Source organism: Oryzias latipes, chromosome 22 (assembly GCF_002234675.1).
Source record: "Oryzias latipes chromosome 22, ASM223467v1".
Taxonomy (NCBI): domain Eukaryota; kingdom Metazoa; phylum Chordata; class Actinopteri; order Beloniformes; family Adrianichthyidae; genus Oryzias; species Oryzias latipes.
In genome coordinates this window covers 13,572,607-13,709,708 of record NC_019880.2, presented here as the reverse complement: position 1 = coordinate 13,709,708, position 137,102 = coordinate 13,572,607, and the positions used below count along the sequence as shown (strand labels likewise).

General features: G+C 40.3%; 1 protein-coding gene across 3 annotated transcripts; it reads right to left on the bottom strand.

Annotated features, from left to right (window-relative positions):
- Positions 1 to 49,295: 49,295 nt before the first annotated feature.
- On the bottom strand, positions 49,296 to 132,510 carry ltbp2 (latent transforming growth factor beta binding protein 2). Of its 3 annotated transcripts, none has more exons than XM_023951596.1 (38): positions 131,773 to 132,510; positions 127,736 to 127,809; positions 117,086 to 117,356; positions 104,770 to 105,035; positions 103,855 to 104,040; positions 93,504 to 93,710; positions 91,277 to 91,560; positions 90,065 to 90,167; positions 82,096 to 82,170; positions 79,214 to 79,336; positions 78,946 to 79,110; positions 77,623 to 77,940; positions 77,063 to 77,082; positions 76,935 to 76,971; positions 75,666 to 75,791; positions 73,684 to 73,812; positions 73,396 to 73,515; positions 73,060 to 73,179; positions 69,527 to 69,646; positions 69,258 to 69,380; positions 68,981 to 69,106; positions 68,749 to 68,874; positions 68,465 to 68,590; positions 68,171 to 68,296; positions 67,702 to 67,827; positions 66,821 to 66,946; positions 64,399 to 64,521; positions 63,757 to 63,864; positions 59,380 to 59,502; positions 57,628 to 57,762; positions 56,513 to 56,710; positions 56,354 to 56,446; positions 56,056 to 56,184; positions 55,720 to 55,860; positions 55,402 to 55,575; positions 55,031 to 55,279; positions 53,861 to 54,010; positions 49,296 to 51,261 (listed from the first exon to the last, which is right to left on the bottom strand). In XM_023951596.1, the coding sequence occupies exons 1-38, from the start codon at positions 132,141 to 132,143 to the stop codon at positions 51,086 to 51,088; spliced, it is 5,793 nt and encodes a 1,930-aa protein (XP_023807364.1). In that variant the 5' UTR covers positions 132,144 to 132,510; the 3' UTR covers positions 49,296 to 51,085. The 3 variants fall into 3 exon arrangements, with proteins under 3 accessions (XP_023807364.1, XP_023807365.1, XP_023807366.1); XM_023951597.1 differs by having other exon boundaries at positions 77,629 to 77,940; XM_023951598.1 differs by lacking the exon at positions 68,171 to 68,296.
- Between the last annotated feature and the right edge of the window lie 4,592 nt (positions 132,511 to 137,102).

Here is a 137,102-nt window from a genome sequence, read left to right as displayed (position 1 = left end):
AAACACACCTTAACTAAATGTGTCCTGCAACATCTAGAGCAGTGTTTTTCAACCGGTCTGCCGCAACACACTAGTGTGGTGTGAGACATGGTCAGGTGTGCAGTGGGAAATTATCCATTGTCACTGATCACTGAACATTTACCATTGCCAGGAGACCAGGGGCCTCATTTATAAAACTTTGCGTAGGATTTGCGTCAGAAGTGGCGTACGGATGAAACATAGGACGTGCGTACGCACAGAAATATTCGGAGTTATAAAACCGTGCGCACGCACATCCTACGCATCTTTCCCTTAATAAATCACAACCAATTCTAAATGCTGCGCAGCTTTTGCGGCCTCATGACACGCCCATAGTTGCCCATAAATAGTCCTTGAAACGTCCACAAATGAATATTCATTGATTGCGAAACCATGCCAAACACGGAGAGAAAATCCAAAAAACGTAACTTCACTCAATGTGAAGTAGAAGTTATCGTTGGCGAGGTGGAAAAGAGGAGAAAAATGTTGTTTGGAGGTCACAGTGTGGGCTTTACTAATGCCAAAAAGGCACGTGAGTGGCAGACGGGGGCAGACGCCGAAAATGCTGCAGCCTCACAACCTCGGACCGTGGCCGAAATAAAAAAGAAAAGGTCGGACATCAAAGTCAAGGCAAAAAAACGTCTAGCGCTGAACCCCCCACACACACACACCCGTGTCCGCCACGGGTGTGGGGGGGGGACACCGGAGCTGACCCCTCCTGATGAGAGACTGGCGGCTATAATTGGGGAATCCCTTTTAAGTGGAGTGGTGACTGAGGCGCAGGGGGACACCGACGCGCCAGATGCACCGGGTGACACACCCCCAAAATCCTGCAGAGGAAGTCGGAACCGGCTCATAAGCCACTCGTCCTCGTTTGCCAACAAGTCTCCTTGCTGAAGATGCGTTCACTCCGAATTCTTCCATTTGCCACATCTTCTAAGAGCGCAAGATCAGCCATTGTGCGTCATTACGCATTGTGATGGGGCATTTTATTTCCATCTATTTAATTGCATCTGACAAGCTACAGATGTCGGGAATAATCGACGTGGAAATGGGAAATTGTTCAGCGCAAATGTAATTTCTTGTTGCTTTCTGAATGGTTGAGACATACGCCATACATTGTTTTATCAAAAATAAAACAAACTAAAGGCATATGCATGAATGCCATAATTCCGTACCTTATGAAGAAATGTTTTACTATGAAAACAACTTTCCCCAGTGGACAATTAATGCATCTCTCTCTATCTATCCATCTGTCTGTCTGCACCTATATCTGCTCCGCCAGACGGACACATTGACGAGAATATCAGTTGTGTACATTATTTCGTTCTGTTAACTATATTATTTATATTATTTATGAGGATGAATTGCACAACATGCCAATATTGCAGAACATGTTTCACTTTTCTTTTTGCAAATAAGTGTTCATTTGAATTTCTGTTGTAATTTTCGTTTGATTTTTTTTTGTTTGTTTCACTGCTGATCGGTCCAACGGGTGTTCGTGTAGGCTGTTAATTGTACGACTTGCTTTGTGAAGTCTTCATGTTATTTATGAGAGGCAGTATTGTCATTTTCACTTTCACGTGTTTCTTCCATCTGCCGACGGTGTCGCCGTTTCTCATTTCACCTGTTTTTGTGCGTACGCCTGGGTCAGAGCTTGCGTGAAGGACCGCACATTTTCCCGTCAAGTTTGCTTTTTATAAATCTCAACTATTGCGTAGAGAGTAGCGTACGCTTTTGTGCGTACGCAACGTTTATAAATGAGGCCCCAGCTCTTTGTTCATCCAAACAGGCCCTGATAAAACACTGAGTAGTTAGGCATATGAAAGATCATAAAATACTTTTTTCTTTGTTTTTATTTTATTCTATTAAAGACATTTTGATAAGAATTAAAGTACCGCTATTTAGCTATTTGGCTTCAGCTCTGTTTTCGGAAATGTCCTGCCCCTTTAACTGTCTCCATCAATTATTCTTGGACCCCCTATTCATACGTCATCAGTCTGACCAATCAGAAGTGGTTAAATTCCTCATTTCCTTGTTCTGATTCAGCTCATAAAGTCACTTAGTTCCAACAAAAATACCAGCTAAAGCTCGTCTTTAGCGGTGTAGCTTTCCGCAGGATCCGGTATCAGACCGTGGAACAAGTGAACAAAACAATGAAGCTCAGAGACGCTTGTCTGTCTGGCCTCGGCGTCAGTTTTTGCACTACTATTCCAATGGTGCACTGTGTTAAAGTGACAGCGTCTCTGTGCTACAATGTGTCTTCCCTGTTAAACGTCTTGTAACCACAACAAACATATACATTTGAACAGTTTTTAAATCTTCTTAAAGAAAAAAGAGGTGAACAATTTAGTTCTCCTTCAAGGTTTGTGTTTAATAACAGCCAAACATCCCAGAGTTTGGTCCAAGTCATCTTTCCAACTGAAACACTTTTCTAATAAAGTCTGGATTGAAGGATGATTTCGCTTTCAAACTTCAGTCACTTTTGAAAAATGAAAAGATAAGCGTAAATGGAAGTAGTAACAACATTTAAGAAACAGACTTAAAGTAAAGTGGCCAACATTTAACTAAATCGAAACAAATCAATCATCAAAAAAGAAATACCGGTACAACTTTTTTGTTTAATTATTAATGAATTCTCCTCCATATCAGACTACTCAATTAATTGGAATAAATCTGTTTTATTGCCACTGAACAGTAATGCGGAGCAAGTATTATCAATACCAGTTAAATCAGGCAATATCAAATACCTAGGAATTTATTTTCCCCCAAAATTATCAGAACTGGTGCAGCTTCACCACACCCCATTACTGAAAAGCATTCAGCACGATCTAACCCGCTGGGTCAACCTGCCTCTGTCCCTTATGGACAAGGTAGCCACAGTTAAAATGAAAATCTTACCAAAAGTTAATTATCTCTTCTCAATGATTCCCACACAACCAGGGGAGCTGGTTTAGCTCGTGCTGGTTTGCGGCGCCCTCCGTCCGTGAAACCAGGGCTCGACTCCGGGCTGCTCCCTGTTCCCTTCTCTACCTCTGTGCCAGTTCCAAGCCCGGTTTGAGAAGGTTGCATCAGGAAGGGCATCCGGCGTAAAACATTGCCAAATTTACCATGCGACTTGTTCGCTGTGGCGACCCCTGATGGGAGAAGCCGAAAGTGGAAGAATGATTCCCACACAACCACCATTAAAATGGTTCAAAACATTAGACTCATCCATATCAAGCTTTTTATGGAACAATAAACCTGCAAGAATTAATCTAAAAACTTTAAAATCTGCAAAAAGCTGCGGAGTCTTAGAATTACCTAACTTCCACGAGTACTTTCTTGCAAATAGATTACATTACATCATCATCCAGCGCCGCTGGATGATGATGTAATGTAATCTATTCCCATCCAGCGCCGCTGGATGGGCTGGCCATCTGCACCTGGGGCTGTGATCACCCCTTCCAGGGCTCTGGGACAGGGCGTGGCACCCCTTTTGGGGCCCCCGGTCGCTCTGGGTGACATCCGCCGGGGCTACGGGGTCTGGGGTGGGTAGGGGGGGGGGGCTTGTTGGCTCCGCCCTGTGCCCTGTGGCTGCTTGGGGGAGGGTCCACTATTGGTACGGGACCTTGAGATGTGACAGGTCGGGGTCTCCGCTGAGGCAATCAGCAGTCGCTCTGGCTGGTTGGCTCTCTCGATCCCGTCGAGGCCTGACCAGAGCCCTCCCATGGGCGGTGCCTGGGGGCAGGGGCCTGGACTGGCTGTGGGGGGGCGGCACCTTCTGGCTCCTTTCTCTCTGTGTGGGGTGGGTGGTGTGGGGCCTGGGGGGTCTGCGCTTCGGGGGATGGAACCCCTGGGCTGAGGGGATCTGGGCTCTATGCAGACAGTCTACCAGCTGTCCCAGACTTACCGGCTTACGCCCTTCCTCATATAATCTTATATTAGGGTGAGGGGGTGGGGGGGTTTAGCCTGTGATGCACCTTGGGGGGAAGAGCTACTTTGCAGTGGTCCCCCCCCCATGGTTTTATTTGCACCTTAGACATGTAGAGCCCCTTGGTAGGGGGGGTGCTTGGACATCACTGCCAGCAAGCAGCAGATGTCCTTTTAGAACCCTACCCGCCAATTTTAACTGCACCTTAGACATTTAGGGCCCCGTGGTGGGCAGAGTGATGGGACATCACTGTGAGTAATCAGGAGATGTCCCCTCAGTGCCCTACCCACCAATTTTAACTGCACCCCCTTAGTACACACACCCTTTACTCCTCCAAATGTACACTCCAACACACATACATGCACACACACACCCTCACGAACACACACGCATTTCGCAAGGAAGGTGGGACCTTGGACCATCTGTCCCCTACCCCATCCCTGGTAGGGGGTACTGGGCAGTGACGTGCAGTCAGGAGAGGCAGGTGAGGCTGTGCCTCACCTGTCATTATGGGAAGAAAAGAGAAAAAATAAATTCAATTATTATATTTAATCAGTAATTTGTGCTTTGCAGTCATTTTCCATTTAAATGTACCATTTTTGGGTGTTTTTTCTTTTCAAAATCGCTGAATTTCCGCATTTGCCGTTCAGATACTAATAAGTGACGTGCGATGAGGCACCAGCCCGCTGAGGCTCACCTTGGATTGCGCAATACCTATGCAGTCAGACGGTACTGCTGTCTCTCTGTATGTCGGTTCAATCACTTGTACTATATGAGCTGAGTTTACATAATTTAGCAGATGTATATGATGTACAGTGTTTGTTTTTTATAAATAACTGTATGTGAGGGACGTGTTTCTTGTGCTGAGCGCTAAACGCTGGCAAAAAAGCCGCTGGGTGAGGCCAGAAGTTCCCGTGCCTCATGTTAGGGGGCGCCGGTGAGCCCTGAGATTATGACGCTAAAAAATAATAGAAGAAGTGATAGCAAGCAGCAAGTCATTTTCTTCAGAAGGAGCGGCGAATGGACTTTATTTACAAGTAAAGGTAAGACTATAATAATGTTTGTGCTTTTTTCTAAGCTGCAGTTTGTATATGAAAAAAAACATGTCGAAATGATATTTTAAACAAAACACGTTACCTGTTGTCAATTAAATGGTGAATAAGTTACTCAGTATGGTTCATATGTTTGTAAATCTGACTGATGACGTCAGTGCCTCACCAGCCATTAACCTCACCGCACGTCACTGGTACTGGGTCCTTGGCAACGGCGGCCATGTCCCCGGGGTGCTGGTTTCCTGGGCCCGGCAGTGCTCTCTCGACACGGGGAGAGGGATCCCTGAGCTTTCTTGCAAGGCCAGAAGCCGGGGATCACATCACACCTGAGCCGGGGGGTGTCCGTGTCCCTGTGGTGTGGGTTCTGGTCCTGGCCCCTGGGTGCTGGGCCTCGCCAAATTTCCAACTGTGGCTGAGGCTGGTCGGGCCATGTTTACAAAACCTCTTGTGGACCCCCTTTTCTCCTGGGTGCCCTCCTCCTGGGCGGGGGCAGCTGCCCCCTGCCTCACTCCTTCCTGGACCAACCGTGGGCCAGATGGGTGGCTGCCTGGAACGCGGAGCGGGTCTCCCTTGGGGGGTCCTGGCTCGTACCTGGGGTGCCCAGAACTCCTGGGTGGTGATGAGGTGATCGTCTGGGGTTGTGGGCGCTCCTCTCGGGCGGGGCCTTGCGTTGGGCCCTCCCGGCGCGGTGGGGGGGCTGCTCTCCTGGTTGGGCCGGGGTTGCGCTCTCTATCACCCCATGCCTCCCTGCTCTCTGTCTCTGGGGGCCTCATAGCGGTCCGGCTGGGGGCTCTGGCTGCCGCTACCACTGCGGCAGGGGTCTTGGTATGGGGATGGCTGGGCACTCTCCCTCCTTTCTTTCACATTCCATCATCTATTTTAGAAGAACATAAACACTCACTTAAGCACAGGTGTTAGCTCGCCTCTACATAAATATTTTGCGTTTGCGATTGAATGAAATATTTCACACTAGTTGGTTTGAAGTTTGTCAGAAGATTTACAACCCCTGTTGTTAAATTAAAATATGTCCAACACAAGAGGCCTTCAGCTCTCATCTATTTGCCCAGCTGTTGGACAGGACAAGTTAAAAAAAGAAAAAAGGAAAAAAAAAGACTTTAGTCACTTTTGAAAAATGAAAAGTTAAGCGTAAATGGAACTAGTAACAACATTTAAGAAACTGATTTAAGGTAAAGGGCAACAGACATAATCTAACTAAATCAAAGCAAATTAATCGTCAAAAAAGAAATAAAACTTTTTTGTAAAAATTTTCAAAAACTTCATTTTTGATTAAAACAAAAGAAAAACTAAAAAAACTTCAACATGCTCACTTTTTGTGTAGCTACAGAAAACAAATATGATGTTAGTTTTTTCATGTAAATTTATCAAACATATTTTGATCATATTGTTCAAAAATTACAGTTGCCTTTGCACCAACATTTAAAAAGATATTTAAAAATAAATAAATCACTATTTAGAAAGAATATATTTGTTTTATCATGAGGTTGCATAAAATTGCATGTTAATAAACTGGAGGGAAAAAACAACTACCAGAATAAAATTTCAAATAATTTAGTTGAAAATATTAATGAAAACTAACTCAACTTTTATTCCATCTTTTAGAAAAAAACAGCTGCAACTTCCAGCTTTTTGTGCCACAATTATCACAAAAATGCACACGAGATTGCAGAGGGACTGTACACAAATACAGACTAGAGTTTCTCCTTTTTAAATTTTTGGATGCTGGTGTGCTGCAGGATATTTGTCAAGGATAAAGTGTGCCTTGGCTCAAACAGGTTGAAAAACACTGATCTAGAGGAACATCACATAAAAGTAATGTTTTTGCCCACACTTTAACAAAAAACACCAAAGGATTGTCACCATAAAGTATAACAAATGTATTTACAAATGGATAAATAACAAACAACAATTTCTTTGGAACTAGCGTTGCAGTTACATTCAGGTATCTTGGGGAGCAGGAACTGTCTTGACCCATGCCTCATTAAAAATAAAGGTTGTTGTTTTTCCTTTTATGTAATTTATTTTCTTGTACTTTCTTGGAGAGTAAAAAATACGAAGTACAAACCACAAAAATACTTTTTAAGGGCATGAACACGTCCTAACTATGACGATAACTCGACAATAACACTTTCTAAACACAGTCTAAGATTAATCATGTTCTGCCGTGCTTCCCAAGTTCAAAATCCAAGAAAGCAATTAAACGACACGGCAGCTCCCAAAATAAACCTAACCAACAGGAGGCCAGAACAGCTGCATGGCCACGGATGACAGGCACATGCATGCATGAAATCCTGAGACAGCTCCAGCACAATGAGGTAGGCAAAGATAGGAAGGCAGGAGCCCTGTGCAGCACAAACTGTGCAAAAAATAACAAGAAGAAGAAAACATTAAGAAATCCACTTCAATAGATATAACTTTCCAGTTTGGGTTTGGTGCACACAAAAAGCAGCATACTGCACAAATAGTTGTGACACGATTACATCTAGCAGGGAAAAAAACAGTTGTTATAGAAAATTCAATATGTCACTGACTATACGACCCCGCCCTTTGAAGCAAGACGTCATGAGTCTGGCAAGAAAATAAACGCGGTGCTAAGGGACACACTATTTCCCACAATCCCCAGCAAAGTACTCTGGGCTGAACGAAACGTTTTCAAAATGTTAATGGGACTTTACTACGACGGAGTATTAGGGCCACCAAAAAAAAAAAAAAATTATAGCCACCAAAAAAAAAAAAAGTAAAATTACGAGATTTTATCTCGTAAATTTAGGAGATAAAAACTCGTAAATTTACGACTTAAAATCTCATAAATTTACGAGAAAAAAGTCGTAGATTTAAGGAAAACACCGAAGTTGTCCGTTTATCGGAACCTAGCTTGAAGATGAAGTATGTGGAGCCTTTTGTGAAGCTTCATTTCCGGATTATTATAGGTTTAAAACAAAGAGATTCTGAACCTTTTGGCGACTCAAAATCAGATTATTTTCCGTGTAGCAGTCTTTCCTGGGTTCAGTGTCAGTAAAGCGGAGTTTAATATGTAAAATAAGGAGCTCAGAGACACGTTTGGGTGTAGACAAACGCTGCAGCCTTTATTCTCCTTTTCTTTTTTTTTCTTTTTTTTATACACTGTATTTTATCCCACGAAGGGAAATTCTTTCTCCGCATTTGACCCATCCCCTCGGGGAGCGTTATTCTCCTTTTCATTCACATATCCTGAAGTTCATTTGTCTCATTACGTCATGAACCTGTCATCCCAACACCAATGCGGAAGTAAACAGTGTTACATAAGTTCGGTAAAGTTAGAAAGATATTCACAGTGAATATCTTTCTAACTTTACCGAACTTGTTACATATGCCCCCTCCTGCAGATGAAATGGCCCGTTTCAGCATAAAACAATAAAGAGGAATGAAAATAGTGTTTTATATTAGCTTTGGAACGTTGAAAATGCCAAAAAAAGTGCTCCTCCTTTTGTGTGATGGAAGCGTCACACAGACGTAGAGTCTTGTCTTTGGTGGAGGAAGAAAGGTTTCAAGCGAACAGCTGCAGGGACACCGACGACGGCTTCATCGGGCTGCAGAGATCCTGCAAACCAACCATCAAAACTTAAATGAATCGTAAATCAAACAAATGACCTTCCAGACATTTGGAACGTTATCAATAAACATTCAGCTCACCTGTTCAACAAAGTTTAGTCGGTCTTCTCTGCGGCTGCACGGCGTTCACCTGCTGCTCTGCATGCTCACTTCCACTGTAATCTCCTAAAATTACGAGTTTTTTTCTCCTAAATTTACGAGATAAAATCTCCTAAATTTACGAGATAAAATCTCGTAATTTTACTTTTTTTTTTTGGTGGCTCTAATTTTTTTTTGTGGCCCTAATACTCCGTCGTACTACTTTACTGCTCTTGCTTTTGAATTGTTTTTTTTTCTGAGCCCGTTTTGTCAGTCGTACGACGGAGTTTTATATGGCGCTATTTTGACACCATAGTCATAGGGCCACCAAAAAAAAAGTAAAATTACGAGATTTAAAGTTGTAGATTTATGAGAAAAAAACACGTAAATTTACGAGATTAAAGTGCAAGTGAGCATACAGAGCAGCAAGTGAACGCAGCACGAAGCAGAGCAGACCGACTAAATTCAATTGAACATGTGAGCTGACTGTTTATTGATAACGTTCCAAATGTTTGGAAGCTCATTTGTTTGATTTTTGATTTATTAATGTTTCATTTATTGATGGGTGGTTTGCAGGATCTTTGCAGCCGTTGATGAAGACATCGGTGTCCCTGCAGCTCTCCACTTGAATCCTTTCTTCCTCCACCTATGTTTGTGTGATGCTTCCGTCTGAGCAGGAGCACTTTCTGGCATTTTCAACGTTCTAATGCTAATATAACAGACTATTTTCATTCCTCTTTATTGTTTTATGGTGAAACGGGACGTTACATCTGGAGGAGGGGGCGTATGTGACACTACTTCTGCATTGGTGTTTGGATGACAGGTTCATGACGTGAGACAAATGAACTTCAGGGTGTGTGAATGAAAAGGAGAATAAAGGCTGCAGCGATCCTCTACACCCAAACGTGTCTCTGAGCTCCTTATTTTACATAAACTCAGCTTTACTGACCGAACCCCTGTCGTCATTTAATTTTTTTTTTGTAAACTGGCCCTAAAACTCTGTCGTACAATCAAACCCTTCGGCCTCTCGCTAAAATTAGAGATTTTTAGAAACAGATGTGGTTGTTCTTATTAGCTCCCTGCAGTCACTCACACAAGGGAACATTTTGACAGGTTTTTTGATTATTTTTATTTCCATTCATTAAAAAAAATCGGATGTTCCACTCTCCCACTGAGCATGATTTTAGAGTATAGATCTAAAGCAAATCCTAATTTTTCATTTTCGAACGTGGAAAACCAGGACGAAAATTGAAGCCAGCAAAAGAGCTTCATTGCTGTGTAGTTCGCCAATTAGTCCACCAGGGGGCATTGTTGTCCCGAGTTGATTCATTGCAGTTTTATCGTCTCAGAACGTCTTAACGTTTTAACGTCTCAGAACAGTAACGCATTTCACTACTGTATTGTTTTTTAGTCAAGTCCGTTTCAAAAAGCTATTTGTTTACCTAAATGACAATACAGTAATAATAAAATAAAACTGTAAATAAAAACTAAATTAGTGGCCAAAGCTAAAACCTGAGGTTTGTGTGTGTGTGTGTCAGAGTGATGTCATTATGATGAAGAGAAGTGACGTAATTACTGCGAGTGGGTGGGGGCGGGGCTCGTGATATCACAATGTGTTTATGTCATGATGTGTTTATTTGACACTTAATGATGTCATGATTTGTTAATATGACATCTTATAATGTCATTAAGTGTTTTTGAGGGAATCAGATTTATCCTTAAATAGAAATCAAACTGGGTGAAATGTTTGTGGTCGTAGATAGAAAGACATGAGGAAAGAGATGGCCCAGTGCCGTAACAGCGATCTGAGTATGGACATAAAATTGATTTTTCAATTTGACCTGCTCAGATTTTCGAAGTCACAGACATCACAGCTGATCAAAGGACATTCTGATGTCAAATCCAAAGAAATAATAAGAGATTTGATGTCAAGGATCGTAAACCTGATTTCAAAACATTTGGAAAACAGGAATGAAGGTTTGCGAACAAAGGAAGCTGTGATGGACCTTGTCACCAGGACTGTTCCCACAGCATTCATGGAAGTCCTCCACAGCAGCAAAGACCCCACATCATCCCACGCCTGCAACACCTTGATTGTCTTAATAACCGAGGAGGTGTTGAAGCAAAGGGAATCCAACAACGTACAAAGCTGTTCTAAGAACTTGGACTTAATGGTAACAAGCTTCTGTACGTTACTTGGGGATCTTTGCGAAAAAACAAAAAGCAAAGAAGGAACAAAGCAGACAGCTTGCTCCACTGCGGCGGATGGGCTCACAGCCGAAAAAAGTAATGCTGGAACCCAAACATTCCAAAAAAAAGATGATGGTAAAGCCCAGAAGGATCTGCATGCAGCAAAAGAAACTCAAAAGGCCCTTCTTGAAAAACTGGTGGAGGATCTCATAAAACGCACCTTCAAAAAGAGTAAAACCTCATTATGCAATGACAAGTTTGAACTTTACAGGAGGCGCCTCTTTACAAGACTCTGGAAGGAAGCAGAGACCTTGGAATGCTACATAAGTGAGGAAAACTTTCGAGGACTAAGCAAAGTCATTTATAAAAAGGTCACAGAAAGTTTAAAGCTAAATGCCATTCCACTAGTCATGGCTATGGATCTGGAGGATCAAATACATGACAACCTTGTTGCAGCCATCTTTAAACAAAGCCTTCTGACGAAAAAGGTTGTGTGCAGAGATCTCAACAGCTGCCCAAAGATGACTTCTGCTCGGAAAAAGCAAGTTGCTGCAATTCAGTCATGCAACCGCAAGAAAAAGACAAATGAACAGAAGTCAATCTTAAAATCAGGCCCTCCGGAAATGTCCACAAGTCAATCTTGCAAAAGCCAAATGTCTGTGGACATACAGCTCTTGTCACCTGAGGAATTAGAAATTCTTGAGGCCAAGATGGAAAATTGCAACACCTTGTTAAACGAGTACCTCACGGTTGCAATTCCTTACATCTTCAGAAAAGCAGGTTATACATGTTCCAAGGACAACTTTCAACTGCTTTTCAAAAGGCTGTATGATGTCCTGTGGGATATGTGCTTTGCTTATGATTTCAATTTGGAAAATGGCACAATAAAAGGCCTGGAAAAAGTGACGTACATGAATTTGATCAATTTCTGTAAATATCCAGAAAGTGTATCTCTCATGTGCATGAACTTGGACCAGTCAGTTTGTGACTTTGTCGTGGCTAAAACCTTTGAAAAGCACATTCTGAAAAAGAGATCCAAGTTTGCAAGGTTTATCTCAAAAATTGAGATAGGCTTCAATGGTCTCTTTTATTAAGGGAAGTGAGTCCCAAAGTAGGTTAGTTATTATTAAATAGGTCGACATTGTTTTTAGTTTAGTATGTTTAGAAGGTTTTCTCCTAAAAATGGAGGAAACTTTGTGTAGGATCCTGTTCTGTTCTCTGTGCTGTTAAAAGGAAAAAAAAAGGAAAGGAAAAAAAAGTTAGTTACCATGTAGTAGGTCAATATTTTATTTAGTTTAGTATTTTACTTATTTTTTTAGTGAGTAGGTCTCAGTTCAAAGGGTTTCATTCTAAAATATAATTAGGATAATTTTACGTATACAGTCGTCATTTGAATATTATTTATTATTATTATTATTATTTTGACACTTATCAAGTGAGGGACCACTGTATGCAAATTAAAAGAAAAAAGACAATAATGCAACTACAAGAAGCCATAATCTAATGCTTTCATGTGCTGGTTCCAAGTCCAGATAAATGCAGAGGGTTGTCAGGTGAAAAACTTATAAACAATCTGAAATCAACCATGCAAATTACAAACTGAACTTTCAGACTCGATCTATTGGGGCTTTGGTTAACCCTAGAACACTTTCGCTATAAAAAGTACACCGTCACTTTTGCCCGGTGATTTTTACCCCATATAATATACCCAACAAAAGGTACTTGTCATAAAAAATAGATCAAAACATGACAACACAAGATATATTCGTTTTCTTTTATTACACATAGCACAGTTACACAACTGTGCTATGTGTATTAAATTGAAAGAGTTCCTTAAAACATGCTCAAAGATTACTGAAAAATTGGGAATTTGAGAACAAAACATTTCTAAAAGAACAATAAAATAATACTAGAAACTTGGTCTTTGGTCCACCCATTCTTGGGACATGTGAGACTTCCCTGTTAAAGGCACAAACTCTTTCACATGCGACATATTGAAATTGATGTAAATAGTTTTGCTCGGGTGAAAATCACCTGGCGATGGTGATCTAGGCAGTGCTTCTCAATTATTTTTTGCAAGGCCCCCCCTAACCACCCATCCTACCACCCCCACACACTCGCCGCGCTGACAATATATTGGTTTAGTATCTATAAAATTGTGTAAGTATCCTTAAAATTGTATCTTTTAACAATTAAAAAAGCAGTATAAATCCACATTAAACAAATAAGAAATTTATTTAATGAAACAATGAAACCCTGTTATAGTCTTAAACAGAAGAAAAGCTTAAAGTGCCTGAATTAAAAAAATCTGTCCGTCCTTATTTAAACTAGAAACATTTTGACCAGCTGAACCATTTGATGGTGAGAAAAAATAATTCAATCAATAAATAATATTAAATGTAAATTGATCTGAAACATTCACACAGCAGCACCAATAAATTTAACGTTTTTAGTCTGAAGAAATAGGTAAAAACATTGTGCTGATTTTTCCCCTAAATTATGGATTATTTATTTATGATCTCATAAGTGCAGCTGTTTTCCTGCATTACCTGCTGTCTGTATGTCAAATACTGACACCAAGTAAACCACAGGCAGACAAAGAATACATTTATGGACAATAAAGCCCCGTCATTAAAATGTCTGCAATAGTTCATAAAGGATGACATTATTTTCATGAGCTGAGTCATCTAAAGGTACACAATGATCCTGGTGTTGCGCAGTAGGCAGCTCTCCTTGTGCGCGTTCCACCTCTCAGCTTGAGCCCACTACCCCTCCCCTTTCGTTCACACACACGCGAGCTGTGTGTGACAGGAGACAGGATCAGCTGTACGGACAGCAGTTCACAGGTTTCAGGCTGTTATAAACTCTGTGATAGAACAGATAATCGGAAATCAATAGTGGCACAGAAATTTTTCCAAGAACTGAGCCGCTGTTACCGCCACCCACCGTTAAATTTGCACACCTGTGCCTGAAACCGCTACTACTGCGCACCCCTGTGGCAAGGCATTCCTGGTGCTCATGGATTAGGGTGACTAGCTTGGGTGATGGGTGGCTCCACCCCAAAGTCCTCAGCCCCTGCTTTCTCAAGAGGAGGCGTGTCAGCAGGATGGAGGAAATACTGAGATCCAACAATATTCCCAGTCGAAGACAACAACTCCCCCTTCTGTACTGAAAACAGCGCCTGCAGAAAACTACTTTCCCCTTCTGGGGTGCCGGATGGTTTGCCAGAATCTCCTTGAATGGGGACCAATAGTCCTTCTTCATGGCGTCACCAAACTCCAACCACCCAACTTTCTCCTGCTGTTAATTCTAGCAGGACAAAGTTGCCATCTCACTTTCAAAACGACCTGTTAGTGCGTACCTGGATTCCCCCTGCACTTGGTAACCTAAGCTGGAATGTTGTTGAGCAAGTATTTCACAGAAGTTTCGGTGCCAAATCCTTAGTTTAGCTCATGATGGTTCTGCAGGTCATTTAGGTCTTTAAAAAACCCATAAAAAAACCACAAACACACCTTAACTAAATGTGTCCTGCAACATCTAGAGCAGTGTTTTTCAACCGGTCTGCCGCAACACACTAGTGTGGTGTGAGACATGGTCAGGTGTGCAGTGGGAAATTATCCATTGTCACTGATCACTGAACATTTACCATTGCCAGGAGATCAGGGGCCTCATTTATAAAACTTTGCGTAGGATTTGCGTCAGAAGTGGCGTACGGATGAAACATAGGACGTGCGTACGCACAGAAATATTCGGAGTTATAAAACCGTGCGCACGCACATCCTACGCATCTTTCCCTTAATAAATCACAACCAATTCTAATTGCTGCGCAGCTTTTGCGGCCTCATGACACGCCCATAGTTGCCCATAAATAGTCCTTGAAACGTCCACAAATGAATATTCATTGATTGCGAAACCATGCCAAACACGGAGAGAAAATCCAAAAAACGTAACTTCACTCAATGTGAAGTAGAAGTTATCGTTGGCGAGGTGGAAAAGAGGAGAAAAATGTTGTTTGGAGGGCACAGTGTGGGCTTTACTAATGCCAAAAAGGCACCTGAGTGGCAGACGGGGGCAGACGCCGAAAATGCTGCAGCCTCACAACCTCGGACCGTGGCCGAAATAAAAAAGAAAAGGTCGGACATCAAAGTCAAGGCAAAAAAACGTCTAGCGCTGAACCCCCCACACACACACACCCGTGTCCGCCACGGGTGTGGGGGGGGGGACACCGGAGCTGACCCCTCCTGATGAGAGACTGGCGGCTATAATTGGGGAATCCCTTTTAAGTGGAGTGGTGACTGAGGCGCAGGGGGACACCGACGCGCCAGATGCACCGGGTGACACCCCCCCAAAATCCTGCAGAGGAAGTCGGAACCGGCTCATAAGCCACTCGTCCTCGTTTGCCAACAAGTCTCCTTGCTGTCTAAAGATGCGTTCACTCCGAATTCTTCCATTTGCCACATCTTCTAAGAGCGCAAGATCAGCCATTGTGCGTCATTACGCATTGTGATGGGGCATTTTATTTCCATCTATTTAATTGCATCTGACAAGCTACAGATGTCGGGAATAATCGACGTGGAAATGGGAAATTGTTCAGCGCAAATGTAATTTCTTGTTGCTTTCTGAATGGTTGAGACATACGCCATACATTGTTTTATCAAAAATAAAACAAACTAAAGGCATATGCATGAATACCATAATTCCGTACCTTATGAAGAAATGTTTTACTATGAAAACAACTTTCCCCAGTGGACAATTAATGCATCTCTCTCTATCTATCCATCTGTCTGTCTGCACCTATATCTGCTCCGCCAGACGGACACATTGACGAGAATATCAGTTGTGTACATTATTTCGTTCTGTTAACTATATTATTTATATTATTTATGAGGATGAATTGCACAACATGCCAATATTGCAGAACATGTTTCACTTTTCTTTTTGCAAATAAGTGTTCATTTGAATTTCTGTTGTAATTTTCGTTTGATTTTTTTTTTGTTTGTTTCACTGCTGATCGGTCCAACGGGTGTTCGTGTAGGCTGTTAATTGTACGACTTGCTTTGTGAAGTCTTCATGTTATTTATGAGAGGCAGTATTGTCATTTTCACTTTCACGTGTTTCTTCCATCTGCCGACGGTGTCGCCGTTTCTCATTTCACCTGTTTTTGTGCGTACGCCTGGGTCAGAGCTTGCGTGAAGGACCGCACATTTTCCCGTCAAGTTTGCTTTTTATAAATCTCAACTATTGCGTAGAGAGTAGCGTACGCTTTTGTGCGTACGCAACGTTTATAAATGAGGCCCTAGCTCTTTGTTCATCCAAACAGGCCCTGATAAAACACTGAGTAGTTAGGCATATGAAAGATCATAAAATACTTTTTTCTTTGTTTTTATTTTATTCTATTAAAGACATTTTGATAAGAATTAAAGTACCGCTATTTAGCTGTTTGGCTTCAGCTCTGTTTTCGGAAATGTCCTGCCCCTTTAACTGTCTCCATCAATTATTCTTGGACCCCCTATTCATACGTCATCAGTCTGACCAATCAGAAGTGGTTAAAGTCCTCATTTCCTTGTTCTGATTCAGCTCATAAAGTCACTTAGTTCCAACAAAAATACCAGCTAAAGCTCGTCTTTAGCGGTGTAGCTTTCCGCAGGATCCGGTATCAGACCGTGGAACAAGTGAACAAAACAATGAAGCTCAGAGACGATTGTCTGTCTGGCCTCGGCGTCAGTTTTTGCACTACTATTCCAATGGTGCACTGTGTTAAAGTGACAGCGTCTCTGTGCTAAAATGTGTCTTCCCTGTTAAACGTCTTGTAACCACAACGAACATATACATTTAAACAGTTTTTAAATCTTCTTAAAGAAAAAAGAGGTGAACAATTTAGTTCTCCTTCACGGTTTGTGTTTAATGTTTGGTCCAAGTCATCTTTCTAACTGAAACACTTTTCTAATAAAGTCTGGATTGAAGGATGATTTCGCTTTCAAACTTCAGTCACTTTTGAAAAATGAAAAGATAAGCGTAAATGGAAGTAGTAACAACATTTAAGAAACAGACTTAAAGTAAAGTGGCCAACATTTAACTAAATCGAAACAAATCAATCATCAAAAAAGAAATACCGGTACAACTTTTTTGTTTAATTATTAATGAATTCTCCTCCATATCAGACTACTCAATTAATTGGAATAAATCTGTTTTATTGCCACTGAACAGTAATGCGGAGCAAGTATTATCAATACCAGTTAAATCAGGCAATATCAAATACCTAGGAATTTATTTTCCCCCAAAATTATCAGAACTGGTGCAGCTTCACCACACCCCATTACTGAAAAGCATTCAGCACGATCTAACCCGCTGGGTCAACCTGCCTCTGTCCCTTATGGACAAGGTAGCCACAGTTAAAATGAAAATCTTACCAAAAGTTAATTATCTCTTCTCAATGATTCCCACACAACCAGGGGAGCTGGTTTAGCTCGTGCTGGTTTGCGGCGCCCTCCGTCCGTGAAACCAGGGCTCGACTCCGGGCTGCTCCCTGTTCCCTTCTCTACCTCTGTGCCAGTTCCAAGCCCGGTTTGAGAAGGTTGCATCAGGAAGGGCATCCAGCGTAAAACATTGCCAAATTTACCATGCGACTTGTTCGCTGTGGCGACCCCTGATGGGAGAAGCCGAAAGTGGAAGAATGATTCCCACACAACCACCATTAAAATGGTTCAAAACATTAGACTCATCCATATCAAGCTTTTTATGGAACAATAAACCTGCAAGAATTAATCTAAAAACTTTAAAATCTGCAAAAAGCTGCGGAGTCTTAGAATTACCTAACTTCCACAAGTACTTTCTTGCAAATAGATTACATTACATCATCATCCAGCGCCGCTGGATGATGATGTAATGTAATCTATTCCCATCCAGCGCCGCTGGATGGGCTGGCCATCTGCACTTGGGGCTGTGATCACCCCTTCCAGGGCTCTGGGACAGGGCGTGGCACCCCTTTTGGGGCCCCCGGTCGCTCTGGGTGACATCCGCCGGGGCTACGGGGTCTGGGGTGGGTAGGGGGGGGGGGCTTGTTGGCTCTGCCCTGTGCCCTGTGGCTGCTTGGGGGAGGGTCCACTATTGGTACGGGACCTTGAGATGTGACGGGTCGGGGTCTCCGCTGAGGCAATCAGCAGTCGCTCTGGCTGGTTGGCTCTCTCGGTCCCGTCGAGGCCTGACCAGAGCCCTCCCAGGGGCGGTGCCTGGGGGCAGGGGCCTGGACTGGCTGTGGGGGGGCGGCACCTTCTGGCTCCTTTCTCTCTGTGTGGGGTGGGTGGTGTGGGGCCTGGGGGGTCTGCGCTTCGGGGGATGGAACCCCTGGGCTGAGGGGATCTGGGCTCTATGCAGACAGTCTACCAGCTGTCCCAGACTTACCGGCTTACGCCCTTCCTCATATAATCTTATATTAGGGTGAGGGGGTGGGGGGGTTTAGCCTGTGATGCACCTTGGGGGGAAGAGCTACTTTGCAGTGGTCCCCCCCCCCCATGGTTTTATTTGCACCTTAGACATGTAGAGCCCCTTGGTAGGGGGGGTGCTTGGACATCACTGCCAGCAAGCAGCAGATGTCCTTTTAGAACCCTACCCGCCAATTTTAACTGCACCTTAGACATTTAGGGCCCCTTGGTGGGCAGAGTGATGGGACATCACTGTGAGTAATCAGGAGATGTCCCCTCAGTGCCCTACCCACCAATTTTAACTGCACCCCCTTAGTACACACACCCTTTACTCCTCCAAATGTACACTCCAACACACATACATGCACACACACACCCTCACGAACACACACGCATTTCGCAAGGAAGGTGGGACCTTGGACCATCTGTCCCCTACCCCATCCCTGGTAGGGGGTACTGGGTCCTTGGCAACGGCGGCCATGTCCCCGGGGTGCTGGTTTCCTGGGCCCGGCAGTGCTCTCTCGACACGGGGAGAGGGATCCCTGAGCTTTCTTGCAAGGCCAGAAGCCGGGGATCACATCACACCTGAGCCGGGGGGTGTCCGTGTCCCTGTGGTGTGGGTTCTGGTCCTGGCCCCTGGGTGCTGGGCCTCGCCAAATTTCCAACTGTGGCTGAGGCTGGTCGGGCCATGTTTACAACACCTCTTGTGGACCCCCTTTTCTCCTGGGTGCCCTCCTCCTGGGCGGGGGCAGCTGCCCCCTGCCTCACTCCTTCCTGGACCAACTGTGGGCCAGATGGGTGGCTGCCTGGAACGCGGAGCGGGTCTCCCTTGGGGGGTCCTGGCTCGTACCTGGGGTGCCCAGAACTCCTGGGTGGTGATGAGGTGATCGTCTGGGGTTGTGGGCGCTCCTCTCGGGCGGGGCCTTGCGTTGGGCCCTCCCGGCGCGGTGGGGGGGCTGCTCTCCTGGTTGGGCCGGGGTTGCACTCTCTATCACCCCATGCCTCCCTGCTCTCTGTCTCTGGGGGCCTCATAGCGGTCCGGCTGGGGGCTCTGGCTGCCGCTACCACTGCGGCAGGGGTCTTGGTATGGGGATGGCTGGGCACTCTCCCTCCTTTCTTTCACATTCCATCATCTATTTTAGAAGAACATAAACACTCACTTAAGCACAGGTGTTAGCTCGCCTGTACATAAATATTTTGCGTTTGCGATTGAATGAAATATTTCACACTAGTTGGTTTGAAGTTTGTCAGAAGATTTACAACCCCTGTTGTTAAATTAAAATATGTCCAACACAAGAGGCCTTCAGCTCTCATCTATTTGCCCAGCTGTTGGACAGGACAAGTTAAAAAAAGAAAAAAGGAAAAAAAAGGACTTCAGTCACTTTTGAAAAATAAAAAGTTAAGCGTAAATGGAACTAGTAACAACATTTAAGAAACTGATTTAAGGTAAAGGGCAACAGACACAATCTAACTAAATCAAAGCAAATTAATCGTCAAAAAAGAAATAAAACTTTTTTGTTAAAATTTTCAAAAACTTCATTTTTGATTAAAACAAAAGAAAAACTAATAAAAATTCAACATGCTCACTTTTTGTGTAGCTACAGAAAACAAATATGATGTTAGTTTTTTCATGTAAATTTATCAAACATATTTTGATCATATTGTTCAAAAATTACAGTTGCCTTTGCACCAACATTTAAAAAGATATTTAAAAATAAATAAATCACTATTTAGAAAGAATATATTTGTTTTATCATGAGGTTGCATAAAATTGCATGTTAATAAACTGGAGGGAAAAAACAACTACCAGAATAAAATTTCAAATAATTTAGTTGAAAATATTAATGAAAACTAACTCAACTTTTATTCCATCTTTTAGAAAAAAACAGCTGCAACTTCCAGCTTTTTGTGCCACAATTATCACAAAAATGCACATGAGATTGCAGAGGGACTGTACACAAATACAGACTAGAGTTTCTCCTTTTTAAATTTTTGGATGCTGGTGTGCCGCAGGATTTTTGTCAAGGATAAAGTGTGCCTTGGCTCAAACAGGTTGAAAAACACTGATCTAGAGGAACATCACATAAAAGTAATGTTTTTTCCCACACTTTAACAAAAAACACCAAAGGATTGTCACCATAAAGTATAACAAATGTATTTACAAATGGATAAATAACAAACAACAATTGCTTTGGAACTAGCGTTGCAGTTACATTCAGGTATCTTGGGGAGCAGGAACTGTCTTGACCCATGCCTCATTAAAAATAAAGGTTGTTGTTTTTCCTTTTATGTAATTTATTTTCTTGTACTTTCTTGGAGAGTAAAAAATACGAAGTACAAACCACAAAAATACTTTTTAAGGGCATGAACACGTCCTAACTATGACGATAACTCGACAATAACGCTTTCTAAACACAGTCTAAGATTAATCATGTTCTGCCGTGCTTCCCAAGTTCAAAATCCAAGAAAGCAATTAAACGACACGGCAGCTCCCAAAATAAACCTAACCAACAGGAGGCCAGAACAGCTGCATGGCCACGGATGACAGGCACATGCATGCATGAAATCCTGAGACAGCTCCAGCACAATGAGGTAGGCAAAGATAGGAAGGCAGGAGCCCTGTGCAGCACAAACTGTGCAAAAAATAACAAGAAGAAGAAAACATTAAGAAATCCACTTCAATAGATATAACTTTCCAGTTTGGGTTTGGTGCATACAAAAAGCAGCATACTCCTCTCATCCCCAAATAGTTGTGACACGATTACATCTAGCAGGGAAAAAAACAGTTGTTATAGAAAATTCAATATGTCACTGACTATACGACCCCGCCCTTTGAAGCAAGACGTCATGAGTCTGGCAAGAAAATAAACGCGGTGCTAAGGGACACACTATTTCCCACAATCCCCAGCAAAGTACTCTGGGCTGAACGAAACGTTTTCAAAATGTTAATGGGACTTTACTACGACGGAGTATTAGGGCCACCAAAAAAAAAAAAAATTATAGCCACCAAAAAAAAAAAAAGTAAAATTACGAGATTTTATCTCGTAAATTTAGGAGATAAAAACTCGTAAATTTACGACTTAAAATCTCATAAATTTACGAGAAAAAAGTCGTAGATTTAAGGAAAACACCGAAGTTGTCCGTTTATCGGAACCTAGCTTGAAGATGAAGTATGTGGAGCCTTTTGTGAAGCTTCATTTCCGGATTATTATAGGTTTAAAACAAAGAGATTCTGAACCTTTTGGCGACTCAAAATCAGATTATTTTCCGTGTAGCAGTCTTTCCTGGGTTCAGTGTCAGTAAAGCGGAGTTTAATATGTAAAATAAGGAGCTCAGAGACACGTTTGGGTGTAGACAAACGCTGCAGCCTTTATTCTCCTTTTCTTTTTTTTTTCATTTTTTTATACACTGTATTTTATCCCACGAAGGGAAATTCTTTCTCCGCATTTGACCCATCCCCTCGGGGAGCGTTATTCTCCTTTTCATTCACATATCCTGAAGTTCATTTGTCTCATTACGTCATGAACCTGTCATCCCAACACCAATGCGGAAGTAAACAGTGTTACATAAGTTCGGTAAAGTTAGAAAGATATTCACAGTGAATATCTTTCTAACTTTACCGAACTTGTTACATATGCCCCCTCCTGCAGATGAAATGGCCCGTTTCAGCATAAAACAATAAAGAGGAATGAAAATAGTGTTTTATATTAGCTTTGGAACGTTGAAAATGCCAAAAAAAGTGCTCCTCCTTTTGTGTGATGGAAGCGTCACACAGACGTAGAGTCTTGTCTTTGGTGGAGGAAGAAAGGTTTCAAGCGAACAGCTGCAGGGACACCGACGACGGCTTCATCGGGCTGCAGAGATCCTGCAAACCAACCATCAAAACTTAAATGAATCGTAAATCAAACAAATGACCTTCCAGACATTTGGAACGTTATCAATAAACATTCAGCTCACCTGTTCAACAAAGTTTAGTCGGTCTTCTCTGCGGCTGCACGGCGTTCACCTGCTGCTCTGCATGCTCACTTCCACTGTAATCTCCTAAAATTACGAGTTTTTTTCTCCTAAATTTACGAGATAAAATCTCCTAAATTTACGAGATAAAATCTCGTAATTTTACTTTTTTTTTTTGGTGGCTCTAATTTTTTTTTGTGGCCCTAATACTCCGTCGTACTACTTTACTGCTCTTGCTTTTGAATTGTTTTTTTTTCTGAGCCCGTTTTGTCAGTCGTACGACGGAGTTTTATATGGCGCTATTTAGACACCATAGTCATAGGGCCACCAAAAAAAAAGGAAAATTACGAGATTTAAAGTTGTAGATTTATGAGAAAAAAACACGAAGCAGAGCAGACCGACTAAATTCAATTGAACATGTGAGCTGAATGTTTATTGATAACGTTCCAAATGTTTGGAAGCTCATTTGTTTGATTTTTGATTTATTAATGTTTCATTTATTGATGGGTGGTTTGCAGGATCTTTGCAGCCGTTGATGAAGACATCGGTGACCCTGCAGCTCTCCACTTGAATCCTTTCTTCCTCCACCTATGTTTGTGTGATGCTTCCGTCTGAGCAGGAGCACTTTCTGGCATTTTCAACGTTCTAATGCTAATATAACAGACTATTTTCATTCCTCTTTATTGTTTTATGGTGAAACGGGACGTTACATCTGGAGGAGGGGGCGTATGTGACACTACTTCTGCATTGGTGTTTGGATGACAGGTTCATGACGTGAGACAAATGAACTTCAGGGTGTGTGAATGAAAAGGAGAATAAAGGCTGCAGCGATCCTCTACACCCAAATGTGTCTCTGAGCTCCTTATTTTACATAAACTCAGCTTTACTGACCGAACCCCTGTCGTCATTTAATTTTTTTTTTGTAAACTGGCCCTAAAACTCTGTCGTACAATCAAACCCTTTGGCCTCTCGCTAAAATTAGAGATTTTTAGAAACAGATGTGGTTGTTCTTATTAGCTCCCTGCAGTCACTCACACAAGGGAACATTTTGACAGGTTTTTTGATTATTTTTATTTCCATTCATTAAAAAAAATCGGATGTTCCACTCTCCCACTGAGCATGATTTTAGAGTATAGATCTAAAGCAAATCCTAATTTTTCATTTTCGAACGTGGAAAACCAGGACGAAAATTGAAGCCAGCAAAAGAGCTTCATTGCTGTGTAGTTCACCAATTAGTCCACCAGGGGGCATTGTTGTCCCGAGTTGATTCATTGTAGTTTTATCGTCTCAGAACGTCTTAACGTTTTAACGTCTCAGAACAGTAACGCATTTCACTACTGTATTGTTTTTTAGTCAAGTCCGTTTCAAAAAGCTATTTGTTTACCTAAATGACAATACTACGGTGGCCCAGAAGGGTCACAACACAACACATTAACTTTATACACAACACACTAACTTTACACACAACACATTAACTTTACACACAACACACTAACTTTACACACAACACACTAACTTTACACACAACAGATTAACTTTACACACAACACATTAACTTTACACACAACACATTAACTTAACACACAACACATTAACTCACAACACAACACAATAACTCACAACACAACACATTAACTCACAACACAACACAATAACTCACAACACAACACATTAACTCACAACACATTAACTCACAACACAACACATTAACTCATGGCCCAGAAGGGTCACAACACAACACATTAACTTACCTCACAAAACATTAACTCACAACGGAAGTAAAGCAGCATTTGAAGTGCTTTTATTCTGAAATTTCTACTGGGCTGAGCAGCTAACTACCTAACGGAAAGTAATGTCACAGTGAGCTGTGGAGGGAGCTGAAAAAAGGAGAGGAGAGGAGCGCGCGTGAAGCGACAGAGGGGGGTGTCAGAGCGGAGGGAGGAGTGTGTGTTCATATTGTGTGTGTTTAGAGGAAGGAGAACCGTAGTAAAGACAAAGTTTCTGGCAACACTGCTGCTAGCTTCTCTTGTAGCAATAACATGCTCCCACCACAGCTCACTGTGACATTACTTTCTGTTAGGTAGTTAGCTGCTCAGCCCAGTAGAAATTTCAGAATAAAAGCACTTCAATTGCTGCTTTACTTCCGTTGTGAGTTAATGTGTTGTGAGGTAAGTTAATGTGTTGTGTTGTGACCCTTCTGGGCCATGAGTTAATGTGTTGTGTTGTGAGTTAATGTGTTATGTTGTGAGTTATTGTGTTGTGTTGTGAGTTAATGTGTTGCGAGTTATTGTGTTGTGTTGTGAGTTAATGTGTTGTGTTGTGAGTTAATGTGTTGTGTGTTAAGTTAATGTGTTGTGTGTTAAGTTAATGTGTTGTGTGTAAAGTTAGTGTGTTGTGTATAAAGTTAATGTGTTGTGTGTAAAGTTAATGTGTTGTGTGTAAAGTTAATGTGTTGTGTGTAAAGTTAATGTGTTGTGTGTAAAGTTAGTGTGTTGTGTATAAAGTTAATGTGTTGTGTTGTGACCCTTCTGGGCCACCGTACAATACAGTAATAATAAAATAAAACTCGAAATAAAAACTAAATTAGTGGCCAAAGCTAAAACCTGAGGTTTGTGTGTGTGTGTGTCAGAGTGATGTCATTATGATGAAGAGAAGTGACGTAATTACTGCGAGTGGGTGGGGGCGGGGCTCGTGATATCACAATGTGTTTATGTCATGATGTGTTTATTTGACACTTAATGATGTCATGATTTGTTAATATGACATCTTATAATGTCATTAAGTGTTTTTTAGGTAATCAGATTTATCCTTAAATAGAAATCAAACTGGGTGAAATGTTTGTGGTCGTAGATAGAAAGACATGAGGAAAGAGATGGCCCAGTGTTGTAACAGCGATCTGAGTACGGACATAAAATTGATTTTTCAATTTGACCTGCTCAGATTTTCGAAGTCACAGACATCACAGCTGATCAAAGGACATCCTGATGTCAAATCCAAAGAAATAATAAGAGATTTGATGTCAAGGATCGTAAACCTGATTTCAAAACATTTGGAAAACAGGAATGAAGGTTTGCGAACAAAGGAAGCTGTGATGGACCTTGTCACCAGGACTGTTCCCACAGCATTCATGGAAGTCCTCCACAGCAGCAAAGACCCCACATCATCCCACGCCTGCAACACCTTGATTGTCTTAATAACCGAGGAGGTGTTGAAGCAAAGGGAATCCAACAACGTACAAAGCTGTTCTAAGAACTTGGACTTAATGGTAACAAGCTTCTGTACGTTACTTGGGGATCTTTGCGAAAAAACTAAAAGCAAAGAAGGAACAAAGCAGACAGCTTGCTCCACTGCGGCGGATGGGCTCACAGCTGAAAAAAGTTATGCTGGAACCCAAACATTCCAAAAAAAAGATGATGGTAAAGCCCAGAAGGATCTGCATGCAGCAAAAGAAACTCAAAAGGCCCTTCTTGAAAAACTGGTGGAGGATCTCATAAAACGCACCTTCAAAAAGAGTAAAACCTCATTATGCAATGACAAGTTTGAACTTTACAGGAGGCGCCTCTTTACAAGACTCTGGAAGGAAGCAGAGACCTTGGAATGCTACATAAGTGAGGAAAACTTTCGAGGACTAAGCAAAGTCATTTATAAAAAGGTCACAGAAAGTTTAAAGCTAAATGCCATTCCACTAGTCATGGCTATGGATCTGGAGGATCAAATACATGACAACCTTGTTGCAGCCATCTTTAAACAAAGCCTTCTGACGAAAAAGGTTGTGTGCAGAGATCTCAACAGCTGCCCAAAGATGACTTCTGCTCGGAAAAAGCAAGTTGCTGCAATTCAGTCATGCAACCGCAAGAAAAAGACAAATGAACAGAAGTCAATCTTAAAATCAGGCCCTCCGGAAATGTCCACAAGTCAATCTTGCAAAAGCCAAATGTCTGTGGACATACAGCTCCTGTCACCTGAGGAATTAGAAATTCTTGAGGCCAAGATGGAAAATTGCAACACCTTGTTAAACGAGTACCTCACGGTTGCAATTCCTTACATCTTCAGAAAAGCAGGTTATACATGTTCCAAGGACAACTTTCAACTGCTTTTCAAAAGGCTGTATGATGTCCTGTGGGATATGTGCTTTGCTTATGATTTCAATTTGGAAAATGGCACAATAAAAGGCCTGGAAAAAGTGACGTACATGAATTTGATCAATTTCTGTAAATATCCAGAAAGTGTATCTCTCATGTGCATGAACTTGGACCAGTCAGTTTGTGACTTTGTCGTGGCTAAAACCTTTGAAAAGCACATTCTGAAAAAGAGATCCAAGTTTGCAAGGTTTATCTCAAAAATTGAGATAGGCTTCAATGGTCTCTTTTATTAAGGGAAGTGAGTCCCAAAGTAGGTTAGTTATTATTAAATAGGTCAACATTGTATTTAGTTTAGTATGTTCAGAAGGTTTTCTCCTAAAAATGGAGGAAACTTTGTGTAGGATCCTGTTCTGTTCTCTGTGCTGTTAAAAGCAAAAAAAAAGGAAGAAAAAAAAAAGTTAGTTACAATGTAGTAGGTCAATAATTTATTTAGTTTAGTATTTTACTTATTTTTTTAGTGAGTATGTCTCAGTTCAAAGGGTTTCATTCTAAAATATAATTAGGATAATTTTACTTATACAGTCGTCATTTGAATATTATTTATTATTATTATTATTATTATTATTATTATTTTGACACTTATCAAGTGAGGGACCACTGTATGCAAAATTAAAAGAAAAAAGACAATAATGCAACTACAAGAAGCCATAATCTAATGCTTTCATGTGCTGGTTCCAAGTCCAGATAAATGAAGGGGGGTTGTCAGGTGACACGACTTATAAACAATCTGAAATCAACCATGCAAATTACAAACTGAACTTTCAGACTCGATCTATTGGGGCTTTGGTTAACCCTAGAACACTTTCGCTATATAAAGTTACACCGTCACTTTTGCCGGGTGATTTTTACCCCATATAATATACCCAACAAAAGGTACTTGTCATTGAAAATGGATCAAAACATGACATCACAAGATAAATTAGTTTAACATTGTGCTGATTTTTTTCCTAAATGATGGATTATTTATTTATGATCTCATAAGTGCAGCTGTTTTCCTGCATTACCTGCTGTCTGTATGTCAAATACTGACACCAAGTAAACAAAAGGCAGACAAAGAATACATTTATGGACAATAAAGCCCCGTCATTAAAATGTCTGCAATAGTTCTTAAAGGATGACATTATTTTCATGAGCTGAGTCATCTAAAGGCACACAATGATCCTGGTGTTGCGCAGTAGGCAGCTCTCCTTGTGCGCGTTCCACCTCTCAGCTTGAGCCCACTACCCCTCCCCTTTCGTTCACACACACGCGAGCTGTGTGTGACAGGAGACAGGATCAGCTGCACGGACAGCAGTTCACAGGTTTCAGGCTGTTATAAACTCTGTGATAGAACAGATAATAGGAAATCAATAGTGGCACAGAAATTTTTCCAAGCACTGAGCCGCTGTTACCGCCACCCACCGTTAAATTTGCTCACCTGTGCCTGAAACCGCTACTACTGCGCACCCCTGTGGCAAGGCATTCCTGGTGCTCATGGATTAGGGTGACTAGCTTGGGTGATGGGTGGCTCCACCCCAAAGTCCTCAGCCTCTGCTTTCTCAAGAGGAGGCGTGTCAGCAGGATGGAGGAAATACTGAGATCCAACAAAATTCCCAGTCGAAGACGACAACTCCCCCTTCTGCACTGAAAACAGCGCCTGCAGAAAACTGCTTTCCCCTTCTGGGGTGCCGGATGGTTTGCCAGAATCTCCTTGAATGGGGACCAATAGTCCTTCTTCATGGCGTCACCAAACTCCAACCACCCAACTTTCTCCTGCTGTTAATTCTAGCAGGACAAAGTTGCCATCTCACTTTCAAAACGACCTGTTAGTGCGTACCTGGATTCCCCCTGCACTTGGCAACCTAAGCTGGAATGTTGTTGAGCAAGTATTTCACAGAAGTTTCGGTGCCAAATCCTTAGTTTAGTTCATGATGGTTCTTTAGGTCATTTAGGTATTAAAAAAACCCATAAAAAACCCACAAACAAATCTTAACTAAATGTGTCCTGCAACATCTAGAGCAGTGTTTTTCAACCGGTCTGCCGCAACACACTAGTGTGGTGTGAGACATGGTCAGGTGTGCAGTGGGAAATTATCCATTGTCACTGATCACTGAACATTTACCATTGCCAGGAGATCAGCTCTTTGTTCATCCAAACAGGCCCTGATAAAACACTGAGTAGTTAGGCATATGAAAGATCATAAAATACTTTTTTCTTTGTTTTTATTTTATTCTATTAAAGACATTTTTATAAGAATTAAAGTACTGCTATTTAGCCGCGGCTTCAGCTCTGTTTTCGGAAATGTCCTACCCCTTTAACTGACTCCACCAATTATTCTTGGACCCCCTATTCATACGTCATCAGTCTGACCAATCAGAAGTGGTTAAAGTCCTCATTTCCTTGTTCTGATTCTGCTCATAAAGTCACTTAGTTCCAACAAAAATACCAGCTAAAGCTTGTCTTTAGCGGTGTAGCTTTCCGCAGGATCCAGTATCAGACCGTGGAACAAGTGAACAAAACAATGAAGCTCAGAGACGCTTGTCTGTCTGGCCTCGGCGTCAGATTTTGCACTACTATTCCCATGGTGCATTGTGTTAAAGTGACAGCGTCTCTGTGCTAAAATGTGTCTTCCCTGTTAAACGTCTTGTAACCACAACGAACATATACATTTAAACAGTTTTTAAATCTTCTTAAAGAAAAAAGAGGTGAACAATTTAGTTCTCATTCAAGGTTTGTGTTTAATAACAGCCAAACATCCCAGAGTTTGGTCCAAGTCATCTTTCTAACTGAAACACTTTTCTAATAAAGTCTGGATTGAAGGATGAATTCGCTTCCAAACTTCAGTCACTTTTGAAAAATGAAAAGATAAGCGTAAATGGAAGTAGTAACAACATTTAAGAAACAGACTTAAGGTAAAGTGGCCAACAGATACAATTTAACTAAATCGAAACAAATTAATCATCCAAAAAGAAATACCGGTACAACGTTTTTGTTTAATTATTAATGAATTCTCCTCCATATCAGACTACTCAATTAATTGGAATAAATCTGTTTTATTACCACTGAACAGTAATGCGGAGCAAGTATTATCAATACCAGTTAAATCAGGCAATATCAAATACCTAGGAATTTATTTTCCCCCAAAATTATCAGAACTGGTGCAGCTTCACCACACCCCATTACTGAAAAGCAGTCAGGACGATCTAACCCGCTGGGTCAACCTGCCTCTGTCCCTTATGGACAAGGTAGCCACAGTTAAAATGAAAATCTTACCAAAAGTTAATTATCTCTTCTCAATGATTCCCACACAACCGCCGTTAAAATGGTTCAAAACATTAGACTCATCCATATCAAGCTTTTTATGGAACAATAAACCTGCAAGAATTAATCTAAAAACTTTAAAATCTGCAAAAAGCTGCGGAGGCTTAGAATTACCTCACTTCCACAAGTACTTTCTTGCAAATAGATTACATTACATCTTAAAATGATTAAAAAATAATCCACAAACCAACTCATGGTTAGACTAGGAACAGGCGTTATGTGGAAAGATCAACCTGTCAGATCTACCGTTTATTAGGCAAACAGTTAAAAAACAGGAATTTTTCCAAAGTATTAATATAAATGCTACTTTAACAGCCTGGTGGGAATTTTTCAAAATATCAAACTCCTCGATTCAACTTTGCAATCTACCCGACAGTTACACGCATGCACTCTGGCTCTGTGCACCTGTCCAGGCTCTCTGGCAGCAGGTATGTGCCGATCTATCAGTCTGGCTTAAGGTTTCCATCCCAGCTTCACCATCACTTTGTGTGCTTGGTGACATGAGTGCCATCGAAATAGAAGGAGGATTAGTATCTATAATTTTCATAACTCTTTGTATTGCTAAAAAAACAATTTTAATAAATTGGAAAAACAAGGAAAATATTACTGTAAGTCAATACAAAAATCTGCTGTTTGATCATATCAGCTTGGAAAAAATGTCAGCCCAAAGCTCAAGTAACTTTGAAAGAATCCAGTCTCTCTGGTCTCCCATAGTTAACTCCATGACTTAGGGGGTGGGGGGCCTGGTCGTCGCTGCTCCTTGTCTGTCTGCCGTGGTTGGGGGTGGGGGTCGGGGCCTGCCGGTGCCCGGGGGTGGGGTGGGGGGGTGGGGGTGGCGGGGACACCGTTAGTCGGGGGTCTGGTCCAGTGCCTGGGTGGGGCGGGCTGGGGTGCTGCGCGGTCTTCCGGGCTCGGGTGTGGGGGTGTGTGTGTGGTTGGGGGGGTTGAGTGGTGGTCTGGCTTGGCTTGGTGGGTGGTCCCTTTGCCTGTGCTAGGGGGGGGTCCAGCGGCGCTGGATGGGCTGCCCATCTGCACTTGGGGCTGTGATCACCCCTTCCAGGGCTCTGGGACAGGGCGTGGCACCCCTTTTGGGGCCCCCGGTCGCTCTGGGTGACATCCGCCGGGGCTACGGGGTCTGGGGTGGGTAGGGGGGGGGGGCTTGTTGGCTCTGCCCTGTGCCCTGTGGCTGCTTGGGGGAGGGTCCACTATTGGTACGGGACCTTGAGATGTGACGGGTCGGGGCCTCCGCTGAGGCAATCAGCAGTCGCTCTGGCTGGTTGGCTCTCTCGGTCCCGTCGAGGCCTGACCAGAGCCCTCCCAGGGGCGGTGCCTGGACTGGCTGTGGGGGGGCGGCGCTTTCTGGCTCCTTTCTCTCTTTTTGTGGGGTGGGTGGTGTGGGGCCTGGGGGGTCTGCGCTTGGGGGATGGAACCCCTGGGCTGAGGGGATCTGGGCTCTATGCAGGGGGGGGTGGGGGGTGGGGGTGGGGGCTGGGGGACGACTGTTTGATCACCTGGCGACAGTCTACCAGCTGTCCCAGACTTACCGGCTTTCCCCCTTCCTCATATAATCTTATATTAGGGTGAGGGGGTTGGGGGCTTAGCCTGTGTGGCCCTCGGTGGAAGAGCTACTTTGCAGTGCCCCCCCCCCCCCATGGTTTTATTTGCACCTTAGACATGTAGAGCCCCTTGGTAGGGGGGGTGCTTGGACATCACTGCCAGCAAGCAGCAGATGTCCTTTTAGAACCCTACCCGCCAATTTTAACTGCACCTTAGACATTTAGGGCCCCTTGGTGGGCAGGCTGATGGGACATCACTGTGAGTAATCAGGAGATGTCCCCTCAGGCCCTACCCAACAAATTTAACTGCACCCCCTTAGTACACACACCCTTTACTCCTCCAAATGTACACTCCAACCCACATACATGCATACACACACCCTCACGAACACACACGCATTTCGCAAGGAAGGTGGGACCTTGGACCATCTGTCCCCTACCCCATCCCTGGTAGGGGGTACTGGGTCCTTGGCAACGGCGGCCATGTCCCCGGGGTGCTGGTTTCCTGGGCCCGGCAGTGCTCTCTCCACACGGGGAGAGGGATATCTGAGCTTTCTTGCAAGGCCAGAAGCCGGGGATCACATCACACCTGAGCCGGGGGGTGTCCGTGTCCCTGTGGTGTGGGTTCTGGTCCTGGCCCCTGGGTGCCGGGCCTCGCCAAATTTCCAACTGTGGCTGAGGCTGGTCGGGCCATGTTTACAACACCTCTTGTGGACCCCCTTTTCTCCTGGGTGCCCTCCTCCTGGGCGGGGGCAGCTGCCCCCTGCCTCACTCCTTCCTGGACCAAACGTGGGCCGGATGGGTGGCTGCCTGGAACGCGGAGCGGGTCTCCCTTGGGGGGTCCTGGCTCGTACCTGGGGTGCCCAGAACTCCTGGGTGGTGATGAGGTGATCGTCTGGGGTTGTGGGCGCTCCTCTCGGGCGGGGCCTTGCGTTGGGCCCTCCCGGCGCGGTGGGGGGGCTGCTCTCCTGGTTGGGCCGGGGTTGCGCTCTCTATCCCCCCATGCCTCCCTGCTCTCTGGGGGTCTCGTAGCGGTCCGGCTGGGGGTTCTGGCTGCCGCTACCACTGCGGCGGGGGTCTTGGTGTGGGGATGGCTGGGCACTGTCCCTCCTTTCTTTCACATTCCATCATCCATTTTAGAAGAACATAAACACTCACTTAAGCACAGGTGTTAGCTCGCCTGTACATAAATATTTTGCGTTTGCGATTGAATTAAATATTTCACACTAGTTGGTTTGAAGGCATAAGTATGCATGTGTGAACATTACTTGTATTGTGTACATGATGACATGTGAACATTTGAGCCAACAGGTGTGTTTAAAACATTTGAGTGTGTATGTGGACAGGCCCCGCCCTTAAAACTTGTGTTACATCTGAACCTCACCGTAATCAGTATAACCATCCAAAAACTTGCTACTTTACGCTGCTGCATGGTTTTAACCCCCCCCCTCACACACACACACACAATCACCCTCCTATCCCCCACTCTCTATTATACCTCTCTCTTCTTTCCCCCTTTCCTTTTCCGTCCGGTCCAACACAAAAGAGTTTCAAGTATGATTCAAATGAATAAAGTTTGGCCTTGACAAAAGGGGTTTATTCAGACATACCTCTGGTTTGTCAGGAGATTTACAACCCCTGTTGTTAAATTAAAATATGTCCAACACAAGAGGCCTTCAGCTCTCATCTATTTGCCCAGCTGTTGGACAGGACAAGTTAAAAAAAGAAAAAAGGAAAAAAAAAGACTTCAGTCACTTTTGAAATATGAAAAGTTAAGCGTAAATGGAAGTAGTAACAACATTTAAGAAACAGACTTAAGGTAAAGGCCAACAGACACAATCTAACTGAATCGAAACAAATTAATCGTCAAAAAAGAAATAAAACTTTTTTGTTAAAGTTTTCAAAAACTTCATTTTTGATTAAAACAAAAGAAAAACTAATAAAACTTCAACATGCTCACTTTTTGTGTAGCTACAGAAAACATAAATATGATGTTAGTTTTTTCGTGTAAATTTATCAAACATATTTTGATCATATTGTTCAAAAATTACAGTTGCCTTTGCACCAACATTTAAAAAGATATTTAAAAATAAATAAATCACTATTTAGAAAGAATATATTTGTTTTATCATGAGGTTGCATAAAATTGCATGTTAATAAACTGGAGGGAAAAAACAACTACCAGAATATAATTTCAAATAATTTAGTTGAAAATATTAATGAAAACTAACTCAACTTTTATTCCATCTTTTAGAAAAAAAACAGCTGCAACTTCCAGCTTTTTGTGCCACAATTATCACAAAAATGCACACGAGATTGCAGAGGGACTGTACACCAATACAGACTAGAGTTTCTCCTTTTTAAATTTTTGGATGCTGGTGTGCCGCAGGATTTTTGTCAAGGATAAAGTGTGCCTTGGCTCAAACAGGTTGAAAAACACTGATGTAGAGGAACATCACATAAAAGTAATGTTTTGCCCACACTTCAACAAAAAACACCAAAGGATTGTCACCATAAAGTATAACAAATGTATTTACAAATACAATTTCTTTGGAACTAGCGTTGCAGTTACATTCAGGTATCTTGGGGAGCAGGAACTGTCTTGACCCATGCCTCATTAAAAATAAAGGTTGTTGTTTTTCCTTTTCTGTAATTTATTTTCCTATACTTTTTTGGAGAGTAAAAAATACGAAGTACAAACCACAAAAATACTTTTTAAGGGCATGAACACGTCCTAACTATGACGATAACTCGACAATAACACTTTCTAAACACAGTCTAAGATTAATCATGTTCTGCCGTGCTTCCCAAGTTCAAAATCCAAAAAAGCAATTAAACGACACGGCAGCTCCCAAAATAATCCCAACCAACAGGAGGCCAGAACAGCTGCATGGCCAGGGATGACAGGCACATGCATGCATGAAATCCTGAGACAGCTCCAGCACAATGAGGTAGGCAAAGCTAGGAAGGCAGGTGTAACGTATCTTAATTCCTGCTGATAAGGTTTATAAGGGTCATTGATGAGATGAGAGAGTCGTTCAGATGACGTACTTTTAATAGCCCGCTTTGCGACAGTCGTAAATCAGAACTACGGACAGCGGCAGGGACATTACAAAAGCAATAGCTTGATTCACCAAACATTACATCCCCTTTTCTCAGTTATAAAAAAAACATAAATACGATTATCAACAATAACAAACTAAAGGCTGTCCTGGTGCTCTAACATGGAGCTCAAATGTTCTGAAATAACCCAACAAATCATAAATAATAATCATAAACAAGCTTTCCAGCATTTATGAACTAATCTAGGAAGGAGAGGTTACCAGCACTTCACTTCCATCAGACGTCTGCGTCACGTCTGTCCCTGAATACTATCTAGCACTGGATGTAGCCGGATTACAAGTCTAGTCTATCAGGTGGCTTTACAGCTCTGCCACGTCTGGTGCGATATGGTTCGCTCCTTTGGGATGTAGAACACTGGGGAACCACTGAGGTTTGAGATGGTAGCTCTGAGGGTGCCACTGCACACTGCTCCTCCTTAGCTTCTGGCGTCCCTGCAGGTTCACACCAGGGCTCCTCGTTGGGCATGGTATGGCGCGATATATTGGCAGCAGCTGTGCTCGTGCGGAGATGCTGTCTGGTTCGACGGAACAGCAGGCCCTCACTGTCCACAATGTAGGAGCGTGGAGCACTGTGTGGTCGGACGACCACTGCTGGGGACCATTTTTGGTTTCCAGGGTGTGGCGCCATCCTGACCTCATCTCCGGGTTGTAACTCTGGCTTGGTGCTGACTGCTCTTCTGTCGTGGTAATGCTTCTGGATATGTTTTGTCTTGTCTAGTAACCATTTCACTTTATTGGAATCATAGGACGTGGGTTTGAGCAGTGCTCTGGCTGTAGGTAAGTTGTTGCGAGGTCTCCTGCCCATTAGCAGCTGAGCAGGTGACAGTCCTACAGACTCGAGTGGTGTTGTGCGGTAGTCCAATAATGCGAGATATTTGTCTTTTGCTTTGCTCCACAGTCTTTTAACAGTTTGTACTGCCCTTTCCGCCTCACCATTAGAGTGTGGAGTGTGTGGCGACGATGTTTTGTGCTGGATTCCATAGCTTTGGCAAAATTCCTTGAACTCTGCTGATGTATACTGTGGACCATTATCTGTTCTTAGGATGGCAGGGATGCCATGCCTGCTGAACTGAGTTTTTAGTGCCTCAATAGTAGTGCTGCTGCGCTGATATTTCAGCTTGTCTGCTTCAATGAATTTTGAATAATAATCCACGAGTACGATGTAATGCTTATCCTCAAACTCAAACAGATCGGAGCCAACTACTTCAAAAGGAAGTTCCGGTGTTTCTGTTGGCATTAGAGGAAGTTTGGGGAGTCGGTTTTGCACTTCAGCACACTTTGGGCAGCTTCTGATCATGTTTTCAATCTCGGCGCTCATACCTGGCCAGTATAACACTTCGCGTGCACGCTGTTTGCTTTTCACCATTCCCAAGTGGGACTGATGTATGAGGCGAAGCATGTCTGTTTGCATGGTGGGGGGAACAACAATACGCATACCTTTGTAGACAATGCCATCTGTTACCACTAGTTGACTTCTTGAGTCCCAGTATGGCTGCACAGGGGTCGGCACCTCTCTTCTGTGTTCCGGCCAGCCATGCTGAATGACCTGTTGGAGCAGACTCAGTTCGTTGTTAGTTCGTGTCTGCAGCTCAGAGTATTTCTCTTCACTCACAGACAGAAAGTTGATAATGGAGACACACACTAGACCTCCTGCTTCTGGTGTTTTGTCTGACAATTGAGCTCGAGACAGCGTGTCTGGCAGTTCCATATCTTTGCCTCTCCTGTACCTGACTGTGATGTCATACCACTGAAGTCGCAAGCGCATTCTTTGGATACGCAGTGGTGTGGACAGCAGCGGCTTTTTGTAGATGTCCTCGAGTGGCTTGTGGTCGTTGAATACTGACATGTTTTCCAAAAATATAGTGGTGAAACTTGGTGCAGGCATGGACAATGGAGAGCATCTCTCGTCTCTGCATCTGTCATTGACCGTGATGAAAAGGCTACTGGTCGGTCGTCCTGTATCAGCACAGCTCCCAGTCCGGTGCTGCTTGCATCACAGTATATTTCCACAGGTTTTGACACATCGAAGAATTTCAGTACAGGGGGGTTCGTGCAAACATCCTTGAGCTTCTCAAAGGCTTGTTGCTGCGCTGGTTGCCACATGAATTCCACAACTCTTTTTGTAAGTTGCCTTAGTGGTGCGTCGATTTCGCTGAGGTTCGGAATAAATTTTGACAGATATGTCACAAAACCCAGGAACCGTCGGACACCTTCCTTGTCTGTAGGGGGCGGCATACACCTAACAGCTTCAGTTTTCACTGGGTCTGGTTTTAGCCCATCAGCTGTTATTAAGTGTACCACATAAGGCACAGCTGACTGACGAATGTGGCATTTATTGAAGTTTAACCTCAAATTATAAGTCGTGGCTCGCTGCACAACCTGCTTTAGAATTTTGTTGTGTTCTCCAAGGGTTGGCGCTGCTATGAGGATGTCATCCATCACACTTGTGGCTCCACCAATGCCCTCTAGCATTTGATCCATAATGCGCTGGAATATTTGATACCATATTTGTTATCAAATATTTGATAATTATTGATACCAAATGGTAGTCTCAACCATCTGAATCTTCCAATGGGTGTGTTGAAGGTTGTTAGGAACCATTTCATGCAGTTTTTTCACTATCTTAGCTCTGAGTGCAACAGGCTGTCGGCGCACAGGATGTATAACAGGCTTGGCATCTGGATCAATTTTTATTGTGTATTTACCTGGTAGTGTTCCTGTAGTATGAGTCAGTTCTGGGAAGTTCTCAAGCCCGACAGGTGTCTCTGGCGTTGTAGCTTCATTTCCAACTTTGCCTGCTTTGTTTGAAGCAGCATCTTGTAGAGTGTGTAGTCTCATGATAAGGCCCAGTGCCTCTGCTGTTGTGCCGCTCAACACATTTTCTTGTGCAATGTCAACTATTTCAAACTCTGCTTTGGCCTTGTGTGCTTTGTATTTTAGCGGGAGGTCAACTGATGCAATTGGTTTTATTTTGTGGTTGGAGTAGGTTTTGAGCACTCTTTTAGACGTTTTAAGCTCACCTTTGTGGTTTAGGGATTGGTAACAGTTTAGAGTGAGCGTGTTACGTCTTGCACCAGTGTCGATCCTGAACTGCACCTTCTTAGACAGGATGTCAGTGTCTACTAACCACTTATCTTCCACTAATGTTGCTATGGGAACTGCATCTGTAGTGAGGTTGATGTCCAGTATTTCTTCCTCACAATCGTCATTTGTTGACTCCACATTTAAAGCACTCACCATGCGACTGCGGCAAACTGATGCCCAGTGGTTTGGCTTATTACAGCATGAGCAGATTGATCCTTTAGCTGGACATACACCTTTACTCCACTTGTGTTTGGGGTCTTTCCCACATTTGGAACACATTTTTGCTTTACTTTGCACATTTTGCCTTGGTTGTGTGGGTTTTTGCTGCCAATGAGTGTGAGCCTTTTTATTTTGTGCATTAAATCTTGGTTTGCTTGACACTGCTGACACCTGTGTGTCCTCCTCTCTCACAATTCTCATCTGTGTTTGTGACATTTCAAACTGTTGAGGGATTTCTATAGCTTTAGCTAGTGTCAGCTCCTCACCTTTGTCCAAAAGTCTTTCCTGGACACGTTTTTCCCTCACACCAGCAATTATGGCATCCACGAGCATGTCATCTGGGTCACCATACTCACAATCCAGCAATAGAAGTTTCAAGTCTTTCACAAAATGGTCGAATGTCTCCGTTGCTCCTTGTTTCCTCTGCTTGAAGCGATGCCTCGCAATCCTCTTGTTTTTCCGAGGTCTTACGTAGGCTGCAAATTTGTCCAGGACTTTAACTGGATCATCTTTTTCACCGTCAGCCCACTGGAGCGTTTTGTAGATTTCTCTCCCTTGCTCGCCGAGCCACGTTCCAAGGCAGCCCGCCTTCTGTTTGGGCTCTTGCGCGGACAGAGGACCCGCGAACACGAAGCTAACGTGGCTGCTAAACCTTTCAAACTCTTGGAACAAATCCGCCGCTTCCCAGTCGATTTTTGGATGGTCAAACTGCATCGTCATGGCTGCGTAGGTTTCTTACTGTTCTTGACAGCGTTCTGACACCATGTAACGTATCTTAATTCCTGCTAATAAGGTTTATAAGGGTCATTGATGAGACGAGGGAGTCGTTCAGATGACGTACTTTTAATAGCCCGCTTTGCGACAGTCGTAAATCAGAACTACGGACAGCGGCAGGGACATTACAAAAGCAATAGCTTGATTCACCAAACATTACAGCAGGAGCCCTGTGCAGCACAAAACTCTGCAAAAAATAACAATAAGAAGAAAAGATTAAGAAATCCACTTCAATAGATATAACTTTCCAGTTTGGGTTTGGTGCATACAAAAAGCAGCATACTCCTCTCATCCCCAAATAGTTGTGACACGATTGCATCTAGCAGGGAAAAAAACAGTTGTTATAGAAAATTCAATATGTCACTGACTATACGACCCCGCCCTTTGAAGCAAGACGTCATGAGTCTGGGAAGAAAATAAACGCGGTGCTAAGGGACACACAATTTCCCACAATCCCCAGCAAAGTACTCTGGGCTGAACGAAACGTTTTCAAAATGTTAATGGGACTTTACTGCTCTTGCTTTTGAATTGTTTTTTTTTTCTGAGCCCGTTTTGTCAGTCATACGACGGAGTTTTATATGGCGCTATTTTGACACCATAGTCATAGGGCCACCAAAAAAAAAAAAATTACGAGATTTAAAGTTGAAGATTTATGAGAAAAAACACGTAAATTTACGAGATTAAAGTGCAAGTGACCATACAGAGCAGCAAGTGAACGCAGCACGAAGCAGGGCAGACCGACTAAATTCAATTGAACATGTGAGCTGAATGTTTATTGATAACGTTCCAAATGTTTGGAAGCTCATTTGTTTGATTTATGATTTATTAATGTTTTCTTTATTGATGGGTGGTTTGCAGGATTTTTGCAGCCGTTGATGAAGACATCGGTGTCCCTGCAGCTCTCCACTTGAATCCTTTCTTCCTCCACCAAAGACCAGATCTCTGTTTGTGTGATGCTTCCGTCTGAGCAGGAGCACTTTCTGGCATTTTCAACGTTCTAATGCTAATATAACAGACTATTTTCATTCCTCTTTATTGTTTTATGGTGAATCGGGACGTTACATCTGGAGGAGGGGGCGTATGTGACACTACTTCTGCATTGGTGTTTGGATGACAGGTTCATGAAGTGATGAGACAAATGAACTTCAGGGTGTGTGAATGAAAAGGAGAATAAAGGCTGCAGCGATCCTCTACACCCAAACGTGTCTCTGAGCTCCTTATTTTACATAAACTCAGCTTTACTGACCGAACCCCCGTCGTCATTTAATTTTTTTTTTGTAAACTGGCCCTAAAACTCACTCACAGTCACTCACACAAGGGAACATTTTGACAGGTTTTTTGACTTTACTATTTTATTATTATTTTTATTTCCATTCTTTAAAAAAATCGGATGTTTCACTCCCCCACTGAGCATGATTTTAGAGTATAGATCTAAAGCAAATCCTAATTTTTCATTTTCGAACGTGGAAAACCAGGACGAAAATTGAAGCCAGCAAAAGCGCTTCATTGCTGTGTAGTTCACCAATTAGTCCACCAGGCGGCATTGTTGTCCCGAGTTGATTCATTGCAGTTTTATCGTCTCAGAATTGTAACGCATTTCACTACTGTATTGTTTTTTAGTCAAGTCCGTCTCAAAAACCTATTTGTTTACCTAAACGACAATACAGTAATAATAAAATAAAACTGGAAATAAAAACTAAATTAGTGGCCAAAGCTAAAACCTGAGGTTTGTGTGTGTGTGTGTCAGAGTGATGTCATTATGATGAAGAGAAGTGACGTAATTACTGCGAGTGGGTGGGGGCGGGGCTCGTGATATCACAATGTGTTTACGTCATGATGTGTTTATTTGACACTTAATGATGTCATGATTTGTTAATATGACATCTTATAATGTCATTAAGTGTTTTTGAGGGAATCAGATTTATCCTTAAATAGAAATCAAACTGGGTGAAATGTTTGTGGTCGTAGATAGAAAGACATGAGGAAAGAGATGGCCCAGTGTCGTAACAGCGATCTGAGTACGGACATAAAATTGATTTTTCAATTTGACCTGCTCAGATTTTCAAAGTCACAGACATCACAGCTGATGAAGGGACATCCTGATGTCAAATCCAAAGAAATAATAAGAGATTTGATGTCAAGGATCGTAAACCTGATTTCAAAACATTTGGAAAACAGGAATGAAGGTTTGCGAACAAAGGAAGCTGTGATGGACCTTGTCACCAGGACTGTTCCCACAGCATTCATGGAAGTCCTCCACAGCAGCAAAGACCCCACATCATCCCACGCCTGCAACACCTTGATTGTCTTAATAACCGAGGAGGTGTTGAAGCAAAGGGAATCCAACAACGTACAAAGCTGTTCTAAGAACTTGGACTTAATGGTAACAAGCTTCTGTACGTTACTTGGGGATCTTTGCGAAAAAACTAAAAGCAAAGAAGGAACAAAGCAGGCAGCTTGCTCCACTGCGGCGGATGGGCTCACAGCCGAAAAAAGTAATGCTGGAACCCAAACATTCCAAAAAAAAGATGATGGTAAAGCCCAGAAGGATCTGCATGCAGCAAAAGAAACTCAAAAGGCCCTTCTTGAAAAACTGGTGGAGGATCTCATAAAACGCACCTTCAAAAAGAGTAAAACCTCATTATGCAATGACAAGTTTGAACTTTACAGGAGGCGCCTCTTTACAAGACTCTGGAAGGAAGCAGAGACCTTGGAATGCTACATAAGTGAGGAAAACTTTCGAGGACTAAGCAAAGTCATTTATAAAAAGGTCACAGAAAGTTTAAAGCTAAATGCCATTCCACTAGTCATGGCTATGGATCTGGAGGATCAAATACATGACAACCTTGTTGCAGCCATCTTTAAACAAAGCCTTCTGACGAAAAAGGTTGTGTGCAGAGATCTCAACAGCTGCCCAAAGATGACTTCTGCTCGGAAAAAGCAAGTTGCTGCAATTCAGTCATGCAACCGCAAGAAAAAGACAAATGAACAGAAGTCAATCTTAAAATCAGGCCCTCCGGAAATGTCCACAAGTCAATCTTGCAAAAGCCAAATGTCTGTGGACATACAGCTCCTGTCACCTGAGGAATTAGAAATTCTTGAGGCCAAGATGGAAAATTGCAACACCTTGTTAAACGAGTACCTCACGGTTGCAATTCCTTACATCTTCAGAAAAGCAGGTTATACATGTTCCAAGGACAACTTTCAACTGCTTTTCAAAAGGCTGTATGATGTCCTGTGGGATATGTGCTTTGCTTATGATTTCAATTTGGAAAATGGCACAATAAAAGGCCTGGAAAAAGTGACGTACATGAATTTGATCAATTTCTGTAAATATCCAGAAAGTGTATCTCTCATGTGCATGAACTTGGACCAGTCAGTTTGTGACTTTGTCGTGGCTAAAACCTTTGAAAAGCACATTCTGAAAAAGAGATCCAAGTTTGCAAGGTTTATCTCAAAAATTGAGATAGGCTTCAATGGTCTCTTTTATTAAGGGAAGTGAGTCCCAAAGTAGGTTAGTTATTATTAAATAGGTCGACATTGTTTTTAGTTTAGTATGTTTAGAAGGTTTTCTCCTAAAAATGGAGGAAACTTTGTGTAGGATCCTGTTCTGTTCTCTGTGCTGTTAAAAGGAAAAAAAAAGGAAAGGAAAAAAAAGTTAGTTACCATGTAGTAGGTCAATATTTTATTTAGTTTAGTATTTTACTTATTTTTTTAGTGAGTAGGTCTCAGTTCAAAGGGTTTCATTATAAAATATAATTAGGATAATTTTACTTATACAGTCGTCATTTGAATATTATTTATTATTATTATTATTATTTTGACACTTATCAAGTGAGGGACCACTGTATGCAAAATTAAAAGAAAAAAGACAATAATGCAACTACAAGAAGCCATAATCTAATGCTTTCATGTGCTGGTTCCAAGTCCAGATAAATGAAGGGGGGTTGTCAGGTGACACGACTTATAAACAATCTGAAATCAACCATGCAAATTACAAACTGAACTTTCAGACTCGATCTATTGGGGCTTTGGTTAACCATAGAACACTTTCCCTATAAAAAGTAACACCGTCACTTTTGCCGGGTGATTTTTACCCCATATAATATACCCAACAAAAGGTACTTGTCAAAAAATAGATCAAAACATGACATCACAAGATAAATAAGAGTGTTTTCTTTTATTACACATACCACAGTTAAACATCTGTATTAAAATGAAAGAGTTCCTAAAAACATGCTCAAAAATTACGGAATAATTAGGAATTTGAGAACAAAAAATTTATAAAAAAACAACAAAATAATACTAGAAACTTGGTCTTTGGTCCACCCATTCTTGGGACATGTAAGACTTCCCTGTTGAAAGCACAGACTCTTTCACATGCGACATACTGAAATGTATGTCAATAGTTTTGCCCGGGTGAAAATCACCCGGCGATGGTGCTGTAGGGTTAATAAAAACTCCCACCGGAAAATCTTGTGGTCATCAAACCAGACCCTCTCGGCCCTGGCTGTGCCTAGAAAATCTGTCCTGGATCTCAGTCTTGACTATCAGCTAAACTCTCCTCTCCAGATCCACATCCTCTCCCCTCATAAAAACGAGAGCCACCAACCCTGTCTGCTAGTCCAGCGGTACTTTTCCCCGACTGCCATTCGATGCTGCTCTGTGGCAAGGCACTCCTGGTGCTCATGGATTAGTGTGACATTAGCTTGGGTGATGGGTGGCTCCACCCCAAAGTCCTCAGCCCCTGCTTTCTCAAGAGGAGTCGTGTCAGCAGGATGGAGGAAATACTGAGATCCAACAATATTCCTTGTCAAAGACAACAACTCTCCCTTCTGCACTGAAAACAGCGCCTGCAGAAAACTGCTTTCCCCTTCTGGGGTGCCGGATGGTTTGCCAGAATCTCCTTGAATGGGGACCAATAGTCCTTCTTTTTGGCCTCACCAAACTCCCTCCACCCAACTTTCTCCTGCTGTTAATTCTAGCAGGACAAAGTTGCCATCTCACTTTTAAAATGACCTGTTGGTGTGTACCTGGATTCCCCCTGCAGTTGGTAGCCTAAGCTGGAATGTTGTTGAGCAAGTGTTAGATTCCCAGAAGTTTCAGTCCCAAATCCTTAGTTTAGCTCATGATGGTTCCGCAGGTCATTTGGGTGTTTAAAAAAACGTATAATCTTATTCTTCAACATTTCTTTTGGCCTGGTTTGAAGTCTGATGTGTCTGCATATTGCCAGTCATGTCCCATGTGTCTGATGAGAGGAAAACCAAAAAACATTCCACCTGCACCCCTTTGAACATCTTATCCTAGAACCAAGTCAGAACACCAGTACATCTTAACTCTGATGTGTGCTGCAACACCTAAAGGGAGCATCACATTAAAGTTATGTTTTTGCCCACACTTTAACAAAAAACACCAAAGGATTGTCAACATACAATATAACACATTTATTTACAAATGGAGAAATAACAAACAACAATAACTTAAAAGGCGAAGCAAATAGGCTTTAGGGTGAACCAAGACCGAAATAACAACCAAAACCAAACCTAACTGCAATCTGAAATTTTACCTGTGAATGAAAGAAAAGGGAAATCGATGACAAAACACTAACCTCTCTAGACCAGTGCTTCTCGTTTATTTTTTGCCAAGCCCCCCCCCCAGGAAAAAGAAAATGTTTCGTGCCCCCCCCACCCCCCATAACCCCCACCCCACCCCACCCCAAACACACTCACTCGCGTGGTGACAATGTATTGGGTTAGTATCTATAAAAATTGTGTAAGTATTCCCTGCAATTGTATCTATAAACTTTAACAAAAGAAAGAACCAATATAAATCCACTTTGAATGAATATTAACTTTATTTAGCCACAAAGAAACCCTGTTATAGTCTAAAACAGAAAAGAAGCTTAAAGTGCCTGAAATAAAAAATCTGTCTGTCCTTATTTAAAATAGAAAAATTTTGACCAACTGAACCATTTGATGCTGAGAAAAATAGTTCAATCAATAAAAAACATTAAATGTAAATTAACTCGAAACATTAACACAGCAGCACCAATATATTTAACGTTTTAGTCTAAAGAAATAGATAAGAAACAATGTGCTGATTTTTTTTCCTTAATGATGGATTGTCTATTTCTGATCTCATAAAGTGCAGCTGTTTTCCTGCATTACCTGCTGTCTGTATGTCAAATACTGACACCAAGTAAACCACAGGCAGACAGAGATTACATTTATGGACAATAAAGTCGTCATCAAAATGTCTGCAATAGTTCATAAAGGATGACATTATTTTCTTGAGCTGAGTCATCTAAAGGCACACAATTATCCTGGTGTCCACCTCTCAGCTTGAGCCCACTACCCCTCCCCTTTCGTTCTCACACACGCGAGCTGTGTGTGACAGGAGACAGGAGCAGCTGCACGGACGGCAGTTCACAGGTTTCAGGCTGTTATAAACTCTGTGATAGAACAGATAATAGGAAATCAATAGTGGACCAGATTTTTTCTCAAGCTCTGAGCCGCTGTCACCACCGCCCCCACGTTGAATTTGCGCACCGGACAATTCCCCGTATTACCTGTGCCTAAAACCGCCACTAGCGCCGCAGTGATACAGACATTTTATTTTTCTAAGGTGGCAGAGAGGTGCAAGACACACTTACATTCAAGATACAACAAATCCCAAGAGAGTGTGTTTAGGTCCGTGGAAGGGGTTCTATTTTAATTTTTGTGCTCGTTTTAATATGATTTATTTTGTTATGTCTTAATGTAAACTACTTTGTGCTATATTTTTTGTAGAAAAAGTGCTATATGAATAAAGTTTGATTTGTTTATCTATGTAGTGCTTTTCTACCTTTTGTTTAAATATGCGAAGTCCAGCTGGTGTGTTGAATGAGAAGAAAACCAATCAAATCAACACAGAAATTTATTGTCTCAGAGATTAAGTCGTAAAGTGCTTTGGGCCTTCAAGGAAGGTAGAAAAGCGCTATACAAGTATATGCCGTTTACCATTTATTATCATATATATGGACAGAGTTTACTCTGAAAGGCTTAAAAGAACATATCGGATACTTAAAATCTATTGCATTTTAATATGCCTTTGGCGTTTTGGTTCAAAATTCAAAAAAAGAAAACTACCTTTTATCTGTCTAGATCTAAATAGATGGACACGTAGATGTGAATGCCGTTAAAATAGAAAAAAAATATATAGAGTTAGGACCATAAATATTTGGACAGAGACACATTCTTTCTAATTTAGTTTCTGTACATTACCACAGTGGATTTTAACCCTTGTGCTATCTTAGATGACCCCACCCTTGCATTGACGTGTTATTCCTACCATGACAAAGGTGGATAAAAGTGGAAAGATTGCATGTAATCCATGGACACCAGTGAGAATCACAAATCATTTAAGAAAAAAAGGTTTAGAGCACTGTCTAGTGGGTCTAGATGACCCAACTCCCAATGTTAAAGTGGCTAGGATAGCACAAGGGTTAAATAAAACAACTCAGATGCCATTGAAGTGCAGACTTTCAGCTTTTATTCTGTCCTGTGTCACGTCATCAATAAACACTAGTGTCCCAGTGCCACTAGCAGCTATGCACGCCCAGGCCATCACACCGCCTCCACAGTGTTTTACTGATGATGTGCTTTGGATCATGAGCTTTTCCACGCCTTATCCATACTTTTCTCTTGCCATCATTCTGGTAGAATGTTTTTCCAGAACTGCCCTGGCTTTTTTTAGATGCTTTTTAACAAAGTCCAATCTAGCCTTCCTATTCTTGAGGCTTATGAGTGGCTCGCATCTTCCAGTACACCCTCTGGATCTACATTCATGCAGTCTTCTTTTTATGGTAGACTTGGATATTGATACGCCTACCTCCTGGAGAGTGTTGTTCACTTGGTTGGCTGTTGTGAACAGGTTCCTCTTCACCATGGAAATGATTCTGCCATCATCCACCACTGTTGTCTTCCGTGGACGTCCAGGTCTTTTTGCGTTGCTGAGTTCACCAGTGCTTTCTTTCTTTCTTGGGATGTACCACACTGTTGATTTTGCCACTCCTAATACTGTAGCAATTTCTCGCATGTTTTTTTTTCTTGTTTTTTCAGCTTAATGATGGCTCCTTTCACCTGCATGGAGAGCTCCTTTGACCGCATGTTGTCTGTTCACAACAAAATCTTCAAAATACACGCACGAATCCTCTAATCTACTCCAGGGCCTTTTATCTGCTTCACTCATTATGACATAACAAGGGAATTGCCCACACCTGCCTATGCAATAGCATGGAAGTCATATGTCTTATTACTTACGAGCCCATGAAATGAAGGGATTGTGTTTAAAAAATGCTTTAGTTTTTCACATTTTTATGCAATCTTTTTGTTCAACCCATGGAATAAAAGTTGAAAGTCTGCACTTCAATGGCATCTGTGTTGTTTTATTTAAAATTCACTGTGGTAATGTACAGAAACTAAATTAGAAAGAATTTATCTCTGTCCAAATATTTATGGTCCTGACTGTAGTTTGATTTTAACTTTAAATACTTCCCACATATAATATATATGTAAGCTCTAAAAACTATAAATAAGCAAATTACATTTGTATAAGATGCTATAAAATAATAATGATACATTTCGTTTAGAGTCCCTCTCCAGTCATATTTTGATACATTTTAAAAGTGTTACCAGTGTTCTTTTATTCATGATTATGCTGTTTCTAGTTGCGGCAGGAGTTCATTAGAAATTCACCTCTGAACACCCAGAACTCAGTGAGTGGGACTGTTGGCCAGAATAAGGCTGCACCTACTTCCCATCATGCATTTGTTTATACGCTCTCTTTCTAGCTTACAGCCCTTCACACCCCAACCAATTGTGGCAGGTGGAGTGCCACTTAGTAAACTGGTTCCACCTGTGTGCACCAGCTGCTATTTTTCTTTGAAATTTTTTTTTTTTTGCTTTCAAAAATATTTTTTACTCTCAAAATATTTATTTTTGCTTTCAAATTTTTTTATTTTTTCTTTCAAAAAATTATTTTGTGTTTGCAAAACATGTTTTCACATGCGTTGTGTCTCACAACGCATCAACGAATCATCAGGCTGTTTGATGGTAGCTTTGTCACACTAAACTGAAACTTATGTGAGCAAAATCAAAGATGGGAAAAAAGCAAGATGAGACACAAGGCATGCGAAAGCATTTGTTTTGCAAACGCAAAAATATTTTTTGAAAGCATAGAAAATAATTGAAAGCAAAAACATTTTTTTTGAAAAAAATCGTTTTTGAAGGCAAAAATAAAAAAACTGAATGCAAAAGAAATCTGAAAGGCAAGATAAAAATTTTGAATGCAAAAAAAATAATTAAAGGGAAAAAAAAGGAAAAAATTTGAAAGCAAATATTTTATATTTTCATTTGCAAACTAGAAAGTTTTGTTTGCAAAGTGGTGGTGGAAACAAATTACACTCCATACAGTCTTGCCTTAAAGTTGCTCCAGGTAAGGTTTCATTGCTTTTTGTAGCTTTAAACCCTACTGGGCACAAGGGGCGTCAAATTAACGTTTTAATTGTGATCAATTAAAGGCATTTCATTATGTCAGGATTTAATTGCGTTAATGTCATTTTTGTGGTTGCTTCCATGCTGTACGTTCATGTTTGATAATGAACACCTCAAAGAGCATTATCCCACTATATATATGTGTGTGTGTATATATATGTGTGTATATGAAAAAACAAAATTAATATATATATCATCGTGTTTGTCAGAAGTCAGAGCTCTGTTTCCCCCTCTGGTCATTGGAAACAGAGCTCACAGTTCACTGAAGCACTGCACTGAGTCTCAAAGTATTGTTTGTGTGACTCTGCCTGCATTACCGAGCTTTCTATATGGATCTGATCTTCTGATTTCCTGATCCTGTTTTGTCTCTGACGTCTCTGTCGCCTGCCCCGAATTTCGCCTGGATCCTGACTACGCCTGTTTTTCTCTGATGCACCCATTGTCGTTATTGACCCCTGCCTGCATTAGCCGGATTTAGCTTAGTGGACTTTTTAGCTGAGCTAATAAACCTGCTGCAAGTGGAACTAGCCGTCTGCCTGTTTTGTGACACTGTTCTTAGCCTTTCAGAGTAAACTGTATTCATACATATGATAATATATTACCTTTGGCATACTAAAGGACATTTTTTTTAATGAAACTTTAACAGAACGGCCACAATTCTTCATTTTTTTTCCTTGGCTTCATTCAGTGGCACCTAACCTGGCAACTGGAGTCAGGCTTGTATTTGTTAGTCCTGCAGGTGGCAGTGTGACATAGGCAAAAAGATCAGAGCAAACCTCAAATATAATAAAAACATTATTTTTATCTATAAATATAAAGGCTTTAGGAAGACCGATGAAATATATTTCTCACAATGATTATAATTACTTAATATTTCCCTTTAACTGGATTACAACAAATATTCTTAGTCTAAATTTCTAAATAATACACCAAAATAAACATTTTTTAACTGCAGTGCTTCAAAAGAATGTTATTTTTTTTACATTTGTTTTAACAAGAAATTCTCATAGTCCAATGTTTTTATGTTTTATTTCAATGACTGATTACAGACAAGATGTAAACTAAACATGTAAACAAAACAGCTTTCCAATAAGACATTTATCTTCATTTTTGTTAAAAGTTTGATCTTATGCCTCATGGTTAGACTTGTCTGGGCCAGGCAGTGACTCAACAACACCAGAAAACACATTATTAGAATGATTCTGTTGCTTTTGAATGCTGGTTTATGTCAGAAGTGAATGAATATTGTCTTCCTGCCAGTGTCAATATGCATGAATGCTATGATTATATGCTGCACATGAGAGAAAATAAAGATGATAAACCAAACAAGAATGTTAATACAATTTTAAAATAAATTACATATAGAAAAATATTGTGATGAAGAGACGTTGGAGATCATACATAAATGAATAAAAAAAAGATTCTCAAATAAAAAACAAGATTTAAAATCGTGCTGTCATCCCTCCCTCTTTCAAAAGAGAATCATATATTTTAATGTATATATATATGGTATCATTGTCTGCTCCACAGGGCAGGGTATACACACAGTTCCTATGGTTCAGAGTCCACCTCTCTCCTCTTTTGCAAAAACTTCAGAAAAAAAGACAAAAGGCAAATTTTTACAAACACACATGGGTCTCATTTTTGTGTAAATAAAAATGTTTGTCAAAATATTAGTTGTGCCATATTAAAGGAAGATAACATGTAGCAAAAAATAATACAAAGTTCTGTACAAAACCTTCTGTCTTTACATGCTTGCAGAAAGGCACACTTTGTGATGGGAGATTAAAGTGTTCTGTAGGTGTGTGTCACCACGGCAAATAACCAGTGTCTCCTTTTAGCAGTCAATTTTCGGAGAAAGTCCAATGAAAGAAAATGTCTAATGGAAAACAAACAAAATTGAGCTTCATGAAACTCTAGAAAATATGTTAAAATAAAATGAACAATATGAAATTGAGACATTTTTGGATAATTATGTAAGAGATAATGGCAGAGAAAGTGCACATCAGAAATTAACACAAGCCGTGGAAGCCTTCGCGAAGTTCGTTAATTTCTTATAATGCACATGTCGAAGGCCATTCTTGCAATAAACCATCATCACTTACAAAAGAAATAAATATTGTGTTTTTAGTACTTTATTCTTGGTATTTGTTCGGTTTAGATAGCTTTTTTTCACAAAAAGCTGACTATTTGTTACATGGTGCGGAGTGTTGTCACTGTAACATGACAACGCGCCACTTAACCGCCTGAGCCGGCACTGACCTCAATTGCAGCGGCAAAGAAAAGTTATACGGGTTAAATAAAGGATTGTTTTTGTCCAGATGAATCAAAAGTTTGTTTTAAAGAAGCCAGTGCAGTGATATAGAGCATTTAAGCTATGTAACCGGAACTTCTTTTTTGGTTGTGCAACATCACTGTGGATTATCATTTTTTAATGCACACCCAGCAGCCAATCAGAATCGAGTATTCACTCGGACCATGGTATAACTACAACATAAAATACATTAACAGTCTCCTTTTGAATTTGCACACGCTGAAGCTTGTAATTGAAATATTTTTGTGAAACTCACTGTTTTAATTTTGGTTGATAATTTCCTCATCTTGAAAGTTCAAAATCAGCAGGTTTATGGAAAATTCTGTGGATAAAACACATGGCTAGTTTTGTTTTTCCATTATCTTTCTGTGATAAAAGTACATGTAATCTCTTTCCACATATGCTCTCTGGTCAAATGGTTACAAGAAAAACAAAAATGACTACGTTTGCCCTCTGAAATATTTTCTTAATGTACAGGGGCCTGTCGTTTCAATGAAATAAATAATGTCATTTTACAAAAAGTAGTAAACAGAGATGGGAGAAAATCTGCCTATGAAATTGTCAAGAGTTTACTGAATATAAGAGATCAGTTTGTGAAATCCCTCTAAGGCAAACAGAAAGCTAGTGTGTACTCAAAGCTATGTAATACATTCATTGCACACCTCCTAGACTTCTTGAATGTGAATAAAGAGCAGTTGTGTGTATTATGTTAAAAAATATATATATTCTTGGACGTTTTAGCGGTGCTGTTGCAGGTTTAGTGCCAAAGGGGGTGGGTGGAGGATCTTCGAGGAGAAGTCTCTCTCTCAGTTTTCAGAGTCCCTCGTCTTTGGATCTGGGATTGTTGGGATGCACGTGTGCGGCTTTGCTGAAGCCACAAAACCCGCAAAACAGGTGCATTTGTAGGATCCCTCAGTGTTGGTGCACTGCCCGTTGTGACACAAAGGAACCTTGTCACTGATGTCCTCGCATTCATTTATGTCTGCAAGAGAAGGGGATGAGTCAGTAAAAGTTATAACTGCATCTGGTATGGAGTTGTCTTAAGGCTTTGAAAGGTCAAGAATGCAAAACATTTGTATTTGTGGGTACCAAGCAGAACAAATTAATGCAAAAAACAAGGTTGATAAAAGAGAGCATTTGTAAAATACTGTATCTTCTCTTCAAAATAGTTTATATTAAATGTTTAAAGAAAGACTAAGTCCTTATTATCTAATCCAAAAGTGGATATAATAACTTGCAGAAAAATTATTTTATGTCAAACTGTCAATTTAATAAAATGTCAAAATCTTTTTAACCATAAATCATGACAATTCATTAGACTGACTCAACAATCATGACTTTGGATGCTCAAATATGATAAAGGTCTTGCATATTTTGTCAATACTACTTGAGTTAATAATAGGCAGTATTACAGTTATTATTATTCATATTTCTGAAGCCTGTTGCTATCTCCCAACTAAAGCTGGTTAGACAGCAAAGTATATGAAATAACAAAAGACCAAGGCCCAGTTAAATATGACACATAAAAGAGGTCACAAAAACTGTAGCAATGACAATGCCAAAGAAAATGAGTTTGGCTTCACGTCTTAGTCACGCCTTAAGTCACATGCACCTGTACAGGGATTGACCTTTATGGGTGCTGCGGCTTTTTGGGTTGTCTGGGCGACAGCTGTAGACGGGGAAGAGGGCCTGCATCTTTAGGGGCGCTTAGGTGTTATCTTGTAGTTTTCTTGAGTTTTTTGCAGCCACTTAAACGGATTTCATGGAAATGGAACGTACCATTGTTGTGAGTGTGGTAAGTATATTGTGAAGTTGTCACAAGAATAAAGCAAGTTACATGCACTTATGAAGTATGGGGAATTTTGTCGTAAGGTTCACGTAGGCTCCATAAGGACCACAAACAATTACTGCATGCACGAACTGTGCGCCTAAAAAGTGCCTTACGATACACAAGGGCTCAAACACAAAATACGCTCTGCTTGTCTAATTTCCTAATTTCTAACAGCTAGGTTGCAAACAAGGGACACGCTAGCAGCACATTATTTATTTTCAACAGTACTAATGGAATCTCTACGACCTGACGCTATGCCTGTAGAAAAAAAATGTGTATGAGGCTCACCAAACAATCCTGAACTATATTTCCTGCATGCCTCCTGCATGCCCACTATTTGCCCGCAGACAGCTTATACGGGGAGTCATAAGGGCAGTTGTGACTGAAGTATAAAAGGCAAATTGGTGGCAACCTAATAAGTTCCTCAGGTAAGGAAGAAATCACTCTCCCAGGTGAAGAAGTTTAAGTTTTGTAGCACCTTGTAGACAAAGCTGTCAAATTACTATTGGTATAACAGGAGTAAATGTACTTAATTTCTAGGCTGGCTGGGGAACACCTTAGTGTTCTCCTGGAGGAACTCAAGAGAACATCTGGGCATACCTGCTCTCCACAGCCTGGAAAAGAATTTTAACTGTTCTTCAAAGTAAAAACAGAATATAATCAAAAAGCTGGACCTTTTAAACATTGAAATCAAGGAAATATGACATTTATAGGAGTAATCAGTCATAAAAAATAAAGCAAAATAAAGGTAGGAATCTCTTGCACATTCCCCAAATGGGACATTTCAAATGAAAACAATCACTTTGAAAATGTGAAAGGAAGCTCAGATTTGAAGAAATAAATTTTGTAGCTGCTCTCAGTATTATACTGTGATGGAGAAGCACGTTTAGTTTACACGTCTAAGTGTATCTCCTCCTCTGTAAGTCACTGTTGAATAAAGGTGACTCCTGCAGAAGTGTAATGTCTTTCAGGATTGTAATGCAATACCCTTAGTCAAACATGACGCCATGTTGCGTGTCAGCTGATCACAAATTCAACCTGAAGCTTAAACCGTCCAGAGCTGTCACAGTAAGAACGATGGCAGAAAAAACAGCGCATTAGAAAATGTTTCCTCTTGGCGTTCAGCGTGTTGTTCTTTCCCAGTTTCCAGCTCTGGAGGTCTGATTCTCATTTCAGATTGTTCACTCTTAAATGACCCTCTGTGTGTGTGAGGGGTTGAGTTCTGCTGAGGAGATGCAAGTGGTCATGATTATATAAGGAGGCATGGCATGAGGTTCACAGCTTCCAATTCTCTTCGCAACCAATCTTCGAAATTAGCAAGCCTTGAACCCAATAAGGCCCGTACATAGAACTTTATTACATGTAGACATCCTCACCTTTTTTACATCTAAAAGATGTATCTTATGTAAGACACAGTTGGGTTAGATTCAAGGCTGTCTCACTCAAGCTAGTGAGCAGCTAGGGAATTTGAGACCATCGAGTAATGCAAAATGCTTTTTAAGAAGGGAACTTTTTTCATTAGTTTCACATAACAGCACAAGCTTTTTGCATTTAAAGTTTCTTCCTGAACTTGATGATATACAGCATAAAGGTAATCCAGAACATGCCTAAAAGCGGCCTAAATGTCATGGACAAAGCCTGGTTTGAGAGCAACCTTTCAACCTACAATTAAAAAAAAAAAAAAGAACAAGGGTAAGAGATCACTCTACTGGAAAAAGTAATGACAGTCTGACATGACCAACCAACTTACCAACACAGGCCATCTTGCTTAAGTCAAGTTCGTAGCCGTCAAAGCAGTCACAGGTGTAGCCCTCCTGCACACGTACGCAGCGACCATTTTCACACCCATTTAAGATCCCACATTCCTCCGCTTGCAGACCCTCAAAGGCATTGTGTTGCACTGATTGAACAAAGATATGTGAAAAAAAATTAAAAGGACCGTAATTTAAATTAAAAGTAAAAGTCTTACATATTGTTGATTTCAGTTTATTTGAAACCACCTAAAAAAAGACACTTTCAAAATAAGTTAGCCAGTTTGAACAGTCTCATAGTTTTAGTTGTAAAAATAAAAAAGGCTGAACAAGAATGAACAATGAAAGTTATCAGAAGACACTTAAAAATCACAAGATCTGCTCACAGCTCTGGCAGATTTAGTTTAAAGGGTCTATGCTACAAATTTATTTTACATTTTTACTTTGATTATATATTGTTGACTCAATTAAAATTTTTGTAAATGATGGTGCATTTTTGCAACCTCTTCTTTAAGACTTTCTTGCTAGGTAGATTTAATTGTGTATCTGTTCTTCTATATGGGTAAAATATCACTAACCTACTAGCAGAAACAGAAGACTAATGACTAAAATGACTGAATGTATTATTATTAACTTTAATTGTGGTCTAACTAAGGCAGAGATTGTGCTGATGTTATCGGCCAAAAACAATGTCAAGATCATCAATTACGGAAAAGTGACCAGAATGATACACCGGAGGTGCCTGATGAAAGGACTCCATATCACTTAGACTTGGTCTATATTATAATCTTATAGACTCTATAAGATTCAGTCGTCTCTTTGGTCCAGAAGGTATACAAGAGAAGAAATATGGTAGATGTTGTTATCATGAGCAAACAATTGTGTTATTATGAGAAAAAAGGCAAAAATAAAAGAAAGGTAGGCTGTCTGTGGCTTCCATACTGATTTAGTCATAATTCTAAAAGATTTTCTTTTGCTACAGCCCATCAGTAAACAAGTTCTTGCGTCAAAAACCTCAATGTTTGGGTAACAAAAGCTGAAGTTAGGCAATTCCTTTTTGGGTTATTCATAATAGTTAAAAAGGAGACAGGACATGCGTTCCCAAAAACAGGCTTTCTTTTATGCTTAGAGTGTTGAACAGTCCAATGAGGCAAAATTCTAATACCCACCACTGTAGGGATTCACTGGATGTGGGTGACTCCCCGGTCGCACAACGGGGACACGAACAGGTGGCTGCTGAACGTTGTAGTCATGATCATTAAACAGGGGGACGCTCTCAGAATTTTCATATGTTCCTGCAGGGCCACCGTAGTTACCCCAGTATGGAGGGCCCTCAGGACCATACTCAACTCCTATTTGATCACGAAGACTATCTGAGCCTCCTTCCCAGGGCAAGTTGCACATTGTTGCATAGTCAGCTGTGTGACAGCAGACGGATCCGGGTTACCATCAAAAAATAGGTCAGTATAAAAATTAATTACATTACTGCATATCCCAGGTGTTTCAGACTGTCTGTCTATTTGTACATGCTTCCACTCACCAGAATCTTTCGAGGGGCAAAAGGCACACTGACCGCTCCAGGCAACGCCATGCAGACAGCAACACTCAGTGAAGGTAGTTCTGCGCTCCGAGTGAGGGTCTGCACACATGTTGTCCCCCTCCAGTCGCTGCCAGCAAATATCCTCATGCACATCTTGACCATATTCAATCGTTTCTGGGACAGAAATAAGAAAATATCTTGTGTGTCTTCGTTTAGTTGCTTAAGGTATTTTTTTACAGTTTGTCCTTTAAAAAAGAAAAAGATTTGAACTATCAAAAACAACAAAAAAATAATAAAACACTTGAATGTATCCCGCACCTTCTGTACTGTTGAGACTGATGCAGTGGCGCTGCGAGTCATCCAGGACCAACGGAGGACTGCAGAAACAGTTGAAAGATCCAGCCGTGTTCACACATGCGCCATTCTCACAGGTATTCCCAAACTGACACTCATCAAAGTCTAAACTCACAAGAACAAAAAGAGGCCAAGAGTTAGCAAACGAGACCTTTGAACAGGTGAACTGGTTAAACTTTTCTGTAGTTGTTGCAAACTTGCCCTTGAACAGAATTAACTTTACGGTAAAAACAATGAGGTCATCAAGTTGGCTCTTTGTTCTATAATGTGTTATTTTTTGTTGGCTTGGGTTGCTCTTACCTACACACTCAAACCGGATGTTGTCATAGTAGTAGCCAGAACGACAGAAGCAGGTGTATGTAGAGAAGATATTTGAACACTGTCCGTTCTTACAGATCTCTGATCCGAACATCTCACATTCATCGGCATCTGATGAAGAGATTTGTACAATTGTTATAGAGCAGAGGGGAGGAAAGAATTGTCAATTGTGAAGGCACACGTTCCCTTCATAAGAGAACAACAATTCTAATAAAATTTACAAAACACATGGAAGACAGCAATGCCTGTATACAAAAGTTATTGAAAAAATAGTGTGCACCTATGTAAGGCAGGCCATCTCCATGACTTTGCCTCAATGAATCCGACAACGGTAAAATTCCACTTCCGTGAGGACACAGCTGGTTATAATCGTCTGCAGAAAAATAAAAATGATCATTTAGGGTAAGACTTGCTCAGACCCACAGTAAAGTTTGTGTACCTTTTCCTGGGAGAGGGCAGGTGTGGATCTCACAGTTGTCTCCCCAACCTGCCCCCGCGGTGCAGCAGCACTCCTGCTTAGTGGTGTTGCGAGACAAGACGTTGTTGCAATAGTTTGCGTCATTCAAGTTATAGTAACACTCCTTCCTCTCGTCGGTGAAGGGGATGACTGGATAAATGTGTTCGGGGTCAATCATAGCTGTTGGTGGGCAGAGAAAGCATATTTAGACCTTTTGCCACACATTTTTAGTTCTGAGGCATATGTGTGTTACTAAAAGGATTAGGTCAGGGGGACAGTTTGAACCCAAATAATATGATTAATATCGCAATGGCATAAAATTACATGATAAAGTGTAATAATTCTGCAAAAATAAGCAGTGTAGATCTGGAGGACCTGTCTTCCTCTAATAGGTAAGGCGTTATCATCCTATGGCACTGCTGACCCTGTCCATTCATCCAGGGCCATGGCCTCAGGCCCGTCACCCTTAAGCTGCTGGCTTACTCAAATAGAAACACTGGCGTGTGAGTCAACATCATACCAATCAGCCTCACATGATTGATTCACACACGTCAAAAGCAAACAGTGGAATGTGGCAAAAAGGTACACAGTGGCATAACTGAGGTTTAGTGCCTGGGCAGAACAAAAAACATCCTGGGTAATGGAGCACTGCTCAGCAATGTAAAAATCCTGATATGTGCTTTACAAGCTCAATTTGCAATGGTCTTTTGAGGATTCGCTTGAGTCATCTTAGATGTAAAATTGTAATCAAGTATGTCGGTGTTTGCAATTGCACTTTGGGACCATTTCTGCACAGAAAAACATGGATGCTCTCTGAGCTGTAGCTGCCAATAACTGTAACTAATAATGTTTGAACTGAAACAAATTACTGTAATGCTTAGGGAGGAAAGACATAATTTGCATCAAACCCACCTAACCACCCCACCCTATGAAAGAAAGGAACCAGACAGGTCAAAAGATACTTGTGGCGTAGGCCATATCCTCCTCGTCACCCTTGTTTGGACAATCAGAGGCGCCTCATTAAATCATGGATAACTTCGTCTCCCAATGATGGGATTGTGAATTAAGTCCTGTGACTGCTTATATTGCTCTAGTACCCATGGAGCGGCACCGGTTGGTGATGGGATCAAATTCCTCATTGTCGTTGGGGCAGATGCACAGGAAGCTTCCATCGTAGTTCTCACACAGGGCCTCCCCACACAGAGCCGAGCTCGTCTCACACTCATTCACATCTGAGGAAGGCAAAGGACATGAGGTCAGCAAAGGTCCAGGCCCTGAGAGACCATTGACTTAATGCAGGGATGTCCTTATTTTTGGCAAAGAGGGCCAGATTTGGTGAAGTGAAAATACCATTCGGCCAGCATTTAATGCAAATGAACTATTTAGTAAAGATCTTATTGCAATGGGATACTTCTCATTTCTTCATATAATACAGAAACATATCTAAATAGATTTTAACCAAATTAATGTGAATTTCATATTCAAAGAGGAGAAATAAACTAAAGAAAAAGTCTGTATTGATAAATCATGTAATAAAATGGTTATAGTATAACGGGGTGGGATTATATAAGTTCGCTTCCTTCCACTCACTTTCAAGCAATATTTATTAGTATGTCTAATTATCTTACATTTGATTAGTTACTTTATGAATGTACAACTGATGATTATATTGCTTTGGTGTATTATTTCTACTTAATTGCTTGAAATAAACCATTTCAAATAAAAATTCAAATCAAATCAAAATGTATGGAAAAAACAAAAAAACGTTCATCAACAATAAAACATGTTACATGTAAACCCCTAAATTGAAATTACCGATATGTGAACAGGATAATAAACAAATAGTTATCTTATTCAGAAGTCCAAACTACAGTAATTTTGATCACAAAAACAAATAAATTTGTTCCTCTTGTTTGTCCCTTTGAAGGTCAAGTAGCCACTGGTTGTTGCCACAGGTTTACTGTACAACGTCTAGTGTAATTTAGCCAATAACAATCAAGAAATCACGCACACTTAGAAAGTATTATTGATTTATTACAGGCACCTGTGAGCTGGCAGAAATTTGAATGCAGACTGGATTTTGGGCATGCCTTACTGCTTTTGATTCACTTAAAAAAATGTTTGTATTAAAGTTTAAATTGCTCATACCTAAAAATACTAATACAAATATTTTTTTCTGTGCACAGATAGGCATGACAAAAACACTATAGGGCTTTTAAAAAGAGACAATGCTTCTAAATATTTTTTGCATTGATGCAACATAATAATACCCCACTAATCCCATATAGAAAATAGCATATACTTTTTTAAATTTTTCCTTTCAGCTAAATACAAATTGAGTCACATTTAATTAATCAAAACAACAAAAAATTCATTAAATAAAATAAAGGGTTTTGCTTTAAAAAAATAAATAAATGCATTTTTACATAAAAATTCTGTATTTCTCTTATATATAGTAAATGTCCAAGGATAACATACTTTTGCAGTCCAATGCAAAAACAACAACAGTAGATTACAGGGTCTTTGCTACTGTAACTAATCTTTTGATTGTTTTTTTAAAGATTTTTCATGGCTTTCTGTCTGTGCCTAAAACGTTTTTTCCTGCTTTAATGTAAAAAAGTAACAAAAGTGGATTAGTTAATTTGGACAGAGGCAGTGAAAAAGTGAGATAAAAAGGTTGATTGTTCAAAAGAGCTCCTTCCTGTGTGAAAGATAATTCAAAGATAATTCAAATCAGAATCACAATACTGGATATAACTAATCTTATCCATACTTTCTTTTTAGAGTTTCGTAAAAAAAATCATTGAGTATAGCCATACAGAAACATGCATTAGACCGGGGTTACGCACCAACACATTGTGTCACATCCCCGGCTGGGTTGGTGTATCCTTTGTCACAGTTGCAATGGAAGGAGCTGTTTGTGTTCTCGCAGAAGCCGTGTTCCCCACAGTTGATTTCACTGTCGCACTTATCTGTGATGGGAAAGCACAACAAAAGGTGACCACAGTTCAGGATTTACAGACCCGATCTGCAAAACAGACCTTCAGACTTCATCCCTAAACTCAGTGCTGGTCACTACTGAAAGGACCATTCGTGAGCCGACGTCAAAAGATGGCAGAAAAAAAAGATGACATGCTTTATTACAAGGGCCTTCAAATTCTTTTCTGATTTAATTTAAAATGACCTTCTCTTTGCGTTTTTGTGTTTCAGTGAAGTGTAATGTGGATCTGGAAACCTGCAACCGAGGTTTTTAGTTGTGTCAAAAAGGTGCGAAGCAACAGCTTCCAGATCACAGCCAACATGTGGTGCGCAACCCCAAACGCTCTGCAAGAAGCTGAAACAAAACAGCTTCAAAGTCTGTCATGAAGACAGCCCCCCCCCCTGAATTCTGTCTTCATACATGCTAAAACTAATCACGCTATTCAGGAGGACTGAGAACATTTTGTGGCCCAAAGTGCAGAATAGGACTCAAACCTGGCAAATGTTCAGTACTTCCTTTGCATAGCAGTAAATCACAAAATAGGTTTAATACTCTGCATGTTTTATGTCACTGCAAAAGCAGCTTGTTGACACTGTTAGACCTAGACCCTGTTGCGGCACGACTCATTCCCCCAACAATCACTGTTGAAAAAGCACCATTTGTGAGCAATTTTTCACATATGATTAAGTATTTCTTGGCATCTCCAGTAAAGCAGGATAGCCAAAAGGTCCAAACTACAGGAGAGTGAGGCTGATTATAATTGTATAAAAAACAATCAGTGTTTAATGTGTGCACTTTTGTCACACAAATTTGTTTTTGTGTCAGTTTGACCTGCCACTAGTCTCTGTATTTGTCTGTTTTCTCGCATGTTGCTAAGTCTGTTGAAACAACCCCTGCTAAACAATTTTTTAAATACAGAAAATCTGTTATTGTTCTCCACAATTTTAGTGCTAAAAATCATGAAGCTTATTAGTGCCTGCTATAATTGGATTTTACTGTTAGTTTGTTCAACAAACCTCCACATTAATAAGACATTTGTTTAGAAACCATCTGACCAGAGCTCTCTAACTGATTTAATGCGTCCCTAGAGTGTCTTTTTTTTTAGAATGTCTGTTTTCCAAAGGAAAATAAGATTTTGTATTTTGCAAAAAAAAAAAAAAGATTAATTAAAGACAGCAGTAAATATCATGTTCAGATTTTCCATGAAAAACAATAATTCCTCTGCAGTCATCACCCCCTCACTGAAAAAGCAGGATCACATTGTTTTGATCAGTTTCCTTAGGTTTCACATCCGGCTCAGACAGAACCAAGCTGAGTCATAGAGTTACAAGCACCAGCATCTAAATATGTTTCATTTAGCCTCTGAGCAACCGTAAAGGCTGCATCAGTTGAGAAAAGCCAGAATGTGGGCCAGCAAAACTGCAGCCAATGTGATTTAAAGGCCCTACTCAGCCAGGGCTCTGTCTTCTTCTTCAACCCAGACAACTGCTTTCTCAGGCTTACTGGACGAGCCAGTGTTCCTGTCCCAACTTGGCCATTTCTCTAACATGCCTCTGAGGTCACGAACAGATAATAAAATACAGAGACAGAATCGTCATTGTTGTTAAAACCAGAAGAATTTACAGGAAATGCTGGATAGGACAAAAATAGTTAGAATAGACTTGTGGGCTCAGCTGGCTGCAAGATGAGAATGAGAAGGGTTGAGACATACTGTGCTGAAAAAACCCCCAACCCACTGGATTTACATGCTTTGGATGCAGAGAAGTGCAGTGAAAGCTTGTTTTTTAGGGCTGGACTTGAATCAATTACAGGAAAGTGAAGAGAACACATTTTTCCTTGTGAATATCACTTTGGCTGTATATAGTATATCGTCACAGAAAGGTGAAAAAGTATTATTAGTGAAGGGTTTATTGAACATTTCGTCATGTACATGGAGGCTAAGTGGAGTAAAGATTACTGGAATAGCAGCAGGAGCCAGCTCGGAAGTCTGAGAAAAAGAATCTCCGCTGATAAATGAAATCATTGTCGAGGACGGCATTCCATTGATGTGGAACTGGAACAAAATCGGCTACAATCCTCGTGTTCTGATGAGATGCAATCAAATTACCATCCCTGGGAGGAATGAGAGCATCCAGAACAAAACTATCCTAATAAATCTTGCTGTTGTGTGTATCGTGCTGTGGCAAAACTGCAGTGACAAGATTACATGATCAGCTGTTGAAATCTGTCCCCCCAAGGAGAGGGGTTGGCTCGCTAATCACAGCACCAATTATATGTGGAGGGGGAAAAGAATAGAGCGGAAAATTTAAACAAGAGTTCACATCCACAGGACCCAGGACAGCTTTTCTTAGTCTTTCCATTAAACTATCTGGACACACACAAGGCAGGCATTTGCTCGAAAGAAAAAACCGAAGAAGGTAAGAAGTTCAGCTGTGAGGACAGAAGCTGAGGTTGGGGACTAAATGAGGAACAGTGAGGACCCTTGCGAGGGGTTCGACACTGGTAGCCCAGATACCTACATCTGAATTAAATAGAAAACGTAGTTGTGAAATGGTCACTGTGTCATTTGCTAATTTAAGGCACATGGCAGGGAAAATATAAAAATGGCTGACTGTTGGCTCACCCCACACAGCCCACACTTTCTCATACTTTTTGGGCAAGCCCTAATCTTATTGGATCCATATGCAAAGGTTATTTCACACGCGACCATGTGACAGGAGGTATATGTTCTCAAAGAAGTATGTGTACTTTTATTAGATCTTTAATCTGTTTTTAGGTTAGCAAAGAGGGAATTTCCCTGTCATGTAATGTCTATTCTACTTAAAAAAAAAACTTTCACTTGCACAGCAGCATGAGGTTTTAGACACATGTTAAAATCTTTTCTGTGCATTGCATGGCGCGGAGGTTGGTAAGTGTTACCACAGTCAAGGGGAACACTAACATAATGGCCAATTCAAAGCAAAAACAATGATGTAAAAATACATACATGGGGACATAGGTTTGCATTCATTTATATATAACATATATAAACGAATTTTGTCAGCCACAACATATTCATTTTTTCCCATTTGTGTCATAGCCTCCGAATCTAAACGGGCTCAGTGAGCCGAGCCAACATCAACCGCTGCTCCTTCAAAAGCAGGAGAGTAAAAATAAAACAACGCCCCTCACAGAAACTGCAAATTATGCCGTCTGCTCTCTTCCTAAATATCTGATGATTTTTACAAGCAGACGAAAATGCCCTGAAGTAATTGAGCTCCCTCCTTGGACTTTTATGGAGGTGACGGCAGGATCTCCCACAATTTCCCAATCTGAGGCGAAACAAGTCACTTTTGTGTGTGGCGTTGGGTGGTTAAGGGGAAGAGGGCTAGGCTCTCAGAGGGGATGTGAGTCAGACTGTGACTTCAAATTTTGCAGGACCTAGTGACAACCAGTGTCACAACAAAGCAAAACAACAGACAAAAGGGTAACAATTCCCCTGCCCAAAGATGAGTGCTTTAACTGTGAAACATCAACATATTTGTAGCTCCAAAAGTCATGACTGCATTTAAATCAATATAGGTGAGCAGGTGGTTTAAGTCAGTCTTGTGCAATCAGGAGCAGCAACACACAATCAGGATATGGACACTAGTGTGGTGGGGGTTGGAGGCCCAACCTGCAGCAGCATATTCCTCTCCCTCATCACCATCAACCGCCTATAGATTACAACAAAAACAGTTTCTATGGCCACTAGAGTGTTTGCTTCCCTTAAAAAAAAAAAAACAGATAATAGAAGTGAGGAACACAAACTATTCACATGTCCACATGGTGGCTAATAAACACAAGCACCTTTGATTGCTAGTAAACCCATTATTTCTCTTTTCCACTTCAATCCAACCGCTACTTCAGTGACTGGATCATTTCTTATTTTTACTCATGTTTGCAGTGAAAACAGCTGGATGGCTTAGTTGGCCTTACATGGTTCACTTTTCAGTCTACAGTTGAAATTCCACAACTAACAAGCCAAGCAAGCTATTCAAGGATGCAATATAATTTGCATCCTTGAATAGTTGAGTGCATTTATTACAGTCAAGTAATAAATGTACTTAACATTTAATGGCATAATAATATTTGCCTTGAGGTTCACCTGAAATTTTGAATTGAGTTGTCATTGGCATGTACATAAATAATAACCGGTAACATTTTCTTCAGCATTAAAATGTTTTGAACATAGCCCCTCATCTGTTTTTAGGGTTAAAGCACTCACCCCAATCTTCCTCAAGAATGCCTGACTGACAACTGTAGGAGCCTATGGTATTCTGACAGCGCCATGCGCCACATACTGAGCTTCCAAACTCCTTGCACTCATCCTGGTCTGCAAAAAGAGAGACAAAGGATTAATGGTCAAAAAGATGCTACAGATGCATACATCCATTGACACAAAAAGGAGGTATTTCTTGCTGGGTTCCTTGACTATGGGTATTAGCTGTGCTGCAGAAGTCAGCCAGGAGACCTGTGGTGAGGCTGTCCTCACTAATTGAAACAAGCTACAAAAATAGCCCAACATTTATAAAGACAACCAACAAATATGTAATGTAACTAAACAGAGATGTTCCAAAGGGAGAAACACCTTTTGGTCACAGTACGGCCATTCACACTTTCTTAAGGGAGTGGAGTGGCATTCAGGACTTTGGACACGTAATACAACAACTCTTCAGCCCTTGGGCCAACTTGGACAGCACAGTCAATTTCTCATGCATTATAGATAATCAATCACAGTCAACTGGGCTATTCTGGATAAGCTTAAGCCTTATGAAGCATGACAATGAAACACATACTGGCATCATGCCCGTTTATATTAAGAAAGGACATTTCAGAACAGAGAGAGTAGAGTATCGAGCTTCCTTACCATCACAGTCAGCTGTATCAACACTAAATTTAAAGCCAGCCTCACACAAGCACAGGAAAGAGCCATAAGTGTTGATGCACTGTCCCCGTACGCATACGTTGTCGTTGTTGCATTCGTCCACATCTGAGCTCCATAACAAAAAGAAAACAGAGAAATTAAATCAAGAGAGATAAGAGGGTCAAGACTTGTTAGACACTGACTATCACTGAAGATTTTCATCCACCCCCCATCCTCATCAGCTTCACTGAGAACATTTGAGAATCACAGAAAGGATGTGCAATCAAGTGCTTGTCTGAACATAAGATGCATTGACCATTTGGAGCATGTAATAGTATATCTGCAAACACAAGTCAAATGAGGAAAGATATCTACTTCAACTGGAAACATTTCCGCTGAATGCATGTTTTATTGGCTGCAAATGAGCAAATAATTGCAACATTACTGCATCACAAGTTGTGCAGTGTTGTCAGCGTTCCTGCAATGTGATCTTGTGACCTGGATAAAGGTGGAGAACACGCAGAAAAAGCTTGTCATGGGGAAAAAGCATAGTCTTCACTTGCAAACCTTATGATCAGATGAATCGTGGGAGGTGATGAAACCACCATTCCAAACAAACACAGATAAAGCATACATAAATTTGAGAGACTTAAGGTAAACACAAATTTATTGAAAATTGCTTTGGCAGGTTTCAAAAATTTTTTCAGATTTCAGTCCGAGCATCATTTTGGCGTCACCTGCACAAACCCGTCTTTCATCAACCTTAAAATGCTTCACTTTCCCTTCTCCTTTTTATTGTGGTATATGATCAGAGGGGTCTGGCCTTCACTGTGTCAGCACTGTACATGCCATTGCATACTGCAAGCAAATATATGACAAGCACTGATTTATAGGATAATTAGGGTCAAGTGTTTGTTGTGGCGGGCAGCCAAGGTACCTGATGCACACAAGCAATTTTCTCTGAGAGTGAGGAGCAATTCTATGCTGCTCCAAAGCTGCAGGAGGAGAAGAATATCCATGTTTGGGAATTGACTATGGTACTTCACTGTATGTGAAACCTGCTTTTTGAACACTAAATCTCTCCAGCATTGAACAGGGATAGGACAATATGACCAAACTGCCTCCTATCATCACCGGATATTGCCAGGAAACGTACAGTTTGTGTAATTGTACCTCCCTCTAACAATGACCTGCAAAAATAACACTGATCCAATTCGGACATCCTGTCCAAAACAATTTAATGTATTTTTACAGCAAACACGCCACTCTGTTGGAAATTCTTTTCCTGAGCATTTAGTGCCATTCCTTCTCCTTCCAATGACCAGTAGGTGCGGCTAGAATAACATCAAAATGATGTAAATACTGAGAGAGTTGATGAGACTAGGCTGAGCTGCCTTTAAGAACTAAAGATTACTGAGACAACAATCTGTTTGTACTAAAGAAGAAAAAAACAGAAAACCCCATTGAAGTTTGTTTGAAAAGAAATTAGAAGGAACCAGGTGTAGTTTACCATATAACCACTAGGGGATTGTTACACAAACACGACAATTCCCCTTTACAACAAAACTAAACACATTTCTGGGTTGAATTGAAAAATGTGGACAAGAGGAAAGCTCCAGGAATAGGAGCCCTCTGAGTTCAGACAATCTCCTTCTTCCCAGATCCCCACATAAGGACAAATAGTCGCTGGATTGCCAACATGGAAATGTTAGTTAAAGCACTGTCAGGTATGAATCCTTTTAGACATGTTTCTAGTTATGTAATCCTAAAAACACTTCTACAAAACTTTTCATCAACCAACTCAAGACCTGATAGGCAGGAGCAGCTAAAAGAGCCAATGGAGTTTGTGCATCAGGCTCCAAGAAACAGGCTGGTGTCCCGACATTTGTTCACATCTGGGTAAAAACATTATTATTGTGGCATATACACACAGTAAAATATCTAAAAAATACTTCCATCCAATTTAAATAACAACTGAGAATACAGTGTTCCCTCGATTATGGTGGGGGATACGTTCTGAAAATTCACTTTATACTCTTTTATCAGACAGATATAAACAATTTCACAATTCTCTCCAGTTAGACTCCTAAAGCTTTAACCTTTGCAGAAAAAAGTATATCTGATTTTGATAGAAGATTTATTTATGTACATTTAGAAAGCTAAATGCAGTCTGTACAGGACACCCGGCAAGGAGGTTGTTGATTGATAAGATCAATACCCAATCAGAACGCAGTGCGCTGTTAAACAAAAAGAAAAAAGAAAAAAGAAATGCAAAACTGCAAGACAACGTTTTTTTTTTTTTTTACGAAAAAGCGAGTGGGTAAAGGTTGAACTGCAATAGGGACAACTGTTAAAATTTAATGCAGACTGCATTTTTTTAGAAATCTAACATTTGAGCGACAGCGAGCCATTCACTCAGCTGTACCTTCACATGAGAGGCCATTGGGTGCCACTGTGAAGCCCGGAGCACAGGTCATGCAGGAAAAGGAGCCTTCTGTGTTGGTACAGACACCTGTTGGGCAAACGTCTGGAGTTTGGCACTCGTTTATGTCTGAAAAAAAGACGGAAAAAGTTAGCTGTAGGTCATCATCTGAAGCAAAGAACTTCTAAAGGAGCTGTTTTTGGGTAATTTCTTTGACTCGTCTCTCAAATAATATCATCAACTATGACTCATTTTATCTAAAAAACAGTAAGTAAAGGCGTCCTTATTAAATCTCACTGACAGTTTCTTATTAAAAGGGGATGAGAGATAAGTATGTGGGATGATCATCAAAAACACAACATCACACTAATTCAGGTGGTGTCTAATTACTGTGTCCACAAACAGACACGCCCCTGCTAATATGTGGAAGCTCCTTGAAATTTTTTTTTTTTTAAATATATCCTCAGGGTCAACAAAGCTTGCCAGTTCCTGCAAATGACGGGGAGGGGAAGTAACTGACTTCATTTCAAATCAAACCCCTAATATTTTTCATGGCATCCGATGATCCATTAAAATCCTATCAGGGATTGACTTGGACTTGGTTTTGTAAAAAATATTACCCAGCATAAAGGTCCATGTTATCGAGAACATAATCCTCCTGGGCAAAATATAATCAAAATTAGACAAAAGAATAAATAACTAATGAGTTATGTTTGATTTTATTTCAATAAATCATGACTATTCCTCTCTACTGATGTAACAGATCTGAAACCAATGTGAAGAACATTTAAGGGATGATATGTTTTTCATTTATCTTGAACTCCAGAACTTACAACAATAGGTTTGAGGGCAATTTTCTAAACATGTCAACAACCAGATCACACCTTGACAAGTGTGGCCATCTTCAGACGGCTGAAAGCCAGTTTGACAGCTCCGGCAGGTGTAGGATCCTTGGGTGTTCAAGCACATCTGGCCTGGACACACGCTGGACCCCAGGCACTCATTCACATCTGAAAAACATACACATGGACCCATGAGAGCACAAACCATGGCTTCAAATAAACAGATTTCCCCAATTATAATGTGTGGTCCGTAAAAAATGAGAAATGTCAACACCCCAGTGTTTTCAACCACACTATAAGAAAGCTTTTTGTCTGACATCAGATAAAATGATAAAACTGGATGATTTTTTTCCCCTCATCTTGACAATTTCTTCATATTTGAATAAAGAAATAGTACTGCCATGAGATTGCAAAATAATTATTACCTACTGTTAAACAGATGTGGCAAATATTGCGATGGAAGAGTTCATAGAAACGTTTAAAACAACAGGATGCTGCACAAAATCCTCACCATTGCATTGCTGTCCATCCTCAGAGACTCTGAAACCAGGCTGACAGACGACACACATGTACGAACCCTCGGTGTTTGTACAAGTCCCTTTGGGGCATGTAGTGGGAAGCGCACATTCGTCAATATCTGTTAAAAATGAGATTCACAGACCAAAAAAAGACTTCAAAATGGAGTAACTTTGTAGCCAAATCATCATAAACGAAAGGAATTATTTCCACCTACAAGCTTGTTCCTGTTATTTCAAATTAGCATGTGTGATCTGCGTTTAAAATAAAACATGTCAAGGAGTCAAACCTTTGCAGAATTCCCCGTCATGCGAAACTCTGTACCCAGCGGGGCAGTGCTCACAGGAGTACGAGCCCTCAGAGTTTAGGCAGATTCCATTGGCGCATGTAGAAATGGACTGGCACTCATCGATGTCTGAGTAATAACACACATGCATTGACGTAAGAAAGAAGTAAAGGGAATCCTGTTGCGCAACACAGGCAGTTCCATAGTGCGCTGGCAAAATGTGTTAAGTCTTTAACAGCCCTAATGGGTTCCACTCAGTGAGAAGCACAGCTGGGAATTGAATTTACCTTCACAGCTCTGCTGGTCCAGAGACACTCTGTAGCCAGCCGTACATCTGGTGCAAATGAAGGATCCTTCTGTGTTGGCACACACCCCACCCAGACACATGTCACCCCGGGCACATTCATCAATATCTGGAAGGATAAAAAACAAAAGAATTTACCCAAAAGTCATCCCCATCTACTAGAATTACCTTCATACCGGTGATTAATATACATCATTCTACAGTTATTTTCTTGCCTTCACATCTAAGTCCGTCAGCAGATGGTCCAAATCCGGGTCTGCAGTTCTGGCAAGTGTAGGAACCTGCTGTGTTGATGCAAATTCCCACAGGGCAGGCATTACCAGTTGCGCACTCGTTGACATCTAGCAAAAAAAAAAAAATAATAATTTGGAGACATTATGCTGCCGTTGGGAAAAGTCCAGGAGTGTGTGTGTATGTATGCGGATGGGGGGGGGGGGGGGGGGGGGGGTTGTATGAGTTACACCCAACCACACTAAATAATCCTTCACAGACCTTCACAGGATTTTCTGTCTGGGGTGACTTGGTAACCATGGTTACAGGTGCATTCATGGGTACCGTCCAGATTGACACAAAGGCCGTGGTTGCAAACTTCCGGCAGTACACATTCCTCCACATCTGGAGGAAAGATATAGACGAGGAAAAAAAAGACGGGCCTCAGAAAAGAAAGACAACCGCAAACTCTTTATGGCTCTTTTACATGGTACTGCAAAGTTTCTGTAGTCGTTTTTGGGAGGCTGGCAGACTTTCTGACTGACAGTTACCTTGACAAACGTTGTCTGGTGAGAGTTTGTAGCCATGAAAACAGTTGCACCGATAGGAGCCCTGTGTGTTGACACACCTACCCCGCCCGCACACTGTCTGGTTCAAGCATTCGTTTACATCTGAAAACAACAAAAAAAGAATCATCACACAACAAATGGGGAAATTCAAAACATTTGTGTTTTTCCTTGTTTCGAGACAAGTTTATGATAACAAAACATTTCGAGAAATGCAAACCAGGTGCATCTCTGTTTAAGACGGATAAAAAATTCAGCAAAGCACTAACACATTACGAACAAAGATGGATTATTTTTTATTCCGATTTGACAAAAAAAAAAAACAACAACAAACAAACACGTCAATTTTCCATAACACAAACATGTCAATTTTCCATATTTTGCTATTGTCCTTTCTGTTTTGTTACTATGATTTTAATTTCTACTGGATTTGGATAGAAAACTCTTTCATAAAATAGATTTCATTGAATCTGGGCTCGCTTTAAATGGAGTGCAGAAAAACAGTTAAAGGATAATAACTCACAGTAACAGAAGTGATTCAATTCCATCCACACTCTCACCTCATTCATAAAAGTTTTGCACTACTTGCATCAGAGGCTGTATCTTCTGTTTTGTCATTCAGAAATGCCTGCAGTAAATTTAATAGTGGAATTTGTCAGCTTTTACTAGCATTTTTTGGGGTCAGGTTGTGGTCTAAAACAATGTTTAAAAGGGAAGAGAATCAAACAAAAGGAAGGAAAAACAAATGAGGTGTAAAGAAGATGCTCATGAGATAGAAATCCTGGAGCGCATAGAGCCGTGGAGTCAAAAAAAAGTCACAAACAGGGTTTTGTGTGTCTAACCACGAGCAGTGCCAGACATCTGTCAGAGCAGCCCGGTACCGATAAGCTCTAACAGGAAAAACACGCTGCTTTCTACATAACACCAACGTTTATCCTTGATATGGCCAATTGGGCCACAACTGCTACTCTTTAAATTAAATTGGCTGAAATAAATTTTGTAAACTCAGCATTTAGTGTTTTATGGGGCTCCAGCAGAGCTACAGACAAAAACGATGGCACCGTTTGTCATGTATGAACAAACCATCAGAGAAAAATTATTTACTTCCAATTTTACACCTCGTTTACAATTTCCTGTCTTATAAAAATGAAGAGATTAAAAATGAAATAAATTGTACTATGTTGGTTGCCGGGCATCATTTAACTTTAAACAAATACATCTGGTTTTGGTTTTTTTTCCAAGTCTCTAGGAAAGTAGAAAAAATGAAACAAATGCATGTGAAGATCTTTATTTTCAGTCAGTTCTTTGATGCTAACATTTTTGGAAAAGTGGCTCCAAGTTTCCCAAAAAATTCAAAAGATCCGCAGGGGAGAGGGGATGTGGTAAGTAAGAGCAGCCAGCTTGTTATGTTAGAAAGGTCACTTACTGGTGGGGGCTTTTTGTGTGTCAACCCAAACATAACATGCACTAAGGGCTGTCAGCAACTGTTTCTCCAGACTAAGTATCACCTGTAAATTAAACCAAGGGAAACATTTTGGGTAAGTGAAGAAACTTGTTTATGAGTCATGACCTCTTTCCAGCGGGGAACTGACCCTCGACTCCTCTCAAACAATGTTTCAAACTCTACAACTTTCTCACTATATTTAGCAACTTTCCAGACCCCCTTGGTGACTTATCCTCTTAAAAGCGTCTGGAGGCTAAAATTTGAAGGTATGTATTGTTCTGCTATTACTGTCTTCACAGAGCAAGAGTGGATGATCCTGTGAAGCTCCAGCCACCCCAAATCTGTCTGGAAAGGTTGGTGTGATAGTTAACTCTTGGGAGCTAGAGTGGAGAGTAGAGAAATGTACTCTATAATATTATTTATTATATTGTTCATGCTCTCTCCTTCAAAATATTTATCCATTCATCTCCTAAACCCACTTAATCCCCTTTGGAGTCACAGGGTTGTGGAGCCTCACCCAGGCACTGTTAGTTGAAGGTGGGATACAGTCAGGACATGTGTGTGGCTGGCAGGGCAACACACACACACACACACACCTATAGGCAATGCAGGGAGACCAGGTCACCTACGAAGCATGCTTTTGGACAGTGAGAGGAAGCCTGGAGAAAATCATGCATGCATGAGGAGAACATGCAAACTCCACACAGAAAGAACCAAGCTGGGATTTGAACCAGAGCCTTCTCTCTGTGGGGCAAGAGCGTTAACCGCTGCACCACCATGAAGCCCCTTCTCTAGAGAAATGGAAAAAACAAATCACCAAAAAGAAAACAAAAAAAGTAACTCTTCCAAAGTGTATCTCTTGCATCACTTCATCAATTCCAAGCCAGGAGATAAAATAGAAGGATGTATTTGTTGTTTTTATAATTAACGCTTGTTGGTCCCAATGCAAATAATATGCTAATCAAGCAATGGCATCATTTGGCGACTTTTAGATCAGCCAACAGCGGCTTCACTTACTGAAGAGTTGGCAACACTTTCATACATCCTCTGTTCTTCTGCTCTGCTCGGTCATTACGTCTAACATCTTGTCTTTGCTGGGCTCAAAAGTACAACAGCTGTGCAATGTATTTCAATAAAGCATTGTTTTTTTTCAAAGCTGAATCCAAAAGAACATTTTATGAGTCTTCCCATTGGAGTATTTTCAACAATCTCTTAAAAAAAAAGAGATATAAAAAGACCAAAAATACAGTACTTGACAAAGGATGGAAATGTGAACAAGCAGAGATGGTGCGGAGCTGCCATCATCGCTGTGGTTTGGGACTTTACATGGTTGCAATATGAAAATGCTGCAATATAAAATCTGCAGCAAAACATAAAGTTTTATTGATCATTTTCATTCATTTTATTTAAGCTGCTCTGAATTTAACTCCTAGAGCTGCGTTCAAAACGAACGTGATTTGGGCATCAGGAAAGTCCAGTTTCAATGTTAAGTCCATGAACAGAAGCAATCAGAGGTTCAAAGAGTTCAAATATCTGAACTGGCAAAGAAGATGCATCACGTTAACCAATCTGGGACTCAGCTTTGGCCCCTAATGGGTCAGTGGTTGGAGTCCAAATCAAATAAAATTGTCTATAATAATAATAATAATAATAATAATAATAATATCATGAAGTTATAAAAATATAATCTACAGGAGAACAATCAGATTCTCCTCCACCTACTGATTACGTCAGCAAGACGTTGTGGACCAAAGCAACGTCCCTGATTGCTTGTTGTGAGACGTCTTTTTTTGCCAAAGTTCAGACATTTTAACTCTGGACGCACCACGCCACAGTGCCCAAATTGCACTACGACACATGAAAACGCTTCCACCCTACCGCTGCACCCACCGCTCAACATATGCCACAGGACCTCTGATCTGTTTTCGGGATTTCAACAAAGTGCAGCGCTTAGGTACAGACTTCTTTATTCATGTAGCTTAAAAGAAATAGAGGCAGGCCTTTATTTTTCTGAACTGATTAAAAATAAGCTGAAAATCTCTGTTAGTACTGCTGCTTTGACAGGTTAACTTACCCACACATCTTTCATTGATGAGTCTAAGCCCAGGGCTGCATGCCTGGCACTGGAAGGAGCCCAGTGTGTTGATGCAGATTCCACTGGGACACGAGCTGGGATCCTTGCACTCATCTAAATCTGCTCAAGCAGAAGGTGGGACAGAAAAAAACTGGCTCACTAAAACAGTTGGAGACAAAAGAGTTTGTGTTTCCCTAATTGTACACATATTCTCTCGACCATGACGGAAAAAAAGTTTTCTTCCTGGCCCTGTTTAGAGGAAAATGTGGCTGACTTGAAAAATGCAGATAGGTGGAGCTGGGTTTATGCTTCTGTGGATTTTTGCTTGGAAGTCACCTTCGCATTGGTCTCTCCAAGATTTGGCAAAACCACTGTTGCATTCACAGGTGTAAGATCCTTCTGTGTTGACGCAATTTCCATTCTGGCATTTGTTGGGCATGCTGCACTCGTTAATGTCTGCGAGGTAAAAGAAAACCAATAAGAGAGGAAAGCTAAGTTAGTGATGTCCTCCAAATAATTTAATAGGAGAGGATGCTTTGTAAATAAATGCTAGTGGCAAATAAAAACAACATTCTGCTAATTAGCAGCCTGTTTTCATTTTGACATTTAATCTTGAAGTCTCACCTTGACAGAACTTCCTGTTCTGTGTGATCACCTGGCTGTAACCACTGTGGCACTGGCATGTGTAGGAGCCATAGCTGTTTATGCAGTGACCCTTCCCTTCACATGGGTCTTCATCACACTCATTTACATCTATACAAAAGGAAAAGTGAAAGTGGATTAGTGGATTTTCACCAGAAGCCGGTGAATGAGTCCAAGCTCCGCAGTTTGGAGCTTTCTAGAGGCATCCTGTCTAGGATGTCAGGGGATAGTCTCCGGCAGCCCCTTGACCCCAATAGGACAATGGGATTAGAAGATGAACAGAGGCTGCAGAGGATGCTTGGCATAGGAGGTCACAGAATCGTTGCTGTCTTAATGACCTGTGTTCTGCCTTTAAATATAATGTAATGTAAGTAATTGGATCCCTTTCCTTTTGGCATGTTTAATTTATTAAGACCTCTGTGCCACAGGATGATCGGTACTCCAGGCTTGCATTTGTTGATCTGATAACAGACAAAGTCACAGTGCCTTTAGAAAGTGTCTTTTGTGCTTTATGACAGATACAAATCTGGTTCTATTCTGGAGTCCCGAAAAGTCTTGCTCCCTCGTTTACCAACATGGATTCACACCAGTTTAGCCAAAATCCATGTGGAAGGATGCTATTACTTTTCATTTTGCACTTTACTTTCTAGGTTTTTTTTATTGGTGAGTTCTAAATTAGGTTCTGAAGTGTTGGGGGACCCTGCTGGTGTGAAATTCTACTAAATGCTTTGACAACACTTTGATTTAGTTCTAGCCAAAAAATATTTTGCCTTCTTGGTGGACCATGCGTCCTTTCTGTTCTTTCATGCAAGTTTCACAATCTAAATTGGTATCAGTCTTACAGTTCCACAAGTACAAACCCAAACGGACAAACAAAATTAAAATTAGGTTGCAGAACAACAGCCAGAACGCAGAACTATTGACACAAAAGCCTTATTTAAGAACCCCACAGTCCATAAATAAATGCATACCAGGTTCCATCTATAGACTCTTCCTGAAATGGATGGTTGATGGACTATTAGACACAGACTATTTTCAGGGTCTGCAAATATGGCATATGCTATGGTATCAAATAGCACTGAATTAATTCTACACAAACAAGTTTGTCAGAAGGAAACTAGGCTATATTTGTATGGGGAACCTGTTGCCTGTCTTTAAAAGGCCCCAAGTAAAAACTTAAAAGTCATGATCAAGGGAACCTGTGTTCACATCAAATGCGATTTGTGCAGCCAGTTTTATTGTTTAATAGACGCGATCAAAGGTCTTGCAGCACGTTTTGCGATTCAGGTGCAGCATGGCGATCTTGCAGCAGAACGTTTTGGGCAAACATTTTTCTGCGCAATGTTTCCAGAGTTTAAATATCTTAAATTTGGTGAAGGATTTGTGTCAATCAATCAGAAATCAAGCTTTGGTCCATAATATGTTGATGATGTAATGTGAAGAGCTGATCATTGTCATTTGTTCTCCTCCTGTGGGAGGAAGCTTTTTTTTTATTATTGAGCCAATAATAAAAAGGTCCCCTAATTTTACTATTGTCTTTTTTTTCCATCTGGGATTAATGCAGGACAGCCAGTCATCAAACTGGGTCACAGACGTAAGTACAGTGGACCCAGAAATGGAGACGTGATTACCAACGTCTTTGTAGAGCTCTTCAAGATAAGCAAACTTGATCTATCAACATCATCCATGTCTTCTATGCAGTGGCTGTATATGAAATATACAGATAAACATTCAATCAATGCTTCCATGTAACAATGAGGCTAAAAACTTTTGATGGCACCTCCCCCCAAATGCAGTGGGAGCATCAGGTTTATAAAAACATTTTTGCACAACGGTCAAGCCAGAGGATGTGAAATCGCAGTGGGAATTACATTTGGCGTAAAAGCAGCATTACTTTGAAAAAATTGAGTACCATAACTGACATACAAAATAAAGCCTCATGTTTTAGTACTTTTGCTACTTACCAATGCAATTGGTCTGCAAGGCACTGAGCTTAAATCCAGGGTCACACAAGCAAGTGTAGCCAGTCTGCACAGAAATGCATTTTCCACGGCCGCATATAGAGGGTATAGAACTGCACTTGTTGATACCTGTGAAACAGAGGAGAAGCTCACAGTCAGGGCACAGAAATCAGACGGATTGTAAAAATACAAAATAGAAAAGCATTCCACTAACACATGTTACTCTTCATGGGTAATCGTCTTGCTGTTTTATTGGTAGAATTTTGGATGAGAGGAGTGGTTTTACCGTGGCATAGTGTTCTAACAGGTGGTATGGCGCTCTCACAAAGACTTCGTCAAGAAACAAGTCATGCGCTGTAGAGCCTGACGTTAGTTTTGTTCTTGTCTTCTTCTTCCAAAAGGATTTAGGTAAAACAGAGATATTGAGTTTGGCACTTGATGTTTCTAAAGACAAAGGACGTATCTCTGGAAATTCACTTCTTCCATCCCTTCATGGCTCTGCCTTCCCATCTCTGATTTTCTTCTCATTTCTTCATAAATATGGTCTGCAAAACAAACCTGTTCTTGGTTTCTTACAAGAAAGCGTTTCTTACTTTTGGAAAGCACAAAACCTTTATGTCATGCTGAACTGTCTGCCAGGACATGACAGAGACCACATAAAATGAAATGTTGAGGTCTGGGCTGCTTTTTGCATTGTGCTCCCACAGCTTCATTTATCCATGCCAGTTTGTCTTTAAGATATTTCCAACATTGCTTTAAATCGTTATGCTGTCTTAGTAATTCCCTGAACTTATAGCTTACCTGTGGGTGAAGCTTTAGGGTTTATTTCCTTTAAATCTGGCGTCAGGTTGATGCTTGGAGAGTCTGGAGAGGTATTTGTTAGGTGGACTGGAGTGGGTCATAATGTAAACATAAGCGAGCAAACTGGTTAGATCTGCCTTTGGAGACTCTAACTTTAACATCCAGCCAAGTTCCTACTACTAAAATGAGCCACTTTCCCAAGCATTTCTTTCTCGTTTGCTCCCTTATTTAGCTATTAAGATTTACTATTTCTTTATAGGTGCCAAGCATTACCTAAATAATTTTAAAAGAGACTTGTTCCATGTAGAGATGCTCTAGACTAAATGTTTGTTAGTCATGTGAGGAAATGGAAAACATTTTCATAGAATACAAATATGTTTGGGTATGAATTAAATGATCCAATAACCTTTATCATTTACCACAATTGAGGAAGAAGTTGACTGTCATAAATATAAAGGAAGAAATAAATACCTGGGTGCTTCAATGGAGAGTCAGTCACAACAGCTGACTGTAAAAGACATAAAAATAAAAAACAACTAGTAAGCATCAAGTTCTCCTTTTTGTTTTTGTTTTATCAGAGATAAAAACGAAAAACTTACTGGGAGGAGAAATTCTTCACCTGCAGAAGATAAAGAGAGTCATTATTTCTGAAGTAAACCAGACTAAAGTAAAGTGGACACCTACCTAAACTTTATGTAAACTTTAAACCACCTAAAAGACAGAACTAGTTAAAGTCCCACTCTGATCATCTTTTGATATATTGTAAAAGTGTTCCCAGTGGTCTTTTAATTATGATTTATGTCTTTTTTAGGCAAAATAAAAAAACCTGTGTCTTTTTCTAGGACAAAGTTCCTGCAGAGTTGCAGGTGGGATTATTGGCACATAGCAACCCCGCCCCACTTCCCTTGACCTATAACTGAGAACTGTTTACACTATCTCCTGCTAGCTTATAGCCCTTCACACCCCCAACCTAACCTTGCAACAAAAATGGCGAGCACTGTTGAAGCTATCCAGTTGTAAAGTTTTGAGCCAAATGCCAGCTCAGACAAGGAAAACAAAGACGTACATGGATCTAGTCGTCTACAAGTGGATGCACAAGATGTGTGCCTATGTGTATAAAATTTCCAAAATAAATCAATAATAACCAAATATTTCATACTTTTACCCTCTGTCCGCTCAGCTTCTTCATTCTCTGAATATGATGGATGTTGCGGGCTCAAAGGGTGATGAGGTATTTGTGGCATGTTGTGGTAATCAGGGTACTGGGGCACTTGTGGTGTCTGAGGGTAACTGGGGTGTTGCGGCTCGCTGGGGAAGAGCAGCGAGGGCTGAGACGATGGAAACTGAGGATACTGCTCCTCAAGAGATACTCCTGTGCTCTGCAGCTCATCATCCTCGAGCTGCCGGACTGAAATCTGCACATCTGAGCGTGAGTATGTGTATCCATGTCCGGCTGGGCAGATCTCCTTGAAGTGGTCTGTGGGAGGAGCAAATGCACAGTGATAAGCAAGCTCTTACAGAATAATTTGGCTCTGACTGTTGATCACAGTCCCAGCATAGGAATACAGTATTAAGGTCTGCTTAAAAAACTTGGACACTAAGAACATCTCTTGTGGAAAAGATTTCAAAAAGCACAAGAAGCCAAAGAGGGAAGTATTGGATCATGTAACTCTGACCCTTCAACCCATGTACAGGTGTATAAGGAAGAGGCTAATGAAATTTTGGCTTGCTAGATGAAAGAAATGAAACTACTTTTCTTTGTCTCAAGGCCAGCACACTTTGATAATGGTGAAGCCATTATAACCAGGAAGAACGGTGTCCTTTACTTGACCTGAAACTTGGCTCTGATGAGCCTGGAATAGAAATATGAGGAATGACAGACGTGCACTCAGGGTAAATACACGTATGAATACAGAGAAGGCCTGACACTGCATGACGGAAAATGAGGTTATAAAAAAATGTAATCACATCTATGTCTAAAAGGCAGCATTATGGAGGTCTGTGTGTAATATCTGATATTTGACAGTCCCTGTGAATCACTGGCCAGCACAGACACTCCAAAAACCATCTTGTTTCTCTCTGTGACTTTGAAGATTAGATCTGGACGGAGAAAAGGATGACAACTACTTCCCATGTTTCGCTTGGCAGAGCTGCAAATTTCTGCTGTGAAGCCTTGCCGGTAGATTTGTGGGCTCTCTCTTTGAGTGTTGGAGTGAGAACACAAGACTGACTAACCATTATGCTGCCTCGAAAAAATGAAAACTGCTATTTTTTTGGTTGATTTCCCACTCTAAACAGATTTTAGTTACTTTGAAATGTTTTACACCATTGGCAAAGAGTAGAATGACTGTGCTTACTGACATTGCTAGTCCTTACATAACTTACAATTAGACATTTTTCCATCTGCAATAGCACAAAAAAAGTCGAAAAAATAACAAGTTTTCACCGAGATATGATTACAGGAAATATTTAAGCACTGTACCTGAACCTGGCAAGGGACAACGATCACAGCCATGACCCCAGGCCTTTCCCACACGGCTGCAGCAGCAAATTTGCTTGGTGAGATGGTTGGCTAGTGGCAGAGAGCAGAAACCGGAAGAAACCGACCTATAGCACGATGCCCTCTCTTCAGAGACAGCCTTGTCCGCTAGAGGAGGAGCCAAAGAACACAATACAATTTAGTATATAAAAGACAAATGGTAGAAAGATCATTTAGTAATTGGGGGGGGGGGGGGGGGGGGGGAACATACAGACACAATGGCTCCTTGCAGCATCTAACATGTATCCGGGTTTACATGTGCACCTGTAGCTTCCTTTGGTGTTGACACAGTCAGCATTTTTGCAAATTCCAGGCAGCAGACACTCATTGATGTCTAAAAAAAAGAAGCAGAATTAAATGAAAGGTTTTGAGAAATGTTCAAACTGATAAAAGATGATTATCAAGAATGCATGCATGCGCTACTGACGACAATAGCTATTTTTTCAAGTGCTTATTATTTTCACAGGACACCTTTTTTTTTTTAAACAATCACATGATGGGACAACATCCTAAGATTTCAAAATTAATGCAAGTGGAGGATTTTTTTCAACTGCTTAAAGAGTTGCTAAATCTGATGGCATACATAATGGATTAGTCATGCCATCACACTTGGGAATAGACACAATTTGTTTTTCTACTATGGTAAACAAAAGAACATGGTTTTCTTTATTTTTCCATCGCTTCAACCAGTTGAGTCTGATTACATGCTACTATAGATTTATCTTCCATTTCTCAATAATCTGCTTTCACTTTTTGGTTTCTAAGAAATCGAGGGTGACAACTGAGTAAATTCAACAAAGCCCTATAATAGCAGCAGCTTCTGTTTTGGGACGACATAAACATGTCCGTCTTTCTGTTTTGTAGAAGCGGGTCGTGTGGTCGAAGGAGGACGAAGCACAAACCAAGGACAACATTCCACAGCTGTCATGACTGACTCTGCTGAAGATCTGAACACTGGAACAACACACACTACAGGGACTTGTTTTCAGGTTGAACCACATCTGATCCTGGTTCAGGTCAGCACTGGGTTAAGCTTTGGCTCTCATGGGGTCTTTAATCCGTGGGTCGGTTGGGTCCCTGATTAGTGCTATTGCCATAGTCTGCCGATGGGTTGACGGGGCTTGAAAATGACTTCTATGACAACCTGTCTTTTTTGAAGTTATGCTTGGTTGCTTGAACTTGTGGTAAGTGCTTACAAGTAAGCTGCATTGGGGCTGCTTTTATAGACTAAATACACATTAAAACACATAGTAGCTAAGTGTCAAATAATCAACTATGACCTCACTGAATCTTGATTTGCATCAACATAAACTGTGTTTATAAGAATCTGATTTTCAGTTCCATATATGCATTTAGCTGAAGTACTAGAATTTTAAAATCATAAAATCATAAAGTTATGAAGTAAAATCTGACAAGGTATGACTTCGACATTTTTACAGTTTATTAAGCTATTTTTTCTAAGAAATGTAAGCCTTAAACTAAAAACCTCTTTCCATAGCAATTTGCCATGCATAACAGAGATAACATATTCCTCTGTGAAGGCCATTCTTTAAACAAACTTATACTCAGCACAGCAGTAAACACAGCACTTTCAGCTGACCTAGTTTGGAAAGATAAAGCGTTGTTTCAGAGGGGCTGACTGTGCCTCTGTAGGTGCATCTTATCACACTGGGGGGAAATGTCACTTCACAGAATTACCATGTCAAGTCAGGCCTATTACATCGCAGAGATAAACCCTCTCACAATGCAATCCATTTAGAATTGAGGCAGAACATAGATGGGTGGACATCATCCCACAAATTACTTAATATTTGGGGGGGAAAGATCCCAGATTCTGACGTTTTGGCAGCAAGTAAGAGAATTACAACTAAATTAGTTTTTTGGGAATGACGCAGGTGCTGAATGGCAAACAGAAGAGTTTAAATAAGTAGGGTGGCTAACTGTGAACCTTATTTTTTAATAATAAAAAAGCTGCACATTTCATACAGGAATACATATCTGTCGCTACATGTCTGTAGAGAGACTCATTCATCCAGAATGAATTCAAAGCAGAAAATAAATGTAAAGTTTATCTACTCCCATTTAGTGCTACAGAGCCTTATTTGATGTGTTAATAGTTTAGGCTCTTTAAAATCCCACTCCCATGATCTTTTGATCTTGTCTAGAATCATTACTAGTGAGTTTTTAATTAGGATTGTGGCGTTTTTGGCCACAATATTAAAAAGTGTCGTTTTCTAGGACATAGTTTCTGCAGAGCGGCAGTAGTTCATTAGAAATTTGCCCCTGGGTTGTAGGCAGGACAATTGGCACAGAGCAGCCCTGACCCTCATTCCCATTATCTATCTGTTTACACCCTCTCCTTCTATCTTACATCCCCTCAAAACCCATCCTAACATTACTGGTGCAACAAAAATGGTGAGCAATCCTTGAGAAATCCAGCCATACAGTTTTGACCCAGATGAGGAAAACGAAAAACGCACATGGATCTGAGTGGATGCATCAGAATGGAACTGAGCGGGGAGCGTTTAGCAGATTGTGGTTTCTATATCACAGTTACAAGCTTTTTCAAACAGCATATTTTCTTCTGCTCCTGATTCAACATGATTAGATTAAAAAAAAAAAGTCATGTATTTTTGCAATTTTGGGGCTAAATATCTTAATGTAAGTGTTCAGTCATCAGAATATTGCCACAAGAGCATATAAAAAACACTAAAAATTGAATTTTCATCATAGTGCGTATTTTGTCCTAAAAAGAAAAAAGTGACTTTCCACTTGGGATAAATTTTTGAGTTTTGTTTAATGTGCTGATCATAAAGCCACTGTCTGCAGCAAAACTCCTTAAAATACAAAATGACTACCGTAAATCTTAGCAAAAAATCAAACTATGAAGCTCCAGGTAGATAATGACTTCTAAGCTTTCTTTCTACAGTAATCATGGTCTCGACCCAGTTCCTTTATGGGGCCAGATCAACAGCAGTATGTCAACTGTAAGCATTGCCGCGCAAATTTAAGGAAATATTATGGAAATGCACTGGATAAAATTACATAGAATTGCTCAAAAAGTCCAATCTTGTTTTGTTTTTTTAAACTTACCTTGACAGTGTGTGGCATTCATCCTTTTAAAGCCTTTAGGACACTGAACTTGTCCGTTTGCAATTACTGCATAAGCTGCAAGAAAAATAAAAACACACCATTAAGCACTGCAGGGCCTCTCTGTTACAAAGAATTCTATAGAAGGAACAGTTTTGTCAGGGGGTGGGGGGCAATAACTTGCAGGAGACCTCGGATGAGTATACAGAGAAGGATCCCTCTGTCCAACACATTTATAAAACAGCTGCCATCCAGAAGAGATTGATGATAACACTCCACATCATCTATAATCATACTCCATATAAATCTCTTCTCCTCAGAGAAAGGTGAATGAATTGCTTATATCATATGTACACTAAGGGAGTAAGAGTGTCAGGCCGGATCTTTATCATGAGCCATTGCAGATCTGCATCAACCCAAAACTAAAACTTTAACTTCACACTCTAGGAATGCTGATGAATAAAATTAAGATCCAATAACAAAATGGGCAGTGTGTGCTCCACAAAGGTCAAAGATTCACTAAAACACTACACTAAATGCTGCAGTTTATCTACTAATCCCACAGTGAAACCAAACTATCAGTGACAACAATTCATAACACACAGTTTGATTATCATACAGTAACCGGTCAAGCCTCAGAGCGCTCCCTTACATGTTCACATGGGTGAATGTGGCTATCGGATTGCAAGGATAGTCTGTTTGTATTAGGATGGAAATATTAAAGACATGCAGAAAGGACATGTGGGAAGTTCTACATGTTTCAGAGCAGCAGCAGTGGGGTTATTGGTAACAGAACGTCTTATGAAGTAAACTGAGAGTTTCTCCACATGGGACGCTGAAAGATCCCATGTCTGATTCTGTATGTTTAGTTTTGGTTGTAGTGTGAGAAAATGTCAGACTTATGACTTATAACGATTTTTTCACTTTGTTGTCTATTCATATTATAGTAACACACTTAGCAACCTAATGTGATGACTTTGACCAGTTTTTAGTATGATAGTATAATATCATATACACAGTACTTTCTTTAGTTGCAATAATTTAACGACTACCCAAAAATGTTTGGCAAATTACTTGCACGTTGTTTGCACTTGCTTTAGCAGTGCAACCAACTACCATGAAGTCATGTTTGGTATTCCCAGGTAATTCCCAATTTCAGTCAACTCATGAAAATAGATAAATAGATAGATATTTGACATTCATAATTGCAAAAATATTTTTATGAAATTGTATTTTAATAGTTTTTAGACACAGATCGTTTTGGCAACTTTGATTATGAAAAAAAAGGCAAATCAAAGAAAATTGTGAGCTCAATGTTTAATGCTCTCTTACAACAAGACCAAGGTTTGAATCCTGACTTTTCTGAGTGGAGTTTGCATGTCCTCCTTTTTTGACTTTGGTTCCTTTAAAGTGTCCCTAGGTGTGCATGTGTGTGTATGTGGGAGCGATTAGGTGCCCTGCAAAAGACCGGCGACCTGTCGAGGACGTACACTGCTTTCGCCCAACAATACCCACGACAGACTCCGGCAACCCCATGACCCCAAAAGGGATACAGTGGGTTAGGAAAACTGATAGATTAAATGTTTTATCCTATATAGTAAAAGCTCCCACATCTAAATCCCAGAAAGATCATCTGTTCCTTACACTGCATAAACTTGATTCATATTAAAGTAGTGACATGAATGCTCAGATAACGAGGAAAGCTGTCACAGTTTTATGGGGTGTGTTCAGAATGCAATATTCTACAGGGTGATGCTTTATGTGTCACTCTAACATCCACACTAAGGCAAAAACCAAACACACCCTTGCAGAGAATGATACTTTAGCAGAAAGATTAGTGGTTGCTTTCATGTATTTATGAAATACTTTTAGCGTCCTGGGAGAACAGACAAGAAAAGCACGTAATGCAGCAGAAGAGGTGAATAACGCCGTAGAACATCTCATACCTCTGATGTTTGACAGAGCAAAAATGGATCAGTACAAATAGTGATGTATGAAAATTAGAGTTCCTGCATTAAATTGCACATTTTGAATTGAATTTACAGTTCCATTTCTGCTCATATCCATAACTAAAGAAAAATGCTCTGCCCTTTTCTGGTTAAAGTGTTGTCTCAAAAGAACTGTGGGCTGCTTTCCCTGTACGGTCCTTTGATTGAAAATTTGAAAAGGATAAAAACACATTTTGGCCTGAGAAGGAGCCAAGTTGTTAATATAAGTTGCTAAAATAATTCAAAAGTCAACAGAATTTATAGTTTTTCAAGGTCTTCAAGATGTTTGACCTTAGTGGGGAGTAGAAAGGTTTGTGAATAGTTAAACAGACACTCGGGGCTCAGAGCCTGTCACAGATGAGTGGGTCATTTAGTCATTGTTCACTCCGGTCACATGTGAATAATTTTGTTGACATAAGTCTGAATCAGAACTGCTAAGTTTTAAACAAATGCCGAGATGTTGTTTTACTTTACCAAACATGAAATGTTTGCATTTCCATGACATTCTGAGCCAGAGATCTCCTGAAAACATTCCACTCACATCAAACTTCATTTACTTGTAGGATCTAACTGGACCTACAGATTCTAACTCAACATTTGCTGATGTGGGACATGGATTTAAAAGTGCTCGGAGCTGGAATATGATTTAGCAGAAGTTTATTGCTCCTTTGGGGCAATTTGTCTGCTGCAAGTTTGAAAAGCAAGCTGCCAAAACTCACCATCCACAGATGGACGGCAACCCACCTATAAAAGCAATTTTTTGTGTTAGTACACCATGGAGGGTCTTGGCTGTTTGACCAACTTAGACGCTTTTGGAGCAAAGACACTGAACAAATATGGTCTTGTGTCAGCTGAACAACTTTGACATGAAAAACCTATATTCATAAAAATTAAGAAGAGTCCCAGTAATGGTATTCTTGGAAAGCCTAACGATGTGTCAGTTCCCATGCTTGTTTCTACAATCATTTGCGTCCAAAATTTAGAGCCACACAGCCAATGGTTTGCAAGAGTGAGCTCGGGCTGCACATCATTAGCGTCACCCGTGGTTAGAAAGACTGTGGACGCAGACTTGTCTGTGACTGCAGAGGGTACAGACAAACCCTTCCACTTGTTGTGTATCCATTTAGCGCTGTTCAACAAAAGATTTTGTCACCCCTCACTAATTTATTGTCTGTCTCCATTCAGTTATGCTGTGCATTCCACAGGAGGCTGTTCAGTAATGTTTGCTCAAATTCCCTGACCTCAAAATGTAAATCAAAGTTCCTTAAGGATTTTATGTCATTTTAGCATAAATTTAAATAAATAAATAAATAAATATATAAATAAAACTTCAGAGAGGAAAGCTAAATTCACTCAGTGAAAGCCACAGATGGATACAAAAATGAAAGGATGGCAAAATAAGACATTCACAAAAAGAAGAGTTTGCAAAAAGGAAGACAGAAATCTTAAAAAAAAAGAAGCCATCAGCTCAATGGACACTGAAGCTATGGAACTACCTGCAAGCTTTTCTCACTTTTCCAGAGACAGAGATCTGTTGGGTATGTAAATTGTGGGCCTCCTTGCCTCCTTAATATGACTAGTTTAAAAACCTGAGAATGAGCGAGGGAAGCAAGGAGGAAGGATACATGTCAGACTAATATATCCACTTCCTATCCACTGGGGGCCACTTTGGAGAAAAACCACCAACACCAAAGCCTCACAGCTTCTCCAAATATATACACTCTGAATAGCCAACACAGGACGAACTCCGGCCAGACTGAGAGGACCAGAAGGAACAACCTTTTTTTCTTTTTCCATTTATTTAACAATTGACAGATTCTTGTTTTTTCTTGGACGGTAAACTGACCTTTTTCAATGTCTTTAAATGCTTCACGTGAGCTAATAGTTTGGAAAAAAAAGTTTTTAATTTTCAAATGTGACACAGGTGTGGATGTTTTGTCCATATAAAGTTTGTGTTGGTAGAGCTAAGGCTACTCAGTTGGACCTAAGGATAATAATACATTGCATTCCCTAACTCTGCCAGTTTATTATTGTAATAATCAACACAACACATGTGAAGCTGCACCCTGAAGTCTTTGGGTTTAATCATTCCGCCCCTACTTCAAAACAATACTGAAAATGTGCAATTATTTTTGTTTTTATGAATGAGCATTTTATATTTGTCCCTGGAGTTTTCCAGTTTTATTTCTTCGCCCCTCTCAGATATGGATGCCAGTGTAAACCACTTCAGACACGTCTCAATCAGACCCACATGTCAACATAAACCCCAGTAAGTTACCCACATTGCTTTGCTTCAAATGCCATGATGTATTTCCAATGCTACTCTTAGCTTGGCCCTGATTATTAATGCATCATAAATGTCCCATTAATCTTCCTCCAAGATAGAATTGATTAATCTTTATTGATTAGATCTGCTGATCTGTTTGGTCATATTACTGCCTACCCTTATAATGTTATCATCCTGGTTCCTAAGAGATGAAGCTAAGCCAACATGAATGAATCAATCACTGTCAGAGAAATGTATTGTCTCTGTTTCAATTAATTAATAGTTACCTTGGACTTGATCCACTGGATGTGTTTTGTTACAGCCTGTTTTGGAGGCCAACTCATTCCATCTAAGTTTTTTAGGCAACTGAAAGATGTCCCTGTTTGATCAGAGCTAACTTAAGGCAAGAAGCACAAGCTCTGGCCTGTCTCTGGGTGTCTGACTAAATCTCTGAGCTGCAGACTGGAAATTTGGGAGGGATGAGCTAATGTCAGATGGATCTGATCGGATGTAAGAAGAGGGATTCTGGGAGAAGAGAGTAAGGAAGGTAGAAATAAGGAGTGCCAGTGGTTCTGTAAGTGTCTTCAAGCAACATCTAGTTCTGCTAAAGCTTTTAGCATCACTGATGTTTGGAGCCACAGAAAAAGAAGCTTTGGAGCCACAGAAAAAGAAGCTTGTTGAAGCTATTGAGAAGATAAATGACTTTGGAATAACTATTCAGCAGCAAGTCTACACTGATATAAATAAAAAGTCTATCAGTGTTATGCTGGGTAAGATTTGAGCCAAAACGCCTTCTTGATATACATGTAAAGATGCTCAAACAATTGCAGTCTTTGGAAAACCTCTCTCCAGCTCGTAGATGACTTGTGTAAGCAAAGGTTTTCATCATTCCTGCCAAAAAACGTTTCCCTAGCTGAGATATTTGAGAACAGACCGAACCATCCCTCCAATAGTTTTATAAATTACATTTATACAATGAACTCAAAGCCATGTGGCTGTGTAGTTGCTCCACCTCAGCCAGAGGAACTGAGTTGACTGAAGCTTGGTCTGGTTGATCTGGATCTCATTATGGGTCAGGAATCCTCAGCATGTGACTTTTAAAGGCCCTGGCTTCTACAGCCTTCTGGCTCCTGCTGAGATGGGACAGACTGGCATTTATGCTTCCATAATAACTGCACTCCTTCACTCACAAATACACAAAGTTTCCCTCCATATGACGACAACTCTAATGTAAAAATCAAAGGTATGTCGTAAGCCTCATGGTCACAACTGCCCCTGTGGGTGGATACGGGTTGTTTGCGGGGAAAAAATGGCAAACCCATTCAGGGAAACCAGGGGACACACACAAAATATCAAGGTTTTAGAGTGCACACTGACCCTGTAGAGCTAAAATGTTCATGCCCATTTTCTTCCAGGGGCATGCCTAAGGTGACAAGCGAAGACCTTAACAACACGTAAGAGTAAGTAAAAGGTCAGGTAAGTGAGACACAGGCATGATGTACATATTTTTTTTTTTTTTAAGGCCCTAAGTCTGGCAGACTGTGCAAGGAGCCCGCAAGTGGTTTGATTTGATTTAATTCACAATTTAAAAAAAAAGCATATACTTGTACAGCAAGATTAATCAAAATTCAAAATCTAAAATGGAGTGATGGTGTAGTGACAGAACCCCATCTGGGTTTTTTTCATGATCACACAGCAATAGACTTTCACAGAAAAAAAAACTACAACAAAACAGGAGATCTAAAAAGTGCTGATCTTGAGATAAGTGTGCAGTCCAGCCTGACTGTTAGAAATAAAAAAATCAACAGCCTGTAGTTCATGTGTGAATTCCACAGGCGTCCTATGGGCATTTATGTATCACATGCACACCCAGTGCTTGTGGCATGGTCAGTAAGGGACCAGTACATGCACCACACTAATCGCTACGGTGTGGCGTGAGGGCATTGTCAGACAGCATCACAAGCATATCATAAGTCTGTGTAACTTACATTAGCCTTACTGATACTTCAAGATACCATTTATATGCACAAAAATGGTATGTTCGATTTTCATGACGTCCCTAGAAAACACACCTGGGCTCTCCTTAAGATGCCTCTCTATGACCCTCCATGGGCCTGGACAACCCAAAAACCCGCAGCACACCACATGGGTGCATGTGACTAAGGCTTTAATTGTCATGAAACGTGATCAAACTATTTTATATACATGTAAAGAGACCCTGACTGAAACAGAACAGCAACTGGTCAGGAGTTTATATCAGTGTGGTGACTGGGACAGACGCACTTAAGCTGAAAGTGGACACAGGAGGAAAAGTCTAATATCCTGTCTGCATCAAAATCTCATTAAACTATAGTTGCATTGAGGTATAATAAAGGAGGAAGTAGCCGACCTTGTTCTTTTTCAAGAGTACCCATTTGAAACCAACAATAAACCGGCCAATGGCAGCAACTGCCTTTTATGAGATAATTATCACTTACTCAGGGGAAGCGGGAGGCTCGTATAAAACTGTAAAACTTCTCTCGAATCTGCAAGCTAACTAATTTAAGTAAAGTCATGTCACTTTTTTTCATGTGCTGCATATTATTCCTTTGGGTCAGTCAGACTAATGTACTCTAGCTTCAAGACAAACACCAATGTCCATCTAAAAGAGTGACACTGGGGGAAATTTCAAAGTATTTTGCTCATTTGACTTTTTTCCGAGACCTTTTAGACACAGCCCATAACTTCATGTTGACTTCACTTTTCTGTCTCTCCCTTTGTCCTTTCATGTCTTCCTTTGTGTGCGATCCTCCAGTTTAAAGCCCGTCGCCATTAAAAAATAACCGAAGAGCAAATTTGTAATCAGGGCTTTCACTCAGTTTCCCCCCAAAACTTCAAAGAAAGAAGCTGTGGAAAACATCTGGGAGCCAAAAGAATTTAGCATGTGAAAGAGACTGGAAGGAATAGATCAACATCTATTATCAATAGAGGAGAAGAGAGGGATCTGCATTTGATTAAGCTCCAACATGTTTCAGGCAATCTGGCAGCTAAGTGGCACCGGTGGGTATGAATATGATAAAAGTAGGAAAAATAGGTACATTTTGTCCTATCTTTACATGCTCTGCTTCCCATGAAGTTTGAACCAGAGGATGGACAAATCTGAAGTAGGGTCAGATGTCAGCGTGAGTGACAACCTCCATCCACAGTGGACACTGTTGCCACCCACCCTGCTCTCCGCAAAACTGCCAAGCTTTTTTCCCCAAACCTACCGCAGTTCTGGTCGGAAAGTTGCTCTTTCCCTTACTCTTTCAAGGCCGGGTTAGCTTTCCCTGCCCACAGGGTGGGCGGTGCGCCTGCCAGGATCTCATCTGCATGCTAAATGTGTTTTTATTTGCATCCAAGTTTAAGCTTTTAGGGAAACAGACTCATTTCACTGAATGAGTCAGCCGGACATCTAAAGGAGAAATGCTCATCATTAGCAGTGGCCGATTGTTTAGGAGCATGTGATGGATGCTTTGCTGTAAAAAGGAACGGCAGCCAAGTAGTATAGAAACAAACCAATTGCTAATCTTTCTAATTCAAAGCAATGAGTGGTAATTTTTAACCCGACTAATCTGTGTAAAACAAGAAATTCAAGAAACCATCTTACTGAAATGATAAAAGATTCAAAATTGATGAAAGAAAAATAAATACGAGCGGAAAGATCTTTGGATCTTCCCTCTTAGTCCTGAGGATTTACCTGGTTTGGTTGGACATTTTTGGCACTTATTTAAACCCCACGAGGCACCAATGCTTCCACAGCAATCATCCTGTTTGGTCAGGCCTGGCAGGGGCTTGCCACACTGCAACAAAAAACATCTGGGTTAAATCTGTGCATCAAGTTTGGAGACTTACAAGTTTGTGCATGCATGCTTGTTTATGTGTGAGTGTTTGCACGCTGGCAAGGGTGTTATTGTGGTTATGTCAGAGTGTGCGTAAATACCTATCCAAGAGGACAGGGTGAACCAGACACATCTGAGATTATTTAGCTGGAGAAGGACGTAAACACTGAGAGTTTGAAGACCAACCATCCTAGCGTGCCTCACTTAAGCACTAGGCTATTTGTAATTAAAGGGTTGTATCAAAATGTACTTAATAGATTTTTGGCCAATATCGCTAAATAAGAAGAGAATTACAGCGTTTTTCCCTCAGAGAAAGTAAACTTTTTGGTGGGAAAAAGAAAACAAATGCATGTTGTTTTCATGCTCCTGTTGCGCCAAAGTTCTTTTTTGTCATTGTTACAACACACCTCACTTCCAGCAACACACCTATTAAGGCAGAGTGAAGCAAAAGAAGGAGTTAATGTTGGCAAAGGCAGCATTTCTATGGATCAATGCTCTTGGCTGTGGCCCGGGTAAAGCATGCCTGCCAATAAGCAGGTCAGTAACTTTGCAAAGTCCTTGAGCAACACAATGAGCCCCAAAAGGTATTCACCAATCTGTGAGTGAGAGGCCCTGAAAAAGCACAGGATGGATTAGGCCCCTGTTAAAAAAAAGCACTTTCACTGACAAGAACAGCAAAATAAAAAGCTGCTAAGCTTCCCTTTATAACCTGTTTCTAATAAATAACAGTTGCAACATCTACTTTTCACCCCGACCATACAAATCAGCAATAAGTGTCACTCTCTTGAAAAGACCAATCCTTTGAGGTTGACTCAGGCTTAACCTTTGTCCCCTGAATGCACGATCAACCACAGCAAGCCATTGTCAGGGAATGTAAAATGAGAAGTGTGGCCAGAGTACGTAAATCCTGGACATTAAAATAAATCAGTGTCACAGGGTTACAAAGGTTAGTCAATGGACATTTTAAGGGCTGAGAGAATGTGGAAATAATGGCATTTTACAACAATGTAATCTGTTTAGGTAAGACACTGTGTGTTAGATCACCCAATGACAGTTTTTCAGCCAAATACCTGTCCATCAACCGTCTCCTGAAAGCATCTCCCAACAATTTCATTCTGCCGGCTGTGTGTTCTAGCGTGGCCATTTTCATGCCCTCTGGAGGGAAACTGTCTGCTGCCATGTTCACTGGGGTGTTCGTGTCCATTTCCGGGCTGTGAGCGCTGCTGGACAGAATGAACTCCCTCTGTGTTGGCCAGCCTCTGCCCCGGCTGGACTCGAGCTACTTGGTGAACCTGGACCTCGGCCTCTGGCGGGTGCTGAATGTGAACGTTCACCAAGGATGGGTGTAGAGACACTTGAGGACAAGAGTTAGAAAGTTTATTCAAAAGAGCGGAAAGTTTAGAGTTTCAAAGTTGGAATAATGTAAACCCGTTCAAGAATCACTTTATGTACTCAAGAGTGCTTTCCTGGCATTGAGCTACTTTTTGTGCAACAACAACATTCCACAGTTTGAGTTTTCATTTTCGTTTAATACAGTAATCTCAAATACTTAAAAAGGATTTAACAACCTGTTGAGAAGATGATGCAATGTTAAGATTACCTTTTTTTTAAATAAAAAACAAATTATATGATCAAGACTTTACAGTTTTTTAGCAGAATCTTGAACCACAGGAATGATTCAAAATCTTACATAGAGTCTAAAGCTGTGTTCACGAACCTTTTTCAGGCCAAGGACCACTTTAATGTCAGAAATATCCTCACGGACCGGCCTGTATGAGGCTGACGTGTGCGTCTCATTTTTTAAATTTATTTTTTATCTTCCAGTTTTCTTTAACTTTTGAGGGTAAAGTATACCTTTATTCTCTGTAAAATATCTGCAGTTGCTTTAGACTTTATTAGTATGCTAGATTTTGTGCAGAAATCATTAAAACGTTATACAGATTTTCTCTTAACGCATACCTTTAAAAGACGCAAACTCATCTAGCTTGAAGAAGCGATAGATAAATACAAAAAAAGGTTCATTAATATGGTAATTTCTAAATATAATATTTCACCATTTGAGAAACTTCAACAGCAACATCCTTGTAGTATTAGATAGCTGGTTGCTGAATATAATAAAGAGCAGGTTGGGTGTGTAAAATCAAGTGTTGCAATAAATCCATATTTGGAGTAAAGACTCCTGGTTTTTGTCTGTTAAATGCAGCTTTCTTTTAATTTGAATGGAAGGCTCTTCTTCTGTTTCCTCACTGGCTCATTTTTTTGAAAGAAACTTTTCGGATACGTTTGTTTTTGGTTAACTTTGCTAGTTTGGAGGTTTCACTTTAGCTGTCAGCAGATTTACTTTGAACAACTTCACAGGGATCAAGACCAAATTGAATGTGGTGGGAAGAACCCAGAAATTTTCCAAAATAAAATGTCCTTCAGAATCAGATTATACATAACACATAAAAAATGTAGGTTGTGTTTTTTTTAAATTTCTTCTGTGGTCTGATACCAACTGTCCCATGGATCGGTACCAATCCATGCCCCGTGGTTTGGGGACCACAGGTCTAAACGTTAAGGAGAAAATATGTAGATATCATTAAGAGTCCCGGCAATCTTTCTGTTTTAAGTTTTATTGATTGTAAATGTTTTCTGGTCTGTTTGTGAATAGTCTCCACTCTTTCATAAAACCAGAGTAACAGAAACAATGTGGGGGACTTTTTCTGGGTCATTAATGACTTAATTTGCTCCAAATACATTTTGATTTTCACATATGGCTCACAGAAGGAAAGCATTGGAGAGTGAACAATGTAGAAGATAAAGGACTCGACAAATTGATGAAGTCATGTATATAATTCCTTTTTGGTGGCTTCATTTATGAATCTGTATTTGCCTCGAAATCCGGAAACATCAGGTTCTGTTAAGCTGATGAACTGAAAGCTGTGTTGACAGAGCTGACTTTGAAATGCTAAAATATTCAATGACATTTTTTAACAATTTTGCTTCATATGAATCATACTCTAGTGTAAAATATAAAATTGATTTTCTATGTAAAAGTAAGCTCCTAACAGATATGTCCTTGTTTTTAGCAACCCCTCATATGCATCATGTGGGTTACAATAAGGGTTACAATGTACTGAATGCCATATCTTTTTAGTTTTTTTTCTTAATAAAAACATTGAATTATATTCATTAAGTTGTTAAAAGGTCATTTTGACTTAGTTTTGTTGTTTTTCTAATAGTTGAAAAATACCCATGGAATATATATTAAGAGATTGAAAAAGAAGAAATCACTGTAACCATTTAAGTGCTCACCTTGCTGATTAGATAATGGAAGGGTGTACATGGACTGGGAGGGGGATTTTGCTCCATGGCGGGCGGTGAGTGTGCGACTGTGAGGAGTGGGTCTGGCAGGAGGAGGAGCTGCTAGGTGACAAAACTTCCCTGTTGAGTTTGAGGGACACCAGCACAAGTCTCTACCGATGCACCGGCCTCCATTCAGACAGGGGATTTGACAGAAGACTGTAGACCAAACATGACAAGTCATGAATTAGCAATTAGCAACAAAAGCAACTCTGTTCCAAAATAATCAAGTGGATACTGTCAAGACTACTAACCAACGAATAACATTTCAAATCAAATTTGAAGGCGCTTTGTGTGAACTTAAGTGTGACTCCCATCCAAGTTTACAAGTCATTTTTTTTTAACAAAAGATATGCCATTGCTGTCTCAAACCCAGACCATTTACAGTTACACAAGTGCCTGAAGTTAGTGGTTCTTGTTACATGTGGAGGAAGTTTGTGTACTTGTAAGACCAGCAAAAAAAAAAGAAAGTTATTTTTAAATCATGCTAGCAAAATAAAATAAAAACACTAGCAAAGCTACTAAATAAGTGAAACATTGTTTTTATCAAAACACGTGACACTAGAACAATGTTCTGATTCCAACCATGATGGCATTTTTATCTTTAAGGAAAAGTGTTGGCAACATGTTAAACATTGAATGATTATAACTAACCAATAGCCACAGAAATGTTCAAGGTCAGGACCAAAAACATTCTCTGAACTAGTGATGGGCAATACCAAACTTTAAAGATTCAATACCACACCGGTTATTTTTTTGAGTAAAATATTCTATATACCAAATATTTTACACAAAAAATTAGAAAAATAAAACACATTAAAGGAGGACATCTTTGCATGGATTATTTGGTTCTCTAAGTCTAAACAGCTTCTTCAGTTTGATTTATAGTTTGCAATTCATCATGGAGGGGAAAAGAGCTCCAACAATGACCAGATGGTGTTTGACAGTGCTGCTTTTACAGACCTTTATATACTTCATCTTTTGGTAAAGGGGATGGGTGCCAGGTCAGCACCTTGTATAACTTGCATACCATGTATGCCTTCTCACATTTATAGATTTACTCTGACATGACCTCATGTAATTCAAAACATCAAAGACAATCAAATGAAAATGAATCCACTCAAGCAAAATGAATGTAAAAAAAAATCTTTGGGTCACAAAGAAAGCTTTGCATTTTTTGACATAGCAGTTACAAAGGTGACCATGATCATCAAGGAGTTTTGTTGAGGATGGATCCCTTCCTTTTTTACAGAACAAGCCAGTAAAAAAGTCACAAGTAGTAAACATGGAATCTGAGAGAAGCTGGACATTCTTGATGGCATGTGAAGAAATGAGCTTACTGTCAAACAGAATTAAAACAGTGAGACTGCAGGACAACAGAAGGGAGGAACTGAGCAAAAATAGACAAGCAACAAACAGAGATGGAAGAGATTAGGAGAAAATGCAAACAGAGAAGAATGAAAGACTGAAAAAGAAATGTGGCCAAAAAATGCATAATAGACAGAGCCAGCACCTCAAAGAGGCTATTAAAGCTCCTCAAAGAGGGATGCTTCTCTCACTGGCCGATTGTTAGGCCGATTCCAACCCAGCATGAGGCAGAAATTATTCCAAAGCAAAATCTCCACTCTGTACTCAGCTTTACTTTTCGCCTGTCAGTCTATCTAGCAGCTACTAATAACCAAGCACATGCAAACAATTCTCACTCAATAAACAGCCATTTATCCTTAAACCTGGTCTACTAGCTGGAGTTAAAGCAAGCGTGGTACACAGTGTGTGAATCAAGTGAGGCTGTTATAATTATCCAGGCACATTTTACTGCTTTGTGAGGGCAACATAACAGCAGCATGAGATAACTGTTTGCCGTCCACTTTACATTCCTTGACGAGCATGCACACTGATGCAGTCACAGAATGAATAGCTACATGGGAGTAAATCGTTTTTTAATATCTACTTTGCACGTGTTGTTAAATGACTTATGACATTAATATTGAGGCGGAAAAACAATATTTTGAGGATGAAGTAAAAGCAAGACTGTATTTGAAATGCACACATGAAAAACTGCAACTAATCAGCTTTGCAAATTCTTGTTGCATAAGAACCAAGGACTCTCTGAAAACGGACCTGAGCTAGTTTTCTAGGATAGTCTACTATGTTTAGGCATGGTGCAAAAATGCATTTACGCTCTGTTGCAGAACGAACAAGAAAACTCTTGCCTACCTGAAAACATCTGTTTGTGCAAGTGAACCCTGGTGTGCTTAGATATCCTATTCAGCAAAAAAAAGCAATAAAAAGTAAAATAAAAAAAAGTAGGCATGTAAAATACAAAGTCTACAGAATGAACCAACTCAAGAAAAAGTTGGTAAATGTCCTCTCGGCGTTTGTGGATTCAAGTTTTGGTTTGGATTCAAGACTTTATAGTAACACTGCATACTTTCTGGTTTTCTTTCTTCCAAGTGGACTTTTGCAGTTAAAATCATTTTTTGGGAAAAGCATACCTAAACAAGGAGTGACTTTACTTGTGACTTTGTACAGGCAGTCACCCCTATACCTTGATCAAAAGTAAAGCAAACCAAATCAAGTAAAGGTTAATTACTTGATTTGACCTTGACCTTGAGTGGCTTAATTGCTCAGTTGGATATGTTGGCCTGGTGCATGGATAACCAGGGTACATTTCCCAAGGGCGTGATGAGCCTCATCCATTGAGGGTCCTTGGACAAGACCCTTCACGCTACTGCCTACCCATGTAGCCACAAGAGGGCCCAAGTTTAGGTCTCCCTGTGCCATTCCCCAGCCCGGATAAAATACAGGGTTGTGTCAGAAGCTCTCAGCCAAACTGAATGTGCGACTCATTGAAGGCTGATTTGCTGTGGCGAGCCCTGACTGGATATGTTGAAAGGTGAACAACAACTTGAACTTTTGACCTTTTGCAACCTTTGATTGTAAAGGTTGGTTTGGTCTAACCAATTAACCCTTTAACACCGGAGATGCACCCAGCGACACCTAAATAACACACGCCCTTTGACATACCGTAACTCCTCGACTGTTTATGCAATAAACGTGAATCAGCTGATTCTGACATGGAAAAAAACAGCTTTTTATTTCACCTTTGCATCGTTATGCAGCACATTACTAAAGTAAAGTGTTCCAAAACGTTGAAAAGCCGCTTTTCTGCTCAACAGAATCAGCTAATTTATGTGGATTCAGTAAGCATTTCACTAAACATGTCCAAAGCATGTCCAGTGTTGCATTTCAGCGCAAATCTGCTTTTCTTCACATCAAAATATGCTGGAATTGCATTAAACTGTTTAAGTTACAGTAGTTGAAAAAAGTAAAAGGGTTAGCAAAACAAACCTGACTATCATAGGTCAAAATCCACCTTTGCATGAACTCATTTATTTGATGATCCTTTAATGCTTTTGTATTGCATACTTTACTATAAGTTTGAGTTAGCTTTTATGCATGCCCCATCCAGCCATCGTTCATAACCACTATGCTCTGTACAAGGGGTTGCTGGAGTAAATCCCAGCTACTGTAGGGCTGAGAAAGGGTACAACCCAGTCCACTTTCATGGATAACATAAGTGGAAAAAACGTGTTAATCTTTTGAGTCTAACCTAGAAACAATTTCTTCTTTTTCTAACAAACAAAAAGGTTAAATGATCAGTATATTATCCCAACAAAAGGCATGATATCAGTAATGATATTGACTGCCAGGATGTTCCTTTGAAGTGACCCAGTTCTGAACTGTACCTGCTTATTGTGGTCAAAGTAATCCAGAGACACTGTCAGGAGGTTTTAGAGAGGACCTCTTTCAATGATTTTGTCCAAACTTGTTCAAATTTTCAGCCTGAAACTAGGTCAAAATCTCACCAAAAGATTCACTGTTGATCATGAACCTGTATCCATTTTATTCTGTTCATCCATGAGAGGTAAGGGATTAAAGGAAATGGGGCTCTAAAGTTATCTCTAAAATTCCAATTGTATGATGTAGACTACATGCTATCCTAAATTTTACAATATGATTCCCAGCTATGTACTCTTTTTTTCTGATAATTATAATTTTAAAAAGAAAATAGTGTTCAATTAAAGCTACAAGTAGCATTTAGCGGGCCCGAGCACGTGCGACCGCATGGCACGAGCGACCGCCCCGTGAGCAACGCCCTGCTCGAGCCATTCTCGTCGTTTTTTCTTGTCCATTCTGGAGCTCCAAGCTATTGTTAATACGACAGCAGCCTGGGGGGGGGGGGGGGGGGGGGGGCTGTAATCTGTTGCCTTAAGGGACAAAGACTTTTGCATATAGCATGAAAAAAATTCAAGCAATGATGATAATTGCTATCACTGTCCCTAAGGATGAGAACAATAGAACTCATTCAATTTCCACTACAATGTCTAGATGAGTGTCAGCTATGTCTGATAACTTGGCCAATTAGCTGGACCGGGATCTTGCAAAGTGCAGGTGGTTAACGTCCAGTGTGATGAGTCTGTGGACGGCAACAGTACAGCATAGCTTTTGGTTTCCACAAGAGAAGAACTCCTGACACATCTGCCCTAACAGACAACTACAAGAGGAGTTGAAATGTATAACACGGTGAAGGAGTTTTTGTGCAGAAAAAGGTACAATTAGAAAAGCTGGTAGCAGTGACTGCAGATGGGACTCCTGCTATGATCAATAGACAAACAGGTTTCATCACTCACTGTAAAGCTGACCCAGACTTTCCAAAATGTCGGCATTACTGCTGCGTCATTCACCAGCAGGCCTTATGTGCAGAAGTGATTGGCTCTGGACATATAATGACTCTTATTCTGAAAATCGTAAACAACCTCAGCTGCAAAGCAAAACAGCACAGGATTTTTAAGGTGCTATTGGAGGAGATGTCTGTTGAATATGGTGAATATGAACATTGTGAATCTGAACTTGCATTCCTGACTGACATTACTGGAAAACTAAACCACTTGATCTGCGAGCTGCAAGACAATGGCAAAACTATTTTTTTTTGACCAGCCTGCCTGAGCCAGTGTTTTTCTTGTGGGGATCTTTTCTGCCAGGGCTTGTCAGCTTGGTCAGTGGATGTTGCTGCAGTTGTCTCCCTTGCTGGGACAGCTGGAGTTAAACACAGCAGCTCACGGCTCTGAAGTGGAACCCGTTGCTGTCCCAGTCTGGATGGGCACTGTGGCGATGTTCCAATGGCCAGGCTGGCTCCTGGTATAAAGAGATTCCCAAATACCATTTCCTAACCACAGAGCCAAGGATGTGTTTACATGTTTAGGTCAAAAATGTGATGGACAGCTTCATGTTGTCTATTGATGTAAGTTTAAACCTAAACATGCCACCCTGTTATTAATCCAGTTGATATGGTTCTCCATCTGTGTCTAGGTGATAGAAAAGCATTTTTTTATATATTTAGAGCTCTAAGCAAACAAACAGTTGTCTATATAAAAGAGCTTTTACAATTGTGCACTTTTAGCAGGTCTCTGAGTTCATGTGACCAATGTATGGTGGATTTTCACAGACCTTGTTTAAAACTGAAGGTGAGAGAGACTTAGAGAAATGGCTTCATTGTTCTGGAGTTCTTTGTTTCATCCACAGAAGAGTAGAATTGGTGATTGATTTTGAAAAGCTGCTGAAAAAAGTATCTTTTTCAAATTGCAATTTCTAACTTGGGTTTTACATTTTGTGTTCCATTTTTTGTGCTTTATTTGGGAAGCATTTGTTATTTGTTTGGTGTTTTTAAGGTTCTGCAAATATACACATCATTTTTTAGAGACATTTGTTATCAGTTGTGTTTGTTGATTTGTAGTTTAATTTCATTGGATGTATAGATGTCGTGTGGGGGGGAGGCTCGAGAGCAGGTAGGACCCAGGCGCAGAGACGGGAGGCAAACGGGTTCAGGGCAAATGGGTTTATTTAACTAACAAAAAGTGCTGCAGAGCAGGATGACAAAACTAAAAACAAAAACTTACTGTGGCATGGCAAGGGACATGGACGCCAGACAAGAAGACGTGATCAACATGAGCAGAAGTTAATGGACCAGCACAGGAGGAAGGCAGAGACAAGACTTATATACAGACAGGGCAGACAAGACACAGGTGAACACGATTAGGGCAGATGGGGACCAAAGGAAGTAAAACTCAAGAAACATGACAAGACAGGAAACCTTTCAAAATAAAACAGGAAACAGAACCAAACAAGGCAGAACAAGAACTAAAGCGAAAAACAAGACAACAAACTGAAACCATGACAATAGAAAGGAAAAGAAGTTCAAACATTGATTATAAAAAAGGATATAAGAGATAAAAAAAAGAAAAAGGAAAAGAAAAAAGATAAAATATTGATTTAATTGCATTTTGAATGAATAAAAAACAATGATTAATAGAATCAGAAATCAGAAAAAGTTTTATTGCCAGGTTCAGTAGAGCGCACTTTACAAAACGAGGAATTTGACTTGGTGTATAGTGCAATTAAGAATAAGTTAAAAATTAAGTTAACAACAACAACACACTATATACAGTAGAGTAAGGTGAATTAAAGTGGGAGCACAGATGGGCTGGGATGGTGGGGCCTGTAAGTGGCACCGACAGTCCTTTGGTGGGCGGGGGGGGGGGGGTCACCTGGGGGAGTTGGGGTTCTGTTCAGCAGGCTGGCTGCAGTGGGGAAGAAGCTGTTCTTGTGGCGCGAGGTCCTGGTCCTGATGGACCGGAGCCTCTTGCCAGAAGGGAGGGGCCGAAAGAGATTATGTCCTGGATGAGAGGGGTTGGCTACAATCCTGGCTGCCCGCCTCCAGGTCCTGGAGATGTGCAGCTCCTGGAGAGACGGGAGGTGGCAGCCGATCACCTTCTCTGCTGAGTGGATGACGCGTTGCAGCTTGGCCTTGTCTCTGGCCGTGGCCGCAGCGAACCAGACTGTGATGGAGGACGTGAGGGTGGATTCGATGATGGCGGTGTAAAAGTCTACCAGCATCTTTTCAGGGAGGTGAAACTTCTTCAGCTGCCTCAGGAAGTACATCCTCTGCTGGATCTTCTTAGTGATGGAGCTGATGTTCTGCTCCCACTTGAGGTCCTGGCTGATGATGGTTCCCAGGAAGCAGAAGGACTCCACAGAGGTCACCGGGGAGTCACAGAGGATGACAGGGGGGAGGGGGGCTGGGGCCTTCCTGAAGTCCACTGTCATCTCCACTGTCTTCAGAGCATTAAGCTCCAGGTTGTTAGCGCTGCACTATGACACCACCCTGGCTATATCACTCCTGTAGGCCGACTCATCTCCGTCAGAGATGAGGCCGATGAGTGTGGTGTCGTCAGCAAACTTCAGGAGTTTGACAGACAGGTGACCAGCTGTGCAGCTGTTTGTGTACAGGGAGAGTAACAGGGGTGAAAGGACACAGCCCTGGGGGGATCGGGTGCTTGTGGTCCGAGTATCTGAGACGAGCTTCCCCAGCCTCACATACTGCTGTCTGTCCGTCAGGAAGTCTGTGATCCACCTGCAGGTGGAGTCAGGCACATTCATCTTGGAGAGTTTTTAATACTAAAGATGTATGAAAGACATACCGAAAAAATATGTCTTTCAGTGTTTAACTGGCTGTCTTTGGATTATGCATGCCTGAGTAATGACCATTCTTACTCCTCATCTCTCTGTTTACTGCTTGCTAATTTACATAGCAGGGGTCCCAGCAGGAGGGGGCGGGGTTGTAACACGACTCCTTCAGCAGAGCCAGGCTGAGAGAGGCTTTGACATGTAAGATGTTAGATGTTAGAATGCCAGATGTTAGAATGACCAGTTCATTTTATATCTATGAAATTATTCAGGGAGCTATGGGACATGTTCAGCTATAGGTGTGTGAAAATTGGTGTCGATTGTTGAAACATAAGTTACCATAAAAAAATGTTTGTTTGGAGTCTAGACAGATTTAACACAGGTTTTTGGATGAAAAGGATTTTTTATAAATCATCTGTTACACTTTTAAGTCTGAAAAAAATATGGAAGGCAGCAAACACAGATCCCTACCGTTTTTAATTTTTTTGTGCTGATATTTGAAAGATAAGTTATGCAAAAAAATAGGTGTTTGCAGTTTTGCCTAAAAAGACGTTTTCGGACCTTTTTGGATGTAATGCTCTCTAAGATGTCACCTGTAACTTCAATCATTCTGAATTTTTTTAGGAAGCAGTAGCACATAAATGCCTATGAAAGTTGAATTCTTGGTGCTGATAACCTAAACAGAATTTATGCTAAAAATCTTTGTTCAGTCCAAAATTTCATTAAAAAAATCAAGTGATGAAGTTTCTCGTAGACCCTATAGTGTTACATATCAAAGCTGGAGGTTATTAAAGGCATCTAATTCTGAAATCTCAGCTTCCTGAGACAAACGGCTGATTTATAATAAATTTCTATTATTTGGGTGCACATAATCGACCACTTCCTGTTACGCAGGCACCGTCAGGTGTACACCCATGAAACTTTACATGATGAGAGAGGACCCTTCTGAGTATCTCCAGTTTTAATTTCATGCACATCGGACAAAGCAAAGAGAAAATACAGGGCAGAATGTGCCCAATGCAATAACTAGGTGGCGCTATAGAGCTCGTCCAAGATTGTCATATCCATGGGTTCAGAATAGAAGCTTCATCATATCCATTGAATTTCAGTGAGATTGGACAAGGAATGTGCACGTGAGAGCAACTTTTGTGTGCATAGCGAGATGCCCAACTTTGCCGCTCTGTCACGACCACACCCCCGCATTGAAAGTTATGGTTTTTTGTCAGAGTAAACTTCAATGGCTTTTCAACAGGTGGACGTCATTTTCAGGTGTGTCGGCTCATCCTACTCGGAGTAGTGATGCTCCAAGTAAAACAGTTCATTTCCTCTTGCCAGCAGGTGGCGCTACACTTTTTCCAGATTTTTTCACTGCAGATGTGTTCAGAGTCAGACTACAATCATGCACATCAATTTTGGATCAGATTGGATTATGCATGGCTGAGTAATGGCCATTTTTCTTTTCATGGCGTGTTTTCGAAACGACCTCCAATTTTGACGCGCCGCCATGGTCACAAACATCCATAAAAACTTAAAAGCTTCGCAATTTAACATCGGACATGTGTCTAGTTTACAAAACCAAAGTTTGGAGTCATTACTCCAAAATCTCTAGGAGGAGTTCGTTCTAGAGCGAGGCCTGCAAATGTCCAAAATACAGCAAAAATGACATATTGTCATCAAAATATCAGACTTCCTGTGCGACTGACAGGTGGGTCCTTTCAGACTTTTTTGTAGGTCTCCATCTGAAGAACATGCCCTGTAAAAATCAAGCTTGTACGTTAAAGCGTATGCGGGGCGTCGGGACAAAAGTCACTGTAGGTGGCGCTATCGAGCCGTTTTTGTGCGCCCATGCCAATCTCCTATAAAATACGAAATTTTTCGCGACTCCTGATGTGTGTGCCAAATTTGGTGAGTTTTGGGGTATGTTAAAGGCCTCAAAAAGGCGACTCTTCCGGTAGAATAATAATAATAATAATAATAATAATAAACATTCGAATTACAATAGGGTCCTTGCACTCCGTGCTCGGGCCCTAAATATAGGTCTCACAATATTTGCAATTGCCTATTTGCTTCACAGACTAAGCTCAAAACATGATGAACTACAGCCCCCCCACCATCAGCATTGATTGCATCCTTTCCTTCCCATGAACCCCTCTTTGTAAAAAACAAAACAAAGCTTTCTGGATAAATGGCAGATTTTAAAGTAATCCCAAAAACAAAAACAAAAAAATCCAGTTCATGCTGCTACTTTTTCATTCTGTCTGCTTCTTTCCCTCGTCTTTTATTAGTCTGTGCTCTCCCAGGGAGAATGTTAAATGGTTAATGGTGGGGCCGACTGCAAGGTGCAAACCGCAAAGCGATGGGGCTAAGTGTTGGGAGCGTGGGACCACCAGCTCCACGTGTGTGCCTGCAAAGAGAGATTAGCCCCCTTTTCACAAAGTTCTACATTCAATCTGTTATAGCCATGTCTCTGGCTCTCTCTGTCCATCTTTCCTCTAGCTGGTGAATGTTTTTATGCTAGCTTCAAGCTTTATCTACAGCACTCTGCCTTCTTTCTAAGCTTGGTGTTAAGCGAAGACGGCATGCAATTGGGAACCCATTTTGTCGAGCTCACCCTATAAAAAAAGAGTTATATACCCAAGTGAAGACAAATGGCTAGTGTAGGGCAATTAGGAAATAAGAAAAAAAGACATGCAGAAAGCAGAGGCAAGAAGATGTAATACAAGACAGATCACAGTCTCAAACAGGCAGACATAAAAGGCCTGGAGTCAGCACTCACAGAGTCTGAAGCCCTGGCTCTTTGACGGTTGCTGCTGCTGTTGCTGCTGCGAAGCTTCACTGTACACAGTGGTAATGTCTCCCTTCTCACAGTTGTTGTAGCAGCGTCCGGCATTGCACACCCTGTTGCACATCATGGGTGTGAAGACAATCTTGATACGGTCCAGGTTCGAGGTGAGGTTGGCACCTGAAAGACACACACACACCTGCTTGAGAAGAAGCAGCAGCAAGGACAGCCTGGAGAAGATCTGCATCTTTCCTGCTTCGGTCTCTGAATGACTCACTCTCCGTCTGGGCAAAGGGAAAGTTTATAAGTGTGCATAAGGGTGTGTGCTGAAGGGTTGGACAGTGGCACGCTGCAGCTAAACGAGTGATGCACCACAGGTCAGCAAATGGGGGAATAGAATACTGTTAGACATCAGGCAAACATCCAAGCCCTTTATCTTCAGGAGACGCTAGCTTGGACGTGTATATGTATGAGAGAGACAAAGAGAGAGTAAGTGCAAGTGAAGATTGTGTAATGTTGGAAATCTGGTCAACAGCCGTTACTGTGGTACAGGAGAGGAAAAAAAAACGCCAGGAGGTAGAACATCAGACTTTCGGGTTTAATGGACAATGTTAGTGAAAACCACAGTTTTTTTTTAGAAGAATACAAACTAAGAGAAACAAAATAACAAGTTTTATTGTTGTGGGTAAAGGCCCCGGAGAGTTCAGTGCCTGTCATGTTGAAGTGGTGACAGCATGGATTTCAAAGCATGCAAGTGTGCAAACACACAGAGCATTGATATAAAGCTTCTCTCTGGTCTTCTTGTCAGCATTCAAGTGACACCGCAAGATGTGAGGGAATTTATTGTACTAAACATGTGCAGCCCCAAGTTTGAAGATATGTCACAGGCAGGTAGCCTGTTGCTCTCACCTGCTGGCACCAACACGTTGTTGAACTGTCCTTGTAGCTGTCGGTTGTTGGTTTGCCTGTGAGAGCCAGAAGAAGGTCCAGATGGTGTGTTGCTATGTCCGTTCCTGTGATTGTACCAGCTGGGATCAACACTGTGAGCATTGCCATTAGTACTGGGTAGAGCATTGGAAGTTATAGGCCCAGAAGATGATGGATAACGCTTGACAGTACGGGAGGTCCCTGAGTGTTGAGGTGAAGAGTCCAGAGGGTCCCGCCTCGTTTGGCTTCTGCCAATCACATCACCACAAAACCATTAATGCATGACTTTAGATTAATATACAAGCAGTGAGAAAAGAGTGTCTCTCTATGAGTGCAGCACAAGAAAATCTGTCTAGATCTTGTTATAATGAAGAAAAAAGAAAGGATTTGTAAGGGGTGTGGACCGATCCTAGGTCTTGGCATATTTGATTTTGTGGATAAGGCACAATAATTTAGAAATAATGAAATTTTAATTAGGTGATATTGTACTGTATAATCATTTAAACTCAAGGGGCTTCTCAGTTATCATCTGCTAAAGCAAGACTATGAGCAATTAATGAAATGTTGAGCTAAATAAAAAAATATTTGACTTTTACATCTGCTTAGGTAAAAAAACAACACTAATCCCAGGCTGTAGGTGGATGCATGTATTTGTAAGGCTGCAACCTCAGAAAAATAAGTGAATAAACACAGCAGATCTTTCCATCAACCCCATGGTTTCGCTTGACTGAAACAGGAGCTCTTTGTTTTGTCTAGATGTGGCAAACCATGGAGCAACAATCTGAATGTTGCACTGGGCTTGAGGAAGTATTCAAACTAGGGCAGACAGTCAGAGTGTGGCCATGACTATAGGGGGGGAGTGTTAGATTTTGGACCAACAACTAAACCCCTGTTCAGAACTGAAAGAGATGAGTGGCTCTCAGGCAGACAGCCAGACAGCTGTACCTAGGCTCTGGAATTGATCTTGGAATGCTTAGATCCAAGTCTTGGAAAAACATTTAGATTCCCCTGATCGACCCTGACAGACAGTTACCAGAGCAAAGCAAAGACAAACTATGGCCAGCAGAGCAGACAAAGGGTTTTACAAAACACACCTGGGCTCCTAAGGGGTCTCATGGCTGTAATTAATGTCCTAATGAGAATAAGAACTGTGCATTAACATTCCTTAAGCGCAGATTCAAACTACACATTGTATATTTAGAAGCTAAATCAATCCTGTTGACCTCCAGGTAACCAATAATATTAACCAGGAAATAGACACATGGGGTTTAGGCACAAAATATTTATGTGCACACACTTCCAAGCACAAAAGCAGACACACACACCCAGCCCCAGCTGTGTTAGATGCAGCACAAGCCTCTGCAAGTTTCTTTGTACCCTGAGTACAACCACATTCTTGCTGCCAATAAGGACAGGAGGGTAAATGAACAGGAGAAGGGAGAAAAACATTTGATAAAAGTTGCTCATGCTATTGTTACAGGAGACCACAGGCGGCACCTGGAGCTCACAGCTGGTGAGTGAGATGCTCCCAGGGCGGTAACTCAGGATAGGATGTGAGAAAGGGAAACCAAAGGTCCTCGTGTCGTGGCAGTAGGGACAGGCAGGAAGTTGCAAACTCAGTCAGAGACTTCGATCTAAATTACAAATTGTTTTTTTTTCTTTCCAAACCTAACACCTGGCCGGTGAGCATCCTTCCTCACTTCCTCAGCCAGACGTTGCCCCTTTTGACTTTTTCACTTTCATGAGCAAAAGAAGCTTCCTCCTTGCATCAGCTCACCACTCATCTCAGTGACTGCAGCTCATGGAGCACGGTGGGAAAACATGACATGCTCTGCAAGGATGATGTCATTTTAAGAGACAGCCAGGCCCTTTTATCTGAGGATGAACCACTCCTCCACTTTGTACTGCATTAAAGCAATTTGTAAAATCACAGTTAGTTAGAAAGACATGGACTGTTGTTTGAACAAAGAGATGGACAAAACCTTTGGTGAAATCAAGTGCCTTCAAGTAAAGTTCCTTTTTTTAATAGATGGTACAAAAAACTTGCATTATTTGAAAAAATTTTGCTAAAATTTGACAAGAATATAAAAACAGTTATGTTTTTTGTAATTCCCAATAATATGTTATATCGTTTAAAGGTCCACTACAATGAAAATCATATACCTGGCATTTTTACCATCTTCTTGTGTTATTTTTCTCATGATGGAGGACATATATAAAGAAAATTAAGCTTAAAATTGCATTTCTGAGTGTTATTAAAATCATAAAAAATCAAGAGCAGTCAAAACAATGAGCTTGTAGAAGCTACAATCAACAGACCATGATATCCCTGTTTTGCTCTATTGTGAAGCATCCACCTGTAGACAAATAGATCCATATATGTCTTTGTTTTCCTTGTTCAAGCTGGCATCTGGCTCAAAAACTGTACGGCTGGTTAGCTTTAATCATGTGCGTCATTTTTGTTGCACCGGTAATCTTAGGTTAGGGGTGTGAGGGGCTTTAAGTTCGCGGGAGAGCATCTAAACATGCAAAACCAACAGTCCCACCCACAACTCAGAGGCAAATTTCTAAAGAACTACTGGCTCTCTTTAGAAACTAAGTCCTAGAAAACGACACAGGCTACTTTATTTTCGCTAAAACAGCATAATTGTAATTAAAAGACCACTGAGAACGATATTAAAATAGCGTTTTTAAATGAGGATCGGAGTGGGTCTTTAACATTTGCAAATGCATTGTTATGGAATTTTATTGTTTTTATTAGAACTACTTTGAGTTTTAAAGTTCATGAGCTTATTTCACTATCATCAACATGGTGAAACTTTTCTGTTCACTGTTCAGATATCATTATATCACCAGTGAATGAGTAAAATATGATAATTCTCTGGCTAAACACTTGTTCAAAGTGATAGCCAGTAAGGCGTCCAACTCAGACATGAGATCATTGGCTCTATATCTTCTTTTTGTCATTGATTTCACATTAAGATGCGGAAAAGAATTAGAGCTTAAACTTCAGCACTTCTGAGGAAATTACAAATATTGGGAATGGCCAAGAACCTGAATAAAGCAGCCAACACTTTGCACAAGTATAACTTGGAACTTAGCTGAGAATATTAGTCCTCAAAAACCATGACGGGGCATGAGCAACACTTCCAGGATTCTAGGACTTGAAAACAAGACACTTTTAAAGCTCAAACAGCCCATTTAAGGCATCATTAAAACTAAAATAGGCACAGAGTGCTGAGAAACCATGAAAAATATATTTTTTAAAACCCTCTGATCCTAAGTTTTAGCTGGAACATTTGACAAAACAAGCTGGTCCTGAAAACAAGTGATGGACCACTGAAGGGAAGATGCCAAACGTCTCTTTTTTTAAACATTTTGTCATTTAAAAAGATTCTGCGATGGCAGGAAGTGACTTCCAGCAAGGTGGCTTTGTTTAACTGCAAGGATCCTGCTGAAGAAAAGGCTTGAAAAATATCTCCTTCAATCATCTTAAGGGTAACAGTTTTGAATCTGTAAGTTGTCCATTAGGATACAAGTACCTCTTGGACAGACAGAGGGATTTTGGATTTATTTGAGGATTCACACACACACACACACACCCACACACACACACACACACACACCCACACACACACACACACACCCCCACATGCTGACCCAGATCCTCAAGAACAGTTTACATCTTAAACCATCTCTGTGGCCCACTTTCTATGATCAGTGTTTACATGAAGCCTTTCAAAGTAACGTATGGGCCACAGCTGATTCATTTTCGAACGGTTCAGTCTCTACGGAGCTTCGTGATCCTCTGCCTAAACATAAATCTTCGGAGGAATAAAGAATTCTCGACAGTTGATGTATTCCAAGCAGAAAAACTCCTTCTAGGCTCAGCAAAGCTGGTCAGTGTGGAGATGTGAGACAGTTTTTCGGCTCTTCTGTCAGCAGTGCAGCTCAGTACAGGTCCAACTTGGCAAAAGTCATTTCTCATTTTGAATTGTTTAAGAATAACAAAGTCTAAACCAACATCTAATGCCTGGCATTCTTGGCTTATAGTCATCAGTGCAAAAAAAGTGACTGATCTAAAGAGATAGTGTGGATCTTGGCTCTGAGCAGACTGTCTGTGACAGCAGACAGAAGTTTCTGGCATCAGCTTCCCAGTCTGGGTTAACTTCCAGCCTTGTCACTTTCATCCCTTGACATTTGTCTTTGTGTTGGACTGCGCCTGACCTCTGCAGTGATGAGTGGCGACCCCATGCAACTAACACAACATTTATAACCGGTCAAAACAAGGACCCCTTCATCCTGGAATGATTAGCCTTTTTTGTTGTAACCAAGTCTTAAAAGTTCAGTTTACCATCACAAGCCAAACATACACCTACACAAAAAAGTGCACACATTTAGGGGCAGATTTAGATTTCAACAAGGTGCCTTCAAAGGGGATGTGTAAAGCAAAGATTGGACCAATTAACCTTATTCTGATAAAACACTAATGTTCCTTTCTATGACTTTGCTAACCACCAATCTTACTAGCTGATCAACTTTTAGCTCTGTACAGCTCAACCATCTCAAACTTTCATGGCAAATATGATGGCAAAAGATTTAAGAAAGCACTTGGGTGAAAACAAATGTTTTTTAAATAAAGCAAAGACATTCGCTAAAGACGTTTAAGTTTTTGTACTAAAATCAATAAAATTAGTTAATGAAACTGACTGGGCATAAACCGTGTGGCAATGTCAGTTATTATTTTAGGATCTACATCAATCAAATTCGAGTTGAGAAAGTCAAAAATAAAAGTTTTTTGTTTTATAATTGCTTTTGCAAACAGATGGTGCCAGACAAAACCAGACTGCAGACTGTTGAAACTTATCCCAGAAGATTTTATTCTAGAGCTTCAACAAAGATGTGCACACTCCACTCGTATTGTGATCAGCAGCTTTAAAATTTGACTAAACTTTTAAGACATCAAACAAAGTAAGTGGCTCTTAGTTCAAAAAATGTGGAAACTGCAAAATATTTAAAAAATTTTAACCCAACAGTTGCAGGAAATCAACATGTTAAGAGTGGTCTAGCCAGTGAACATGCTCACACGTACGACAAGGATCAGGCACATAAGTGCTTCTGTAGGTAAAATTTTGAAGCTGACTCTTTCAATTGCTCCAAAAAGTATGAAAACACCATCATTGCACTGCAGCGCTGCACTTCTCTTAGAGAAAAAAAAAAAAAAAATCTAAAGTCACGTTATCTCGGTAAACTTAGCCTGTGTGTGAAATTCAAAAACAGCTACAAACCTGCCTCTTTCAGATTATAGTCCTACCCCAAATTACAGTTTTGAGACCTTTAATCTTTGACAGAAAGGTTGTAACTTTTTATCACAGCCTGTTTTGCAAAAAGGAAAAAAAAGAATGTTCTTTTCTGAGTGAAGATCCAAACAACATCGCAAAGCAAGTTTATTCGATCAGCAGAAATTCTGCACAGTGATTCAAATATACAGAAGAAGACAAACTTAAAGCTCGTTGATTAAAATCATGCTTATGTCAGTAAAACAACTATGAAAAAAAATAATTAGAAGTAATGCAAATAAAACTTTATTAATTAATAAAACACTATATTCAAAATATGTGGTTTGAAAAACCCAAGTAAATCCCTTTAAAAAAAAGATAAAAAGAAAAGAGTACATAAAGATTTTCAGCTTTCATGCCCTGTACAAAAATAATTTTAGCCTGAATTTGAATCTTTCTAACATTTTAATGCTAAATATATAATATATAATCAAACAATAAATGAAAAGGTTTAACATGAAAGAAGGCAGGCTCTAGTTCATGCATAAAAACTGCACTTTACAGTTAATGCAGCTTCATTTTACTCATCTTAAATGAATGGACTGAGGAGGTAAACTGGTAAATAAAAAAGACATTGCCATTCTTGAATAAAAATGACCAAAAATAAAATAATTTCCACATTGTGTCAGTGATCCATACTATGCCCCTTTCCTCTGAGTAGCTCCTGAAATAAGAAGCTTCTGTCTACAAACAAGACTCGTGCGCTTTGCAAAATAAGACCAAACATCAGTGAGCAATTACGGCTGTTTCTTTTTGATAACATCTCCAGTCATAATGATTTGGATAATTGTAGGTCCTGGTAGAATATTTCCCTTTGTGAAAATCCGGGTGTGTCAAAGGCTTTTTGCAGATTGCATCCTATTCATTTGCCGCAAGTATAAACTCCAATGAGTCTCACTGGCAGGCAAAAGCTGAATTCAATAATAATGTTTTGTAACGTTGAATTGATTGTGATATGGTTGATACCACGGATCTAATGGACGATAAAAAACAGGTCAAAAAACAAAAAAAGATGAAAAAGAAAAGAGTATCTTTGGATCAAGCAAGATATTTCAAATGAAGATATGACTTTGTTGGAACAGCACTTCTACTCAGCAGCATGAAAACAGATTTTCAGCAAATTTGACCTCATTGAGGTTTGCATGATCAAAACACGGGACAACTGCAGTCCATTCACAAATAGCTTAATTATGATCATGCGAGTGCCAATCTGTCTGCTTCCAGCAGAGCGTTTACAAAGTTTTCAAAGAAATTCAATAAACCAAGGATTTGGACGAAAGCAGGGCAGTGTGGTAACTGTGGTTCAGAGGCTGGAATCAAAAAGCCTGGAGGCATGAGCCGAAAGGCCATTCAATATTCTTCAGTTTATTGTAGTTGCTGTGATCATTCACTTAGTCAAATGCCACGAGACAGGTCAGCAGGAAGAGCCATTACAAAACGCTGACTAAGGCTGAGACTTTTTGGACGATCAGTCTCACGTGTCAGACTGTTCTGAGGCAGAACAGCCTCCAGCAAGAAAAAGGTTTAACTTTTAAAAACATGACATTCCTTAACGTAAACACTATAGATGAATTCATTTTAAAAATCCCTATAAAGTCAATGTTTTGAATGTTGAGCTTTTGGGTACAGTTTGTATTTATGTCTAGTTTGAAACTAAGTGTCCTGACGTTTGAGTGGATTAACTGGTCCCAGCACAGCCATACTGCTGTTTCCTGCTGTCAGCATTACGCTTCATATAGAGAAGATGAGCTTGACTGATGTTGTCTCCATCCAAATAAGAGCCAGAGCTGGAGAGCATTCTGGGCTAGTTGCCCTCCTCCTTACAACTGCCTCTCTGACAGCTGCAAAAGCCAGTGTGATGAGAAGGATTTGGCTGCAGGGACAAAGTCTGCTGGCACTGCGGCACAAGCCATGTGTTTCGGACAGGGAGTTGAGAACACTGCAGTGGACACAGACATATCAGTGTTATGCATAGAGCTTGATTGTCGTTGGCCTTTTGTTTGCTCTAGCCTAGCAGGAAGCCAATTACCCATGGGACTCTGTCCTTTCGGGATGAGAATATTGATGGTTTGTGGTCTTTCTCTGTCCATATGCTCATGTTTCACTGGCTTACACCCAAAAATTGTTAGCATACAAGGTAGATATCGACTTTCATGCCTAAACGTTCACTCTGATGCCTTGTTATTAAAGCATATGAAGCCTTAGTCCCATTACAGAGACCGTCTAGTCATCATCTGGGTTGCTCATTTGACACAGTTCTCTCACTAAGTCTGTAACATAGAGCATGCAATGCAAATACCTGCAAGCAGAGAACCAGTTACCCTGACACCATTTTAGCACATTTCCAGTCTAATCACACATGAATAATCATATAAAAAAGTGCTGTTTCCCTCATGGGAACTGTTGTTCATTTTACCCATTTTCTTTAACTCTTCTTTGAGAAACTTTCTTCTGTTTTGGTTAGAACATCAATACATTTTGAAATGTGACAATTAGCATTCTGCAATCATCAGATAAAAAGCACTGCATCAGTTTGAACTGTGTTTAATCAACCTTTAAAACAATTACATGAAAGTTTTATTTCTAAATGTACGAGTTTGAAATTTTTCTTCTTTTAACAAACAACAAGAACATTTATCTGCATTTAAAGTCTCCCTGACTTTTGTCAATTCGGTTACACCTTCACTTTAGTGTAATAGATGGAAAAATCAAAACTCAACACAAGTGTGCAGAACAGCGAAAAAGTTTCTCATAGTTATCCAGGTGATACGGTTTGTCAGGGGTGGGAATAAAAAAAATAATGTTTCTGAGAAAGAAAAAAAATTGTGTGAGTGACCTTAAGTGAACAGGCCACATAAACTTAATACATAGTCACAAGTAAAAAAAGGTTGTTAAAACAACATAACAGTTTTAAATTGTTGATAAGAAAAGTGGACTTATTTTTCTGATCTAAAATTGGTTGCAGGCTCAACTTAACTTGTGTTGCTCTTTGGTAACACAAACACAATATTTCTCCAAAACAAGCTGTGGTAGATTTTGGCAGCAACAATTTCTCAGGGAAAATAAAGAAGTGCAGACATGATACAATCTTCTGGACACATTAGTGCTAACTGAATCAATGGAAAAATTAAAGTAAAATAATAATAAACTTTTCTTTAAGAAAAAAAAAACATGCAAGAGAGCTGTCTTTAAGCTCAATATCTTCCAGCATTCAATGGTTTTGACAATTTAACCACAACATTTAAACATGGGATGGTTGAAATATTCAACACTTGGATGCACATGATCTGGCTACAATTGTTTGCACTTGGATGCATTTTAATTTAGTTTTTAGCTCTGGCTAGATCTGCAAACGCTATTGAAAAAGTTCTGTTATTTTGAAATCTGTTATGTAAATAACAAAAATAAAATTGGACAAAATAGAGATTAGGTACGGCCTCATTTAACCCAAACAATACAGTTATAGTAAAGAGAGAAAACCTGCTATTTACATTATTATACGGCATTATATTAAAAATTTAAAAAGACTTGAACTCAAACGTTACACAGCTTAGTCATATTTATATTTGGCAGCTGTCCTGAGTCTGATAATGTCATTTAGACTATAGAGACATGACTTTTGTGGAGGTAACCTGCATGCACATCCTGTTCTGCCCTGTTCTGTTTCCTGCAGAGATGTGTTAACAGAGAAAAGGGAGAATAGTGTTGTGATGAAGGACAAGAGGGAGGCGATGGATTTGGCTTTGCTTCCAAGTACAGGGCCAACAAGGAAACACAGAATCACAGGGAAATGGATTTGTTCCAAAGGGCAGGTGATAGTAAATCACATTACGTGGTATTTGGCTCTCTACAACATTAATTTTTTTATTATTTCCAAGCCAGCAGCAAAGACGCATGCTTCAAAGAAACTACAGCTATTAACAAAATGAATAAGTGCCAGTTTCAACATCAAAGTTTTCCGTCATTCTCAGAACCTAAGACTTCCATGAGCAATGTCAAAAATTTCTAGAAATACTCAAAATATGGGAATGCTGCTGGCCCCAAGCAGTACCTATTAACAAAGCTAGATGTGCTAATAGCCAGAGACCGTGACGCCAAACACCAATGACCCAAATCCGGGAAGGTCAGTTTCCACAAAATACTTTCATCACCAAAACTCAAAACATGACACACAGGAAACCAACAAAACATTCCAACACCAGTGACATTGTGAGGGTTCCCCAAATACCTGCAACACAATTAACCAGCTGAAAACAGCTGCACCCAATCAGGAGCACATCAACCTGCAACAACCAACACCAAAACACCCAAGACTATGACAGAAACAGCCATTTGGGAACCAATTTTAATAACAAAATAGTATTCAAATTACCAAAATAGTACATGCACTGCATTTTGATTAATTAAATTCTTCAATAAAAGTATGTTTTTTAGATTAAGTATATGAACACAGCCCCAACCTAACATTACGGGTTCAACAAAAATAGCAGGCACTATTGGAACTGTCAGTTTTGAACAATTTTGAGCCAGATGTCAGCTCAGACAAGGAAAATGAAGACGTACATGGATAAATGTATCTACAAGCAAAGGCATTGGATTGGAGCGGATTCTGATTCACAACTATTTGAATAAAAGAAATACTCAGAAATTCAATTTTAAGAAGCATTTTCTGTACATATGTCCTCCATCATCAGAAAAATTCCACAAGAACATGTTAAAAACCGTAAAATAAACAAAAAAACAAAAATTTCATTGGAGTGGGTTTTTAACAACAATAAAAACATACAGCCTTTGCACAAAAGGTTTTTTAAGCTATGTGGCCATGGCTTGTATATGCCTTATGTAGTCTAAACAGCTGTGACTCCAGCACAAAATAAGGACCAATAATGGATCAAAATAGAACTAATTTCACTAATGTGATAATAAAAGATTCTCTTTTTATTAAGAATCGATGAAGAAGTCATCACAAAAAATTATCTCTGTCCTTAAGCTCCTCTAAATTCTGTATTAAAACAGAAATAATGGGCAGTACAATGAAAGAAACATAAGAGCTTAAGACATTCATAATTTCTGAAAGTCAAAACGTCTAGAAAATTAGAAGTACAACTGAGCAAGATAATGTTAGGCTTTTGCTTTTTCCTGTGTGTGGCTCCACTTGACTGTCTGGGTTTTTTACAGGGGAACTGCTGACAAAACAACAAGCCTGCTCCAAGAAAGACATACATTGCACCAAACACTTTCTTTAATAGGGGAAAATAAAAGAGGCCTGGCTTGGTGCTGCATGCGTTGAGCAGCCTTTGCTCCCTCACTATATCAGCGGAGGCAAAGCCGACATGATATACGGCATCTGGGCTCGAGCATCTTTCCTCCCTTCTGCCCTCATCTTAACCCTTGTTTCTTTAGCCTTGGAACCAGTCCTGTTATTTGACTATCATTTTAATGAACTCGCATTACTTCTGCTTTTCTGACCCTAGAAACAGCGGAGCCTCATTCTGATGCTTGAAACCATGATGCAGATCTAGCATCCATCCAGTGAGAACAGCATTTTCCCACTCAAATCACTGTGGATTGACAGAATGCAAAACATTTGCAGCAATTTCCAATGGCTTTAACTATTTCTGGAAGGAGCTAGTCCTCAAAGAATTTAGTGATTAAAGTCAAATTGAAGAAGTTTTACAATTTTGGCTAAGGTTTTTAGCCTTTCCTGAAAAGTGGCACATGCTTGTTAAATCATCTAACCCTTGGATTAGTTGAGTATTTCAATACAAGCTTCAAAGCACCTCTTGCAGACGATTAGTCACCTCCAACATTTGTGATAGTGGACACAGTCATGCCACTGGTATTAGTGATTCAGGAACGTTAAACTTGCAGTTCGTCCCTCTGTTTATCCCAGATTTGTGACTCAGTGCACAAATATGTCCTGTGAGTCAAGAACAAAGAAAACATATGCATCGCAACTGTGCTCTCTCTGGAGATCTTGTATTGATTAGAAGATTTACTATGACTGCGGGATAATTGCTTTGGGTAGGAGGATGTATGAAAACTCTTTCATGAAGCATCTGTCAAGATTTAGTAGTGTTTTACCGAGCTACTACAAACACATGGATGACTTGGCCAGCGCCTTTCTATGGCACAAACAAAAGCCCAAGATGACACAAAACTTTCACAATTAGGAAGAGGAGCACTGTAAACGTCAGGAATAATTGAGAATGTTTCTGTGGTTTGGTGAAAAGAAATTACCCAGATGACAAACTGGCTAAATGGTGAATTATGACCTCAGTGCCCAAACAAATTATGGCCCTTACACAGTCTGTGAGCAAATCAGGAAGAAAAAAAAACCCCAAAAAACAGCACCGGGCCAGAGTCCAGCATCGAGCGCAATTTGACAAGATAAGTCTGAAACTGTATGCAATAGCAACCCATCATAGTATTCCCGGAAACAATTATACGCTTTCAACATCCTTGATCAGGAATATCCTTTTCGCCACTGTAAAGTGATTAATCAAACCATAAAGTTATTTCCAACATGATTGGAACTTAAACAGTCAGTCACTGAAGCCAAGAACCTATTAGGCCTGTCTGATTAGCAGTCTTTGGAAAATTTGCTGAATGAACTGAAAGAGGCCTTTGTCTGAGCAATTGTTTACTCAATACATTATATTTAACAAAAGAGACCAAGTTTGCAGAAAAAATAAAATTAAAATGTTGCTTTTGTTCCCCCTTTATAGCAATAAAATGTAACAAAGGCTATTTTATGTCATTTTATATTTGTCAAGCATACTGGCAAATGGTAGCCTAGGCTTACATGTTTTACTTTTTATTTGTTAAAGGTAAAAATATCTCAAAGGATTAATAGTGATAACCAAAACAAGCTCACATTTAAGCAAAATTCAACAGTTGTATTTATTGGTATGTTTTTTTTCCTGTGGCACTTATGTGAAAAGTCTGGATCCACCTACCCAGAGTGGACAGACAGTTTGGAGGCTGAAGGTCGTGGAGTCTGCGCCTTGGTAGCATCGGTGCCATCCCTCTCTGATGGCCGTCTCTGCGGTCTGTCTCTCTGGAAGGGGTTGTTTCCAGGTTCAATGCGCCTCAGGGTGCCTCTTTCTCGAATGTACACTTGCTCTGGGACAACATCTTCACAGCGGGGGCCCTGAAACCCTGAGCGACACACACATGTATGTGGCCGGCTGCACGAGCCACGGTTCTGGCAGGGGGGCTGGCAGTCAGCTGAGGAGAAAGCAGAGATTCAGATCAGGGTGTCAATAGGTCATGTTAGCACACCAAGGTGCAGAAATGACTTTTTTTATAATCCTAACATTGGGATTGGATGTATACAACTGTGAGTTCTATTAGATTTATGTCCAGAAAGCCTGGAGGGGCCGTTAGGCCATGAGTTTAGGCGCCATGTCCAATTGTAATGTAAATGTTCTCTTTATTAAATTTATCATAATGTAAAGCTTGCAGCTCCAGATCAGAAATTTCTAGATCTTGATTTCAAATCCAAAGTGCGTTTTTGCTATAACACAGGAAGGCTCATAAAACAAGTGGTCATAAAACAAAAGCCCCAAAAAAAGGTGTACATGTGAGAATGTTCAACACTTCATCACTGAGACGGCTTTTATTATTTAGTTAAAAAACAAATAAAATCAGACAGGGCTTACTCTACATGTCAAGGCTAATATGTGCATAACATTTATTAGTAGTCTCCAAACACAAAGGTCTGATGGTATTTTATCCTCTTGGGAAAACATGATGTGTTAATCTACAGTTGGACCCATTGCACTCCATTTGCCGCATGTGCAGTAAGATTCTGCGGCATGCACTTTCAAATAAACAAGCCGATCGTGTGTCACAAATCATGCAGAAGACGGCACTTGCGGGTTAACAGCACTGTCCGCAAACAGCACATGAGGCCACTGGTCTGTGGTGGCTTACACAAACAGTGGCACTCTGTCAACAAGGCTATGGAATTTTATTGACACAGATGCTGTGGACACTGACAGATCGCAGGCAGGAGCGCTGTCGTTGATTGGAGGTCCTGTCGTTGATTGAAAAGCGGGGTTCAGACTTTGGTTTCCCATGATTTTCAGCAAGAAAATGCTGGAAATGTGTTGTTGGGGTAAAAAAAGCATAACTCAAGAATGATCTGACATTTCTTTCCAAATGGAAATGCAAATATACAGCGTTGTGGTTTTCTCGTGAAATAAAAACGTTTGGCAGAAAGCCTCAGCGTAATATAGCATGACTGAAAAACCAGCAAGACGAGACGCAAATATCTGACGATAACATCTCTATTATGCTTCACAGTCAGGCTAATGTTCAGGATCACCTCAAAAAAACCACAGCTTCTTTTGATCGGATATTAAATTTAGAAAATCTAGCTTGAAATTTTTTAACTTCATAGTTTGTCAGGAAAAGGCATAAAAAAGGAGTATGTGTGGGGGAAAAAAGTCGGTTTAAAGTACAGGTTACATTTAGTGTTTGGTTAAATGTCATGATGTTGGTAGATGGCTAACGCGTTAAAAACCAACCATACTAAAAGTAGAACCAGAACGGGGCAAGTTTTCAGTGACCCGTTTTCTGCTGTGGGGTGAGGAATTGACACCAAACAAATGGATCACTCGTGCTGACAGAGGAGTGGACAGACCAGTGACTTGATGGCTAACACATACGCCCCACATGCAGCAACTAAAGGATACAGTGCCCCTGCCTATCTCCGTTGTCTCCGGGACATGCCTCTGGGCTGCTGAACACATTGTCACAGTAATTGCTGTCGTGCAGATTTTTCTTGCACATCATTAAAACTAATTGCCTCGCATTCCATCCATTTCACAAATATGTGCAGCAATTACTACTTTGCCGCAGTAATAATAAAACGAGAATCCATCAGAAATAAAAGAGAAAAAATGGAAAACATTCCTGGCATTGCCACTTCAGCCTTAATTACAACTGAGACGGAGTGGCCAAGTTTCTGGATACCGTGTCCACGTCCAGTCATCTGAAAAGAGGAGACTGTCAGACTGAAGCTCTGCACCCACCAAATGCAAATGTGCTAATCTGAACACGCCAGTAAACACTGACTAATAGCATATTACTGAGACTTAACACTAATTGCTGAAAAACAGCCAAGTTTTTTGGCTTCACCTCTTCAGTGCACTTTGAGCAGACATCATTGTTTTTTTTTTTTTTTACAAGATAGACTGCAAAATGAAAGTAGGCCTTAATACTTTAAGGTCCATAAAGACATGGAGGACAGAGTCTGGTGTGGATGAACTTGACTGGCCTGCACAGAGTCCTGACTTGAACCCGATAGAACACCTTTGGGATAAATTAGAGCGGAGACTGAGAGCCGGGCCTTCTGCACCAACATCCGTGTGTGACCTCACCAAGGCGCTTCTGGAAGACTGGTAAAAAATTCCTAGAAACACACTCCTCAACTTTGTGGACAGCCTTCCCTGAAGAGCTGAAGCTGTAATATCTGCAAAAGGTAGACGGACTTTCTATTTAACTCTATGGTTTAGGAATGGGATGGCACTTTACTTCACGTGGCAGGTGAGCGAACACTTTTGGTAATATAGTGTATGTTTTGTCTTGAAACTCCATTCATATAATTTGCAAATACAATCTAATTTAAATCCAAAAAGAAAACTAAATTATAAAGCTCTAAATGGTTTATATGCTTTAGCAACGGTCTGGGTTCTTACTGATGTTTTAAAACATTACCTCCTTAACAATGTGAAGCAAAGAAGAACCTTTTTGCTTTTTAGGTTACCATAAGTAGGTTTTAGCTCTCTGTTTACTGACTTTAAGTTTTCTCACATTAAATGTTGCCATTTCTGTCTGATCTTACACAAGAATTTAATTTCATATTTGCCTTCATTTCCATGGAATTTACAACCAACTTGAAATCCCCTCCTCTCTAAGAAATACAACTATTAAATCTTTACATTCCTTTCATCAAACAAGAAGAAATCTGAGCAAAATATCTAAAACAATTCAAACCCTAAAATAAATTCTCGACTCTGCAGAGGTCTTGCCATCTGTCTTGCCAAAGACAACCTTGCTCTTTCTGAAAATAATATTGACAATAAAAGCTTAATGAAAATAATCTCTAGAAGGACTCACTACTATCTGACAGCACTCCACACAATCACAATTTAGTAAAATAAGGAAAGCGGTCAAGACTAAAGGCTCTGCCAAACCCCATTGAAACAGCAGAAGCTTTGCACAACAATGTACAGAATGTAAAAGGACAAGTGTAAAACCTTTCTGACAGAATTCAAAGTCTGCCGGACCACCTGTGAGGACAGCGGGAGCCTCTCCTCAGGAGGCACAGTGCAAACTGACAGATTATAAGAAAGAGGTCAAATGTTTGAGAGTGAGCGGCAAGGAGGGGAGACAAGCTTGAAATTTCACCTCTTATCTGAACCCTGTCCACTGGAGAAGTAAGAATTGGTCTATTGAGCAGCTAATGTAACTGCCTCTCAATGGTAATTATTTCAAGTGAGTGTTAATCTCTTTGCAGCATGTGATTTCCACATGCTTGCCAGTCCAAGTGCTGTCATTTCAGCTATTCCAGATGCTAACTGTGCATTGTGTGAGCAAACCTTCATGACTCTGTTCATCAAACTTTCAATTTTTTCTTGAAATATGATTAAAAAAACATTTAAAAGATGGAATATTTTTTCTGTAAGTCCTTTAAAAATACTCCTTCACCACATGAATTGATTATTCCTAGTTTGTTGGATTTTTAATATGCATTCTTTCAGCCAAATTCAACCCTGTGTGTTTTATTAACCTATAGCTGACCCACCACCGAGTGTGTGTTAATTTTAGCTATACCGTATTATGTCTCTTGAACACCCGCAGACATTCAGCCTTTAATGGGCCACATGCTGCGACGCTCTGTGGTGGATATCTGAATTTGGGGGAAGGGGCGGGGGTATGCAGACAGCTTGTAAAGCTGACTCTATGAGATGTGGTGTTCACCAACCCGCCCCCCCTCCTCCTCCTACCAAAAAAAAAAAAAAAACATCTCCTGAGGGATCAGACCCCAACCACTTCCATATGGTCTTTAAGCTGAAGGGTGCTATGATATACAGTCAGTTTTCGAAAACTACCTGAAACACAAAGTGGCCTCTATGAGCATGTGCGTTACTGAAGGATGCTTGTTATTAATGTTAAGCTTGCTTTTGGGGGGGGGGGGGGGGGGGGCTCCTTTCACCTATGCTCTGTGTTACATTTAAAGCTAATAATAAAAGCAGAAAACATCCTGTTGCTTTGCAGAAATGACTTCTTTTTGAAAAGGTTCTCACTCATATAGGTACAAATAAATGAGACAGGGGCTCTTAGGTAACATATCTGGGCCCAGATGGCCAGAAACCTCAATTTTCGCCACACTTTTCTCAGTGGTAGCAATTAGAAAAACATGTGAAGCAGGATGCCAAAACAGAACTCAATTGCAACCTACAAACAGACGCACCAGCTGGAGTGGAGAAAGCAGCACTCCTGGTTTGGGAAGACAAACTGAGAGTGAGCTGTCCAGCGCCTGTGTTAATGATGGGGTTCCGGACGATGGAGTGTGTATTGATTACAGGATCTGTCTAATGGGCTGTAACTCTCAACAGGGCGGCCAAAAGAGTGTCCTGCCCCCAAACTGTAAACCACACAACCCCCACAAATCCAACACACGACATTTAAAAGCCGAGCAGGGCCCAGTGGCTGTCTGAGGTGCAGTTATTTCAGCCTCGGTTCAGTGATGTCACCAGAGACAACAGCGCCTTTAAAACCTCCTCCTTCTCTTGTAAAACTGAGAATGCTGCCATGTTGGCTTGGTTCTCACTGACTTTAAGTATTTTTTTCTCATGCATTGAAACATTTTGGAAGGAAATGTAACTTTCTTTCTTATTTTTGTTCACAAGAATGTTTCAAAACTCCAAATATTTTTTTTGTTATGTGAAAAAATACATGACTCACCACGAAATATAAGGGTTCCTCACTCTGGCCCTTGAAATATTAACTTTGTTTAATAATACACCATTTTTAATCACACAGCAATTCGATACAGATACTAATTTTCCATCTGATATCTATAAATGCTAGTAAAGGTCTATGCACCATTCCTTCCCGGGGGTCAAATTGGACAATTTGCATCTAGTTGGGCTAATCTGAACACAAAGCTCTTTGTGTTTATTTTATTTAAAAAGAAATACCAGCATGATGGATTTTTATCAACATTATGTGCACTTTTGTTGCATTAATTGGTGTCAAATTATTTATAGTATATCACAAAATAATTCCAGGTATCTAAGCTCATGTTTTTCGATGCTTTCCCAAAGATTTTCCACATGTGACACCAAAAGAAGGAAATTAACCCTTCAATACTCAACTGGATAAATATCAGTTCAGGTTAAATTATCCTGCTGCAGCTTCAAAGTTCTATGTTTAATAGCAAAAGCTGTAACTTTACATGGTAAACATAATGAGCACCCACCAACAAAATAATGAAACACAAACTAGTTTTAAGAACATGCAAAAGCCTTTGATCTTCAGGTGGTTATAGGTTGGCGCCAGTTATTGACAGTGGAGCGCCATGAGTGTGTGAATGTGTGTGTGCATGGCTGAATGGTACTCAAGGACAGTAGTAAGCCCTTTACCATTTAACAATGGTTCAATTTGTGTTTTACATGGCTCAAAACTGACAGTTTGGAGTTCTAATTTGAAGATTGGGAAGACAGCTTTCTTCAGCTAAAATACCTTTTTTGAAGATTTTAGAAATGGTTAAACCAGCAGCTGTATAGCTCAGCTGGTTAAGTGCAGGACTGGCACATGGGGGTGCAATGAGCTTCATCCAGTGTGGGTCCTAAGGCAAGACTCTTGCCCAACTATGTAGACACAAGGGGACCCAAGTCTGAGTCCCCCTGTCTCGGTCCCCAGCCTGAATAAAACACTGTCAGTAAAGGGCATCTGGCCTAATAATCTCTGGCAAACCACCTGTGCAAATTAGTGAAAGCTGATTTCCTGTGGCGACCCCTGAAGGGATATGACGAAAGGTGAAGAACAAGAAATGGTTACACCCCTGCTTTTGCCCGTTTTTCTAATCAAGATTCAGGAAGATAATAGAAACACACTTCAAGCAAGGTAAAAGACTGAACAAAGAGAGGGAAACTATTTCCAATCATCTTTTACTTTATTGGTTACTAAAAACAGTTTGAATCTTCCACATGAATCACACACCTTTCATCTGAACCCTATAAAGAACAACTGGTTTGAAGCAAGTTCCAGGCCGCATGTGTGTGTTAAGGGAGGTTCCAGCCTTCATGCTTTGTGATATTCACAGCATGTCCCCATATGTAACAGACTTTAACTAAACTTTGCTTTGTGTTTTGTGCTAAAAAGGAAGTCAGCTGCGAAAAATCACAAGTTTTCATTTAAACCTTGGTAAAATAAAAGCCTAAATCTGTGTCACACAGACCCTTCGTGAGTTTTTCTACTCTGCTCCCAGTGTGTGTGGGAAATTGGAAAATACCAGAAAAGGAATTTGTCAACATGCATATCAACAGCTAAACAGCACACACTGAAGAAAAACAGAAGTTGCCAGAACTACAGTACACAGCATGTCCCACTAAAGTGGTTGGTAGTCAATTTCTGAATAATGTTCACTCACTCAGACTTTTTGAGTCTGGTCTGTCAGTGGGTTGATTTTTGATGGGGATTTGGGAAATTGTTCTATGACTAAATCCGAGATATAAAAAATGTATTGTTATAGTTCCTGGTGGAATATACATGCTAAACATGGATACTTCTATATTTACACGTGTTATAGGTGTGCAATACAGTGTATTGGCTTGAATAACCTTTATTATCAAGGTAATTTGCAGGAAGGCATGACCTAAACTAATCCCACCAAACTTCTTTCTGGTGACATCAAAGTCGTGAGACACCCCATGGTTTTGGTCTCAAAGTTTTCATGGAAGTACCAACCCCTTTTTGATCCAAAATGGAATCAAAATTTTATGGTCCTAGAACAAATTCTGAGTGACTTACTGTAGAAAAAATTAGGGTCAGAAGAGTACTGACCCAGTTCACTGACTTGGTCAGAAAGACCAATTAAACATCCAAAAGGGGCATGTCATGATTAACCACAAACTTATTCAAGTCAAACACAAATACCTAATAACAAATATATTGATTAATATAAATATCGATTTAACTATTATAATTTTTAAAATGAGATATTTTAAAATGACTCAGCTGCTTCATGGAAATACTTAATTAGTATAAAGTGATTTCCAGAGAAGACAGACGATGGTATTAAAAAGTGACCCCGCATATTTTATATAAAATGTCACTGTGTGTATCAACATTGTTTTAAGTGATTTCCTTTGTATAAGCTTAAGAACATTGTGCAATGACTCATTCTGCTAGGTGCTGAAAACTTTGGGGGATGTATAGGCCCTTTATCACCAATTTTGGAAAACCTTTATTCGATAGTTATTTTGCTTTTATTTGATTTTTGTGTTAGGGTTTATCCTTTAGGGAGGCAGTTTAGCTCAGGTGGTAGAGCAGGTCATTCAACAACCGAAGCGTTGGCGGATTGATTCCCGCTCTCCCCAGCCAGCTGTCGCCCCCCGAGCGCAGCCAGTCTGCAGCTCACTGCTCCCCCCAGGGGATGGGTCAAAATGCAGAGAAGATTTTCCCAATTGTGGGATAAATAAAGTATCAATTATTTATGTATTTATCCTTATAACACAGCTGAGGACTATTTTCTTTGCATGAACTGAGTATATCAGGTAGAAAAAACAATAAAAAAAGGACTTCTTGCAGATCATAAGAGTTTCAGCATATCAACCACATGAAACAATGCCATGATTTGTCACCAGTTAACCGAAAATAAGGGACACTTTTGGTTTTCCTGGAATTAAAATCCAAGAATCCAAAACAGAGATAAAAAGAAGTCAATTTGGATTTCTGTCTTTGGTCAAGGTCAAATAGGTTTTGTTTGGGCAACAGCTTGTTCAACCACTAATCTGTAAACCAAATCTGTGAGTGGAATTGTGATTTAGATCATGTTTTGCAGTTATATCATATGATCTTCTGGCCAGATGACCTCTAGCTGAAGTTGCTGAGACTTAGCGACTCATTAAAGAGTTCAGAGTGTGCAGAGAAAAAGATATGATTAGAAACTCTTTTGCAGGAACAGAAGCTTAAAATGCTTCTAAAGTTGCTTTCTTCCCTTCCACAAAATGTTGCACAAGAATTGAGGGTTACTGTATTTACCCAAAAACAACTCAGCAATTCAAGCTTCCACTCTACTTCTATTGTCAAGTAACTTAATATTTTTTTAAACAGAAAACATTACCAACACCACCAAGAAAGATTTGTTGCCTCTGAACCAACGTTCAGCTTTTTCTTCATTTTTTTTTCTGTTTAAACAGCTGTAAAAATACTTTCATGATCCATTCTGAATTCAGTTGTAACAAACTGACCCAAATTTTCTTTTGCTGCTATGCTTAGACAATTATAAGTGGATGGGAAAGTCATCTAGAGATTTCATAGTGAATTAACATCTGTGGCTTTGAGAACAAGCGTTTTTTTTCTACTCAAAACACTTGTCGGCAGCAGTCCTGCAGCTGTCACAAAGTCCTGAACTGTTACAGGGCGAGGCTGAAATATGGACTCCCCCTACTCTTCCTCTGACTGTCTGACTCTCTGCAAAGTGGGGATTAGGCACAAGTGCTGACCCAGAAACGAGACACATCTTCACGGGAACTTCTGCAGTGACATCAAGCCAATTCCACATACTTTTGTGTTCCCACCAAAGCACATCCAGTGCTCCCTGGCAGGGAAAATATCAATAAAAATGAATAAAATGACACGTGCTCTTCATTTTACGGACAAAAGGGAAGGAATTTTTTAATCTGGATCAATGATTTGAGTAAAAAAAAACAATTTCAAGCTTTCTTCATTGCTTTAGCACACAAAAAGTCTGCAATCCATCCACCCTGAAGTAGAGACAATCAACAGGAAACCTGCCAAAACGTGGGCACGTTCCAGTTTGTTGTAAGCCAAGTGACAATCTCTACATCTGCCCACGCAGATCGTTTCCTCTAAACACGTGTCTTTGCGACGTGTGGGCGCACTTGCTGGATAAGAAGCGGTCCAGTTGCTGACATGTATTTGCTCTGGGGTCAATCTAGTTGCACAAGGAGGTATTGTTAGGAAGTCAGGATCCAAAACACCCCGTTCAAGACTGCAGCTGAGTTAATATTACACATTACATCAATCTCTTCTATAAGAAAAAATATCCCCGACAAGTTACGTTTTCAGTTCTGCTCCCAGTCGATAGGATTGTTCTTGTTCTTTTTTCCAATACGACTATACTTTCTCTTGCTGCCATCTCTTGCTGCAAAAAGAACATCAAACTTCCCACAGCTAAAGAAGATATGGCATCCGCCAAGTTGGGACAGATCAGATGCTATGTTTGATTCCAAAAATGTATCCATTCAGTGAGAACTAAGAAAAATGTCTTATTAGATGTCCTGTGCAGCATTGTAAATAAAGCTTAAGGAGGTTTGCAGGGGGTTGATGTAAGTCAGATCTAGTAGGAGGAATGGCAGCTTGTTGTTGGCTCGAATGTCTCATATCGTTAGTAGAGAAAGAAACAGCAAACCGTTAAAGCATGACTTGAATTCTCTGCAATAAATGTGATTCTAGGTTACTTGTAAAATTTTAAGATTCAGAATTAAAAATAGCTTTTTATGTCAACATGTTATTTCAGACTGCAGGAAACAATAGGGGGTCATAAACATAAAACTTCAGGGTAACTGTGGTGTGCCCATATTTATTTCAGGACCCGTTTGGAGAACAGGTCTACAACTGTTATGACTTTTCTCATCAACTTTGAGGTTAGCCAGACAGATCTTTAAAATCAAATAAGATCTGCACTCTATACCGCATATAATCTGTTCCGAGAGGGAATTCCTAATTTACTGCTGGAATCTCCTGTTTGTAATTTAATTATTTGGCAGTTAGTAAATCCAGCAAAGCTGCAGTCAAATAAAAGACAAATCAGTTCCACCTACAATTATAGGCCGATGTCAAAAAGAAGCCAAGTGTTAAATGCTGGTAATTTTCAAGCAAGAACTCAAATGAAAAGTAAAAGGCAAACTCTGTGTGATGAACACCACCGTGGGGCAATAAGACCCAAGAAAAACTTTCATTGGGCAATTACACTTGACAGGATGGTCATTAGCATCCATTTAGAGTGTTGTTTTTCAGCTTGAATGCACGACATTGTAAGGCTGTCAAATTTTACAAGTCCAGACTGTTAATATGCATAATGCATGTCTGCCTAATTGTGATTTTGCATAGACTGGGTGCCAAAAATTAGGCTCAGCGAAGAAGAAGAAAGAATTCCAAAAATTTCAGTTACGAGACAGAACAAACGACTTTCCCTTTCCAAGTAGATTCACTGCTGGTTTGTAATGGTGCAAAGAAATTAAGCTTAAAAACAGGACCAATGGAAGTCTCTTTGTAATGTATTTTTTTTCTCTGTTTAGAGTAAACACTGAGAATTCTGGGTTACACCGTTAGGGTGAACTTACGTTTTATGCAGCGGTTGGTTCCTGGAGCCACTGCCCAACCAGAGCAGCACTGCTGTCCGCCACAAACATTAGGCCTGAAAAAGAGACAATATGTGTCAAATACACTCATTGGCCACTTTATTAGGCTCACCTGTCCAACTGCTCGTCAAAGCAAATTTCTAATCAGCCAATCACATAGCAGCAACTCAGTGCATTTAGGCACGTAGACATGGTCAGGACGATCTGCTGCAGTTCGAACTGATCATCAGAATGAGCCAGAAAGTGATTTACGTGACTTTGAATGTGCCATGGTTGTTGATAGCAGACGGGCTGGTCTGAGTATTTCAGAAACTGATGATCTACTGACATTTAAATGCACAACAATCTCTAGGGTTTACAGACAATGGTCAGAAAAAGAAAAAGATCCAGTGAGTGTATGCTCTGTGGGCAGAAATGCTTTGGTCTGTAGAAGAGCATCTCTGAACGCACAACATGCCCAACCTTAAGGCAGATGGGTTACAACAGCAGAATACACAATGGGTGCCACTCCTGTCAGCTAAGAACAGGAAAGTGAAGCTACAATTCACACAGGCTCACAAGAACTGGACAATAGAATATTGGAAAAATGTCTGGTCCATGAGTCTCCATTTCTGCTGCGATATTCGGGTGGTTGGGTCAGAATTTGGCATCAACAACATGAAAGCAAGGATTTATCCTGCATTTTATCAACTGTTCAGGCTGGTGGTGGTGGTGTGATGGTGTGGGGGGTATTTCTTGGCCCACTTTGGTTCCCTTAGTACCAATTGAGCATGGTTGCAACACCACAGCCTACCTGTTGCTGTAGGTATTGTTGCTGACCATGTCCATCCCTTTGTGACCACAGTGTACCATCTTCTGATGGTAACTTCCAGCAGGATAAGGCACCATGTCATGAAGCAGGAATCATCTTAGACTGGTTTCTAGAACATGTCAATGAGGTCACTGGACTTTAATGGGCTCCGCAGTCGCCAGATCTCAACCCAATAGATTACTTTTGGGATGTGGTGGAACGGGAGATTGGCATCATGGATGTGCAGCCGACAAATCTGCAGCATCTGTGTGATGCTATCATGTCAGTATGGACCGAACTCTCTGAGGAATGTTTCCAGAACCTTGTTAAATCTATGCCACCAAGGATTAAAGCAGTTCTAAAAACATAAGGGGGTCCAACCCGGTAAAAGCAGGGTGTACCTAAAAAAATGTCCAGTGAATGTACATATGTCTTCAAAATCTTAAAATGTTATGGTATTGTGAATCTCAAGAAAAAATGCTGTTGCAGTTCTTCAGCAAAGTCTCTTGTGGCGTACTTGTAATTATGAACAATTTTGAGATTATGGTATAACTAGACTTTAGTCTTTATGAGTCAGCTAAGATACCGGCTTAACAAAACTCCATGAGAAAACAGATAAGTAATCCTAAAGACAAAGTTATTTTAACATTAAGGGATTATGTGAGACAAATGTGACAGTAAAAAAGCACCCAGTACCCTTCTTAAATCACTCTTTGGACTCATCTGTTGTTTAATTCACAGCATGGTTTAACCTATAATCCACTTTAGTAGCACAGACCAATTTCTGTAGCAAGACAGATGGAAAAGCACCAGACCACAAGAAAATCTCCGGGGCAACACTCAAAGCGCTGCCATGAATCTGCGTCTCATCATCTTTTGACTAAATATTTCAGTAAGTGGATGTCTGACTCATGGTGATTTGATAAGATAACAGGGACTGACTCGTTGACCTGAGTTTGGCTGCATTCATTGGATGCTCCAATTATTAGTAAGGCATCACAGGGGTAACGTCAAGTTGGTCAGAACCCTCGTGCAGGATAAACTTTGACATAAATCAAGCTCTCAAACCCACGCCAAAGACAGTGGGATTTAAGCATGTAATAGAGACTATTTTTGTGCTCTGGGCTACGTTTTTATGCTGATGACTCTTTGTTTTTACATCTGAGCTTTTAGGATCAGTCCCTGACCAAACAGGTGTGCAGAAAAAAGAAATGTACCCATGCAGGGTCATGTTTGGTGTAAAAGATGCCAAACATATTCAGGACTGCCTGTTTTATACAGTAACTGAGTGAGCTGAGTGGGAATTACAGAAGAAAATGTGTCACGCAAACACTTTCACTAACAAGCAGCAGATGATTCATCTGCCCTGCAACGCCAAACAGGAGGAAGCGGTTGCAGACAGGCATTAAAAGATTAATCAAATTCTTTGAAGTCACTATGCATAGTAACAAAAAGGCTGATGGAAAAACTTCTTTTAGACTTTGATAAAGCCAAAAAACTGAATTCATTCAATGGTGGGATGTTTATTTTTCATTATTGAGCAAGCCATTCACCTTGGTCTAATAGTAAACACAGATATTTTTTGTCCACGTTACTTGTAGCAGACAGGTCAAACTTGAACAAGGTGCAATTGTGAGAGCTTTCATTGATGTTTTGATTTGAAAAGGTGATGGATTACACCTTTTTATAGTGCATAATGTAAAATCATTGTGAAATGTACACTGAAGGAGTAAATGCTGGTAACTTTTCCAGCTGTTTTGATGTTTCTTTTGAGTCCAGTACCACAAAAGCAATTCAGAAGATTTGAGCTGCCAGGTGAGGGGTCAGAAGCAGGTCATGAACTGAGATATGGTTGATTTTTGGACACTATAATCAACAAATTATACATAAAATGCATGGTTTTACAGCCAACAAATTAATTCTTTCTGTTTTCTGCATCAGAAAATTACTATATGACACACATATTTATACATCACTGTCTGCACCCCAAGGTGGCCTATGAAAAACCTCTGATTATTGTGTAAATACTCCGCCTTTCAGTGAGTTTTAAGCTTTTTTATTAGAAGCAAAGGAGGTTGGATGCAAAAAAATCTTTGTTTAATGCAAATAAAAGAGATCCTATATGGAAACAACCCATCACTCTGTTAGGATTTAGAAAAACTGAGGAAAAGAGGGAGGGAGCAGAAAAAACAGGTGTTTCTGATCATTGTGTGAATTTGCTAATGTTCTCCAGCCATAGCTCCAACATAACACACTACAGGTACCAAACCAAATGTGCCATGCATTAGTTACACAGACAGGCCTCAGCTGTCATTGCATGTCCACTTACAACCCCTGCAACAAATTATGGACATTCAAAAACTGAACAACTCTGATCATATTTTGATCTATTGTAAGAAGATTTCCAGTGGTCTTTCAATTATTATCATGCCATTTTAGTCAAAATTAAAAACCTGAGTCGTTTTTTACGAGATACTTTCTGCAGAGTGGTAGTAGTTCATTAGAAATTTGCCTCTGAGTTGTCGGTATGCTTGTTGGCAAGGAGTAAGCTTGCCCCTACTTCCAGAAATTCCTTTGTTTACTATTTCTTCTAGCTTACAGCCCTTCACAACCCCAATTTAACATTACTAAATGGGGTGTAATAGTGGAGCTATCAAGTTGTACAGTTTTGAGCCAGATGCCTGCTCAGACAAGAAAAAAGAAGTAGTTCTAGCGATCTACAAGTGGATGCATCAGAATAGAGCGGAGCAGGGAGCTTATGGCTTGCCTTACTAACTTCTAGGTCACACCTACAGTTTTGTCTGCTCCTGCTCTTAACAGTTTGAAGAAGAAAAAAAACAACCCAGAAATGCAATTTTAGGCTTAACTGTCTTAAAATATGTCCTCCATCCTGAAAATCTTCACAAGGACATGATGTTTAAAACTCCAAAAACCCCATTTTAATAGGAGTTGGTCTTTATGACTAATTAAAATGTTTAGAATACATTGTGTTTACTTTCTGCATTGTCTGCTGGTTGTTATTTTTTCTTTGTGGAACAGATATGACACTGAAAGACAGAATACAGAAAAATAGCCATCACATAACTAAAATAATAATATACTATAATCCACCCAATCAGAGTCTAACGGCCACACTACAGTAAAACCACGTGGACTCATACTGGCTGCAGTAAAACAACAAACTCCTTGACTGAACTTTCAGGACCAGAAATGTGGATGTCGCTTTTACCCTACGAGTCGCCTGTTGGCAGAGCTGATCTTGCTGCTCTGCCTGCGGTTGACTCTGGTCCTCTGCTGCTGGCTCTGCGGGTGTCTGACGGCGCGCTGTGTGTCATCTCTCGGCGCAGAGTCGAGCGCTTCCCGGGGAGTTTTGGATCTGTGTCCATCCTGAGGTGATGCTGCTCTGGGAGAGAGGAGCGGGCTCTCGGACCCCGGTGAATGTCCAGTGGATGAGAACGGGTGACCTTGACTGATCCCCGGGGACTGCTGCCCCGTTTGGGCGCCCTCTTCCCTCTCACCTGTCGTCTCCTTGTGAGCGCCGCCAAGGCTCAAGAGCGCAACAGCGACAACCACGAAGACAGCAAATCCTGCATGGCCCATTGTTTTTGTTTAAATAATCAAAAAGTTTTGAAAGATCAAATAAATTTATCAAACGAGAAATAATATTCAAATTGATAAGTCAGCTGGAGCTCAAAAGGGGGGCATCCTTTCCCAAGGATGAAAGAATACCGGATACCTCTTCATAATGCCAGACTTTAAAATATATCTTCAGAGAGAGATGATCACTCCAGAAGTGTGGAAAGAATCGCCCTCACTGCTCCGATCGCCGATTTAAAAGTGTAATTAAAGCCAACGTTAGTCCCTCTGTTTTGGTTTGTGCCAGAACGAGACGGGCACGCGGACTGCAGGGCTGCTGAGGCTGCGCTCCAAATGAGAGAGTTTGATTCGTGCGTCCATGAATATCACCACCTCCTTGGATCTGAAGTCACTGGGAATTTTTGTCGGGGTTTCAAGGAGAAACTCCCCCTTGTCGAGCGCTTTGTTACTTCCACACACACACATTTACGCACAGATTTGTCCGTGTGGCGTTAACCTTTGCAGTGTGTTTACTGAACTGGAGCTATCAGATTAGCTTTGAAAAGGGTATTAGGATGTGAAAATTAAAGGTTGCCACAGTTTTCCAGTGGCTTTCCAGTAAATATAAAAAAATAAAAACCCTTTGACCAGGTTTTGGACTGATCATTTGGGTGGATTTTCCCTGAGCAAGTAAAAGCACCATAAATAAAATCTTCAGTTTATCTTTGTCAGATATCCTATAAAACCTGCATATTTGTGAGTTTACTCACATGCTACTGTATTCTGGAAGTTCAAACTCAGACTGAGCCTCTTGGAAAACTGGTCAAGTTATGTAACAGATCCCATTCAATCCATGCTGCATCATCACTTTCCCCCCCCCTGACTGTCTGAAAACAGCACATTTCTCATTTCCCAGCAGATCTGAGAACAGCCCAGAGACAATTGGCTCACTCCTCTCATTCAAGTTCTTCATAGATTCATTGCTTTTTTTACCCAGGAAAATTTCCAAATAACATTTTTTGCTCAAAAATCTTCCATCCGCAACATGGTGCAAACTTTGCCCAATCCTGTGAGATACAGATTTAGAATCTGAAGAGTGTACATCAGAGTAAAAAACCTGTAAGAAAGAGAAAAACACTATAAGCACACTATTTGGGGATTGCAGTAACAGTTGATTACAGCTGATTGGAGAGAAAAGCTCCACTAAATGCTTCTAAAACACTTCTTGCCAGTTGACCCCATATCTTTGAGAGAGGGGGAGCGTGAACATCCACAGAAAGACTGGGAAAGTGTACAGCTGGCTTTACATTAAATATAACTGTCCTGACAGGTATAGCCCCCGGTTCATTTCAAACACTGCTATGTCTGGCAAAAAAAAAGAGAGATGTCTGTCCACATCGCCCTCATAAACAGTTCTCTGAATAAGATTTATGTTGCTCGATTTTTTCTTTTTTGAGCTGTTTAAACCTCATATTAGTGGTTAGGAGCTTTTTTTTTTTTTTCGATCTAAGGATTTGGAAAATGTCTCAAATTAGGTTTTAAACAAAGAATACTACACGAAAATAACAACAAAGCTGACATGATTTTGCAGCCATCTGATGAATGACAACGTTTGCTTTGGATGCTATTTGATAAATGTTTCACTTTAAGCTTTTCCTTTAGCATGGCGTCATTATTTGTTTTCTTATTATTTATATTACTTGTTTTTTTCAGTGTAACTGAGACTATGAGGATCAGTCAGTGTGTTACTTTGTTTTAGTTTGAAATAAATCCTGTTAAGTTGGATTGTCTGTTCTTTTCAGTTGTTTGGCTTTTCTTTTCTGCTCCTGTCATAATCAGATTTGGGGTATCACTTACCACAGCTGCTTCTTTTGTGAATTATTTACTGAATGTTTGCTTCATTTGCGTAAGGTTTGAGCTTGTGGTCATTGTTTTACTCTTTTTTTGTCATGGTATTTCTGTTCCAACATATTTAGATTCATACTTGAGCTCAATTTATGGAGGTTTAAATCTAGCTTTGGTTTAGTCATTAAATTACTTCAAGTTTTGCCCCTTTCCCTCATGTCTCCTGTTGTTTAGTCCTCTGTAAATGTGATCACAGTTTGACACTGTATTGAATATTTTTACTGGTTTCTTTTTGCCACATTTTCCTTTTTTTTTGAGTGGTGCTTATCTTGCAAGGTTGAGACAAACTAGTGTCAAGGTGGCACAGCATAAAAATCCTCACCATCACTTTTGATTGAACTAAATTGTATTTGTTTGTGTTTGTTTCCTATTTTGAATCTAAGATTTTGCAAATAATTTGTGGTCTTGGGGAGTTTTGCTTAATAGTCATCAAGGGCTGTGTACTACATAACCGCAGCAACAAAAGATATAGAAGTTTAGAATTCATTACTTTTACTCTGACAAAATCAAATAAGATAAACATTTACTCATTGAAAAGTCACAGAGGAAGAACAAACATACAAAAAGGAAAATATGTTCTTGAAGTGACAGACTTTTGAGGTCACAGATAAAATAATAGCCATGACAATACAACACCGACGTTTCAAAGTCAACTATATTTCTTTTTAATTCCTTTATCACTAATTGTTGTTTTAAACAAACCATGACTGTAGAAAGGTCAACGACCTTCCAAGCGACACACATCTTAACAGCAGGTTACATATTTACTTTCCAAGTGTCCTATTTGCATTTGTCAAAAAATAGTTTCCATAGTTTGTTAACAATTACCATAATTGGTCAATACTATTAGAGGAATAATTTAAGCAAAAAACATTTCTAAGATTTCACGTGCCTTGATGCGAAATTTGGCACATTCAATTACAGAAAAGTGGACATAGAGAGGTTTTGGTAAAATGGAGTTTTAAACTTCAAAAATGCCTTTAAATTAACATTTTGGTTGTTTTTTTTTACTTTTTTTCACCTCCTTCATCTTAAACCAATTTTTAGGTAATGGGGGGAAAAATGTTGAACAAAATAATTCCGACATCCGAAATGTAAAAATAACAATTAAAATATTAAGAGACAAAGCTTGCAAAATACAAAAAGAGCACACATATATCATAGCAGAGGAAAATTTGGAAACTAGTTTTCTCTAAACGTAATTTGAGGACTTACAAACACATGGCTGGAGAGATTTATAACGAAGTGAAACCATTCATCAAAGAAATGTTTGGCAATTGCAGTCATAAGATTGAATATTTTTCAACCTTTTTTTTTAAATACACACTTAAATTTTACTTTTATGTTAATTACTTGAGTTGGCCTGTAGTCTTGTGTGCACAACCTTACAGCTGCTGGCACAGTTTCTGTGTTTGTGAAATACAAATGAGCTGCAGCACAGCCATCCATCTTTAAAAAGCTGCCTTTAATATAGTCCAAGGTATTTCACTTTGCAGGATGTAGAGGATGTTTCTGGATCTTACCAAACGTTTTATACAAGGAGTACTTTGAAATTTTTGGGAAAAAAGCCTCATATCATCCTTCAAATACTGTAGAAATATATATTTTTAAAAATACTGTAAAAGCAACCACACCCAATTCTTGTAATTACCACAAAACCAAAGACAGAACTCAGGGTGAATGTGCTTCATTTCTTCATCACTACATCTATCTGACTTGTTTTATGGGAAGCAGTTATTGAAGTTAAACTCCACGCTCACCTGAAAACATCAACGTCACATTTGTATTTTGCATCACTGTTGAAAAAGTGAAGGGTCAGAGTTCAAGTGTACCCACCAGAAGGCCAAACAGTGTCATTACACCCACAAAATCAGCCTTCCATTATGAGCAAGAATCAACAGGGCATTTTGTTAACCTCAGCACCAGAATTTTAAGTGACCCACGTGAATCAGTCTCTGTGATGACTTTCAATGGAGAGACCCATCAGGGAATGTCAATCTCTTCAGTACCTTGTGCCGTTTGTATCAAAGCCCTGAGCTCTCTTTTCTTTTTGCCCTGGAGCTTGCATAATACCAACTTTGTTCAAACTGGGCTGGGAAATCAAAGAAAAACACAGAAAGGAGGTGCTTTTGGCAGAGAGATGCATGTAAAAGTTATGGGTTTTGTTAATGTGTTTCTTTTCATTGAACATCACTGCTTTTTTTTTTTTTTAAGGATGTTAAACACGTCGTTCATAACAAATTGAGCCATATGTACATAAAAGACCAAAAAAACGTTAAAAGACGAGTAGACAAATGTAATGCTGACCACCGCAGGGCCTTTCCCAACTTCAATGAATGAAGCGCTGTCATCTCACTTACAGAATTAGGTCACAGGGGTGTTATTTGAGACACCCTCTTCTACTTCGCCCTGGTGGAGATTTGTACTCATTTGGTAGGGATTTCTACATATGTGGGTGTTGCAGCTCACAACCTCAGAATACAGTGTGTGTGTGGGCATTTTGCACACACTCAATAAATGCAAACCGCACAATGTCAGACATGAAACAAATGGAAAATCTATCATCATCATCAACACTTTCGCATTGTAAAGTGATCCAGTAATGGTAAGCAGGGTCCTGCATCATCGGCAATGTTTCTAATGCATGTTACAGCAATGAGTCCACCCAACATTACTTCATGGTCAGCACACTCACTCTTGGGTGTTAACTGCTAAATAAACACTTTTATCTCATCGGAAAGATGAAAATAGATAGGTGAGCACTTGCTCTAACATTCATTCACACTTTCTGATATTCTTGTAGGTTTTTTTGGAGGCTAAATGTTTTTGATCCCTTGAGTTTCATGGACTTTAATTAACCAAGAAAGAAAAAAACTGAACCTGTGTGGCACCAAAATGTTGACATTCAATCCCTTATCTCCAATCAGCAATTATTTTAGATGTACTTTGACTCTTTTATCCTTGTGCAATCTTAGATGACCCCACCCTTACATTGACATGTTCTCCCTACCATGACAAAGGTGGATAAAAGTGGAAAAATTTCATGTAATCCATGGACACCAGTGAAGATCACACATC

Bases quoted from the DNA above. Each gene is read 5' to 3' on its own strand.
- ltbp2 (XM_023951596.1), bottom strand. From the start codon at position 132,143: ATGGGCCATGCAGGATTTGCTGTCTTCGTGGTTGTCGCTGTTGCGCTC. The intron at 93,711-103,854 runs GTGAGTGCTGAC...TTTGGTCTACAG, and splicing joins GAGCCAGGGCTTCAGACTCT to TCTTCTGTCAAATCCCCTGT. The intron at 54,011-55,030 runs GTGGGTATTAGA...TTGTTCAATCAG, and splicing joins TCCAGTGAATCCCTACAGTG to TGCAACACAATGCCTTTGAG.